General features: G+C 41.0%; 3 protein-coding genes across 12 annotated transcripts; 1 reads left to right on the forward strand and 2 right to left on the reverse strand.

The window, feature by feature from the left end:
* Window positions 1-10,490: 10,490 nt before the first annotated feature.
* immp1l (inner mitochondrial membrane peptidase subunit 1) lies at window positions 10,491-36,073 on the reverse strand. The gene is made up of 6 exons (XM_040011179.1): window positions 35,974-36,073; window positions 28,509-28,619; window positions 28,331-28,419; window positions 27,939-28,065; window positions 23,842-23,952; window positions 10,491-23,243 (listed from the first exon to the last, which is right to left on the reverse strand). Exons 2-6 carry the CDS (start codon window positions 28,611-28,613, stop codon window positions 23,157-23,159), a joined length of 519 nt encoding a protein of 172 aa, XP_039867113.1. The 5' UTR covers window positions 28,614-28,619; window positions 35,974-36,073; the 3' UTR covers window positions 10,491-23,156.
* A 61-nt stretch (window positions 36,074-36,134) lies between these two features.
* elp4 (elongator acetyltransferase complex subunit 4) lies at window positions 36,135-91,672 on the forward strand. 3 transcript variants are annotated; one of them, XM_040011175.1, is made up of 10 exons: window positions 36,136-36,334; window positions 37,363-37,398; window positions 44,548-44,669; window positions 45,867-46,001; window positions 47,413-47,549; window positions 50,239-50,323; window positions 53,097-53,285; window positions 56,548-56,656; window positions 58,902-59,008; window positions 89,592-91,672. In XM_040011175.1, the coding sequence occupies exons 1-10, from the start codon at window positions 36,157-36,159 to the stop codon at window positions 89,718-89,720; spliced, it is 1,227 nt and encodes a 408-aa protein (XP_039867109.1). In that variant the 5' UTR covers window positions 36,136-36,156; the 3' UTR covers window positions 89,721-91,672. The 3 variants fall into 3 exon arrangements, with proteins under 3 accessions (XP_039867111.1, XP_039867109.1, XP_039867110.1); XM_040011176.1 differs by lacking the exon at window positions 89,592-91,672 and adding an exon at window positions 61,930-62,850; XM_040011177.1 differs by lacking the exon at window positions 53,097-53,285 and having other exon boundaries at window positions 36,135-36,334.
* A 1,875-nt stretch (window positions 91,673-93,547) lies between these two features.
* Window positions 93,548-114,569, reverse strand: pax6b (paired box 6b). Of its 8 annotated transcripts, none has more exons than XM_040011168.1 (14): window positions 114,405-114,569; window positions 108,365-108,553; window positions 105,318-105,371; window positions 104,416-104,439; window positions 101,819-101,949; window positions 101,481-101,516; window positions 101,181-101,396; window positions 100,647-100,812; window positions 97,221-97,379; window positions 96,831-96,913; window positions 96,593-96,743; window positions 95,907-96,019; window positions 95,511-95,652; window positions 93,548-94,803 (listed from the first exon to the last, which is right to left on the reverse strand). In XM_040011168.1, exons 2-14 carry the CDS (start codon window positions 108,375-108,377, stop codon window positions 94,718-94,720), a joined length of 1,374 nt encoding a protein of 457 aa, XP_039867102.1. In that variant the 5' UTR covers window positions 108,378-108,553; window positions 114,405-114,569; the 3' UTR covers window positions 93,548-94,717. The 8 variants fall into 8 exon arrangements, with proteins under 8 accessions (XP_039867102.1, XP_039867103.1, XP_039867106.1 ...); XM_040011169.1 differs by lacking the exon at window positions 114,405-114,569 and adding an exon at window positions 108,764-108,885; XM_040011172.1 differs by lacking the exon at window positions 114,405-114,569 and adding an exon at window positions 105,652-105,725 and having other exon boundaries at window positions 108,365-108,716.
* Between the last annotated feature and the right edge of the window lie 1,082 nt (window positions 114,570-115,651).

Genomic DNA, 115,651 nt, shown 5'->3' on the forward strand with positions numbered 1-115,651 from the left:
AGCTGTATCATCTCTATCGTCCAGGCTCTAAATAAATGAAGCATTTCCTATTCAAAACAGATCTCCTTCATATCAAATCTTTTTCTTTTTTGCAGCAGTTTTAATCAAATCTTAAACCAAACAACCTTGTGTCCTTAATTGGACCGTCATTCCCTCTCTTACAGAGACACATTTGTGTGAAAATTTTAATGTTTTTTGTCACAATGGAAATTGGTTACTTGCTGAGAAAAACCCTTCTAAAACCATCACCATGTAGCTGAAAGAAGAAATCTTTGTATGACAGTCAGTAATTCTAATTATGTTACTAATTAGTGAGCAAAGGCAGAGAAACTAAGTCTGAAGTAAAAAGAAACCTCACAAATAAAACACATTATATATTAAGGCAGCATGCTTCGGGCAGTATATAGATTTGAACAAGGGAAGCACATTTCACTCCCTATAATTAATATTAGTGTACACAGAGGATTAATGCACACATTCACTTTCACTGTATTTAGAAATTCTAATTGACGTTAGGCTTGTATCAGTTTAGCATTTTCTGTGTCAGCAAAGAGCTGTGAGGCATGCTGACGTGAACCATGTTGCATCTGCCTCCCTCACAGGTTTTTCACAGTGCATTAGGAGAACCTTGTAGAATTAGTCTTTGAGATCACACTGCATTTTCTGTGCGACTACACATCCTTACCCTGTGGATGAGCTCAACTCTCCTACTCTGTCCATCTGGATATCCCAACTTATCCCAGAAAGTCCAGTTCTGCCAAACATGACAAACTTCGTCTACTAGATTGGATTAAAGCATGAGAGGGAGCATGCAGCCAAGGCCTTAGACTTAAATGCTCTCCAGGCTAAAAAGAGAGTGATAGAGTTAGTGCCAAGGAAGCATAATTAATGTTCTTAATTGGGTCTTTCCTTACAGTGGCGAATGATAGTGCACTCATAGTTAGCCATGGCTCCAGGGCCACTGCCATGCGCTCTTAGTGACGTGCGTCCTGTGCTTGTCTGATCTCATACACTTGCTGGCCTCGTCCTGCAAGAATTTAGACAACGCTCAACTGTGGGCAGAGGAGGAGATAAATACTAATGCACATATGTTTCGTGCTTCTCAAGCAGGTATCATCCCCCCTCATCCCTTTATTCCAGCTGCTGAATGATGAAATGAGTCATAACAAACCCCCTCTGTGTCCCATCTGATTTGGCCTTTGTCCACTACAAGATTTACTTAACCTCCTAAAGCTGCTCTCCCCCAGAGGTCTTACTTACAAGCACTCTCCTCCTCTCTCTGACCGCTGGCTTAGTGACATCAGATGGCCAACGAGGTGTAAATCCGCTGCCCTTAAAGAAGTTAAGTCAGGTGTAACACACAAGCCTGTTTGGTAGAGGAGAAATTGCCAAATACATTATTTTGTGCTGAGAGAGCATGTGTGAAAAATGTATGCATGCATAATAGATAGATAGATAGATAGATAGATAGATAGATAGATAGATAGATAGATCGATTTTGTCAGGGACTGTGTGTAATGTGTTTTTCAGTACATGCCTTTTCAAGTGTGGGTAGGAGCTGGAGAAAATAGTGAAAAAGCAAAAGGTCATTTTAAGTCAATAGTTGTGTATTTTTGGATTGTCCCATTCACCTGTTTCTTCCAGCTAACAATTCACCAGCAGGGGTCAGTAGTGCACTGTTATCCTAGTTTCTGACTGCCTTTCATTCAAACCAGGAAAATTGTCCATTACTACACTGGTGATTTAAATTATATATATAAAAAAAAAAATCCATGGCTTTACATCATATTCCGTATTCTGTTGCAATAATGAAAAATAAATAAGATGCAGTTCAAAAATAATAATTTCATGCTTACAGCACCTATTTAATATGTGGGTTAGGGTCAGTAACTCATGGACAGCTATTGAAAGGAGAGCACAATTTTTTAAATTATAATGAGGATACAAGTAAAAGGGTGAGGCATCACTGCACTCACATGCCTCGTGACGTTCATGACCTAAATTTACATTCACTTTATTAATGCAAATTCACTGCTATTAATTAGAGTAAATGTCTAACTATCTATTTGTATTGTCCCAAAATAGACCATTAAAAATGAATTGATAAAAATTAGGTAAGGAACAACTAACTTTAAAACAATCGCTTGATATTTTTGTACACAAAGGGCTGTGCAATTACATCTGTACCCAAATCATTGTGCTGAAATGCCATTTTTCTTAGCAAACATGGACAGAGGAATGCAGTGGCAGCTTAGCGTCCAACACAGGGAGAGACTGACACACTTTCTCTCTGTGTTTTCACCCTTAGGCAGAGAGCTAATTAAGGAGGGACTGTGGTTTTATTTACTGTCAGCTCCTGGCCTCTGGGTGTGTGTGTTGCTGTGCATGTATATGTGTGTATATGGATGGATTGTGCCCTATCTGAGAATGTTTTCAGTCACACCAGTTTAGTTAGGCCTTGCCATTTTGCCCACATTCCGCCAGCGGCACTATGATAGTGGTAAGGCTGACTGTTATCCATTAGCAAAAGCTTCTCTTAGAAGGGTATCTCCTCGGCAGTGCAAGGAGGTGCTCGGCACAGCAGCAAGCGCTGCAGGGAGAAAAGTAATTACAACGCTCTCAATATGATATAGCGATCAGAGATATCTTAAAGATCTGATGTGGGTATCTACTATCAAAACGGGTAATCTGATGGGGATCATTCCATCATCCTTAATCCCAATTTACTGAATACATATCATACTCTATTATGGTCATTTAAATATACCAAATACAATATACAATAATAGTCTTTGAAATTATCATAAAAAATGACAGCACACTGGTTATAATTATAATTATATAATGAACATCCGACTTCTGCTCACATTGGCCAATATAGCACATTATAACTTAGATTTGACTTGTCTCCTTTGAGCTGTTTTGACTGTTTAAAACTCCCTGGCCATCGAAAGCAATTGATCTGAAGTATATAAATGTGCATATGTTTTGGAAATAAAGTGTTTTACATTTAAACTGAAATCCAGTGAGGAAACATTGGTGCCCAGCAGGAATGAAGTGTAACATAAACAGGTTTAGGGGAGTAAAAATTTACAAAATCATTTTAGCTCCAGTCACAAATGCTTATTGTCGTGTTTCATGTATGTTTCATCCACATCATGCAAAATTATGTTAGCTCCTATCAAATCCATCTGTTAAAGCCTCCACTTACCTTCGGTGTGGAGGTAAGACATGTATGTTCACTCATTTGGAAAACAATGGTTCCAAAACTAAACACACTTACTCCAACTCACTGCAAATTGTCAATTGAAAATTGACTTTGAATTGACTCAGTTTTTGAATTGAGTCAATTTTCAGTTCAAGTCAATTGAAAATTGACTTTGAATTAAAAGTAATAGATATTTTGCGCCCAGAAATGAAATTAAAATTGTATCAGTTTCATGTATGCTGGATTTTTGTAATGCCAGAGAAAGACTATGAAGTATATAACATATGAGATTATTGACCTCTGATTTTCCCTTTTTTTTTACATTGTGTTCTGTTAAATCTTGAAAAATATACAGTGATAAAAAAAAATATACCCACTGTCTCTATTGACTGTGGATGGTCATCTGTAGTTAGGCTGACAGTGGACATCCTCCCAACATCCGCTGATGTTGATCAAACAGAACCTGCAGTCCCCCACTGGCCCCAAGCTGATTCAAACAGTACCTCAGCACGACTCTCTTTACAGGGTTCCACTAAAGCGCCATTTGTTGGTGACAGCGCTGCTGCAGAGGTGACACACCACAGTGACAGGGGCAGCCCCCCCACTCCACACTCTCCACCACCATCCACTCTAACCCAGCGGTGGTGCCCCAGTAAGCCCCGTACCTCCCTCGTGTCCATCAATAAACCGCAGGCAGCCGCGCACACGCACTCGCATCACCATGTTAAGGGGAGCGACATGACAGTGTAGGGAAGGTGATAGAAAGGAAGTGATGGATTGATGGAGAAGAACGTTTCACTGGTATCTGAACAGCGAGCACAGCAAGGAGAAGTCTCATTATGTGCTGTTGTGTCTGGCAGTGACAGTGCTGTAGCTGTTATACGGAGCCGATGACCCAAGTGACCTGGAAAGCAAGGCATGGCCCACACAGCTGTGGTCACTGTGGTGATCTCACACAGTGTAATTAATGCACACAATCAGAGGTGTCTGCGCACGTGTGTGAGAACACACATGCAGGGGTTTGCCTGCTTATTACAACCAAACAGTGAGTTACAATCTGACAACAGAGAGCTCTGGGTAATTTCCCATCATGCCTCATCAGGAACAGCGGGGGGCCAAGAGCCTCACCACATCAGCTCACACTCGGACCTGGGTGGAAAATTACCATCATTAAACAGCGATGTGCAAGAGAGAGAAAGAGGGAGTCAAAAAACGAGAGCGTGTGATACACAATGGGGAAGCAGAATGGAAGACGGGCGGGCACTTCGTATGAAAGAAACCCCATGGGACAAAATGAGGTCTTGTTACAGTCACCTAAATGTGGAAAAACCCTGATGCAGTATTGATCAAGGAAGTTTCCACTATGTGTGGTCGTCAAAGGACAAATCTATAATACAATTCCACTTTGATGAAAACAGAAGCGAACGTTGGTTTTCTTTTCTTTCTTTTCTCCGTCTGTACTTTTCCCTCTCTCATTAGCGAGTGGCTGTGATTGCACAGGATTGAACAGTGGCTCTGTATTGATCCGGGCAGCTCTCTGAGGACTAATGTAATCAGTGCCCTCTGCCGCTGCAAGCTGAAAGGCAGGTGGTGAGCAGCAAGAATAGCAGTGAGACAGGTGCGGGAAAAAGAAGGATGGAGGGAAACAGTGGGGGATCTCTTAAGTATTTAAGATACATTTGCAGTTAATACAATCTATTATGCAAGGTGAGAACATGAGGGGAAACAGATTCAGCACAGATTTAGACATAAATTTCCTTCTTTTTTTGAGGTTACACAGAGTTAAAGCATTTCTTCAAGCAAATACAGACAATCTCCCACTTGACAAAATCTTTGTTTTGTAACAGAAATGCACACAACATGATAGATGAAGATTCTGCAGCGATGCTCTAAGCTGAATCCTAACCTCTGATGCTGGATCTCAAGTCTGCTTAATGTAATAGTGACATGTTAGAGAGAAAAAAGGGAGTGGAATCTCCGAGCGCATTAAAAACAGTGCTTGTCTACTTAAAGACGTATCTGTGAAATCACAACTGCACTGTAAGCCGAGACAAGTTCTGGTTGATCTTGGAGGGACACAATGTTTCCTGACAGTCTGTAGTTTTGCAGCTCCCTGGCCGTCTTGACAGCTCTACTAGGCCCATGGCTCTTCTTAACTCCTTCTGTCTTCCTTTTCCGAAGCCGATGCTGAAAGTGTTTACCCTCCCATCCTCTGCCATTTACTTCAGTGTCCCTGCACATATGTCTGCAGTTCACCGTTACCCACCTTGGCTTGCTTTGCTTCCTCTCTTAGTCTCTTGAGGGCGAGGTTATTTATTTTCTCTCTTTCTCTTTCTCATACTAGGGTTATCGTGTGAAAATAGCAGGAAAAAAGGAAGGAAAGAAAGAAAAAAAACATCCCTTGATCACTTGACTGAATGTTCACCTGGTTTCTCTGCTGGCTAGAGATTAGAGAAAGGAAGAGATTAAAAAAAACAACAAATGAGATGGAAAACAGACAGAGAGAAGAGAGAAACTGAAAGACCCAGGAGGAGAGATGGACATATGCAGAACAGAAATTATGTTTTGTTTGCCCAGCACCCACATCCTTTCTATAACCCATAATGTATCCTCACAAGAAGCACACATAAACAAACACACACGCCTGCATTCCCCATGTAAAGGCCTACACAGATGCGTTCTCGGTGAGGAGGCGAGAGAGAGAGAATCTTTGCATGGATGACCCACTTGGGCTTGTGCCAGTTCTGGGAGAGCCTGGAGCCAAAGTGTAGACCTGGAGACACACACACACACACACACACACAAAACACAGGCACACACGCACCATCTGGTCCCGTGCCTTTTAATAACTGAAACAAGGCACAAGATGTAGGCAGCATGGTGCATGGTTTCCCATCAGCCTGGCAGCAAGAGAGCAGTAAGTAACAATAGCAACTATAGCCCTGAGAACAGTAAATACAAAAAGCATTACAGGTGTAGATGGAAACACGCGGTAGTGGATAAGGCCTTTGTTTGCAGAAAATTGGAGAATTTGTTGAAGAAGTGAATAATTCTTTCTGGGTTTCAGCACACAGGATGTTCAAAAAGATGCGGCCACACTTTCTCGCCGTACCCAGCATAAATTCTTTTTCTTCCTTTGCTCTCTCCCTCTCTTTTCTTCCTCTCTGTCTTTCTCCCCTGCTGCGTACAGGAGTCAGTCTGACTTTTGATCCTGACATCTGCGTCTTGCAGGAATGTCTGTGTGCTCCCTCTGCCCTCTGATGTAGCTCCAGGAACTAATGGAATGTGAAAGAGACAGACGGGCTTCTCCTCTGAAAAACACTGCCCTCTCTCCGTACACGTGTGTATATATGTGTGCGCATGCACGTCAGTGTGTGTGTGTGTGTGTGTGTGTGAGCAGGGAGGGCACTCTTCCTCCCACACAAATCTACTGTCTGCTTCAATCCAGCCTTTTCCGTAGCTTCACCAAAATAAAACGAAATGAAAAAGGGTGAGACGGGGGAGAAAAGCAGATGATAAATGAGTTGAACACCTCAATTCGTGTTTGTGCACATGGCAATATGGAGCGTGGTTTTGGATCGGCTAACCTTTGAGCTGTGGCGTATGGGTTAATCCCACAACTCTTTCACTTTCTCTCCCTCGCGCTCTCTCCCTCATTCTGTGGAGAGAGTCTGAAGGTCTAAAAGGGTGTTTACAATTCACTAATCTGACTTCAAAACCAGCTTAACTCTGGGAGACATCAAAGGTGTGCGCGTGATGGCCCCACTGATCCCAGTAAGGGGGGGATGTATGATAGACTGGAAACATAGTGAGAAGGGAGAAAAAAAGAACAAGAGGAAACTAGATATTTCTGAGATCTTGTGATTATTATCTCACTTGAACCCAAAAAAATGTTGCGGACTTATAAGGTTTAAATTAAAAGAACTTCATGAGTCTGTTGGATTCTGCATCAATCCTGTCAATAACCCGATCAATAGGGGACATCAGATGCTCTTAGAAGCTCTGTGACACGCATCTCAAAGTCCAGCTCGAAATTGTTTGTATCCCAATAATGAACGCACCCATTTGGATCTATCATATTTATCAAAACCACTCATGATGAAAGGGCAGCTAATGCACGAGCTTCTGCGTTTTATAAACATATTCATTAAGGACTGATAGGTGGATTTTCAAATCCAGTTCCAGCAAGTGGACAGGCAAGTCTTTGTCCCAGTGAGGCTAACTAATGATGAAAAGCTCATTTAAACAAGACTTGCATGAATATCTGCACAGGAGAAAACGCAGGCAAGGTAAAATTAGCCAGTAATAAATGAATATTGTGGAAATACATCTGGCATTAATTGTCATCCAAAGGTCACGGTTCATTAAATTACCATTAAAGAGTTTGACAAAATGTATTTGGTGCTCACTGAGGTATGCTGGCTTTGTGAAGTAAAATGTATAAATAACTGTAATAACTACAGCGGTGTTTCGAAGACCTATTAATATCAGATGGAGAGCCGCAGCCTATTCTGCGGGGACGTTATCAAGGGATTCACGCTATTAACAGATGTATTTTTCCTCCTCCTTGAACACGTAGAAATAATACAAATTATAATAAATTGTCTTGTAATGAATAGTCAGGCCAAAAATGTGGACAGTGCGATTTGATGGAGATGAACTGATTTCACTCCTATTAGTTATTCAGTTTGTATGCCGAATACGTCTTGACGCAAAGTTCTTTTGTGATTTCAAGTTTGTCCCATATTTCTATTGAGCTATCAGGGACAAGCATGCAAGACTGCCTCAAGCGAACATCTGCTCACACATGTACACATATGTATAAGGATACCAAGGCTGACATACATGCCCACGTTGAACCCTTTGGAAACACTTGGTTGGAAAAAAAATAGAATAATATATATTTTTTAAAGACAAAGGGAAAAAATGCAAATAAGGGTGTACAGTAGGCCCGTGTTTGATAAGGAGGAAAGGAGGGAGGAGGACAGAAAGAGAGTATGTGTGTGTTTTGTGTATGCGTCTGTGTGTTAGAGAGAAGCAGAGCAACATGAGACTGAGAGACTTGGGTGGACAGACACTGATTCCCCCAGGTGCATGTTGGGTAAGTCTTCAATAATCTGGAGTGACAAGGAACAGAAGGAGCCGATTTCTCCTCATGTCATATCCTCTTTCTCTTCTCGCTTCCTGCTTCTTGTCAACAGGACTTTAAACTGGTGTTTGTTAAATTGGATGTCAGGTTCAACAGAGGACTTTGTTACATTGAATGTTCGTCTGTTTGTGTGCATGTGCCACCCTGCGCGCGCATAAATATGTTCGGTGCTGTCATTTAAATGTGGTAACATGTTGTCTCTTGGTGTTAAGGGTTCGGGTCACAGAAATAATATAAAACGGGTGAAATACCTTCACTTCAGGAATCCTGCAACTCACCTTTGATATGTAATTTCACACATGCAGCTCAAACAGATAAGTATCCATTACGCTGATTCACAACCGCAGCAAAAATCCCCTCTGTACTGGATGGAAAAGCCCTGGAGCCCTTACTGTTCAGCCATGTCACTGTAGCAGGTCTATCCCGCCTTTCCAGGAAGCCTCCTATGAGTTGGAAGCCCCTGGACATCTCTGCTAATCACTCATCCTTAAACAAGCGCTTTCTAAATGACCTTAGAGAGCAACGAATAAGACACACACGAGCCACACAGCCAAACAAGGCCCCAGGCCTCTAACCAATTTAAATCCCAATTAGATTTTTCAGTCTCTCAAGAGGTGAGTGTGTGTCCATATTTACTCCTGAATGCTTTAGCGTATGTTCACATGCATGAGCGTGGATTGTAAGAGAACCAGCTCTTCTATAAACAACAAAGGTCATTCCACGTCTGAGTCGTTGCATGTTATTTTTCCGATTAGTGTGTGTGATTTTGTTTTGACTGTTATTGTTACAATTGTAGAAACAGCTGACCTTTGACTGTAAAAGATAGAAGATCACATTATTGTCATTGTCAGGCAATTTCAGAACTGATTGTGAAATTATACAGCATACATCAATAAATAAAGTATATAATTCCAGAAAAAAAACACTTAACGTCCAATTATTAGACATGCAGAATATAGAGGAGTCTTTATAGTCTCTCCTTTCCCCATTGAAACAGAAAATATTAACATGCGCAACATAACTGGATGATGACAATATTTGTGTTAAAACAGTTTGTAAGATGGACTCTACTCTAGGTAACATACGTTTTTTTGCTGTCTGCTCTGTTTCCACATTAGCTGAGTTGCACACATCAAAAAGAATATTTAAAATGTACTCGATGCCCTGGAATGGAGATTTCTTAATTTGATGTATGCGTTATGTCATGTGTGACTGAAAGCAAATTCTCACATTGTAGACAACAGCATTTGAAAATGTTTAATATGCTTTCATGTTGTTTATGGTAACAGCTGTTTGAGACATCCACTGGCCTATTAATGCCTTTTGGCACATAAACAAAAGCACACACATATATACAGTCACAAACGCACACCAGATGGCCACTCCCCCCTCACCCTTTACATTAGGGTCCCTGTGGCAACAGGTCAAAACAGGTCCCACCTGAACAGGGCATTTCTGGTTCACAGGTGAGCCCTCTCTCTTTCACTGCCTCGTCTTTTCTTTATAGTCCTGCCCCGCATCTCAGTCTCTCTGACAGCAAATGAGAGCAGGTCAGCATGTGCTGGGTTACTTCTGCAGGACAGATGGGATTCAGTGGAGATGGGATTCGGTGGATGGCCCATCTGATGTAACCATAATGTAGCCAGAATTGCTTTTTCTATTCTTTTGATAGTCACAGTCGAGAGGCGAACACATGCTGGTGCACACAAATGCACGCAGGCACATAAAGGCTTTGCATTCGATTTGGTGATCCAGGATTTATACTGTAAAATGGAATCTGCTCTTATAGTTAGTACTTTGTCATCAACTGTAACTAAGTGAGCTCGGAGTTAACAGTCCTGTCCTTATACCTCGTTCCTCTCCCCCCCACACACACCTCTAGGTGGCAGTATTGCCATATTCACTTCACCATGTAAACATCTCTATGCTCAAGCTTTCAACATCCACAGATATCTGAACACACTGTATACTTGGACAACTGCTGCACTTCCTTGATATGTACATAAAGTAATCTCCCTGTTTGTTTTTCCTCCTGCTTAAAATGCAGAATTTGCTTAAGCTATTGAAAAAGGGAATACATTAAACCCATGACTTAACATGTATATAAAAAACACATTAAAGGGATCTTTTTTCCTCTTTGGGTTCCTCCTGCATTCACCTATCTAGTCTAAAATCATTTTTTTAAATTACAAAAACCTTTTCAGTTGGTTCAAGAGGGTTCCTCAGTCATTGTACAAACCACAACAACACAAAGTTGATCACAGAAATGAAGACAATAAAGAGAGAATCTTTACAACCAGGAATTCATCTCATTGACGTATTTTGTTCAGGGTCTAGTTTGTGTGCACGGATGTTATATGGAGGTGTGTTGCTCTGGGTGGGTGGGATCTATGCGTGCGGAGCAGCATTCATTCCAACCCTGAGAATAAGCTGGAAAGAGAAGCCATAATAGCCTCATGATTTGTACAAGTGAGCAACACACAATTAGATTCATTATTTTATCGTAGGGATGAGGGAAATGCAATGCAGGCATTCCCCTGCTGTGACTTGGCACCCTTTGGAGACAGTGAATCATGTACACGTGTACACATTTCCCAGCACAAGACAACAGAAACACTTCAAACAGTCTCATAGATTCTTTAGTCAGCCAAGAACACAGTTTTCATTTATCAGTAACTAGCAAATGGTATTTAGGTATCTGGCCAACTCACCACTTCACACAGGTACAAGTTTCTCAACTGCAGACTCGTTTTCCATGCTGGCTTGAGGACACAGTGATTTCCTGCTTGAGTTGATACAAGTCCTTAAGATACTTGTTTTAATTCCCAAAAAAGGTGAATCTTCACGTTTAGAGGCCTTAGTACCACATAGCTGGCAGTAGAATAGACAAACAAGATGAGCTCAAACTAATAGTCACCTTTAATACTGTAGTTTGGGTATTTATACACACAAGGTACAAGACATCTCCTTGTGCCTATGCTTTTCCCTCCTTTCTTGGCTGCAGGACCATGGCTGCACCTGAACTCCCGAGCAGAGTGCTGGTCTGACGCTGCACTATGTCACAGTGCGCACTGATTGTCTTATCTGCCCATTTATCACAGTTGAATTGGAACCAGCCTTGCCTGAAACCTGCTTTCAGACTTTGCTCGGGTGACTTGGGATGCATGATGCTGCAATTGTTGAGCTTTTAGAAACGGGAGATCCATTGCAAATGAATTCAGGGTTATTTTAACTTACGCAAATACTCAGTGTGATTCATGACTGTGCCTCACTTCATTTCACTGCCTATTGAAATACAGTGCTGCTGCACATATTAGCATGTATATACAATGTCATCTATCTATCTATCTATCTATCTATAAAGACAGAGAAAGAGCTTATATATCTCATATATAAGCTATATAAATACTGTCTCAGAAAGCTAATACAACATTGGTTCTTAATGCTCTTCTTATCTGCTTCTCCTACTCTAAACACTTTAAATGGATTATTATTTGATCTTAAGAAAAATGCATCCGTGTGCTAGACCAGGCAGGCTCCACGAGGCTGTCCAAACAAGCTGTTTGCACACAAACCAGCACTGATGTCTTCTGTCAGCCCTCATTTTGGTAAACACTGATGTCTATGTGAGGAAACGGAGTGACAGGTGCATGATTGAGGTACTTAAAAGCAGACACTCTTAGTGACTGTCCTCCTCTCTCTCCATCTCCAGGGTTGCTGCGTTTTATATCCTGACATTATACTGTATGCATCAGCTCTCTTTCATCTCTGGACCATTTTTATTTATTTAGTTTTTGGCTCTTGTTTAATTGATGTGATGCCTCTTTTCCAAGCATGAGTGTTAATTGTAAAATGGCTTCAACTGATCACAATAATCATCAAGTTATTATTCACAGATGCAGCGTTTCCAGGGTCTTCATTAAAAAAGAACATCACTTGCGTGGATGCAAGACACACTTGTTTGATTCTGTCAGGTAGGAGCAGACTATGTATGGACTTTGCCACCTTTTCAAAGCTTCACAAACAGGTCTGCTTAAATGAGATCTGTAAAAGATAAACATTAAATATGCATCCAGATCTTCTGCTTGGGCGAGTGGACTGAATTTGTATGAATGGCTAATGTGTTGCTGTGACGGCGAGCAACTAGATTGATCACTCATTACGATATCTGCTCCATTGGCCATTAACACCCGCAAGGAGCCTAAACATGGGCCCCATCACACTAAGGTTAAATTGAGAGTGAGGAAGTGATGTGTGATTGTGTGTGTGTGTGCGTGTGTGTGTGCGTGTGGCTGGCTAAGAATAAAGGTTTTTGTGTGAGCCAAATATGGTCAGCTATAGGCTGGCAGCTGGAATGACAGCACAGGTGAGTGAGTTCAGGTGTACTGATATACATAAGGTACACAATACACCTGCAGTTTCTCACCATGGATACTGTCGTCTGTACTTATTACAGTCGCGACTGATAAAAGCATTACTATTTACCCAGATGGCTCTTTAATGGAGGAGAATAATAAGATAATGTTGGACATGGACTTAAAAATGTAGCCATCTACCCTCTCACGGCCTGTTCGCGTCTGATCCAAAAGTAAGAAAGAACAATACATGTATATTTAAGTGCGAGTCAAGAGGCTCTCCACGCCCACAGCTGCAGGGATGTTGTCAAAAGAACAAAATTTAATAAAACCTGTCCATGACACCTGCACACACACTTTCTTTCTTTCTGCGTCTCCTGGTGCTTTCTCTTTCTCTCTATCACACACACCTGCCTAAGTGAAGGATTTACTTGCATTACACACAGTACATTGAACATGCCAATCACCTAGCATTGCAGCTGTCTGTGTGTTGTCTGTGAGCTGTCTGCATTCCTTTAGAAATTAACTGTGCACCTAAAATACTCTCAGACATGCAGCTTTAAATGCTAAAGTGGGGACAAATGTCACGACAAGCTGTTCCATCAGTTACATGTCAGACTCACTGAGATGGTATTTAATTAACATGAGGGAATGACTAATGCTCAGAATTTTCAAAAAGATGTAAAATTTATACCTCAGTGATTCATCACAGAGTGCGCAAATGAATTAGAGCAGCTCGGCTGCTAGCTATTGTCATGCAACCTCACTGTAGTTTAAACTCAAGATTTATATCAAGATGTTCTAAAAACAAATTTAAAAAACAAAATAAGAAATAAATCGTGGTGACAGACAGCGGTTTCTGAACAACTGCTGTTAATCCACAGGTGGAGAATCTTTAAACATTAACATCAGTCCAGAAACTCACATTTGCCATATTTGAATAGCCCGATGCATTCAAATCATACATATTTAAGTGGAAGGCAATAATTTAGATAGGTCTCCCTTTTACAGCAAGAATATCGATATCATATTTGGGAAAAACAAATGTTTCCCAAATTTGCTATTTTGAAGCCCAAGTACTGAAAGACTATTTTTTCTCTCCTTCTCTCTCTGTGTGCAGGTGTGTGTGTGTGTGTGTGTGTGTGTGTGTGTGTGTGTGTGTGTGTGCATCTGTGTTCAAAGATGTTGAAGATGCTGGTGTTGACATAAAGTCTGTTTACTCCACTGTGCTTCCTCTGTAAAGATTCTGTCCACAGAGACCTCATATGGGGTGAGGGGACCCCTATTCATCTCCTCCCAAATGGGATAGCATCCTCCAAGGGAGAGGGGTGACACAGTCGCTGCCAAGGCGATGGGGAAGTCCTTCTGCTGATAATAGCAGTCGGCGGGGGGAACAACCTCTGCAGGCACCAGGCCAGACAACTGTCAATCAAAGTAACTCTCCTCTTTTTTCCACATTCGGTGGAAACAGCCCCTCCTCTCTACGTGCCTCTGTTTCGACCATCTTGGTCTCTCTCCTTCGCAGTAGGCCCACTGAAGGAAATTCTGGACTAAATCTCCAGCCTGGATATCATCACAGTGAACATAATGAGCATGATGTTCTGACAAGGAGTGTTTGGGGAAACCAAAGGAAAAACACCAATTACAGATGTGTAATTGTAAATAATCAGGCTTTTAAAGGGGTCAGCTAATTATGTATGAGAAAGTTACGCAAAAACTGAAAACAAACACTGGAATATACTCTGCAAAGATTTTTTTTAATCTCGTCCCTTAGTGCCGTAGATAACAAATAACAATCAACCATTGTGAATCTCTTTTTACCTAATTAGTAATTACCACGACGATAATTACATGACTGTGCTTGTTTGGCATGAAACAAATTGTTGTGAGAATAAAGTGCATTCCCCCTCTCAATTTAATTTGTATCTCTGAGTCTGTATCATCCAGATATTAATGCTTAAAAAATAAAACGAAGAAATGTGTGCGCATTATTCAAGCAGAAAGAAAACGAGTCAGCCCCCCCCAAAAAAACCCGCCAAAAACAACAACGCAGTCACATTGCCTTGCAGAAAGGGAAAAAGTCTTGTGTTTCATACAAGACTTAATCATAAAAATGTTTTAAGAATTAAATTATTCACTTGGAGGAAAATAGCAAATAGCAAAAAAAAAAAAGAAAGAAAAAAGAAGAAAGAAATCAACTGTATGATGAATAAACAGTTTTTGAAAACGCCTACCTGCAGACTGCAGGAGATTGTGGAAAACATATACATTACTATTTCCCTTTTCCCAGATTAACTACAATGTATTTCCTTCCTTGGGGAAGTTAAAGTTGTAGGTTTCAGAATATGTGAGCATCACAGAGTCTAGTTACAGGTTTTAATCCACTGCATGTGCAATAAGTGCACCAGAGCATTAAATGCCTATTGGTAGCTTCAACTCTTTATCTTATCTCCTAGTGCTACAGGATTTGTTTTCTCTCATCAGACAGCCCTTTTATGGCATCCTGAATGTGCATGTACACTATGGTTCCAGCTACAGCTTTACCTGTTATCATCCTGTCTTTGCCATTTTATGCTGCCTTAGTGCAAAAGATGTTGTTGTTGTCTTTTTTTTTTTAAAAATTTTGTGTACATTAAAAAAAGCGTAATCTAAGTGGTGATTAAACAACAATTTGAGTGAAAATGCATTTGGGTTTTAGTAACAAACCACTCAATTTGCAGTGGTGATTTGAATTAATTTTCCAAGACATCTTAAATCCAAAGATATCAAGTGAAGTGATACAGTATTTTCTTCTTTATTTAATTTCTTTTTATTTAGGCCAAAGTACAGAAGCTAAATGATTGCAGGGCCAGTAGCTCAATATAATTAGGCTCATTTGTGGAAATGTATCATTTCACAAATGTCCACTTCCCTCAGAGAACTCACTTCATACTGTGCAGCATGTTTCATCCAGCATTGCTTGAAGCCTGCAATTGGACATATGCTTCTTAAACCGTTTATTTTTCCCTACTGTATGGTTTAATTCTCTAAATGTCCTGGCAATTAGGCTGTGACTTTTGATATAGAAGCCGAAACTAGCTGTTTTCTTTGCAGAATATAACAGATTTATTCTCACTGATTGAAGACAGCTTGCTACAAATACCTTTAACTGCCTACTCTATAAAATCTTTAATAGAAACTTACTGACTCATGTCACATTCATTGGGCTTGTTGATAAAATCACAACTGTCACCATGGCCCTGTAAAAGTGGGAGAGGTAACGCCATGCTGTTGCTGCAAGCTGTCTAGTAATGAGACGTCACTCCATCAGGGGTGGTGTGTTATGACAACTACTAGAGGCATTTTAGTGGGTTTTTTTGTATGTGTGTGGTTGTGTACAACACATGTGTGCATATATTTGGACACTCATGACCCAAAGCCAACACTGAATAATGCAAATTTCTAGGATTTATTTTTTTTAAGGCCTGTAGTACATTTGCAGTGATGCGCATGAAAATTTTATTGCAAAGAAAGGGAATAGTTAGCACATTACCCTACATTTATTGACAAATGAAACAATCATCGGGAAGAAAAGTGTCACACAAAGAGAAAAAACTCTCACCAGACTCGCGTGAGTTGCCGTAACCCTGCTATGCATTAACCAGTCCCACTGATGTGACTAATCTGCTTCTTTTAAAGGCGAACGTTTTACGTTTTACATTTACAAGTCAGCGTGTGCGTGTGTGTGCGTCTTAACCAGCTGTACATACATAAGGTATTTGCGTGTTTAACAACGGTATGGTATAAAAAGAAACCCCCAGGTCTCATAAAATATATAACACAACCCATCTTGCAGATTTTCCAATTGGAAACATTGGTGCACACAAACTCCACGTGCTCTCACATGCTGCTGCACCATCATGTATTTAAGAACAAGTTTTATAAATTCGACCGTTTGAGTCTGTTGTTCCATTTTATGTCACATTCCTTAGTTGTGCGACATGAGATGGTTCATTTGATTTAAGTGTTACCTAAAAGACTCATTATTTATTGAAATATACACCCTGTTTTCTGTACAAGGTATCCCTTGGTTAAATGCATTTTAAAAATGTGTAATACCCCTTTAGGGATCAGGATTAATGCCTCAGATCAAGACGTGAGTTTTATTCCTCACTTTTGTAAATATGCCTATTACAGATAGCATTAGTACTGACCTTGACTTCCTCCCTAAGTCAATGATTGTGACTGTTTAATGTTTCTGCAAGAATTATTATCACAATAGTAATTTAAATCTTATCTTATACAATAGAAAATAATCACAATTATGGGAAAGTACATTAAATCACACAAAATCAGTTAACCTGTGTTCAAAGGAAAGGAAAGAGAGGATGTAGCATGTAATTCAGCACTCAAATGATATTGGCTAGCCTGTCCTCTCTCATCCTTTCTAGAAACATGTCTTATTCGCCACAGCTCATCGAAACAGCATTTTTACATTCAGCTTTTAGCCTTCAATAGCTTGTGCCCCTTCACATCACCCTCTTTTCAGCTTAGAGGCTCCAGAGATCTGTGGTCCGTTAGCTCTCTCACAGCGTTTCAGCTGACATCACCAAGAACTCATTTTACCAGTCTAGCAAAGTGCCTGGCATCGACAGAACGAACACAGCATTTTCTCATACACAATAGATTCCCCAAACTCACAGAACTGCCGTAATGACCAAGTCTCTCAACCCATGGTGATGGTTGATGTTTGGCTTGCACTGTTGCTGATATTGCCCCCTCCCCCTGCTCTCTCCTTTCAAGTCCACCCATTTGACAAAGTGAAAACAGCAACAAAAACACAAACAAAAACCTCCCCCAAGCTCAGGCACGCACAGCCAAACCTGACATTCTAATTAGTTTTAAAAGTAATTGCTCGAAATGATTAGTTGAGTTGGGCCACTTTCCCTTGTTACCTCTGAATTGGAAATATAATTGTTGCGGACAGTAATTGGCCAGCAATAGACTGTTGGTTATTGTAGTCTGTTGTGGACGGCTGCATCATTACCAAGGCTTGGATGCAGTTCAGCTTTTGAACTACAGTGACCAAAGAGGAACACAAACACACACGCACGCAATGCTCTGCTTCCCCATGCCAGCTCTCCATCACCACTCGGGCCCATGCCCCGCTCTAAGGATCTAAGTTCCTCTTTCTTTGTCCCCTCCCTTTGTTGCTCCTACCCTCATGTACCTTGGGGGCAAATGGACTACTTGTTGAGAGAAAGAAAGGCTGCAAGCTCCGAAGAGGAGAATCGTCAGCTCGTAGATGGAAAAGGGGTGAAGCAGCAGAGAGCCATCGCAGAGAAACGAGACAGGACTCGTGAGTTTGCTTCTTACTTTGAAGAATTATCAACACAGAAAGTTGCAAAGCTGCTCTGGTGAATGACATCCGAGCTTTTTATGTGACACCAACGTGACTACACGTGTCCCATCTGTGTGTGTGTTTGTGTGTTTCTTTGTGTATGCTCTCACTGTTATTGCCAGGATCAGCTTCTGTCTGTTTATGTTTGTTGTACAGAGTTTCCTTTGCTAAATTGTGTGGAAGCCAAACAGCTCCCATCAGTAAACCAGGCAGAAAGGGCTGCGTATCCCGCTACGGGATCCAGGACATGCCAGGGGGACCACATACACAGGCACATACACATACGCACAATGGGAGTACCTTATTCTCCCTGAATCACAAGCACACATCAACTCACTAATTAACTGACAGTTAGCGAGAAAGACAGACACACACTGTATATATGCGAATGTGGGTGTGTGTGTTTGAGTGCAAAAGGTATATACTGCATCAGATTTCTGTGCGTGTGTTACGATTATGTTAGGATATCACTGAGAAATCAAGATTATTTGGGTTGATAGACTTTCAGCAAAAACTGAGCAAATGTGCATCTTCCAATTATGCATTACTTCTCTCTCTTACACTCAAAGCGATATAGGTCATGGCTGTCAGACTAAGGATTCTGTCATCAGCCCTCACCCTTCCTCCTTTCTCCATCACTCCTAGCCTGAGGGTTGAGTTCCCATACCTCGTCCATTTGGACCCTCAGTAAGTGTACTGTATGTACAGTAGAGACCTCACACCCAATGCACATCTCACCCACCCGTTCCATTAGAGGAAAGAAGCACTCACTCTGTTCACTGCCTTTAGGAGGGGGAGTGGGAACTACGACCAAAGATAGGCTAATGTCCCATACCCTGTTTCAACACCAGCTATACAAGCATAACTTTTAGTATTTACAAGTTCTTATTTCTTTTTTGAAACCAAGCTAAAGTTGCATTTTGCCTTCTAAATAGTCTTTGTTGTTAGTTCTTTTTTAAACTCTTTGATTAGTGGACTGTGAGTATTGACAGCCTGCTGTGTGTGATCATCACAACAAACTGACAGTAGGGAGCTCGATAGCCATCCGACCCAGCCTCCAATACCATCTGTCTACTATGGATCTCTGGAGGTTGACGTCTGTTGGCTTGGGAGATGTACACACCACAAGCCTCAAGGGCTGGCAGAACAGAGTTGAAGGAAGTGTGTATGCCCCAATTGAAGCTGTTCAGTCATCTTCACACACAGAATAGGGACTGGTGGAGTATACCCACTCTTTTTCATGATCTCTTTCACTGTCTTTCTCCCTCCATCCCCCTCTCTCTCACAGAAAAGCAAAAGTGATCAAACGCTACTGTGATGTCTTAATTAAGAAGTACTAACAGGCTTGATTAAAAGAAGAGAATGAAAGGATCCATCAATGAAAGGAGTAATTCCCTTATCAGCTAACTGCAACACAAGTGGACGGGAGAGGAGGGAGCGTAAAGGGAAAGTGAAGAAAGAAAACAGGATGCATCAATAGAATGGGAAATATGCAAACAGAGAAGGAACTGAGGCATGACTGAATTCATACAGCAGCGTGACTGATATCACTTCAACTCCTCAACTTCAATAAAGCATCGACAAGCAAAAGTTCAGCGCAATTAAGACTGGACAGGTTGTCATAAGTGGCCTTCTGCTAGGGAGATATAGCTTGAGAATGAGCATATTTTCGTTTGCATGCAGCACTAACAGAGACATTTGGCTGTCAGGGTAATGCCGCTGCATCTGACCCAAGTTTATTTTTGGGTCACAATCTCCACCGTGGGTATGAAAACAAACAAACCAGGCCATTACCAGTGATGGGTGGTTCTCTTACTCTCTTTACCCACACCTCCCGCTCTCCTCTTTCACGTGTCTTTGCACTTTTAAAGGATTCAATTAACCTGAAATGAACTAAGGAATCAAGCAAAAAGATACTGCCTGTCTTCCCTTCACTGCCCTATATTCAGCTTTTCTCCACTCCAGTTCCCTTTTGTCCCATCTGCTCCTTCCAGCTATTTCTCATCTTCCTTTTTCTTAACGTGCAACAGTTTGAGGAAATACAGCAAGAGCGAGGGAGAACCCTGTGCTCAGTTAAAGAAAAAGAGAAATAAAGAAAAGCTTACAATGAAACTAAGAAATGTGTTGTTTCCCAGTGTAAGAATGTCATTTAACAGCATCAGATCTTTTCATGAAATCTCCATTGGCTAGAAGAAGAAAAGGCAAATTTAAGAACTTCGGATTTTAGTAAATACATGAAAGGAAAGATAAATACTACATGTTTGTAAAAGACACTTTATCAAGGTAATTTGCTGCTCTGAGAGCAATAGGAAGGCTGGATCATCAGTAATTTGAACACTAAACCAGCTCATAGCCATAAAAGCACAGGCCAGACACAGGAAATACCCTCAGTACCCCCAAAGAAAAAGTTGAAGGTGTTTTTCTGAAATGTTTAATCATAATGCAGTGTAAAAGGGAGATGACATAGCAGACTACCCCCCAAAATAAACAAGAATTGTAAAAAAGAGAGAGATGTGATTATCCCACTTTAAAACACAAAGCATTGGAATTAATGAAATGATTGTTATCATTATTTTCACCAAAGGATAAATCAGATGAGTGGTTATTGGAGGCAATGTGTCTACTTAAAGGAACTTGCTAATTGGCTTAACTTGGTGACTACATTTATATTTTATATACAGATTTTATATACAGGCTTTAAAACACAAAGCATGTGATTTATGCATGAAGTATTTTAGTTATGTTATGTATATCTACTCTCTTTAATTTCAGTTCAGTGTCTGCTGCTGTTTCTTGCTGATAATTGTTAGTTTTAGCTCTGCATCATTCAATTTGATTTAGATGTAGTATATACTACCAATTCAATGAGTTTCCACTAAAAACTATTTTTAAAAATGCAAAAAAAGAGGGAACTTCTTTCACACCTCAGAGGTTGTTTACAGGTCTTGCGACGTACCTCTTCAATGTGTGGATTCCAACTGATCTGTGATGTGCCATTTGTTTGATAATCAACTTTATATGTCTCCATGTCCTCTTACAGAGGCAGCAGACACACCTCCGCCCCACTGACAACCCACAGCCTGACTTTGCAGTGCTGCATACCTCAGCACAGCTGTCTGTTGTCCGTTTCTTCCGATCTCTATCTCTTCCTGCCTCACTCCCCGCTTTGTGCCCACTCAGCATGATAATGATATACACCTCTGCCCAGTCATCTCTTTGTAACTCTGGTACAACTCAAAGTATGACAGCAAAGGCAACATACTGTATATTGCGTATCTGTTTACCCTACCTCAAGGAAAATGCAGCTTAATGCAGTGTTTTTTACATTAATGGCAAAACATTCACTTCAGAGTGCCTCTATACTTGGGGAAATGTGTGACAAACGTACTTAATCCAGTAGACCTGAGGTGGAGTAAATCCGCTATCTTCATCTTTAACCTTGTTAACATTACTTAAATCATAAACAGCTTTTCATCCACGGGGCTTTAGCTACACCAGTGAACAGCCATAGCTCCCTCTATGGGGCAGTATCTTTAAAGGGACACACTAAGATTACTTGTGTCAGCATTCTAGCTTAGCGGTGGCATTGTGTTGACACACAACAGATGAATATAAAATCTTACAAGAAACAAAAAATGTGCTTGAAGCAAAGCTCTGCAAAAGTATTTTTTATATACACAAATATAGTACACACACACACGCACGCACACGCTCACACAATCTTGAGTGTCCCTCCCAGCAGGCACAATCACACTCAGGCAGATAATTCAGTGTCACAGAGAGCCTTGTCTCTGACCCTCTGGCCCCCTCCAGACAGAGGAAGCAGCTGGACAGGGACCCACGGCTGCCTAGAACTCACTTCCCTTGGGGAGCTTAAAGAAGAAGAGTCCCTCTCTGCCTCAGAGAATGACCAGCTGAGCATCCAGGGCTCAGTATGCCACTGTACGGCTATGTCCCTGTGTCCAGAAAGGCCTAAGCAGGATGAGAAAGTCTTCAAAATCTGCAGCAGCACAATGCTTTAAGTGAGTTAACACCCTGATGAAAAATATATCACAACTAGCTTGGTTTTGCAATTAGATCCATTCTATTCTGTGAATATTCTCTGCCCACAGCTCATAGGATTGGATTTTTTCTTTGTGATAGTGTTTGAATATTTACCTGCTGTTCAGAGGTGCAAACCACATTACTTACAAAAGATTTATTTTACAAAACAAGGACATATAGCTAATGATGTACCCATTTTGCACCCATGATTAGCAATGACTACACCCAATTTTGGGTCTTTCTAAGACACATCCATGCAGTTCTGTAAAACCTAGAACCTATACAGTATATGACAAAGGAATGAAGTTTTTCCAAGTAGAAATCTGCAGTAGTAGCTATAACCAGTACATGTAAACATACTGAGTGTGAGACTCGATATTTTTACATGCACGCATGAACACATGCGCACACACACAGAGCCCCTTACTAAGTGCGTATTAATATTGTATGGTTAAATGGGAAGTGCTAAGATTTTTTCAATTGCCTTGGCAGCCTGATGAAATATTAAACATTCAGAGAGTTTTTGTTGTAGCGTAATACCAAGGAAGGGTAAACATGAAATAAATAACGGATTTTAAAGGAAATGTGACACATAATGCTGAAATACTTCCTTTTAGTTCAGACAGATATCACTTTTTCAAGATTTACAAATAGCCAACAAAAAAATTAAATGTACAGTTTTGGTGCATTTCAGCATCACTTAAATAAAGCAACTGAACTCACTCAATCGTAACTTCTGATTCCTGAATAGTGTTTGCGCTGTTTGGTATGATTAGGCTTTTAATACATTGACATAGCTGCTATTACTAAGTCGGCTTTAAATCTTATGCATATTTGCCCCTGCCAGCTCTGCCATTAGCAGTTCCACAGAGATGCAGCGTCTCTCACTGCTGCATCTTAATCAAATCTTGAATCTTGATCTTAATCAAATGGGCACGATTAACTTTTTAAAAGAATTAACACTTTTATTCAAAAATGAAAAAGTCAAGAACAAGTACAAATATAAACAAAGCAGACAAGTCAATCTGAGTCCGAGTCGCTCTGAGTTTTAATGATCCGTTCTGTTGGACTTTCACTCAGGGTCCCAAAACTATGTGGTGGCCAGAGCTGTACGGGACAAAGGGCGACAAAGAAAGAATGGATTAAAAGAGAGAGAAGACTGGCATAAGTACAGAATAAAGGTGCTTCTAACCATATTGCACACTTTATCACACGGTGTGACACATTTGCTAATATGAATTTTAATGACACCATTGACATCATAGCAAATCCTGTGATTTCATCAGCTGTCATAGTAGGGCCTCCAGTGGAGTGCTGCTGTCCAATCAGATGGACAGAAGGTTGGCTGACCCGTTTACAGGGTCGTGGTTGATATGACATCCAGTGACACGACAACATAGCAGAATGGAAAGCTAAACAATATGTTGGCTAGGCTTTGGTCAATCAGACGCAGTTGCTTTGAACTTTTAACTGACTCATTGCATTAAATTGTGTTTAAAACAGACATTGTTTGATAATAACAATAATTTAAAATAATAATAAAAGACTAGAAACACACACACACACACACACACACACATATAGGTTGGCCATGAGCTCAGTCCCTAAAACTCTTATAGGAAGAAACTCCACAAATACCCCACACATTTGTTATGCTTTTTTAAATATACATATATGACAATGTAGAGTAGACCTCCCCCATTACCTTTAAGCAAACACGCCCTCGGATGAGGGCATAGGGAATTGGGCCATAGTTCCTTGAGTCAGTAGAATTCCTAAGGTTATCCCCTTCTAGCCACACATGGCCTTTTGGAACCTGGAAACATTGGCACACATTGGAAGAAGGCAAAAACAAAAGTTCATAATGTAAACAACTCTAGTCCACAAAAACGGAATGAGATAGAAGTCTTAGAGTCTTAAATTGCACCATTACTCAACTTTAAGAGACAAGTGATTTGATCTCATTTAGCGAGAACCCCTCCCCATATTCCAGACAACCCTCCCTCCTTAGCCTATCTTAACGTTAACCTGCTTGTCCCTCTTTAACCTTGCACCGTCTTAGGAGAGGGGTCATGGGTAACGGACAGGGTCAGCGAGAAGGGATTTAGAAGAACTTCAAACAGGGTCATTAGGCTGTTGGCTGAGATCTGAGCCCCTTTTACCCAAGGAGGGCAAAGCCAGAGAGAGGCCTGAGATAGCTGGGCAGCAAAAAGAAAGGGAGCAAGAGAGGAAGAGAGAGAATGAGGGAGAGCTAAGCTGCGGCTAGCAGCAGTGTCCAAGGGTCTCCACCGCAGTCCGACCTGCCAGTGGGGCGGTCATCCGAGCGCTCTCTAATTCACAGTGACACCAATTATGATTAATCTCATCACTTTAGGAGAGTGGGCTTGTCAAGTCCCTAATTAAGTGCGCTGTCCCCCCTATATGTGCAGACAGGATCAACAACACATTATATTGTCATAATGGGCATCACAATCCGCGAGTCTATTTTTGTGTTGCCTAACTTTTTAACGGTAAAAGTCCTCTGGAGGAAGAGAATAACGTGAATAAAGACAGAATATTATCCGCACTGAGGTGACGTCACATCTTTCCCTCTGTATTCCTTATCAGTCGGCTCTCTGATTAGAGTCTTGAGTACTACTGTGGGATGCTGCATTTCATTTCATATTTGATAATTGAGACAGATGATGTGACATAATCACAAGCCAGTGACACGTTGACCTAACACGAGGTAAACAACTCACTGAATAACGACGACACAAATGAATATCATTAAAGGAGTCATCTGAGAACCATATGTCAGCATGCTGGATTCTCACCATTACACCTCATTAACATGGTAACATATGCTGGCTCCCAAGCACAGGAAAAAGAAACACAACCGTTTGTCATCTGCCAAACCAGAACCCCCCGTTTCTCCACATTCTCATCTTTTTAAAAAATATTATCTCTACTGTGCTTATCTTAAAGGTTACTTAGTCAGTACCTCTTAAGAATTTGTGCGTAGTGTAAAAATCATTGAAAAGCAAAAACTCCTGATGGCATAATTTCTATTTAAAGGCCCAATCAAAAACACTGATTCAGACCAGCAACGTCTGACTGACAACAGCACTTTGTTTCAGTGTTTATGAATCAAACCAAAACCTGAGTAAAGTCTGACTTTAAAGATCCACTAGGCAGTATTTCACCAAGTGAAAAAGTGAAGAGGTCTGAAACTTGAACCTGCTGCACTGCGACCAGCATGAGGATGAACGCTTATTCATATCACTTTGTAGGTGTGTGAATAATCCAAAGGAAAAAAACAAAAAAAAATTAGCAGGTCAAGAGAAAATCTCTCAATTAAAATGAAATGGATGCAAGATAGTCACAAACCAAACGATGCACATTTCAAAGAGTGTTTTTCAAAGAAAACTGCAGTTTCAGGCACAGGTAAAGAGAAGACTATGAGGAACGCTCGATTTCTTTTTGGGTACACATCAAGGTTGTAATTAAGATGTTTCTCTGTCCACAGGGTGTTGACATAAACCAGTAATTTGTCATTTTACCACATAATAGCACCAACATGTTTGATTTTGACAGAGGAGCTGTTATCAACAAATGTCATTTCTAACCACATGTATTTCCAAAAATCCTGTTAGGCTCAAAACCAGAGCTGTTGCAGTTAGAGGCGGAGTCACTTTGATCAGCTCCGCCTGCGACTCTGGTGTGATGGATGGCAATGACTGCACCCATCCTGTGGTTGCAGGTTGGGTTGACGCCAGGCATTGTGTAGCTGTCAGAGACATGTCGAGAAGAGCTGAAACAGGAGCTGTATTCACTGTGGAGGTGTGTTGTTTAACAGCCACACCATTAAAGTGCTCATTATGTTAACATGATTGGGGTGGGGAATTATGTTAAAGCTTAATACAGGAATACTGAGTTCATCTTTCATCATATTGCTCTGTCTATCTTTACTGCAAAGAACAGAAAGCATAGCGTCATTTCATCGCTCTTATTTCTTGTCTCTCCATCTCTGGTATAATATTAGGGATCAAGTGTCATTGTTTTGACACAATAGCTCTGACACAGAAATCATTCCTAAAAGGTGACAGGGCAATTAGTGTGCTGTTGGATAGCTGAGGGTGGAGAGGGCCTGCCTGTCTGTCAGAACAGAAAATGAGGTGTTGACAGGGTGTAACACTCCCTTCCAAAATTCATCTTTACAGGTCCACCCATAATGCCTCACACTATTGTAATAATCACACAAACAGATCTATCCATCTGCTGGTGGGTAAAAAGCACCAAACACACATACATGTGCAAACTGTAATTAATTATAATGACTTTGACTTAATCTAACAAAGATGGTACAAAGAGACACTGCCCTTTTAAATAAATGCTCTACTTAAAAATGAACAAAACAAAACAAAAAGCAAAACAAACAATGAAACTAACTGGTAACTGTGGTGTTGCACCTGCTTACACAAAGAGATATCCTGGTTTCTGAAACCTCAATATACACATTATATCTGTTACCGATCGTCAATGATGATGATAATTGGATCACTAGTTGGCAAGTTGTGATTCAGATGTTCTTAGTAACCTGATATATAATCCATCCAACTGAGATACTAAACCTCTGAATGGACTTAAATTAGTGAATTAAGGTGAAAGGACATGTAAAGTGAGTCTAAGTCATATAATAATAGTTCTCCACCTAGTGGCAGATTTTTCAAAAAGAGACTCAAAACTAAGATATGTGTTGCTACATTCTGGTAACACAAATCACAACAGAGTGACACCATCTCTTTTAAGTTCAAAGTTCAATCTTCTGTGTATATACACATATACATACATACATTATATATATATATATATATATATATATATACATACACATATACATACACACACATATATATATATATATATATATATATATATATATATATATATATATATATATATATATATATATATATATATATATATATATACACACACACACACACACACACACAGAAGATTATATACATATGTATATATGTATATAATATGAAAATGCTGTTTGTAAAAGAGAAAATATATACATTTCCTTTTTCATCCAGTGAATGCCGCTTACAGGCCTTGTGTCTTAAGTCTTTTAAATACACAACAGATTTAAAAACCATGCAAGATAAAAATCTTCGGTTCACACATACACACATGCACACAGACCGACACACACACAGCCTCCCGCCCATCAGTCTGTCCATTCGGCTGGCACTAACTCTAACAGGCTTCAGAGAGATTGCAGGCCTGAGCTGTGGGTGTTGGGGAGAGTAGTAATAGAAAAGCAATGACAGTGGTTTCAGCAGCAGAACCCCTGTTCACTCTCTGGTTTTATCACTGTTCTGAGGAAATATAGGTGTTGTCAAAACTGATATTTTGACCAATGACACAAAATGGATGTGTGCGGTCTAAAATGTAAACAACAGGATGATAGCCTATAGACTGTGGTACACACAAAGAATAAGCGAGGGACAGTTTTGCATTATGCATAGAGATTCTGCTTGTCATTTTTAGGGTGAAACAAACTATCAAGTGTTTTGCTGTAAACACCTTCTTCAATCACTTTCTATTTGCACTGTATCTTTTTAACCTTTTTTTCCTTTCAAAGACAGTCACTGAGTTGTGGTTGTTTGAAGTAAAACTGCAAAGCCGCCACCAGAAACCTTACTTGGTAAATCAGGTAATCGCAATATGTATAAGAAAAGCAGCTAAGAAGCATGACATCTTCAGAAAATGCGGGCGTAATGATGATGATCGTGATGAAAAGATACTTACATATGTGTGGGTCTTGAACAAATCTGATGGGGAACTTGTGCAGACCTTGTCACCCTCCAATCCAATTACCCTTTTACAAATGTTCATATTTGGGTCAAATGGACTTTTTGCAATGACTATATCACCCCTGAAAGGAAACCATAAAACACGATTATTTAATAAGAAAATGCAAAAAATCCCATATGATCTAAGACACCATTTGAAATGACTAGTAGGATATTAGTATTGTTGTGCTTTCTTTTATTTTTAGGGGGGAAAAAGCAGAGAAATGGTCACAAATCAAGCAGTGAATCACAAATGCACACTGAAATGTTAAAATGTGTGCTATAAATATTCTAAAATGCTTGCTGTCATCTTTTTTCCCCCGACTGCATAAACTAAGTGCAACCTACTTTTGTATTTTGCAAAGATGCCGACTCATCCGTTCAGAGAAGACAATATCCTCGTTGACAATGGTGGGCTCCATGGATGGACCAGAACACTGAATAAAAGCCAAAAAAAATTCTTTCTTAATTATTTCTTGTAAAAATAAAAAAAAAGTCATTAAATCTGTAATCTTTTAATACGAACCACAACTAACTCTCCAATGTATTCAAAAGCACAGTGTGCAATGCAGCCATACTGGATTGTGTAGCCCACAAAACCAAAGGTCTTCCCCAGCACACGGCGGAACATCTCAACCTACAGAAGAAAGCAGCCATGGATTATAATGCACTGTCATCGAAGTACATGCTTGATCCATTTATGGTAGGCTTATGTTCTTTATGGGATTTCTAAAAACAAAAGCTGTTTTAGGGTTAATGCTTGAAGGTGTGGACAAGGTTGTCACAGTTGGCCTACTGCTAAGATGGCACATTCTATGGTGTTTCATTCACAGAGGCTGAGCGGCCAGTTCACACCAGAAAACTGCCCTGAACTTTGATCCTGCGTAGGATGGACCAATCAACACCTTGTGCTCAGGTGATGGACAAACACAGAAGCTGTGACACATCCAGCCAAGCAGCTCTGCACTGTCGGCAGCTAGTCCCTGACACTGTGCTGCCTCCATCACCACCACAGTCATTAGAGTAGTTATCAACTTCTGTCAGCACCATAGAAACAAAAAGACACCAAAAGCACCCAAACAACTGCCCTGCAAACACTGCCACATGAACACACACAATGAGCACCCATGTGTCTTCTAAGCAAACATCCCAGGCACACTTAGGTTATTGACTTTTACTCAAGCTGCAACCTGTGGGGTGGTTGGAGAAAAGAGAGGCAGTATTTACACACTGTTGTACAAAGTGCATATGCGAGCCCACACACACACACACACACACACACACACGCACACATACTCCTGCGTAAACACAAATGCAAACTGAAGAACAATAGATACAGCTTGGTTTTGATGTTAGCCTGCACCTCAAACATTTTCTTTTAGCTCACGCTGCTGTCCTGCCAGTCCACCACAGGGTAAAGAAATCTTCATCTCCATCTCTTCTTTTCCTCCTGTCTCTTTCCCTCTTTCTCTCTCCATGTCTTCTCTCCCTCCCAGGGTATTATTAACCAAAGCAAGCAGAGCGGAAACCAAAGCCCCAAATCCTCAGAGCTCTGGGAATGACTTCCCAAAGATGGACAAGGATTAGACCCCCGATTTCTCCTTTGCCCCCACCACCTCCACTCCCTTTCTCCCCAGGTTCTCAACAGACCGGGTGTCAGGTGGCTCTCCCAGCCCTGCCAAAGGTGTTACCCCTAATCCCATTACCCTCCTCCACTCCTCTCCACTCTCCACTCTCACAGACACACACAATGCTCTCTCATTCATTCTAACTATACATCACCTATTATACCCTCTATTCTTTTATCCCTAGCATGGTTTGTCTCTGGTCTATTCACCAACCTTTCTGATCCAAAAAAAGAGCAACTCCATCCTTTCACCTCCCTCTGTGCTGCTACTCTGTTTCTTTCCCCGATCACCACTGGCAACCCTCTGCTTTTCACTACTACTTCAAATGACAAAGCTTGAGCAGGTGAAGGGAGACATATACGGTCAGGACAGGGCCCAGATGAAGTGCCCTCTTCCACTTGCAGCTTGCTCCGGTCTTGTTCTGTTCCACAGGAACTATAAACTCAGTCCTCCCCCAGCTGGTACAATAACACCTCTGGCCCCATAATTCCTCTGTTGGGATGCAAATGGTCTAAAGGTTAATGTGAACCTCAGGTCTGCACGAAAGCAACATGTTCATCTATATTCGTCTAGCTCTCAGCTTACTCCACCAGCATCTCTGCCATTCTGTTACTGTATTGCAGTCTCAGACATGATCTCACATGTGCTCTTCCCTCTGCTAGACCAGGGATCAGGAATCTTTGTTAGCACTTATTCTCAAAGCACAGTGGACAGCCTCCCGTACAGCTGCCCTCATATCTCTGTTTCATCACCCCCCTCCATTCCAGCATGCATTCATCATAGGTAGGGATTAAGGGACTTTGCATAACAAGATCACACGGCCAGTGACTGATATCAAGAGAGTCCATATGCAGCCGGCTGGTTTTCTGAGGCACCCTCTGTCATTGATAGTGTGTGTCTGTGCGTGTGCATGTGGTGTGTTGGTGTGTCAATGTGCACAGACAATAGCATTACCTATGTGTTTCATGGCAAGTGTATATGTTAGCTGCAGAGACTCCACTGGGATTCAGAACAAGGTGGACATCCACAGAGACCTCTGATGTGATCTCTATTAGCTCTAAATCCCCTGGGCAAAGAGTCAGATAACCCACACTATCTCGGTCTTCTAATAACCAGTGCATGTTTATTAGGGGGATATCAACATTAAATGAATGCTGTATTACAGCTGTAAATTCACAAAAAGTCTCACTGTTAATCCAGGATTACATGCCAAACATGTTCATGGGAAAAAAAAAAAAGCTAGTGTGGCGCTCGCTGCAGAACCATCTGTGGCCATTGGCCTCCCGTTGTCACAGAACAGTGCTACAGTGACGAGAAAGGGTGAGCCCAAATGAGTAGCTTTTGATGGAAACATTTCATTGTGTGTTTAACTCTGTGATCTTACTCCTGAAGAAGCCCTGCTCATTCAGAGCAGAAATCATAAGTAGATGAATTAGGAGGGGGTGAATTCTGCTATACCAAATATGAGCATAAAGTGCTGCAGAAGTGGAAAAGCCTATCAGGACATTTAAACCTCTGTCAAAAACATTATTAGTCCAAAATTTGAGAACGCATACATAAAAAAAGGGTTCCTGAATATTGCAATGACAACAAGGAGAAAGAAATAAAAGCCAATCAAAAAAAAGTGTTTCCAATGTTTTCTCTTTAATTTCAGCAAAAGTAATGCTGCTTCAGTACTATCAGCTTACTAATGGATCGACATGAGATGTTTCTTAAAGGTTGTAATTAAGAAACTGAACTACATTATGTATTCACTTGGAAAAAAAACATAGGGGGAAAACGCCTCAAAAATGAAGATAATCAGTGAAATGATTCCACTGCAGATTTGTTTCAATTAGAGTCTGCCAATATATGAACAGTAAACAAACAAACAAACAAACAAAAAAAAAAAAAACAAGAGAAAAACAGCCAAAAGCCAATAAAAGCTTATCACAACTAACACCTAATTAAACTCATATTATTGAAGCCATAAGGAAATATTCAAAAAGGAATTACGGCTACTAGTCTCAAGAGATTTGACCCTGCCATGGCTGAATAGTGTTAATTGATATACATGGCCAGTCTATTAGAGCCACAAAGGGAATTTCAATCCAAACAGCACACAAGGGCCTTGCGGTGGACTTCTTACACAACTAAATTAGGAAAACATGGGCTGAGAGAGAACTGGGCAACAGGGGGGCTAAGAGGCTTACGAGCCCCTTGTCAGATATTCTTCTTCTCCCTAAGGATCCCAGATGGAAGGGAGTCTGGAGAAGCAGGCAGAGCAGAGACGGGATGAATCCTACCTCTGATGTCTTCCTCTGGGCAGCAGAAGGCAGGGGAGGGTGGGGCATAAGTCCTGTTGCGCAGAGCTTGACTTGATCTTAATGTGAGCTATAAAAAGGAGGAGGCTTGGCAACACAGGGGGTCTGTTTCAACTATCAGTGCAATCACAGATAATCCTGCTGATTTAAACACAGACACCTGGCTTGATGGGGAGTGACAGATGTAAAAGTCCCAGTCACTGAGTACCATGTCTGGTCCCCATCTCTCCTAGGTCTGCCTTCTATCAGAAGCTTAATTGAAGGGACTGATCTCCATATTGCTCTTTTCATTGTTGCTAACGGCAACACAGCCGTGACACAGCTGAGCAAGGTTACTATTTGGGGCCGAGGATTTAAACCTGCAATCAATGGGTCAACCAGAGCAAATAATAGCAAAGTGATATGAATACAACTGCTATGAATTGAAAGGAAGTGTAGGTTGACAGAGTCCCTGGCCAATAATATTGAATGGGGAAAAAAAAAATCAGTCACTAAGCCTTATTGTGCAGAGCACAAGTGATTGTGTTGTGCTGGCCTTGTGCTGACAGATTTTATCTGGTGTTGTATCACATTCACAAAGCCATTTGGGTTATGCACTGCTCAGCTAATGAAATGGCCTTTTATATTTTAACACTAACTGCTGACAGGAACCTCAACCGTAAAGCAAACCTGCAATTTTTAAAAATGCGATTTCCTTTGACTCAAGTTTCCATACTTTCTCCGTCCCTTTTGTATAGGTCAGCTAAATATGACTCAGTGTATTTTAAAACTACATCTGTAGAAAAAAATCCCAGGAAACCAAAATAAAGCTATTCAAAATAAGGGATGGTGAATACATGGAAAAAGGCAAATCCTTAGACAAAATTAGTTGTGCACAAGACCTGTCCTATGCTGATTGCACTTGTTCCTTTAGAATAATGCTTTTCTTTCAGTGTTAACAAAACAAATATCTGCATGTTGATGATAATCTTGCATCCTCCCAACACACAAACGGAGCCGCTTCTCGCAGTTCAATGCTGATGGCAGAATTAGACTAAAGAAATCCAAACAGTCAAACCAGGAAAGGTCTGACATGTTATGACTGCTGCCATTATATTGCTCAATCAGATACAGATTAAAATGACAAAAACACCACAGAAAAACACTAGATCACACTTTGAAAGGGGGGAAATTTGTGCTATTTTTTCTGCAGTTAGACTGCTTTGTGTACACTATCATACACTGAAGAGTGCAACAGAGCCAAAGGCTTAAACTGAGATTTAAGAGAATTAAAAAGGAGATGAAAGGAAATGTACAGAGAATGCAGGGAAAGAGACGCATTCATACATCCCGCAAGTTGCACTGCTGAAGCAGGTCCTCCTCCTTTTGAGACCCAGGCCAGTCAGCGCATCTTATTTGCCTCATATAGGCTTACCACAATGCCCAGCGTTGTCAGTCATGATATATTCCCTTGGTCCCCTGTCAGCACACATAAATCTCACAGTGCTGTCAAAACAGCAGGACTGTCTGCTGAGAGCATTTGTAAAGTGAGCAGTTGGGCAATTGTTTCCTCTGGAGCATCACAGCATCCTGCGATCTTATGCTGCCTCTGGCCTCTCTCTGCCACACAAACCTTTTTGCAGATGTCTTAAGGATCACACCCTTCACTCACCAGTCAACTTTTCCTAACACTAGCTTTTCCTAACAAAACAGTAGGAGTTCTTCACAAAATAGTTTTTGTCATGAACTGGCCAAATTCACATTTTGAATTCTCTGGAAAAGCACAAATGCTCCTGATATTATTCAATCCCATTCAAATTTCCCATGGCAGTGTGACAGCGAACTAGCATGCAGAATATGAGTACCTTGAAATCAAAGGAACTTACTGCAATTTATCAGCTTTTTATGTTATTATATATGTATCTGCCAAAAACCCATGTGCATTACACTCTACATAAAAGTGTAAATCTACCCTAAAAACTGACTTCTGATCACACTAAAGCAGTCAAACTATACTTAATTATTGTAAATTAATCCTACTGGCAACAGAGATGCAAACAGCTACTTGAGCATGTTGAATAAAATTAAAAAATAAACTAATTAGGTGCAAGGGTTTTTGGAAGAATAACAGTAATAATATAATTTTTGATAATGCCTTCAATTCCACATAAAGGCTAACACAAATGTCTCCTATTCCATTATTTACCTTCACCTTCAACGGCCACAGTCATAAATACATTTGACATGAGAAACAGATTACAGGTTGGGACAGGGGCATGTGTACTATTATGCTATATCACATTTATCTCAGTTACTGGATATTGTTTTAGGGTTGGGAAACTAAGAAAAACATTTTTCATGCTATTGCTTGATGTAGTTTTTTACTTGCTTCCTGGGGCCTCTTCTTTAATCTGCAAATATTTTCCAGTTGTTGTCTGGTCTTGATTGCACAAAGGCCAGTTTAACACTGGGTCTGTGGAGCTATACTTTTATAATCTATGATTTGATACTACTTGCTGAAAAAAAGCAAGGCCTCCCTTGAAAAGGTTGTTGTCTATGGGGTGGCTGCAGCTCAGGTGGCAGAGCGCTTACTAACCAGGTTTGTGGTTTGATCCCAGTCTGCTCCAGTCTGCATGCCAAATATCCTTGGGCGAGATACTAACACCAAGTTGCTCTCTGAAGCACTTGTTGTTGATTGATTTGTTGCTAGTTGTCCTTTTGCTTTTTAACACACAACCTTTTATTCTTTTAAAGTCCCTGTGTTAATTTCTGGCATAAAATTAAAACATTAATTGGGCTTGAATACTTTGAAAATCCTTACATCAAGATGGCCATCCTTTAATGCAAAACAGAATAGAAAAACAACAAATCACTACTACAAATATTGTGATGTACTTTTTTACAGCGCAATAGAGAACTGTGCAAGTCTTAAGTCCCATAATTTAATGGGAAAATGGTAAATAGGTACAGTTTGAGCAAACATGCTCAAACATACAATATATAGATATATATAATACAATATATAAGCCCCCCCCCCCAAAAAAAAAGCGTTTGAAAGTCAACATTTGGTATGACCACCTGTATTCTTCAACACAGACTGAATTATCTTAGACAAGCTTTCTTTCATTAGTCTCCAGGAATAGTTTTACATCTTCTTAAAAGTTCTTTTTTTGGATGTTGGCTGCCTTTTGTATCATTCTCTGACAAGATGACCCCACACTAATTCAGTAATGTTGAGGTCCAGGCTCTGGGCTGGCCAGTCAATGGCTGATATTGCGCGTTTTCTGTGTTCATAATTCCATCAATCTTGAAAAGATCCCCTACAGCACTGGCTGCATGCAGCTTCAAACCACAACAGAGCCTCCGCCGTATATTTTAAAGATACCTGTATATGTTCACCGGTGTACCCTTCTCTTGACCTCTATACATAATGATAATTTGAACTAAAAATTAAAAATTTGGATTCATCATTTGACAATACCTAATGCCACTGATTTTCAGTCCAGTCTTTGTGTAATTTAGCATACCTCCGCTTTTTATCCGTTTCCCTTCATTAGGAATATCTTCTTGACAGCCACCCTTCCAGTGAGATTATTTTTAAGTAATTTTTTTTAACCATTGCTTATGGACATGACTTTCAGATACAATAAATCTCCTGTAGATGTTGAGGAGTGGCTTAATACCGCGACACATTATCGTACATTATCACGAAATATTCATATTATTTAGAATTTCAACGTAATGCATTATCGTTTAGTAATTTGTGTATTAAATTACAAAACGATTTAAATAGTCTCTTTTACAAATATTTTAACACTGTATAGTATAAAGGTAAAACAATTCAGTTTAAGCTGCTTAACATACAAGTATTGTCATTCATTAACGTATTTATAAAACACAATGTTCAGATTTTGTGTAATGAGGGAACGAGGTCATAATCAGGAGACTCGATATACTTTTAGGGACTGAGCGACTTCTGAATAACTCCTGTTATAATAACAACAACAGATAAGCTTAGGTTTTTGTAGAAAAATATAAAAACAAGACATTTAAACTATATAATGAGTGGAGTTGTACTCACTTTCTAGCGTGTGACTAAAAGCTCTCACCGGGCACTTACAATAACAGTTGAACTTCCCTTTTACGACTTCCAGGAGCGGCACTGTAACAACAGCGGAAGTCATTGGTTGAGCCTCACCAAACTCCTATTTGATTGGATAACACGTGCCAAAACATCAGCACGCGTCAGCACGTTACTGACAGTATGGCAGCCCCCGTGAATAGTGTGGGTAAACCCTCAGCCGAACGTCCACCGTTCAATAGTACGAGTTTTCAGAAGAAAACAAGGAGCAAGTTAATATCCATACCTGGTACTAGACCTTCGGTTCAAAATGGACAGCTCCTAGTCTCCACCGGTGTCACGTCACTCGACTATTTGCTCGGTCAGTCTATCATTAGGATGCTAGCTACAAAGGCTAGCAGTATTTCTCAATCTAACTTTCGCATGCTGGATTTCACGTTACTGCAACGTACTGTATTCATATTATCAATGCAATGAGAATGAGAAGAAAAGCCATTATATTAAGGACGAGTTATGACGTTTGACATTGCCAGGACAAGACAAATATGCTTTTATTTTAAACGCATAATGCATTTTCTAATTAGTACTAGATGGAAGAACTGTCTGTGAGAAAACAGTGAAAACAACTAGGTAATTTTCACAATAAATGTTGATTATAACAAAATATCCAGTGGGCTTTATTCATTCCCAGTTAAATCCATTTCCCTGTTACTTTTTGTGGACATTATATAATCAGTTACATTCTTATTAGTTGTCTTGCACTGTGGTAAGCTAATTCGATAGTGTGGCAACTGCTGAGTTGTTGCTTTTCTTAATTCAGACTAAATCTATTAAGGCCACTTTAGTCTTAGGTTAGGTGTGGGTTAAATGGAGCAAAAAAAAGGATAGCTAAACCTGTGAAAAAATATTTCTCCACAACGTCAAAATACTCTCTAGTTATGACAGAACCTTTGTGGCAACTGTACTGTCTGTTAATTGTTTACCTGTCTGTCAGTATGTTGCACCTGTCGTTCTAATTTGTCATTTGACAAACGTTTTGTCAGATGAGCAGCTGATGTGGCCATCAAAATAGTTTTTCACAGCAAGTACAGTTCCTGGTTGAACAGACATAGACAAATGTTTTGATGCGTCTTTACTGAACAGTGATTGGCAGTGCTCGTGGAAACATAATCTTGTCACGACTTGGAACTTGTAGAGAGTTGCTGTTGTGCTCACTGGGTTCATGGGTTCATTTGACATAGTGACAAGTCTAAGTGTCTCTTGTGTAGATCCAAAAGAACAGAGATGTTAGCAGCAGTTGATCAAAGGGAGGGTTCATAGTGATTTGGACATATTGTGTATATGAGACTAACATGTAAACAATATTTTGTTTTTTGTTTCCGCAAACAGGTGGTGGATTAGCAGTTGGAACAGTGCTTCTCATAGGTGAGCATGTCACTTTAAATTTCTAAGTATTGACTAGTTTATGGTTTCTGTTAATTGGACCAAAGAGCAAGAGGAGGTCCTTTTTTACCAGCTGCTATAAGACTGTTTAATGTACAGTGATGCCAGTATGATGTTATCTATGTGTTGCATACTTGCTAATTAGTTAGTGGCTGTTATTTATACATGTATTAACTTTATTATGATTAAATATTGGTTTGGTCTTTGAGATATGTGGTAGCAGACATGTGTTGCTACTCTGGCAATAAAGGATCTAGCTAGCTAGCTAGCTCACTATCTAGCTATCCTGTTAATTCAGGTTGAATGGGCTCAATATGAGAAAGCTTGAAATCAGTCTTAAAAGCTAATTAAATATTTAGGGGTCCAAGTAACAAATAGTTCTAACCATCAAACAGACACTGTAATTTTTCAGCGTCTTTCTTCTTCCTATTATTATTATTGCTCCAGTGTTTTACTCCACACATCTTCAAAAATGCTAGGGTCTGCTGAGTGACTTGAATTGAATCAATAGAACGTGTTTGTGAGGCTTTGTGTGGATGTCTGCATCCACTGCAGTTTGTTGTGAATGCAAGGATCTGTCCAGCCACAATGCAACAAATATACAAACTTCACATGCTTCCTTCAATCAGACTCCAACTCAGTTAAACATATCCCTGCTGCCCACAGCTGTCAGGAAGTTTAATCCTAAAATTTTGGGTCAAAAGTGAAGCTTTGGCAGCCCTAAAATTGTTTTGATTCCTTTTCTTATAAATTATATTTCTGCCATAAAATTGTTTGTGCAACAAAATAATTTCTTGATACAGTCATATAAAAAAGAATGTTTTCTCAGGACTCTGTAGTTATGTGAAAAATTAAGTATATACCCCATGATTCAGCAGCTTATAGAACCACTTTTAGCAGCAATAACTTGAAAGAATCATTTTCACATTGTTGTGAGTAAGTTTGGTCTACTTTTCTTTACAATGTTGCTTCAGTTCATTAAGATTTGTGGGTATGTGTTCATGCACTGCTCTCTTACAGCCTTTTAAGGTTCTTTAAAAACAAGCCATACTTGGTCAGTCTTTTTCTAACTGCACTGTCATGAACTTTTAACATTTAACATGCTAACTAAGCCCTCTGGATTCTGAGATGTAGGTCTGGCCTTGGGATGAATTTGCTAGGACTTTCACTGTTTTCCAGTTGAGAGCAATGTTTCTCACTGTGGACTCCAAGCTGTTTGATTTTGCTGCTGTCTTTCCTTCTTAGTATTATTTACAGAAGTGGTCACACTTGCTGACAGACAGTTAAGTGAGTTAAGTTATTCAAGTTCATTTGATTAGCAGCACCCTTTTAATTCCTATGGAAGCAGTAAGAGTGTACTTAGTTTTTCACATGACTGCATAAAGCTATGTGGAAACTTTCATCTTCACCTTACTGTATATTAAGCCTCAATATGTGTGCAAAGGAATTTTAGGTTTTTATATTTATTTTACTAAATTAAATTAAATAATACAACATATTACAAACATACAAAATATAAGAAATAGCTCTAATATATACAAATAGCTCAATTATAAATATCCAGAATATTACAAAGATTAAAGATATATGATTGACATTCTACTCTAAACTGTAAACTTTAAAAGCTTTGTTATTTTGTTGTTTTCACTGTAGAGGATGTTCAAAAGGGTGTAACTTGTGTACTGTGCATTACATGGAGGAGTTGTACTGGGAGCCACAGGCAGGAATGTCGTTCAGTGGTGCATTTGGGTCATGTCATTCTCTCACTGAACATGCTCCTGTGACTGGTCAGCACATCATGGTCTGGGTGGGAGTGGATGTTTCCCACAATGCTGTTGTCCATCATTGTCCTTATCTTGGACAACATCCATCTCTCCAACACTACTTTAAGGGAGCTCCATCCAGCTCCATCCCTGCATCCCTTCCTGTAGAGTGCAGTGGTGTTTTTAACCCAGTCCAGCTTATTATCAATGTGTACTCCGAGGTTTTTATAGTCCTCCGCAATGTCCAGATCGAACCCCTGGATTGAAACAGGAATCACAGGTTTCCTGGTCCTCCTAAAGTCCACCATCAATTCTTTGGTCTTTGTCACATTGAGCTGCAGATGATGGTGCTCACACCATGTGACAAAGGAGTCCACCAGCCCGGTACTCTGTCTCATCACCCTCAAAGGTGCATTCAACCATTCTAGAGTCATCAGAATACTGAAGATGGCAGGTCTCTGTGTAGTGGCTGAAGTCTGTGGTGTAGAGGGTAAACAGGAAAGGGGAGAGGACAGTCCCGTGTGGTGCCCAGTGTTGCTGATCACCTTTTCAGACACACAATATTGAAGATGCACATAGTGTAGTCTTTCTGTCAGGTGCTCAACAATCCAGGACACAAGAGAGGCATCCACCTGCATCACTTTCAGCTTATTGCCCAGTAGGGTCGGCCTTATGATATTGAATCCACTGGAAAATTCGAAAAACATGACTTACAGTGCTCAACAGCTTCAGTCCACCCGTTACAAAGCTTTCTAAGTTCTTGAATCAACTTTTCTTGAAAATCTTCTCAATGGCATTCCTTTTCTTGTCTCTTGTTCATCTTTTCCTGTCACATTTTCCAGTCAAGTTAACATTAATATGCTTTGATACAGCACTTTGAGAACAGCCAGCCTTTTAAGCAGTGACCTTCTTTGTCTTATGGTCCTTGTGGAGTATGTCGGTAATCATCATGTGGACAACTTTCAAGTCAGCAGTCTTCATCATGATTGCGATTGTTTATACTGAATGACACCAAGATGTATACGATATTTTTGCAGCACGAGTAGTAATTTACCTGAACACAGAGATAAATAATCTAATAATTTCAGGTATTCAAAGAAAAAAAGGTTTTAAAATATTCCACTTTATGTGATTAATATAGAAGACACGAAATTCTGCCTTTTTGAATTCAGTCTGTTGCATAATTAGCTTTTTAGAAACTCTCCACAGCAGTTTCAATGAAGAGATTTCAAGGCACATAGTTACTTTATCCTCTATATTCCTTTGGGATCAATAAAGTTATTCTTATTCTTTATTCTTATATTCATATATTAATTCGTGTAGAGCCAAAATTAAATGTATTCCTGAAATGAAATCAGCAAGCTACAGCTGACAATATTGTTGGTTGTTCTCTCCATCTTTGTCTTTAACATGTCGCTGTCTAGCAGAATGGCAAATAGACTGATGACCCTTTGGTCTCCAGTTAGAATCCCAGGTGTTCACACTTTTACTGTGATCCTTAATTAATATGCTCATCTGCAGATGTGTTATAGAACTTTTCAGAATTACATTCAAAGCAAGTGGATTTTCTGGGGACATAAATGTCTTCCACTGTATTATTATTGTTATTATTATCATTCATCATAGGCTAGGCTATATGCACTGGTGGACAGTAAGGTTAAGATAGTCATGTTTCCCCTTGAAGCTGTAATTTGTGTGTAGCCAAGGCCTATACCAACTGATGATATTGCTTTGCCCTTTAATTCATCCCCCCAATCGATGCAGGAGTCAGTGATTACACACTAATGCGTTCTTCCCTTCCATTTTGTGAATCAATGTACGGTTGGTTTCATCTGGTAATGAGAGACACAGTAAAGGTGAAATGCGTGTGTGTGCATTCTCTTGTGTTTGTCTCTCAAAGAGTGGTGTGTGTGTGTGTGTGTGTGTGTGTGTGTGTGTGTGAGAGAGAGAGAGAGATGGTGTGTGTGTGCACACTGTGGTGTCTCTGTGTCTGTTTTGTTGTGTGGGTGGGTGGAATGGGGGGAGTTTGGAGTGTGTGTTTGTTTGTGTTTGTTTCAGGCAGTCGTCTCCTACACTCTGCCCCTTTAGCTGTGATGGCCTGTTTGTGAGACACAGACATAAAATTATCAGACTGGTCGTTGTCTGCCTTTGAAGTGTCTTGAGCTGTCCATCCTGATTTGTCATCCAGAGGGGGATCAGTCCAGTATGGCTGCTGTCTGAAGATCTCTCATCTCTGTGTTTTTTGCAAGAGGAGGAACAAAGCCTCCAAGCTTTTATTATTTTGGTCATGTATGGTCTCATTCTTATAGTTTTAGTAAATGTCTCTTTTCTTTAATCAGCCATCACCGTTAAATTTCACTACATTTTATGACACGTGAATAAAGGTGCTCTTTGACTATATACATATGGACTATGTTGAGAATTGACCACAATGTGGATGGTGATTGAGAAGATGACATGTTTAACTGTTATTATTATGGTAGAATTTCCACCGGGATGCTTAGTGGCATAGGTGGCTTGAACGATATAACTTAAATATGCGATAAAAAGGACAATCCTGAAGTAACTCACAACTCAAACTCAGTTGTAAGAGTTGGTTGGATGCCAGTTGGTTCAGTTTAGTCAGATTTAGATGAAAAACAAAAGATAACTGAAGGGTATACTATGAAGTAAGGAAGTTCAACATAGCTGGGTTTTCTTTGTGTTAGCTGGCTTGACAAAATCTAAATCCCCAGTCAGAGATAACAGGCAACAGTAGTTGACAACTTCAAGCTATGTGCATGCTCGCATAAAAAAGGAGGATTTCACAAGTCATATGACTGTTTTTTTTCTGCACAAAATGATCCCTACGAGTGCCACCTACTTCAGTTGGAGACATTAACAATTAATGATGATAGAACACAAAAAAAATCTAATAGCAAAAGACGAGAGATTAATGCTACAGAAAGTGATTAATATTGGGATTTAGCACAAAGCAATAAAATAAACATTTTCACTTTAGTTTTTTTTATTTCTGATGTGACAGCCGTAGATTAGATATTTGAAACTTTAAACTTAGTACGTTTTAATATTAAACTGTCCCAGAGCCTACTGAAAGAGATGTGAAAATCACTCGTTTTTTTGCCAAATCAAAGCAAAATTATTTTTATTGGTTGAATGAGTATTCTTGGTGATAAATAACTCAGTTAAGGCTTAATATAGCTCACATATACGTTAATATTCCTTCGTAATATATGGTAAACAAAAAACTTTATAAGAAGTGATAAAAGCAAAGAAAAATCAAGTAAAGGTTCTCTGTTAAAACACGATAATAATTACGTATAAATCAAGTGTATGTTATGAGGGAAATGTGAACAATAACATGAATCATGTAGGTCTTATAAGACTTACATATAAAATAAAAGTATTTTCTTTTGGAGGAAATAGAGATGTTTTTTCTATGTATTTTCTGTATGAATAGCTTCTTATCTGAGCTTTAAGGACACAAATATTTTAAATATGTTTTAAAGGTACATTTTTTTGGTGTCAAGGTGATCAGTCAGAAAAATCATAACACCATAGGTCTAACATTAATAAACTGCGCAAAGACAAATGGCAGTTGTGAGTTGAACCCTGCCATTGGAGATACATTAATAGACATTAAAGGCTTGCAAATGCTGCTAAATTAACCCTTATTTGTAGTAGTGTTTATAGTAGTGATTCACTTTTTGAAAGCTTTTTTAAACAACTGTATTCTTTTGTTTACCTGCTGTGTGTCCTAAATTTAACTCAGCTGCTCAGCAGAAATAATAATAATAGTACTTTATGGACCAAAGACATACAAGGGGAAACATTGTGACCTAGATATTTTCTCCCCTGCAGCTTTAGTAGATATGATTCAGGACTCTTTCTCTCCTGCTCCCTTGTTTGAAGGCAAATGAAGCAGAGGCATTCCCCTTTATCGAACCTTAGTCAGAATAACCAAAAAAAAACAAAACAACAAAGATGGGGGGAAAAAATCATCCCATGACTGTCCAGAGTGACTGATCTACCTCAAAGATATGACTGTCCCCCACCCCCTGTTGCTCCTATACCCTGCCACCTCCCGCCTCCTCCTCATACCCCCCGCCTCAACTGCCTAATGACTCCTGGAGGTTCCATTTGTAAGGCTCCCATAGAAACACAACTACAATAGGCCCCATCTTGAGAGGGCCCATCTGGGAGTCTTTGTGGGGCCTGCTGAAAGCCACAAAGGCCTGCTGACCTAGAAACCCATCAATAAGAGAACAGGGAGCCCCACCGACAACAAATTGAAGAGCCATGGAATTTCCTTAGCCATCCTGAGTCCGTAGGTGAGGACCTGGACCAGGAACGTGGGAGGAGAAGGGAATTCTCCGGATGTTCGAGGATGACACCTCAGGATGTCATTCCCAAGCTGTCAGCTGTATGCCCATTACCTTCAACTGTCACTGCTGCCTTTGTCCTTGTGCCCACTGGTTGTCATTGTGAAGAGAGGCCTATGAAATCTTTACAAAATGGTGATTGTGACAGGAAGCAGCAATAGCATGCTGTGAAGGGTTCTGGGCCCTGCTCTGTAGGGTTTCATATTGATGATGCAGGTTTTTCTGCTGGTTTGGGGTGAGGAATGGACGGGTGGCTGCTTTGTACGCAAGAACAAAGACTACTTTTGGGAAAGTGTGTTTGCTGTTTAGAATTATGTGCCGGTCCATTTAATGCCTCCTCTAATGTGGCTCTAATGTCACCCCTCAGAGCAGAGATCTGCCCACCGTGCACAACTAACTTTTTACACTGTTAACTACACCTGATGGAAATGATGTGAGAATGATAGTGAAAGGATGCCATTGCCACTTGAATGCACACAAAAATCTGAGAGATTCATGTGAACCTGTGTCAGGAAGCATTTTGAGAGAAGCTCCTACCTTATCCTACTTCTGCCTTCTCTTGTCACTTGTAGTACCTTTCCATTTAGTGGGAGGGTCCAGGTGAATGCTTAAGGCAGGTGTCTTTGTCTCACCTCCACTGCTGTGTGGCGAAATGATAGAAATACTGTTTTAAGACCCTAACAAGAAAGGTGAAGATGTCATCTCCACTTTGATAGTCAGATCACACTACATGTCCCTGTGACATGTCGATTGCCACTTCATGTCCCTCTTAAGGTAACCAGAATGTGGTCCTTACATCAATTACAGTTTGCAGTTGTGATGTGGTCATGAACTGCTGGATCTGTGATGTGTGAATGAATGTTGAAGAAGGAAAGAATATCAACAATGTTTGGCATTAAACAGTTTGGCATTAAACAGAGATTTTTTTCCACTTATTATCAAATTCTAATTATTGTTGTCTTTGTTTTATCAATATTTCTTTTTAGAGGAGGACCGATTTGATAGCTACTCTCGCATGATCCTCAAGTACTTCCTGGCAGAAGGAGTGGTGTGTCGGCATGAACTTTTTGTTGCATCAGCTCAAGATAACCCTGATGACATCTTACAGGTATGAGGGGAGGTGTCAGCAATTCTGTAACAACTTGAAATGAAACTGAGGTACTGCAGAGGATGATTTATTTTTCTAAGCTGCGAGTTTTGACGCCAAGGTGGCCTTGTGTTGTTATGTCTGCTTTAACATTTTCCCGTACAACTGTCAAACAAAAAGAACTTTGTTTGAATGTTGGAAAGTACTTGTGGATGTTTGTATAATTTATATATATATATATATATATATATATATACACAGATATGATAGATTTTTTTGTGCTCATAATATAAACCCCCACCTGCTTTACAGTGCAGGCACACAGCTTTTGCTAACATGTGTCAGGGTCAATGGGGGTATCTGGGAGGTCGAGGGTGGCCTGGTTATAGCATTGTTGAAATGTTTCCCGACGTATCACTTTGTGAGGAGCACCATAGCCCCAGAAGCTGATTGCCACCCCGCATAAGGGAGGGGGGCCTCTCTCCCACTGATTGATAGTGGGAGGGGTCATGGCGTCACCCTCTCTTTACATATCAAAGACTTATTAAGAGAGGGGGGCTCCCAATGGGAATATATCACATCATTTAGTGTTTTCACAGCTACATTTGCAGTATTCTAGTTTTCTGATGTTAAGGTTCCTCTTTATGGATTACCATAAGATGCAGTTAAGTGCTTAGAAGGAGAAATGAAGTTGTGATGCACTGTAGTATTGTTGTTACTTAACTAGAGAGATTTAGTTTTGAGTCTCTTATCAGGATCTCTTTCCATATTGTATTTATGTTAAGCCTTAGAAACTGAGATTGAATTCTGCAATGAGTCAGTCTTTAGATTATTATTTTTTTGTAATGTAATACACATGATTATATATGCTGCTGTGTTGCCACTACAGTTGTTTTTAGTTTAAAATATTTGGCCTGCACATAAACTTTTATAAAAACCATGTTATTAGAAACTCATTGGCACTTATGATGCTAAATCATTCAGGATCTAGTTTTTGACCCACCACTGGTAATAATGCCAGGTATCTGTTTATTTTAATTCTTTTATATGGATTTAAAAAATATTTTTTATCATAATAAACTGATGCCCAGGTTCAACAACATCTTCTTACACTGGGACTTTCCTATAGTCCCCATATTCTACTCAAAATTTCCATGCCAATAGAAATAACTAACCCTTATACCAGTTACATGAAGTGTAATGTACTGTTTTGAACAGGAACTCCCTGCTCCCATCTTGGACGATGTGGCCATTCACAAGCCTGTGGAACAGCCCAGGCTGTCTTGTGAACCCCAGGACAATTTGGATGCTATGAAGATTGCCTGGCGCTATCAGAATCTACCTAAAGTACAGGTAGTCAGATTGATATATACATTATATATAATGTCTCCTATTGTGTTGGAGTAAAGGTAATCTTTTTTTAATTCTTAAAAGTTCAAAATGTGTCTCTGTTAATGATGATTTGCCAATGGATTGCACTGGCACTCTGGTCTTTAGTGGTTTGGCAATTGTCTCAACCACTAAATCTATCAGCTTCTAAACTCCTTTGTGGGGTGAATGAGGCCTCAGCCTCTCCTTTCAGAGCTGGGCCAGATTACTCACACTTAACTGGCAATAGGTAGGCTTTTCACTGGTCCCCAACTCGCATATACACACATATACACACGCCTGCACCCCTGCTTAGCCTGGGAAACAAGAGTACTTTGCAGCCTGTGCATTGACATGTCTGCTCGCTCAACCCTATGACCCAGACCTGCGCCTCTGTCTTTCCCCAAATCCCTGCCTTTCCCCCTGCTAGGGTCGGCAGCCCTACACTCTTTCTTCCGCTTTGAGGAGAGGTGACCCTCCCCTTCTACTTCTCTGCAGTCTACCCCCGTCGCTCTATAATCCATATCGCTATGTGGATTAACAGCACACAGTGTGTCCCTGGGGATCCTCTCCTTCTTTCTCTCTCCCTGGAAACTTCTTTATATCTGTGTCCTTTCCTCACCTCTCCCCCTTCCCCTGTAAAATCGTCTTTACAAACCACTAGTAAGCCCAACCAGAGGATTTGCATCCCAAATTCACCCGCAGAGTCAACGCTTACTTTCCCCTTACACACACCTCTCCTGGCATAGCCCACTGAGTTGCTCTCCCGATGAAGACATCAGATCAAAGGTGAGGCCGTCAGGGCGGGGATGGAACGCTAAGCGGGTTGCCTAGCTCACAAAGAGAAGATGAGCTCCTGACCCCCCTGCCCTCCTGACCCCCTCGTCCCGCCAGGAGAGGGACACACCGGGGGCCCTAATCCAGATTAGGAGTAGATTAAGGGCCCCTTTAACAATAGAATCCCTGGTTTCACTCAGAGAGAAGAGCTAAAACTCTCTCTTTCAGCTGCAGGAAAACATCCGCCTTCCCTGCGTCCGTGATGCGTTTGCTTTCACAGCCAGAAGTGGACATTTATGTGAAGAAATGATTAAGAGTGTGGTCATAGTGGTTATTTAACTTCTCTGCTGTAGGAATGTGGAGGAATGACCCATAAACAATGCAATTGCTTTACCATGGAGCGGAAAAACAAACTCTTTACAAATTAGGAAAACAAATACGTTTTTTTTTCTTGTGAACTGTTCTATTCTTATTTGAAAAACATTAAATACACACCAATTATTTAAAAAAGTTCAAAGCAGGTAGAGGTGTCCAATTTTATTGAAAGTGGTTTTTAAATTAATTGGGTTAGATTTTTTATTGTTTCACTTTCCAAAAATTGACCCTTTGACCTTTTCAGAGTGCCCTGGCCTCTTCTTCCCGATTTGGGCATTACTATGATGTTTCCAAGACAATGGAGCCAGAAATTCGTCAGGCAGCCAAGTGCCACCGCTTCTACCTTCCAGAACATCCCACCCAGTCATCAACAACAAACAGGTAAAAGGACAAGACACTATCAACAGAACACATGGAAACCAATGAGACACGATCCACAGAACACAGGCACACAAGCACGACACCACCCACAAAACACAGTTATACAAATAAGACATCATCCACAGAACACAGGTAAGCAAACATGGCATTTTTCACAGAATACAGGTACAATGCAAACAGACCAACATCATTTTAAGGTAACATTACTGTATTGTAACTGTCACATGAATTAAAGAAGAGAGTATGAGAGGACTGAGGTTTCTCCCTTTGGTTAAGATTTGTAGGAAATTATTAAACTTTAGGCTTGCAAGGTATAATTGCTTTCCTTGCTATTTGATTAATAATCATTATATTCTCTTTTCTTGATTACATTTTTTAATGTCTATAATTTTACACAGTATATTTTTTAATGGCTTACAAAACATAATTTATCATGTATATGTCCCTTTTTGAGTCTAGGATCCACTGCTATTGAATTAATTATATGAAACATGATTATTATATTTCCTAATTTTCTGTTATTCCCCAAATCAGTCAAGTTTATGTGTTTTTATTAGTTATAGCAGCAAAGCAAGCATGCATCTTGCTAAATTTTGCATTAATAGTTTATGCTTTTCATTGATTTGCTTCAAAATACGAAAAAGTCATATCTGTAAGGCTGAAATCGCTTTTTTGTGCTTTTTGCATACCTGCTCAAAAGTATCCACATTGTTTTGTACTTTTGAGTCAAATGTCCACTTTCAAAAATATACTGATGCAAATTCATTAAAATCTGGCTGGTTTGTCTTCTGTTCTGAGCAGCGTGCCACTGGCTCAAGTCATTCAGGCTCTTGGAAAGGTTGCGTATGTCTATTCAAATAAGGGCCTTGTTTGCTCAGCGTCTGTTTGATTTCTCCTGCATTGAGTGTACTTAGGGTTCAGAGGTCATGCAGGCTCTTTACTCAAAGAGTGTTGCTGAACACACAAGTGCACACGAAGGCACACTCACACACACACACAGGGTAAATATAGCAATCTGGAGCACAGAGGATGTGGAGGAGGCTTTATGGTATCACTCTTCTTTTATGTCAGCAAACAGACTCTTTAGCAGAGCAACTGTCCCAATACACTGAATTTTGTTAACATTCACTTTCAAAAGTGTGGATGGTAAAGTGGACACCACTAGCTGTTATAACTCAACATTGCCTAATGGGAAAAACATAAAAGAAAAAAAAATCTTGTCCACTGATGAATCTGAGTAAGCCTGACATAGTGGTGCTGTTGTAGTGTCTGAATGGGTTATAGATCTCACAGGCATTTTGACAGCGGGAAACTACACCTGCACTGCAGCATTGTGCCCCAAGCCCGCCCCGGTATTAACACACATGCATGTGCTCACATACACAGTGCATTGCACACGCACATGTACCACACAAACTCCTAAGCAGGCTACTCCCCCTTGCACGTGTCCAAAGCCCCATGTTGATACCCTAGCTGTTAAATTGCTTCGTTTCACTTGAAGGCATAATTGGCACAAATTGCTCTCTAGGTGATACAGATCCTGTTGTTTAAGACCAAGCATCCCCGTTCTCTCCTCTTTTCTTCCCTTGCTGAAATAGGAACGCTGAGATAAAGAAGCTTCCCTGTGCATGATCCTAATTAGCTGACGCACTAGCCCCTGTAGCTAAGCACCTAGACCTTTTTGGTACCTGAATGAGGGCTGCTCAGTAGGGGTAGCTAAAACACAATGCTGCCTCTCACAATGGCTGCCAACCAGTAGCAACCTCCTCAACTACATGTCACACCATCCCAGCCCCCTACCTCAGAGCTGGGGCATGGGCAGAGAGGCCGTGGAGGGTAGGTGTCCCTCTTTCACCAAGCCAGCTCTATCATTAGCCACAGCGGGGTCAGGAGGCACCATTGTTGTGTTGAATAACTGAAATAGAGTACATGGATATACTTGGCCAAGTGTAATCAACACGAGTGTGTATTACTGTTCTTTATACATGGCTATTGGCGTGTGACCAATCTATGTGTATCAGCTTTTGTAGCCTGCAGGTCGAATTGACAACTGACATAGCAGCCCAGTGTGAGTTACCACAGAGTGGTCATTACAATGGTGGGGCGTTCTTAAGTGGAGGGTCTTGTGTAAAAAGATGGGGTTAACATTCCTGTCGGCCATCCTATAGACACACGGAAGTCCCTTGATTGTTGCTAAATGTTGCTCTGATAACACTGTATGCCCTTTGACAGTGGTGCACATCTTACCCCTGATTAAACCCAAAATGCTGTTCCCTGTTAATTTTAGATATCAACCCATTAATTCTCCTGTCCTTCTCACGTATCATCTTTGCTGTGCGTATGTTTGTGCATATGCGCGTCTCATCTGTCTATCTGTCTGTCTCGGCACAATCAGATCCTCAGGGAGCTGACAGAGAACCAGTCATGTTGTAATTTAATCAACCAAATAAATTAATTGGATCTCTTGATATGGATCATCCGTCTGCTTCAGTGGCCACAGAAAAGCACAGTCAGGAAGAACATGCTGCAGTCATAGACGATTAAACTACTGCGGTGATAGGCTTGGCCCAGTTTTATCAAAATAGTCTCAGTGACAATTTACATATATTAAATAACCCTTTTGTGTTCTCTTTCTGGGTGTCTGCTTCACTGTTCCCATTCTTTCTGCCCTACCCTGTGCTCTCTCCAGTCGCATGATTGAGTCTTACTCTGCATTGCTGAAGTCCCTTCAAGAGGTCATACACAGAGAAGGCTTTGATTTGTCTACCCCCATGGTAAGAACCAGTATTATATCTGTTTCATTTGAGAGTCTGGAAATGGATGATTTTGCAATTACAGTTTGTATTTTCAATTATTGCAGCCTGTCCCTTCAACAAAAACATCTAATACACATAGAAAGATGTAACTCTATGGGTTTACTTTTTTGGCTAAAACTGTAAACAAAACAATCGAATAAAAATATGATCCACTTCAGGTGATCCTTCAGTTTTAAATTTGCTCCTTTCTGCCCATTCAACCAGTTGCAGTTTTTAAAATGTTCAAAGAAACACTTATCAGTGCTGGGTGATCTAAATCTCTGTGATATAACCTAAACCATGTTTCGTGTGCATTATTGTTTATGTTCAGTGTATGGCAACGATGCTGAACTCTGAAACTGTACCAGGTTACAAATACCACGTCTTAAGCTCACTTTTAATTACAAGCTATTGTTCATATAAATGTTTGTTACAAGCACTGGAGTAGCACAGAGGGAGATACTAGATCTGCATCTGTGACCCCCAACCACTACTTGAGCCTGTTTACCTCTTTCTCACCCGCTCAGGTTGACCTCACCTGTGTGTTCCCAGCTGTGTGTCTTATCTTTGACATAAATCTTCGGAATAATCACCGGTTCTCTTCAGAGTGCCAGAAGCATTTGTGGCCTTATCTACCTCACTTTCCATACTTGTTTATTAAATGTCCTACTGTTAATTTAAAACAACACTTAATAAGTAGTGTTCATACACAAAAGCATGTAAACTCTATTATTTGTGATCCAGTGCGTGGATGTGCATGTATGAACACACACATATGTGCACGCCTTATTCACCTACATTCTGTGACCCCTCTGCTTGTCACCTGGAGCCACCTCTCCCCCCCTGTCACTCACGCACAAGATTTACCTCCCCTACCCCCCACTTTCCCTCCCCAAGCGCTGTCAATCACACACCAGATTAACTGCTGACATCATTAAAGCAGTGTGGCCGCCCGATGTGCTGTTGGCACAGTCCAGGAATGCAGACTAGCACAGGGCGACATGGGCACACACAGAAAAAAGGCCAGTATGGATGATAGTGTGTATGCATCTTTATGTTGATTCATTTATCTGCTTTTGGGAGACTGCTCATATTGTGATGGTTTAATATAAATTGTAAATAACAGATTACAATGTTGATTAATCTCCCTGTGCATGTTTTTGGTGGATTCCGTTGAGTTGTGTGAGCCTCCACAAACACTGGCTGATTAGGTCGGGGTTCCAGGCTTGTTGTAGTCTATATGGCTGGCTTCTGGCTGGACCTTATTGGCATTGTTCCCTGATTTTTCTATAGGCTTAACTATAGGAGTTAAGTTTGGCCTCCCTTGCTAATGTTGCCACAGCAACACTGATGTTACCACAGCTCCCCCCTGCTGGGCTGCACATAGAAATAAATTTCTTCTTTTTTTTCTTTTTTTTTGCCTGTCCCATTTGGTTCTTTAGCCGTCAGAATTGTTGTCTGAAGACCAACAAGGATACCCAATGGATTTACTTTGCCAAATGGATCATCACGGCCTTGCCGTATTGGTCCATTTGATCAACCTTTGTTGTTATTATTTATTTTATTTTATTTTCAGTTGTTACAGACGGGACAGACATGACTGAGGGATAGGAAAGGGAGAAAGAAAGATGAAGGAAAAGAAAAACAGAAGGGAAGAGGGACAGTGAGAGAGGGCACTTAAAAAGAGAAAGAAGAGAAAAAAAAATCTCCTGGATCAGAAAAAAATTTCTAATTCTGTGTCCCACAAAACCCGTGATTGAAGAGACTGCTCAACAAAGAAAGTGACTTAAGGGAAGCGCACATAAAACTCATATTTAAGCATAGTAAGGTATAGAAATGAAGCACTGGTGGTGAATAACATGAGTCAACATGAGTTGACTGTAAAAAAATCTCCCAGAAACAATGGGGTTTATTTTTCTAAGATCCCTGTGATTCTGCTCCAGACCCAAATGAAGCTTAGGTCATGTTGTCGGGAGAGGAAGCAGGAGGGAGTGGGGCAGAGGAGATTTCGGGAGGGTTGAGATAATAGAGGGGGAGGGATAAAGAAGAGAAGAGACTGGGGGACAAAAGCAAAAAGTGAGCAGATTTTAGGCCAAGACTTTGTTAATCACTTTTGGCTCTCACCTCAGTAATTAGGAGCCATCCTTACGAAACCCCAAATAAAAGGCAATTGTACTAAAGGCTAAAAAACTCTCACACTTTGGACAGGCTCCTCCATTCTTTCAGTTTCAGTGATATATATATCCCACCACTGTTTGGCCACTTTTTTTCTTTGCCCATGAGAGTGGGTTACCGTTGATCTCTTGTAGTGAGGTGGGGGGGTTTCAAGGGAAGGCACTCCACCCTTACCCAGGCCCCCTTGGCTGCAGCGCATCGCTGTGGTGCCAAGAATGTGCTGGAGTTTCTGGGTGGCGGCCATATTGGAAGCCTGTCTGACAGGTCCATTGTGCGTGTGTCAGATGGCTTCTGTGATTGGGCAGTTGTGTCCAGTCACGTTTGGGCACTGTGTTCGGATTGTCTGTGCTGGTAAGCAGACTGTCCATTCGCTCTCTTCCAAAGTTTGGGAATACTACCCAAGACCACGGCAGCTTACTGAAATCATTTAAAAGCGGTTCTCAGATAATGTTCAGAAGCAGTGTTATTGCATTCGACTGTACTGTAAAATAAAACACATTTGCATGACTCTTTCTTGAATATTTTCTGTGTTTCTGACCCTGTTTGTTTTCTCTTTTGTTTTTGTTTTATCTTATAGTCCATGTCTCGTAATATCTTGCGTGTTGGGCTTCACTCTCTTGGGTCAGCTTTGTGGAATGATGACCTGAGTTGCCATGATGACCCCATGCATAGCCACGCCTTGACTACCTTTCTTTATGGACTGCGTGCCTTACTGAGGTCATCACTGTCAGTTGCAGTAGTTACTGTTCCTTCTCATCTTATTCAGGTAAAACACTGGTTGACACGTGTAAACAGTTAAACATAGTTGAGAATCTCTTTTTGAAAGAGGTTTGTCGGTAGTTTTATGATGTGCAAAAACATTTATTCTTGTGTCTCTTTCCTCCAGTGGGATGTTCTAAACTTGATTTGATTATGTCTTTTTTATTAGTAGAGTGCATAGTATGAAGTCTTTTGTACTGTGTCATCCTCCTGACCCTGTAGTTCAGTGTCACCTTGGTGTGACTCAGGCCACTTCCTGGAAGCCATGCTTTTGCAGCAAACACAGTCAGTTGCATACTTATTTTAAAGGCCTTTGAATCTGTGAGGGGGTTTATGGTGCTGTTTTTAAAATTAGAGTTTTAAGCAGAGTGTGAGCCTGTGTATGTATTTTACTATCTTACTAATATTAGTCCTTGCAGTTGCGAGTTGTAAGTGTAAATCTTGGGAGGAGGTGGGTGGTGTGGTTAGGCAATTGGGGGGAGTCCACGTGCATGCGCCTGTGTCCAGTCTGGCCTCTCAGTGTGAAGATGGAGTCATCTGCTGAGGCATATGGCAAACCACAGCCCTCCCCCAGACAGTCAACCACAGAAGCACACTCACCAGAAAAGCCATCTGAGACTTTCTGCCAAAATGTTTCAACCTGCCCACTCTTTTACTGTAACACCCTACTTTCTTACTCACTGACTCAATCACAAGAGCATGAAAACACTGTTATTTCTGAGCCTTTTATACAAAGATATAGGTCAGTAACTTACAGAACAGCTGTGTTGTCATAACTTGCTCTGGCTCCAGGCCTATATGTGCTCACTGCACAGCGGCCTTGGCCTAGTCAAAAAAAGGTAGAGTGGCTAACTAGCAGATGTCAGCTGTGGTGGGAGCGGTCCCCCTGTCCCACTCTGGCCAAGCTTCCAAACCCTTAATCTGTCCCCTCCCCCTCCTCCACCCTGGGGAGAGAAGTGAATGAGTTGGGGAAGAACAGGAGAGGAGATTTTGGACTGAATCAGGTGTTCAGTAACTAAGCCAACATAGAGGTAATTAGGGCTATGTGACCTTATTATTAGTTATATAATTTAGTTATACAATTAATGTGAATTTCATTCACTCAGTAAAGTGATTAATCATTTGAAGGCAGTGGTGTGTAAAACCTACTCATTTCAAACTGATAACAGAAATTAGTTTGACATGGTAGAAGAGTTTCTTTGTGCCAGAGCATTTCTTAAATAGTTATAATGGAGAAGGTATGGCCTTTGGAAAACTGTCTAGACTAGTAGCAATGGGCTACCTGGCCAAGGCTCTATTGTCTTGGCCAGCTAGCCCACCGCTGCTAGCCTACAATACTCAATGCATTATTGAGCAGCTTGGGAAGCTGAACAACTCACTGAAAGCCTACTCACAGCAGCCCAGTGCTACAATCCATCTGAAATATTAATTAAGCTCGTCTTAGCCCGGTTCCCCTCAATCTTACTTGGTCCTGCTACCACACCCATCCCACACACAAATGTAAAGTTCACAGTCTTCCCCATAATGCATCTATACTCTCATCTATACTCACCTGGTGCTCAGACTAACGCGTTGTCCTGATTGACGTAAATATTGCAGCTCGTTCAGAAAGATGTCCACATAGCCTCTACACCATTTATATAAGCTGCAGTCTTACCTATGAATATAGCACTTGCCTATTCTTGTAATTCCGAAGAGCAGAGCAGTTTTTTCAATTGTAAAATAACTCCTGTTACTGACTTTATTTCTTTGCATATCTTCAAGAGAATATTTCATATTTTCATTTTGTTCAACTTTTGATCATCAGAAAGTCATCTTTAACTCACTCAGACTGAGTTGGGATCATATTAATAAGATTGTTTACTTGCTATTTATGCAGTCTAATAGTTGATGACATGTATACCCAGTGGCATTAGTTGTATGCCATTGAGTCAAACAGCCAAATGAAAACAACATTAGCTGTAATGTTGCAGCATAAGGTGAACATTGGGCCCTCTCTGTGACCTGTCAGACAGTGGTCATCCGCTGAAGCTGAGGGTTTCAGGGGATTTGCACTGACGTAATCTGAATTTATTGAGGTAGCATAGAGTTTAATTACAGGACTCAAACGAGTCTTGTTACAGCCCTTTATTAATTATAAATAGCATATAAAGAATTATATTCAGCAGGGGGGAGCATTTCTTTTATTGCTTTAAAAACTCAAGAAGCTGAGGCGCATGTGCGTGTCTTACCGACCTCATTCTGCCCTGTTGCTATTAAACTGAGCTGCTGTATGTGGAAAGTTTGAAACAAATCACTCCTTGATAAGGAATCTAATCTATCTATTTATGTGCACACAGAAGAGTTATAATCCTCTAAACAGATTTGTACAGATAAAGTTTTTCATGGGCTATTGCTCAGATACTGAGTCATATTGTGCCATTAGTGTTTTTAATAATGTGTTGAATAATGCTTATCGAAACTCTCGAATTGGCTGTAATTGCTGCACGAGTGACTTCAGATTCTCTGTAAGTGCTGGTGGTACTGACTGGTAGGATATGCATACTTTAAAAGTAGGACAAAAATGAAAAGGAAGAAGAAAGAGTGGGGAAAAGACATGAAGGCATGAAAACTGCATTAGGCGGTGGCAGCCAACACAGAGAGAAGGATGTGAATGATTCAGGAGGCAAGGGGATTAATAATGCAGGACTCCCTCTCCCCCTATGTCCCAATGTCCCTCTCTCTTCCTCCCTTTCACTCTTTTACCCTCTGCTTCCACCCTTTTGTATATTCCTTCCTCATTCTTTTTCTCTACTGTATTCAGCCCTAATTTGTCCACTTTATTGTCAAGTCACTGAGCAAACCAGTAGGGGGAGCTATCCACTCCAAGCCTATGTTACTTCTCAAACTTCTCCCCAGTCCTCCCCTGCTGGGTGCAGGTTTAAGTTTGTGCACCAGCTATCCAGCTATAAGCTTTTTCGTGAAACATTTGATGAAATAAAATATTTACAGTGTGGCACATTTTCCCATGCTTTTCTTTCTCTCTTTTTTTCAAATCTATGACGTAAGGTTTATCTCCATTTGTTTGCCCCATCACTACTTTCCCTTCTATCCCTCATCACATTCACATAAGCCATGGGCAGAAATGACCTGGTCACAGGAAATGATGACCTAATTTAATTGAAACTCTGATGGCCCGTCAGGAGGCTTTTAATTACCTGTTAATGTTCTGTGTCTCTTTCCCCCTCCCTCCCTCCCTCCCTCAATCTTGGTCTGTCTCTGTCCTACAGGACCGGGCTCTAATGGGCAACATTACCAGGCTATGTGACAATGCCATAGCCTTAGAATCATTCAAAGGCTCTGAGAGAGAGACCAACCCTCTCTACAAAGACTACCATGGTAAGAACACACACGCTTATCTTTCTGTCTCTTTTCCATCAAATACACACACATACATACAGGCAGTGCATTAAGGCTGAGGCTGGGCTGTGGATGGAGGCAGGGCAGCCCCCTTGCAGGCCAGACTGTCAGTGCGCGTTAGTGTGCTGCTGCTCAATCAGACGTGCTCCTCAGTAGACAGGCCGGGGGGGATTCAGCTGCCACGCTGTACCCCCTCTCCCTCGCACCCACTGCCCCCACCCTCCATCCCTGCCTCCCCCCTCCAGCAGAGCCTCTCTCCCTCTCGCCTCGCCCACTCTCATCCCCAGTCCCATACCCCTGAGGCTCTGGAGCAGAGCAGACCAACACTGGGGAATCGATATTCTCACCATCACTCTCTCTTCCTCTCTGCCTCTATCGCTCTATCCCTCGGTCAATGTCTCCGTGGCCAGCATGCTCTGCTAATAAATGGAGGGCGAGGCTTTCAGTAGGGGAAAGGACACTGGTAAGGGACACTTGGAGAGAAAGAAATAAGGAAACACGAAGGGAGGGCAGGCACTGTAGTTTGTGTTTGCATTCCTCATCCTCACCATCACTTTTTCTGTACAGTTTCATCTTTCCTTCTTTCTCCGGCATGTTTTCCTCTTTTCTGTCACTCTATCACACCCTCCACGCATAAAGGTCAGTTTAAGCGAGTTGGGTATTTTTAGCAGTGCCTCTCGAACTCTCCCACTCGCTCTTGCGCTTTTCCTCTCACCCCCCCTCCACCCCCCCTCGTGTTAGACGGCCCTAGTTGTGACAGATGAAGGGATGAGATTGAAAACATTCAATGGCAGATTTTGTTTTCATCCAACAGCATGTTTTATTTAGATCACACATCCCAGCAGTGATCACATTCCTCTGCATTGTGAGGGCAGGTGGCTTTTCAGCTCATGCAACATGAGTGTGAGGATGTATAATTTTTTTTAATGATTTTGTTTTGCAAAAACAAAACAGAACGTTCTTTTTAATTTGCAGTTAATATTGTTTGCACACCTTGTTCAAATATATGTTTGCCCTGTTCAACCAGCCAGAGAATCTCTGGTTGGGTTATGAAATACATTTACGTGTACAATTGTTTTGATGTGTGTTCATGAGTGCAAACGCATCTGGTACGAGTGTGAGAGTGTGCGTGCGGAGGCGCGTGCGTGTTTGCGGCAGCAGTTGAGGGCTGCTCAAAGCATGCTGGGAAGCCTGTCACTGCAAATCAGGCAAGGGGAAATCACCCAAGTGCACAGAGGAGAGAACCCACCATCCCCCACTTTTTATGTCTGTCTTCCTTTCTCCATTACTCCCTCGATCACTCCTTTTCTCTCTCACACTTATTTATACCTCCCTACTTTTACAGTATGTAACCAGTTTTAAGAAAACTGGGGTGAATTAATTGAGGACTAAGAGTGGGGGGAAAAAATCCACCAAAACTTTGTAAGAATCCGTAGCTTGCGTTTTTGTCTTGTGTCCTTATTGTTCTAGTATGTCCCAGTGTAAGTTGGCAAATTTTCATTCGCTCATACTCCAAATCATAGGAAAAGTCTAACATGCAGATATGTGAATAAAATACTTCTTCATTTCAGTCTGCCAATGGCATTTACTCAGTATATTCTATTGCAGATTTAGTTGTTAGTAATTTTACAATTAATTTGTGCCTTACATTTAATCCTCTTGTACAGATGCAAATTTTCAAAACAAACCCCCAAACTTTAAAAAATCCTTCACCTTATAATGATCAGTTAGACATTTGAAAGCCATTGCAAAACTTTGAAACATTCAAAAATACAATCTGTTACTAAAATACTGTAAAGACATGAAGACTTGCATTTACGAATGGATTTATCAAACTTAATATTAGTTTTTGCTGAGGTCAACGTGGGGTCACTAGCAATTTTTTATTAGCTCTTCTCATACAGCTACTGCCTACATACTAAAATGTTACCTTGAAAGGTGCAGGGGAACAGCATTCTTCCAAAATAGGGGTATTGAGCATAATAATGAAGGTTAATTTCTTGCTAGTTGGTAGTAACTCAGTAAATCTGTAAAATTCTGTCACTTATTTTATGTTTATATAAAAAATGGCACGTATGAGAAACACAATGGGGTTTTCTGTTGGCACAGTCAAATAAAATACACATGCTCTGTAATAAATGAAGTAGTAAGGCAGGAAGAAGTAAAGGAAGCTCTTACTTTGTGTGGTATTTCAGGTTTAATCTGCTCCCTCTTCCTTTCACAGGCCTGCTACACGTACGCCAAGTACCTTACCTGAACTGTCTGGCGAGCCAACTCCCTGACCACAAGGACCTGGCTTTTAAGCTCAAGAGAAAACAGTTCAGTATTGAGGTATGTTGTCAAAGGTACTCAGCATAACCAGGATCTATTCATTAAAAAGGCAGTATTCCAAGGGTTACACCCGTTAAACCCTGTATAATGTGATATCTCATCAGATTTTTTTTGTTTTTCTTTCTTTTTTAAAATATGTTTGAATTTTTTAGTTGCTCTGATTTTACCTCCCCTGGTCTATTATTATTATTATTATTATTTGTAACTTGCCTTGTAGCCATTAACCTAAAACCAAAAGCGATGTCGATACAAAGTAATTATTTATTAAGAAAGATTACATTTGCTCCGTGCAGATGAGAACTCTCTCACGTAGGCGAAGCTCTGCCAACCTTTGTTTACTTTTATCTGCTATTGGGTGACAAAATCAAAGGAGAAGCTGTTGATTACACTCTGTTGCTACCACAGTTATTTGAGTGTAATGCCAAGAGGCAACAAAGTGAGAAAAATCCATCTATAATCATAAATACACAATACTGCTTCTGCTGCTTATGACAGTTAATTATGTAGTTTTCTATGTTTTTATGTTGGGATTGCATTAATTTGTTACCAGCCATGACTCTGATCCAAGGATGTGACCCTGCATTAGTTTAGCACTCAGTACTTTTGTTTTTCAGCCACAAGAATGAGGCAACAGCAACAAACAGGGTTTGCAGAGAGAAAGAAAAGCTCTCAGATTACGTGCTTACTCTAATAAGGAGCAACATTACCTTAATATGTAAGATAGCTTGAAATTCCAGTGTGACATCTAAAGACCCATTAGTGCATTTGCATGTATGACTTAAAATTAATTAGAGTATTAGTGAATGTTTCTAACATTTTATCCAGTATATTATATACACAAGAGAGCAAAATGATGTAATGAAGTGCAATACACCACCTATACCAACAACCACTGTGGCATCAATAATAGAAATTATGTAGAATTTAGAGTGGAAATGTTTTCTTGGATTGCATTTTATTTTACTGTGTGTACCTAGGTGATTGTATGGGCTTCCTCTTTCTTCATTCGTTTTGATGTATGATTGATCATATTCTTTCTCTTTTGCACGATCACTCTCGGGCAGAGCAATCAGTCTGTCACTGAGCTGCCACTCCAGAGAGAAATTAAGGGGCCCTCCTCTTAGCTCAGCCTCATGATTGGTCCTCATTACATTATCATTACCTTATCACACCCTCTGGTCCATGGCTCTTAGTGACTCCTATTGTTTCAGCCAGGATTTGTAGGGGAGGAGAGAAATGCCTGTGCCACCCCCAAACTTCCCTCCATCTTATGGTCAATCCTTTCTCATTTTTTTGCCCGCCTTAACTGCCCTTCCAACCCTTTCTTCTGTCTGACCCAATCCCTCCTCCTTTCTCTGATTTCCCCAACATACCACTCCAGTGATTTATTAGGTTTGTAAAAGTCAAGGTAGTTATCCTAAATGGTCTTTTAATTAGGCTCTGTATTGGGCAGGCCAGGAGTTCAGAGGCCTAGAGAATCCCAGTAGCTCTGTGGGGCCTGGATCCCCTGTCATATATTCCAGCAGCACATTGTTAAGACCAAGCTTTGTCTGCCTTTCTTGTTTAAGGAGCTTTATTGAAGTTTTTTGCTGAGTGGGAGTCATACTCTTGCGCTGCCCATATGGAAAAGAAATAGTAAAAACTTATAAAAGACTTGCATAAGATTTGGCTTACTTAATATAGTGAATCATATAAGGCTTATATGATTCACTCATGAAAGTGGCCACTTTCTCATTACTTTCATATATTCTTTTAGGAAGTATCCAAAACATACAAGTTTCATTTATATAATTTTTCAAGGGATCTTATATCTGTTTTCACTCTTATATGCTTTTCATATAAGTTTCACACAAGACAGATACAAACTTTATAAGATTTATATATATCGTTTCTATATCGGTGTCTTTATAACATATGCTTAAAACTTCTGCAATATCCACCTATGATTTTTTTAAGGATTGTAAAATGGATGCACTTGTTGACACAAGATCGTACTTAATATAAAATGTCAATCACAGTCCTATGAGACATTGCTATATGTTAGGGAATTTTCCAGAGAACATCGTATCACCAGTCATGCATCAAATCAGCCAAAACACATATTAGTCATTTTAATGCCCTATTATGTGCTTTGTGTTGTGTTCTCTGGCATTGTGATTCGCTGTCATTAATTTGTACATCATCTGAGTTAGAAATGTCACAAAGGTATGAATGCACATGCTCTTCCTTCACTGTTGCAGAGTATGGGTATATATGTCTACTGGTGTGCATCTCACACATACATTGCTCAGTGTATACTGTGTTTGACCTATTGGTTAACTGCCTCGGTGGGCCGCTGATTGACACATAAGATGGTGACTGGATTTTAAGCCTGGTGTCTGACGTGTGACAGCCCACACCATCCCTGCTAATCACCTCATTTACTCATGCTACAACTCTTCTGCCTGGAGCCACGTAATACAACATTTTCTCTACTGCTCAGTCTTCAACAGATCCATGTTGCTATGTACCTTTTTCAACTGTTGACTCATTTTCCATATATGAAAGGCACTGAATGCAGCAGCTTTCTATTTATCATCTATCTGGATTAATTTGCGATGCGGTGGTGGAAAGTGACAGATGATTGACAGTGCTACCTTCTCACCAGCTCGGTCAGGCAGCTGCATGTCTCCCCAGCCACACATAGATTTGTCCTGGTAACTAATTTCTTAACTGGTGTTTGACTCATGTTTATATCCCCTAACATTTCTGGAACGCGGAAAGTGTTTGTTTGCCAGCTCACAGAGTGCAGGAGGGATTATTTATAAGAAAGTGAGCTTGTATTTATTAGTTTGGATTTTATTTTTTAAATGGTGGGTTTTGGTTTTAGCAAATAAATTCCCCCATTCCTCAATCGGTATTCTGTTGGTTCTTTTTTTAAGGTCACCACGATAGCTCATGATGTTTCTCAGAGTTCAAGCTGCGGTTGATGAGCAGTTATTAGCCACGACGCCTGAAGCCAGAATTAACCCGTGGCCCTGTCTGAGCAGGTAGAGGAGTGTTAGGTGTTTAAGAGATTAACACATACTCAGAGAGACATATACAAACAATACTTGCTCTCACACACATACAGATATTGACATTCATGCAATGGCACAAGCAAATATGTATTGGGAAATGCGGACACGCCTTAATTGTTAGACACTTTCTGAAAACACGCAATGTGTGTGAGAATTTTCCCAGCCACTCAGCTAATACAGGCTTCTGTCAGTGGTTTCACAAGGGAAGATGCTTTAAGGATGAAGCCCCGAAGAATGCAGATAGTACGCGATTACATTCTCTTTACCTTTGGTTGACCCTTTACACTGACAGGCAGTGTGCCCGTGGGGTACTGGGGTGCCAGAGGTAGGTCACGGGGTCAAATACGCCATAAGAAAAGGATTTATGTCAAATTAGTCCTCTGTTAGAGATGCTATGCGGAGACGTCTGTTGCTCTGACAAGTCATTTGCTATGGCGGTGTAGTGTATACATAGGAAAAGTTTCATGTCATTGAGAACTGTTATATTTTTAGAGTATTTTGCATTATTATAAAGAGAAAGGAGTCAGTGAAAGGAAGCTGGTGAAGAAAGGATGACACATGATGACAAAGGTCATATAGAATATAGGGATTACATCACAGTTTCTTACGTGTAATAATATTGCACATCCTGGTTCATTTGTATGACACCACTTTTTTGAGGTGTCAGTCCAAACCAGCCTCAGGGTCAACTAGAAATGGCTTAACCATTTCTGTAAACCTATCAAGGTACAGTTAATATTAATTTCTGCTATTTACTTTGAAGGAGAATAGAATAGAATAGAATAGAATAATCTTTTAATTGCCCCACAAGGGGAAATTTGGTTGTAACAGCAGCCAGAAAGACACATATACAACAAACAGGACACAGAACAGGACACAATTTTTCTTACATATTTACATTAAGGATAATGGTTAGTATTAACAGAGTACTGTACAGTTATTAAATTAAATAAAAACATGATAGCTTCAGATTTTCTTTGGACTTTGGTTGCTTTTTCACTTATTTTCAGCATAAATACTTTTAATTCAGCCTCTTAATGTTGACCTATGACTTATTCAAGCATCTAAAAGGAACCTAACTAGAACTAGAAGGATGAAACAGTGTTTTGTCCGTACATGACAGACAACTTGTCAAAGAACTCATTTTAAATGGAATCTTTTGTCACATTGTTACTAGCAGCCTGTCAACATTTCATTTGTTTCCATTTTTTTTAGCTGAATCAACAAAAAATTCCAAAGATAAAATCGTTTGACACATATGAAATAATATTTTTTCACCAACAAGGTGAAGTTCTAAGAGCTAGTAGCTGAAAATGACATATCTCAGCATGGTGTGCAGTGTGCCTTTAAAAAATCTGGGGAAACTGGACAAGTGGACAACAACAGAGCTAGCAGACCAAAAAATAAATTAAAAAAATCTACAGCAGTCGAACAGTATCTGAAAGTCGTGTCCTTGAGAAATGGCAAAAAATGCAGCAAAGACTTCTGTGGTCATTATGTGTAAATGAGTTCAGGATAGAGGGAGAACATGGAGTGTCGACAGCTGTTTGTAAAACGTGGTGGAGGCTCGGTTATGTTTGGGACTGCCCTTCAGCCACTGGTGTTGGAGGTTTTGAATGTCCTTCAAGAAGCCTGAAGAACAATTCCTGAAGACTACTTAAAGAAAAAGCTTGTCTAAGAGAATTCAAGCTGCATTGATGGATGTGGTCATACCTAGGGATGGGTATCGTTTAGGTTTTATCCGATACCGGTGCCAAATGGGTACTTTTGAAACGGTGCCGGTGCTCAAACCGGTGCTTAAAGAATGGAGAACACAAAATTGGTCCAAAAACCTCTCATGTTCAGCTGGTTTTTTGTAAAAAGATAAAAATGTTAGCCTTTTCTGCAGCTATGGGGCATATATGGTATCACTCTTGGCTGGAAGCAGTGCTTAATCAATGGAAAAAACACAAACTTTGTCCAAAACCTCTCATGTGTAACTGTTTTCCACTTTTTCTTTGGTCATTTTAGCCTTTTTGGCCAGGGTGAAGGGAGTATCTGCCATCAAACAAGAAGACAGCCGCATGTAGCTATGATGATGTTTGCTAGTTCACCTTACATGCATTAATGTAATAACGCGGTTAGCCTACACAACGTAAATTACACACGAACAACATTAAGCTACTCGCCCAGAGAAGAACGGCTGCTGCTGCCATCATCATCCGTCATCATTTCTGCTACACTGACAGGGCTAGGGGCCAGGACTCTCCTCTTCGTGTTTTTGGGGGATATTGCTAACTCCGGGTCCGATAACAGGCAACCCACGCACAGTAGATGTGCTCGGTGTGAGGTCTCGCAGCAAGCTATCATACGGCGCATTTCTGGGCTTTTAAAAAAAACGCTATGCGTCGCCAGGTGTTTCATCGGATTTGAGGTGTTACCTCCTTTGACAGTATCACAGTATCACCTTAAAGCACTTGTTGCAGGCTGCTGAGTTTGCATATTTTGCTGTGAAGTACAGCCAGACTTTTGACCGCTTCGCCTTGGGCATTTTTAATCTGTAGCTCTGCTCTAAAAGAACGTAGGTACCTGGGCCCGCCTACTATCCTCGGAAACGTAAAATTATTGGCTAGAAGTGTATCACAGCTCAGGAAAAAAAAGCACCGAAATAAAGCACCGAAATGTGCGCTGCTTTTCGGTCTGGTTACTACCGTTTATGTCAGAACCGGTGCCATCATGGCACCGGACACCGGTACCCATCCCTAGTCATACCAAATATTGACTTTCAAGCTCGTTAGAACTGCTCTAAATCTGTTTTTGATTAGATTTTTCTATTATTTAAATCTCCATATATAAATGCTATTAAAATGCAGAGTTACCATATTTGAACTTTTTTTACACTATATTATATATTTACCTCTGACACTACCAACTCCTCTCTCCCAAAAACTTCTCCAGTTGTCCAAAAACCTTCCATCCCACATGACATGAACGTGAGTAGTTAACTTTTACGTGCGTTGGAGGAAAGCCACAAGATAGCAGAAAATAATATTAAGAGGATAATGATAGTGATGAAAAGAATAAGACTTGAGAAGAACGGGAAGACAAACTGAAAGAGTCCGAGGGAGGTGTATAGAGAAGGTTAATGTTTCTTGGCATGTCCTCAAAACGTCTTTAAGACAACGCCTGCGTCTGCCCCCTGTTGAAGCCTGTGGGTGCCAAGGGAAGGGTGTTAATGGACCTATGTGAGGAACAGAGCGAAGACTTGGAGAGGAGGGGGAGGCATGAGCGGAGAGGAGCAGTTAAGTGATTCTCAGGTCAGGTCTAATTAAAATGAGGGCTTTTCCTCAGAGGCACCAAACCGTCTAAAAGGGACGGAAAGAAAGAATTGTAAAATACATAATGAATTCGACAGAGAACAAGCTTCAGGGCCTTGTTTTTACATTTGTTTATATGGTTGTTTGTATTCGATGCCTAATCGTATATAAGACTCCCCAAGTCTCCAATAATGCCCAGTGTTAAAGATCAGAGAAAAGCCAATGCTGAGAAGAACAGAAATGGAGAAAGAGCTGAACCCAGTCATTTAATATTTACTTCCAATAGCAGATCATAATGACGTTTCGTCGGATAAGAAAAGAAATCTGAAACAGTGGGCTTACAGGATTTCCTGAACCTATTAATGGCACTGAAAACTCCATACACCTGCTTGTGATTCCCACATGTGGCTTGGGAATCACGATCAGATGGGAATGGTACCCTTGGAATAATATTTCAGTTGAATTATTTATACTTCCTCCCTTGGTGCACATCAACCTCTGTTGCATTTGGGAATGAGGTGTGCTTATGGTTTGTGCGTGTATGAAAACGAGAGAGACAATTTGGTGCAGGCCAGTCAGTAGCACGCCATCGCACCCCTCAGCTGAACAATATTCTCAACATACATCAGATTGTTATCTATTATTTAGCAGAGTTTTTATCTATTCTGCAAATGTGCATGTGTCTTTGAAAAGCCTAGCTCATACCGTGGCTGAGTCTTGGGTGTGTGTGGATTGCAAAAATGTGCAAGTTTTTTTTCTTTCTTAAGAGGTGTGGGGGGGTTGTTTGTTTTTGGGTGCACTTGACATCCGTGCGATTCAGGTTGTCTGCACAAGTTTATGTATTTATTAAATAGCGACCTTTGATAAATGTGTTAATTAAGACAAGCACAAACCTACAACCAAATCCACTCCACTAATGCCACAACAAATCAGCAGAGTTTTATGTGTGGGAGTGGAAATGTTACTCCCTGTAGTGCTATATGTGGTCTGCCAAGCTATTAAAGATGTGCTTGTGCAAGCAAGGTCAAGGTTCAGAAAATCACTAAAGACACTGGTTAAAACAGTCCAAATGAGCATTTTTTTTCATTGTCCAGCACCTAGGGAGAAAAAGCAGTAGCAGTTGTGTTTGTTGTAGCCAAGTCAAAGCTCAGTGCGAGAATATTTGGGGCAGCCAAATGTGCTGCCCTCCATACCATATCAACAAAACGCCGAAACTTTTCTTTCAAACAGACAGTATTAAAGCAAAACAAAACAGGGCATATGTGCTCCTCCTGCCAGATTGAGTAAGAGTGTGGTCTGCTTGAACTCATCCTGGAAGTGAAGCTGTTTCATCAGTGAGCAGTGAACCCTTAACATGGTCCATGGACCACTCAGCCCCCATCAGATTAGACTGGCCACATTGGACTCAGACCTGATTAAAGTAGCCCTAGTTGTCTTCAGCTCCCATTAGAGAAAGGCAAAAAGGCTATAACGTGTATGCCACCCCGCATCCATGGGGTCTTGTGGCACTATAGGGTATGTGTAAGCCTGTTCAAAAAGGGCTCGTATTAACATAATGGTAGTGACTGGAGAACTATAGGCCCTCTGGTGCTTATAAACTAAGTCTCACTGTATATTTGGCTTCTTCATTTTTATTTACTATTTGTTATTTCCTATCTTTTTAAAGACTCTGTCTAATTTTGCCTTAGGTTTATGCACTGTCCGTGCAAGTCTTAAAAGCTCTTTGCAAGAGTGTCAAGTTTGCCACTGTAAATTCTGATATTTTCTTTTCCTCATAGTCAGGCACAATCCTGATTTTAAAAAATACAACAACAACCCCCCCAAACAAACATACATCCAGCAGCATAAAAAATGTTCAGTGGTTAATTTCAGAGACCTCTGAATAAATAACTGCAATGGGTATGTTTTAAAATTTGCATGTAAAATTGAAAAGAGGTACATTTTGGTAATTTGTACTTTCAGAACTTTCAAACACATTAATCCAGATATAAACACTTAATATTACAGATATTCTGCATTCAAAACGTGTTCTTTCTAAACTTGCACAGAAAGACTGTTGCCATGATTATCGTTGGACAAAAAAATGCAAAAGGCAGTGGCTTTCTCATTTTAAATGAAATGGTGTCCTTCCTGCTGTTGGTCCGCAGAGAACGTTAAAATTGCCATCATGAGCACAAACGGCTCTATGGTCGGTGTGGTTCAAAGGTGGAATGTTGATCCGGAGCAGGAGCATCAAACTCAGGAAGGCAGTCTGCATGGGTCCTAAAAATAACTTTCCCACACTCTCACCGCTCGGTGTCCTGGGGGGTCAGGAGGAGGAGTGTGTGTATGTGTCCAGCTCAAATGAAGTTGCAGATGTTGACATAGTTGACAGCAACAGTTGCCTTTATGCTTCATGTACAATGGATTCATTATTTCCATGAAGATGATCACCATTTCTGCTTCTTTTTGTCAACTCTCATTTGTCGCTAAAATTTTCTCAAAAACTTACAAGGTAGTGACGTGCTTGTGTAAAATCCTATAGTCAGCAGGTGAAATCTCAAGATTGGTCAGCCTATAATCTGTGCTATTGTGCAATAACTATAGTAATACAGTAGCAGAAACTTGGTCCCTTAATCATGTTGTTCTTCGAACGTCAACATTTTTTAAAAGCTCGTTTTCCCATTCTTACTCCAACAGTCTTGGTATTAGAAATCCATCATTTCTAGATTCTGGACATAAAGAATGTGCTTACATCATTTACTCATTAATTTGTTTGCATCACAAAGTAGTAGGCTTAGAAATACCAGATCAGTTGGACACTTAGCCTTTTTTTCAAATTACTTTCACTGTCTGCAATCCCTCAATGACAAAAACAAATTGGATCTCTTGATCCTCTTTCTTTTTCCTTCCCCGAGCACACTATACAGGCATTTGTTTCAGCTAATCATGGGAGCTACTTAACCCTTGCTACTGTGAATATGGTTGCATTTAAAAAGGATTCACCCAACAGTCAACACAGAGTTGTTTAAAGTGGTGTTGGCCATTGAGTGAAGTTAGCCGGCTGCTGAATGTAGTGGTGCTCATGAATTTTACGAGGGCAAGTGTCCCTGTCCTTCAGAGTTCACAGGTGGCCATTGAAAGGCTCAGTCAGATGATGGAGGATAGTTAGGGCATGTATAGAGCCCTGAATAGACTTTAATTATACAGAGTAGATGAGTCAGAGGGCCATTCGAAGGACAGCTTGCAGTTCAAAAGAAAAGTTAGAGGGCAAGGTGATGATGCTTCGCTGAAAAGTTTGCGACCCTATTTGTGAGTTAGACAGCATGTGTGACTCAGAGGTTTTATATTTATTTTGTAAAAATGAAATCTGTGCGCGTCTGTGTGTGTGATTGTATGTGTGTTAACACACATACATGAACGTGTGAGGGTGGGGGGGTGGACACTGGGTGGGAGAGCACTCCAGTGTGTGGCTTAACCAAACTTTCCTTTTGTCCCTAACAATGATGAGTGATGGTGAGTGACAGGGGTGTTAGGAGTGGGATCTGGGGAACAGAATGCACAGAAGCAGCGCTCACCCAAACTTACACAAAAGGCAGCAAAAGGTCAAATCTGAGGCAAGCTACTCGTCCACTAGCACATAATATTGCACTATAATAAACATGAACATTTTGTTTGTTTTATTTGTGCTTCAGTTTTATTTTCCTGCACTGCATCCCAGATGTTTTAAGAAATACAAATTATGTCAGTTACTGATTGTCAAATGTGTTTCTACTGGGACTCTTATTACACTGAGCCCTTGAATTACTGTTTACATTTAATGAAAGAGAGTTGCTTCATAATGCACTATATTTCTCTGCATCTCTGTTTTTTGGCAAACTGAATAACAGTGTATTCTCTTACTCTGAACCAATTATGAAAACATGCATAGTTGTCTCCTTTTGTTACGCAAAATCCATACATTCTGCTTACACAGCCCAACTAAGCACACACAAACCCCTCCTTTTGCCCACATGCACACATTATGCCCCACCGCTAGCCAGGGATGAGAAGGACTTGCGTGCAAGTGTTTCCCAGGAGGCAGTTGTAGTCCGAGGGTTCTGAGGCCCAGGGATGGCTCTAGATGGCGGTTAGAGAGGAACCAGTTTTTTTTCGTTTTTTTTTTTTTTGCCTGCTCTCTTCCTAGCCCTCCCCCTTTATGGGTACAGGCAGTGATCATAATGGGGGGTGACAGCTCACCTCTCCCTAGCGTGCCTACAGTCCTTGGAGCGTTAGACCCCCCCCGCGTAACCATACCACCACCCCTAAGTCCCGGAAGGCCACAAAGGTTACTCCATATGTTAGTCTGAGGATTCTTATGAATCTTTTCTCCCCTCTTCAGACAAGTGTGTTTTCTGTCAAGTCTGCAAACATTTGTCTGAGTCTAATCGAATGTAATACACTTCTGCTTGATCCCTGTGCCACAAGTGTATACATATATATATATACATATATATATATAATTTTATTTTTTTCTGTCTGGAATTTTCTTCATTGTTTTATTTATTTATTATTATTATTAGGGTTTTTTTTGTTTCTGTTTTCTTTTTGCACTGCCATCCTGTGCCTGCTGTTCTTCTGTGTGAGTTGCGACTCAGTGGTGTGAAAAGCTCCAGTTCCACATCTATTAAAGGCTTCATGTTTGGAGAGTGAAGTGATCTGATGGTCTGATGTTGTATGCTCACTTACACAGAATATTTGAATGGGGGTATCATGTACTGTACACTTGCTTTATCACCCCCTGCGAATGGGTGTGAGTGTATATATGTATTGGTGTGCTTAAATTTAGTCTTTCATTAGATTTATGTGTACATGGACTATACAGTTTTTAAAATACTGATTTAGTTTTCGTGAAAACTGTGTTTCAGTACTTGTAATGAAACGTTTTAGATTAAAAACAAGAAACTCAAGCGCCTCAATTTAATTGGAAAGTCCAAAAGTTTTTTTTTTTTCTTTTTGATTGTTTGTACACTAAGATATAATTGCCAATATTTTTGGACTTTGTAATAAATAATACATTTTTCACCTACTCAGTGACTTCATTTAGTCATATGAGTAATACCTTGTTCCCTTCAACAAGGGGAAAGATCATACACGATGTCCTTATCTATATAAACATCAAAGTCCACAGTTTCCTTTAATGCATATTCTTAAAAACAAAGTCATCGTTTGAGCTTTCTGAATCAACAGAGGACTTGTAAGGAGGCAGGTATGCAATGCAAAATTATAATCAAAATCGGTACAGTGAATTTTTTTACATCTTAGTATGTGTTTGTGTGTGTGGAGGCATGGAGACTTGCACAGATATTAACAGGCAGGGAAATTTTTATGATGAAGAGTGTGTGTGTCGAGAGGAGGGTTTGCATGCTCGGATGAGTGAGGAATAAGTGCATCAAAGCAAGTGTAGTGGTGAATATTCGAGTAGATAGAGTGTTAGCAGAGTCACTCTGTGTAGAAAAAGAAGTGCTTTTCCTTCTCATACTCACTCGCTGTCCCTCCTTCTGTGTCCCTCTCATTCACTGTTTCTTTTGTGGGAGGCTTCCGTACTCTAGTCCTCTTTTTAATCATAGTCAGCTTTTTAAGATTGTCATCTTTCTACATTCATGACCTTGCTTCCAACTTAACAGCGTTCGCATTCACTCGTCTCACCTCATTTACTTCCAGACACAAAGTCGACCTGGCACCTTATAAGCTGCTGCCTGTTTTAAGAAGTTGTAATCATGGCGAACATTCAAGCTAAACTCAACCGCCGAACCTCATTTCACTTACACACACACAGACTCACACATCCCCCCAAAAAGATGAGACGATCTAATTTGGATGCCTGGACAAAAGTGCTCAGGCAAAGTAGCACTGCTGTGGGAATCAATCTGCAACCCAAAGGGGTTGTGTGCGGCTTACTGGCATCCTTTTCAAACAGCCTGCAGGCTAAAGTGAAATCCCAGCCACGCCCCACATATCACCCCATGTAATGTTTGAGGATGCATTCAGCACTTACCGTAGACACGCAATATTTTACAGTCGATTTTTCCCCCCCTTCCACATGGGCCTTTTTCCTTTTTTGAATGCGGCGGACAAGTGCATTACCAATTCAGACCTTAATGGCAGCCTACATATCAGAGGAGATGCACTGGCTCGGTGTAATCTGACTTGTCTTAATTACAGGCAGTATTCAGTAATAGGCTGCTTCCATAGATATCAGCCATTAGAGCAATGTCTCTGGCAGGAGGGGTCTGATTGGCTACGAGGTAGGTGATAAAGAAGCCATGCCTCATTTCCCTCCAATTTTTTTGTTCGTACTTCCTTGTATTAAAGTCAAGCGTGAAGCTGGCAAGGGACTGTGTTAAACTGATTTATGTGGTCTTCTATTTGGTGGTAGCTAATCTGTGCTCCCTGACTGCATTGTCAGCAGTCAGCGTTCCTGTACATGATTTCACTGGATTAAAGCATTTTCCAAAAATGTTGGAGTGTAATTTAATCAACCCTTTTCTGATCTTGCTAAATTTGACATCAGAAGTGCAATTTTTGTGCAGAAGTTGAATCTGCAACCTCAAACCAGTGGCGCTTGCCTGCTAATTAAATGAAACCACAAGAAGAGTCCTCAAGTCCTCAGGAAAGTCCTTTTTTTAAAAGAGGATTTGACTGCTTCCCCACTACTATTTTTGCAGGCTGGCTTTTCCCCCCTCATTACGAAGTTATGCATGCTGTTTGAGAACTCATAGTGTCATTTCGTTGAGTTTTTGTGTGTGCTGGATGCTGTGATTTACATTCATGTAAAAGATGACCGAAATGATATTGACTATATATTCACAATTGTTCCATCTCACCTGTTCACATTGCTTTCATTAGAGCCAAAGCATGTGATCTGATGACATAATACTGTATGTTTGAGTAATTCCACAGATGGCTTCACCATCCATTTCAAATGCCATAAAACAAAGTCAAACCATTAAAGATAATATACCCATTATTAGTATGGAAATTTGAAATGGAATGCCACAGAGTACTGAAAGCTTGTCACTTGAGTGACAGTTAAAGACACTCCTGGTTCAGTGCACTGTATTTAAGATGTGTTTGATGTTTTTCAAACTCCATATTTGGCACATTATGCTCGGGTGGCAGCTCACACCTTGTTGGTATTTAAGACAGATTTCAGCGAATATTACTGGATTGTGGTGGCGGTTACATTTAAGGGTGCAGCTCCCTCATAACAGGGAGGTGTCGTCTGCTGACAGATCACTGTCTGGATGAGAGAGCACAGCAGCATCCCACCTCATTACCGTAGCAACACACTAACCGAGGGACCGACACACTGCTCGCTGTGATTAAGATGTAAATTTCCTCTAATTGGAATGTAAATTCATACATTTATATGAAGACGTCAGCTGTCAGATTGCAATATTGTGTCCTTTTTTCTCCCTCTCCCCTGTTCCCCAAGCAGGGACTAGGTGCCTGTAATCTGTATCATACTCCCGCAGCCCATCCTGGGATTTGCCGTTTGTTTAATGGCGGGCCCATTGTCCTGCATCCAGCCCGTCATTGTAATGCTTCCCATTCATGTTTCTGTGTTTTGTTGCAGTCTGATTTGCTCTCGCTACCTGTGTTTGTTCCTCCATGCATGGCTGAGCCGTCAGGGCTTTGGGGATGGGGAGGGACTTTGAGACGGGGCCGGGGTCATTGGGTGGCCGTATTTTGTGTGTGCATCGATTACTTCTGCTGAATGTTCCTCAATGCAAATAAGTCTGCCACTTTGAGAGGAAGCACATGTATCTGAAGTAATTAATTTTACCCTTGAATGCCAGCTGTGGTGTTGGTGTGATGTGTTCCAAATTGAGCTTTCTCACCAAAAAGGTGTTAATTTAGGGATTTGGCAGATGAAGTAAGTCTGTTTGCCAGTCTGTATGGCCAATGAAACTGGGATGCGCCATTTTTGTCCTGCTAATTCAGAGATTGTGCTCAAAGCACCTTGTCCAAGTTATGTCATTGTCTGCTTACCACAAATCAGTATATGACAAACAGAGTAGCTGTCTAATTTAGGGATTTGTTGGGTGGATGAATGAGCAGGTGCCTCATGTTTACAAAGGTGTTAACATTTTTATATTGTTTTTATAAGTTATGACTTGTTGACTTTGTAATGTTAGCACATGACATTGTTCCTGCTCTTTGTAAGAATAGAAAGTTAACATATTATTATAACTGGTACTTCTATTTACAGTGAAATGCAAAAGTCATGAAGTACACGTCATTTCTTTATACTTTGAGAGTTTGTTGTAATTTTTTAAAGTGATGTTGAGGAGTAATTCTTTTCCCAGCTTTCTGAAGCTCTTTCAAAGTTTTTATTTGGACGTGGGCTTCTTTTCCCCCTCACTTTCAGTCGGGTCCTTGTAACTAATACTTTTCAGAGGAAGGTTTTTGGTTTGTTTGTTTAGTCACTGAACATTGACCTATGAATCATTCAAGCATAAAAAAGAGATACTTAACTCAAAGGATGAACCAGTGTTGTGTCTAGACAACACTGGTTCAACAAATTGGCAAAGAACCAATTCTGAATTGTGTCTTTCGACTTTGTGACTAGCAGCCTGTGACAAACACACATTTGTTCGGCATTCTTTGCTTGAATCTATGAAAAATGCCAAAGTTAACACAGTTTGACAGGCATAAAATAGTATTTTTGTACCAAGAAGGTGATCCTCAGAGAGCTATTGTCCGAAATCTCATGGTGTGCAGTGTGTCCAGAAAAAAATTGAGGAAACCACTCAAGTGGAGGAGAAAAATTAGAAGTGGCAGGCCTAAAAAAGTATATCCAGCAGACGAACACTGTCGGGAAGTTATGTCTTTAAGAAATAGGAAAAGCTACCTTTGTTTTCACGCATCAAGCTTTACCGGTACCCACCAGAACAGGTTGTGTTCTGATGACAAATCAGATCTGACAAATTCACACAGAAGTACACTACACATTATTTCAATTAGGAAACATACAAGAGCAACGACTTAAATTCTATTTTTAAAGGAACTGTGTCTTATCTTTTCCTTTCTTCTAAAAAACCACTATACATTATCTCTGGTGATAAAACACTGGAGAATTACACTGTCTCATTGTAAAATACACATTGATTTTTAACAGTGGCTGTTATATAATTATGAAGTTCTGGTTTTTTTTGTAACAAGGAGGGATCTAAAACAGTAGAAAACAGTTTTTATCTCTGCTAAACATTAACAAATTTATTTGATTGATCCGTAACTCATAAGTCTCAGAGGTACCATTAAGGTACAAACACCCTTCAGCCATTGAGAGTTTGTATTTATAGACCACATACACCTGTAGCTGCGAGTTCATCATTAGTGAATAAATTTAGTGATCAGTTGTGTAAGAGACATCGATGACTGGCTTGTGTAATCTTGTCCACTGGACATGTTTCGATGAACACAAACAACAGCAGGCGGATTTAATTTAGTTTGTTCCTGAATTGTACAGATTGAAAAACACCTGAGGGTGTGTGTTGGGGATGTTGCATATCTCCTGTACATTCCAATCAGGCACAGGTAGTGTGTGAAATCTCTCAAGTCACGCAAACCTGTCTTGGAAGCTGGTTCAGATACTGTAATTGCTGCAGCATTTTCATGGTTTTTCACACGCTTTCTGAAATTGTGAAGATACTAATTTCTGTGTGTGTGTGTGTGTGTGTGTGTGTGTGTGTGTGTGTGTGTGTGTGTGTGTGTGTGTGTGTGTGTGTGTGTGTGTGTGCGTGCCTGAAAGCCTTAATCTAAAAAAAAAAAAAAAAAATTAGAATCCTTTAAGAAAATGTGATATGTTCACAATACATCAGTGTGCGAAGCGTGCTGCAGGGTTTGACAGCAGCATGTGTTGATGTTGTAGGGTGCAGGAAATTAAAACACTGGAGGTCTCAGGAGAAACCTCTAGGCTATGTCAAGCTGGGAAGAAAAGGAGAGAGAGGGTGACACAACAGCTTCCTATTTTTATGTCCAGCAGACAATGCAGTTGGTAAAAAGCAGGTAAGTCTGTGCAGGCCTCTTGTGTGATGTTCTGTGTGGCCAAGCCTGGGATTCTCATGCACTCTGATTCCAGTTAAGGGTTGAGCTGTACGCCAGGAATCCTTACTATGCTGCCACAGCATGTCTGTGCTACTCCACCCACTTGTGGCACCAAACCTGCACAACGTGCCTTCCCTCAATTAGCTCTCCATCAGGAAGGAATCCTAATAAACCTGCTTCTTTCACTTCCACTCTATCCATCATCTTCAGTTTATTAAACCGAATCAACAGCGTGGAAATCTGATACGTTCTCAGCCACTGTTTCCGTTAACCAGGAATCTGCCTGTGGTCAGGTGAACCGGTTGGCTTTGCTCATGTGGGTTATTTTCAGTTTCTACATGATCCTGGAGAGCGGAGAGCACACCATCCTTAGCAACTTAAAGTTACACCCGTCACCTGATTGCTTGCGTGTGCAAGTGCATGATCTTCTTTTGCTTTTGGTGCCAAAATAAGGGACTCATGGGTCTCTAATAAATGTATATATTGAGGACTGTAGTAAACTATTTTCAGTACTGGAGTGAGAACTAATATACTTTTAGTTTTAACATTGTTTTACCACACAGCACCACACAACTAGCAAAGCTTGGCTTACTATTATCACATCAGACATACAAGAGTAGAGGTAGGAAGAACTGGGGCAGATAGAGAGACAAACAGAGGAAGAGAGAGAGAGACCATTTTGTCCCCCAGGTATGACAGAGTCACTCATGCAGAAAGATCCCACATGGAGGGAGGTGGGAGAGTGGGGTGGTGGGGGTGGGGGGCATGAAGGAACTCTTGGCTTCCTCTCCTCGTTTGTACCTCCCTTCACTGAAAACACATCTGTCTTCTTTTCTCTGCCACACACCTTTTCTGCATCCTTCGCTCACCTTCTCACTCCAGTAATGGAGTTTTGTTTTTTTTTCACTGTTAACAGCTTAAACCGTTTTCTCATATTTAAGGCGTGAGGATTTCTTCTCACAGTTCATGCCACCTGCGATATTTTGTCAAACTTTGTGGGAATTGAGCGGCTGGTTATTGCAACCTGTGTCTTTTTTTCTAGCTTTGGGTTTTTTGGCCTTCGGACACGGCGCCGTTACCATTACCCCAAGCAGTCTGTCTTACATGCAAATATGTGTCGGCTCTACAGCGATCACCATTTTGGTCCGCGGCAGAGCTATCTCATGGCTGCATGCATTAAAACAATTAAACTTTGCCCCTCCCCCGCCACAACAATCATTTGCGGATGTGTTGGGTGAAATTTAGCAAGAAATTATCATTTTCTGAATCACTTCACTCTGCTTGCTCTGTGTTTGTTTCATTCTTTCTCTTCCTCCATTTCGTCTTTGAGCTCCTTAAAAGACTTGGAGCCCCCTGCATGTTCTTCTTTTTGCTTCTTTTCTTCGTACTTTTTTTCATCATTATCCAACAGCACTTTTCTTTGCGTGCAAATGCTTTCTGAACGCCGTCCTTTCTTCCCTTTCAGGCTGGATGTCATTGTTGCTGCCTGTGGGCTGGGTGTATTTATTTAGGGGTAATTGGTGTGTGGATGAGTGAGGTAATGAGGTGCATCCACACTTGGCTGCTCCCCTCCCTGAGATCCTGAGACAGACGTAGCCTAGCTGGGCTCCGGTTGGAGCTGTACCACACTGCTGTCTCCGCCACACAGGTCAGAATGGCTCTTTCATACCCAGGTGGACAAATACAATCGCTGGGGCTGATACCTCAATGAGGCGTCTGAAGTGGTGTGTGTATGTGTGCATGAGCGAATTTCCATATGCGTTCATGTGCATGTGTTTGTGGGTGGAGATTGGGGGGGGGGGTGGAAAAACAGCGCTAGGCTGTGTGCTTGTCTCTGTCTCGAGTCCTTGTTTGCCTTGCAGCTTGTGTTTGTATAAGTGATTTTCCCTGTGTGTTTGTAAGTGCATGTATATCAGGCTGAGTGGGTGTTCAATGGAGCTCAAGGAGGACCTTTGGCTTTCATAGCCCCCTGCCAACCTCAAACTGCCCCTGATGTCCTGCAGAGTTACCTAATGATTTCACTTACACCTCCCTTATCTGTCTGGCCCGTGTGGCAGGAACCGTCTGACGCTTCAGCCTTTACATGCCATTTGCTGCCTCATATCCTGTGAAATTCAATTGCACAGCTCTAACTGTAGCCAGAGTCGTGGGATCTCCCTCTCTTACTCGCTCTCTTTCTCTTGCTCTCTAGCTCTGTCATCACACGCTCTGTCTCTCCCCCAGTCTAGCGTCTTGTATGTATTTGTAAATACAAACATCTGTACCATAACACATTTTCCCACATTATATCAGAGCAACCTTGCATTTTAGTGCTTTTGCGCTCCAAAGTTGACACTTCATTACCCCGCAGTGTGTTGGTGACAGACTTTGAATGAGCGGTAGAAGTTTTAAACAGGAAAGCTTGGATGTTTGTGGGCACCCACAGGTGTTCAGCAGATAATATTATGCATAGATTGTTTTGTTGTTATCAGGGTAATTGGTGTGGACCTGCCAGCCTTTGATAGACACACAATTACTGTATGTGATGCATAAGTGGACTCATTTTACGGCAGGATTTTGAGTTGCTAATGGTGCATTATTCAGCTTTTGGTCTGTCCCCAAAAGTGCCGGGCCAAATCAAACACGCCGCTCCAGGGTAATTGAGGCCCACTCCGCACCCCCTGCAGTGAGCAAGGCAGAACTGTAATCCCCTGACAACTCTGACTTGGCCCCAATCTGGCAGGCCGCCCATTTCCCAGCAAAACGCCTAACTCCACATCAGGGAGAATGAAGAAGCTGATAGTCACATCTGAACTGCTTTCCAATTTTGCTATTCTTTTGATATCAACGGTACTCTGTATCCACCTCTATACTTTCTTTTTCTTTTAAACTTCACAGAATATAATTGCACACTAATTGCATGGCTTAAACTAATATTCTTACTCATTAGTCTCCTCAAGCGTTTGTGGTTTTGTGATCAAAGGTTTTTGACAATAAACCTCACCACCCAAACCACAGAAAAGCTTTTCCTTAAAAAAAGAAACACTGCAATAGTTTTCTAAAGCTCTACCAGCAAAATGAAACACATAGTAATTACAAAAGCATTTTTCTGAAATTAGTAAAACTGTGTTATTTTGAACGATTGTAACCTACCTAACCTAAATAATAACCAACCTACAACTGCAATATGCTAGTGGTACATACCAGGGGTTCATACATTTCACATTAAACTTTTTTCAGTTGCCCATAACTTCAAAAAATCCACAACTGGAGCTGCAGAGGTACACAGCTTTAAGACATGAAACAGTTTCATTCTGCACACGTCATATTTAATTCTCACGATTCAGTTCTTTTAACATATTGAAGTTAATAGTGCTTCATAATTGGCACAAATGCAACATTATCTAATCATTGAAAAAAAATCTCTGCACTAGTTGTATTGTCATACTTGACATTATAAATTAGTTTATTTAAAATAAACCCTCATAAGAGCTTATTTAAGATCCAGTTTAAGATGCTAAAATTATTCCTGTTGAGTTAATGCATTGATTCATCACGTCCTTCTTCTTCCTTTCTTCCTTCCTGCATGATAAAGACCATTTTCTAGTCACTCATATAACTGTAAATGACACTTTCCGTGCAGTAATTTTTTTTCCTCAACGACAAACCTAACATTTTTGCACTTTTAGAGAAAAGAAAAGCATGAAAAAATACACCAAATAAAATTTCTCATGCCTAATTGGTCAAGAAGTGAAACAAAAAACTATGATTTTATGAAAGGGTGTTTAAAACACCTGCACTGTTTGATGAAACATCTGCTTTTTTGAAAATCTTGCTGTAAAATCCTTTAATAAATAGAATATTTTGTCTTATTTTGCTTTGGAAGCTTATTACAGTGATCATTGCAGTTCAAAGAAGTGATTTGTAGCTGCACCAACATTTAATGGGTTCTCCCTTAGTCAATACTTTTTGACTAGCCTAGTTTCATGAAAATCATCTTGGTTGTTTTGTGCACATTCCTGCTGACAAACAAACAATAGTCACAGCCATCTATCTCAGAACATTTGTTTCTTGTCATTCTTTTAAAATCTCGACATTCTCTGAAGTGTCACCTCTTATGGGGTCATTTGCAGGGAGGGAATAGCATGCATTTAGCGCTGTCTGATTCTTAACTTTAGCATGTGTTCTCCCCAGGCCTTGGCTCACTGTTTTAATAGCTTTAGTAATGCTTCACAATTAACACTCAGCCAGCGCTCTGGGTTAGGTCATGGCTGGTGTTTTTCAGGCTAAATTAGAAAACACAAAACAAGAATTCCCCATCACCCACAGTGTTTTTAGGACCTAGTGGTTATGGGCAAAATGGAAGGTGGTGAATTTTTTGACAGGGCAGCCGAGGTGATGCCTCATTCCCTTTGACATCTTGAACACCCTAAAGGTGGCTTTGCCAACAGTCTACCCAGGAAGCACCTTACCTAGCTGTGGCTAAATTTACACAACCACCTGCCCACAGGGAGGGAACTAGAGAGGAGAGCAGAGGTGGAGGTGGAGTGGCGATGGAGGGCAAATGGGGGAGAGAGAAGGAGGGGGGAGGGACTGAAGTATGTTGGTGTGCCAGAGAAATTCAATACAAAATACGTTTACGTAGTTACTTTCAGTCCTATTTGTTGTTTTAATTTACCTCAGATGGGAGATATTTTCCAGTTTATCGTCTGTTGTAAAGGAAAAAACGTATTCCACCTGTACTGTTATTTACGCCCCCCCCCCCCCCCTTTTTTTTTTTTTTTTTTAAATGATTGGCCTGGTGGTGTGCCCATTTTACAAGCACTCTTTAACTCCATTAGCTCACCATTTGTGCTACAGACAAAATTCAAACAGGTTTGGAAAGAAGAGAAGACGCGATTTACGGGAATATTCTGTGATTTTCTGTAGCACAAAGCACAAGGTACTGCTGTCTGAACAGAAATATCAGCTGTGCCTAGATTTTACTATGTGAGCTTTACATTACTTTACATCCTTAACCATTCTGGACTTAGAGAGAAACTTCAAATAATTTCTTAAAAATATGAATATTTTTGAATTTTACAGCCAAAATTACAAAATAAATCCAGACGGCTTGTATGAAAAAGATGAAAAATTATGTTTTCAACCAACATGTCTGTGGTCTGCAGTAACACCAGTTTTTACTTCTTACAGATGTGTTTTAAGTTTCCTTGCCCACAAGTCTTCTAAGGTCACCACAGGTCAGAGTCATTGAGAACGAAGCTCCATGCCAACGTCCATGTGGCTGACTTCAAAAAATTATAACAAGAACGACTACTCGTCCGTGGTGTACAGTTCTATTGGATATATAGTGTTCAGCTATTAATACCAATACTACAAGAGCTGTTTTGGTTTTGTGCTCAGAGTAGCTGCCAAACAGATTGTTACTGAAAATTCAGTAAATAAATGAGATGTCAGAGTGTGATAAATTATCTCTCGGCTTATTTACGCATGATTATGATTGTTTTATGAATAGGCATAAGTATTAACCACTTAAACCATATTTATGCTTTTTATAGATTTACTGAAAGCATGCTTATATTGAAGCTCCCAAGATGGACAGTCGAATAGAATGGTAACAATTCTAGATGCTCCCCAATGGCAGAGTTCAGGCTGATTGCCTGTAGGCTGATGTGGAGTGAATGGCCTTAGAGGCTCTAGGCTGGTCTATGTGTGGCCCGGCTGGTCCAAGTCAGCAGTAATGACTGGCTTTGGCCAGCATGCCTGTTAGTGTGAATGGGGTTACTCTGGGCAACACCTTTTCAGCTGGGTCCTATGAAGTCCCCAGTATGGTGGTCTTTGTCCACACAAGGGCTGTCCTCTCAGCAAAAAGGGCTTCTTTTTTGTGAGGACTATCAACTGGTGATGGATTATACCCACCCTTCTTTATTCATCCGGGCAGAGTAACAGAGAAAGATGTGAGCGAGCATGTATGTCTTAGGTATATGCAGATATGTTTGCAATGTCACACTCAGCATAAAAAGCATTACATGTGTAAATGTATAGTTTTCTTTGGTGAACCTGACGTGATCCCCACAGTTTGTTTTTCGTCAGATTCTCTTTTCCTGAATTTTTTTCTTCCTCCTTAGCTTCAACCATCTTTTGCTAAATTTAGATGTTTATCTGCTGCTTGGCTCCAAAAGATTTAGCAGGTGAACTTCATGGCAGAAACCTGCAATTGGAGAGACTGTTCGGCCCCAGTGTAAAGAATTGGCCCATAATTCTTATACACAGCTGTGCCTTTGTTTACAAGTGTATATGCTGCTGTTTTCAGTTGCAGACACGCTTAACTAGAGTGCTGGTGTCATGTGCATCTCATGGCTTACATTGCAGCAATGCTATGTGCAATATGTTAGTAAGAGAGGTAAGAGCAGGTTAAGTTTATAAACTTGTAGTTTTAATATCTTCACGTGCAGCACTGAAGACATTTTAAATGGCCGATGATATATTGTTGTGTTCTCCTTTTAGTTTGATTTTGCCTTCAGTTCTGGTCTTTTACTTGCACACTAGACTTCGTCTGTGAGAGTCATTACCCCACACCCCTCCCGAGGGGTCAGCCACTTACCCAGGCTGACACAGTAACCTCCAGACGACCTTTCGCTTTGCCAAATGTTATGCCTGTAAACTGCGTGAACTCTTATCACAGTAAATGATGAAAGAAAGAACAAGACTTGTTAGTGGGAGCTAAAGCCGGGTTTAGGTAACCCTAGATGTACAATTCTGCTTTGTGCACTCATGTTGTAAGTACCTCTGTGTGACACATGCATAGGAAAGTAGCCGTGCGTTGTAGACTGAGTGCAGCACCGAAAAATACATGAATAATAGATGACAAAATATCTGTGGAAATGTTCTAGGTTTTATTTTTTTTATTTTTTTCAAATTTGTATTTATTTATTTTTTGGGTTACTGAAACAGTGACAGACAATTTCGTGAAAGGGTAGTAGAGTTTTTGAAGTAACGAGCGCTTCATAAAACATGCAGCTTTAGTGCATATCGAATCTACTGTTAGTGAGATTTAGCATTGTTAGCTGGATAGTTTTGCTGTCTTCGGAAAGAGTCTATTCCCCACTGTTGCTAGTATTTATGCAAAGCTATGATGACTGGTGCTTCCTCCAAACTCACCCTGAGGTGAGACATATGAATTGTTTCAGTGCTCCAATCACCTCTGCAAGTAAAAAAAAAAATCTAAATCTCAATTATTTCTTTACATTGTTACTTCTGTTATTCTTCTGATTTAAAATATAAACAGATTTCATATACACTTGCATCCGACTTCATTAGGTAGAAGTCCTCATCTCATCTTTTTGAACACAAATATTTAATCAGTCAATCATATGGCACCAACTCAATGCATTTACACATAAGAACAGGATCAAAACAACCTAATGAAGTTTAAGGGACATTGAGTGTGATATAGTATTTGCTGCCTGACTTGCTGGTCTGAGTTTTTCAGAAACTGCTGATCCACTGGGATTTTTCCACACAACCTCTCAAGAGTTTACAGAAAATGGTCCAAAAACCCTCTGAAAATATCTATTGAGTAGCAGTTCTCTGACTCAAAATACCTTATTGATGCCATAGGTCAGAGGACTGACTCCCTTGAGCTGGTAAGAATACAGAAGTAAACCAAATAATCATTCAGAAGAGCATCTCTGAGCACACCACTTATCGAACCCTGAAGCAGATGGGCCACAGCGGCAAGAGACCTCACTGGGTATCATACCTGGCAGCTAAGAACTGAAACTGAGGCTACAATTTGCATGAACACACCTCCGAAGAAAATCATCGCCTGGTCTGATGAGTCTTGATTTCTGCTGTGACATTCGGATGAGAATTTGGCCTAAACACAAGATCATGGATCTGTTTTGCCTTGTATCACAATTCATGCTGTTGGAGGAGGTTTAATGGTGTGGGAGAGATTTGACTCACTTTGAGCCGCTTAGTACCGATTGCACATCATTTAAATGCAGAGCATAACTGAGTATTGTGTCCATCTCTGTATCACCACAGTATACCCATCTTCTAGTGTCTGCTTCCAGCAGGTATTTCTTGAATATGACAATTAGTTCATTGTAGTCAAATGGCCTCCACAGTCACCAGATGTCAATCCAGCAGAGCACCAGCTGTGTAGTGCTGTCATGTCATTATTTACCAAAGTCTCTCAGAAATGTTTGCAGCACCTTTCTGAATCTCTGCCACAAAGAATTAAGGTAGTCGTGATGGTAAACGGATTCAGCTAGCTAGGTGTACCTAACAAAGTGGCCCGTGTGTGCATATTGGAAGTAAAATTTAAAGTAAACTTGATTTGTAGCCCCCCCAAAAAACAGGGAGAAATGATACACTTCACCTGTAAACACCAATAGTTGGTAAATCATTGTCATCTTAAATCTTATTGTTGTAGCTCTGCTTTTCTTTGTTTTTTTCTTACTAAATCATTTTAAATTCCCAAAAGTGTGATTGTTAAAGCAGGACATTAGACAACCTGCTCTTACTAAAGTTGCCAGTGAGGTTTTAGCTTGAGGATGCCAATATCAGAGTCACAGTTTGAGGGGTAAAATGTGTGTTTGAAGGATGGAGGGCACAAGAGATCCCCCAGATATGCTGTCATAACCCATGCAACCGCACTTTTTGCTATGGGCCTATTGGTAGTGAAAGCAGCACTTAGATATGTTTGTACTCTTCGCCCTCTATCCCTCTCCCTTTCTCCCCAGGCACCATGTCACTCCAGGGGAAATCCAGCACTCTCTGGCTATGCCCAAGTTCATAACACCAACTAACCCCCCTCTTTTCACTATCCACCATCACAAGGGTCAATGTGCCCTCACCCTACAATGCCCACGGTCTTTACCAACACTGCCCTCCAAAGAGAAACAAAACTGAACTGAAAAGAGACAAAATGGCCCCACGCCGCTTCTCCTGTCAAAGCTCTTGACAGGCCCAAGCGGAGGACCCCAGAGGAGGGTTTAGTTGAAGATGATGACGACAGATATAACAAGTTGTTGTGTTACAGCACAGTTACACTTTGGCCCTTGTTTGTCCATTTAGTTATTCAGAATCATCACAGAGCTAACTGATTCCCATGCATGTCATGTTTAGTAACATGACAGATACAATCAAATGCTGCTTTTTATCAGTCTGTGGAGCGTGAAGGGTAAGTGAGGAGTTAGCTATTCAAGAGAACAAGAATAAACATTCCATTAGGTATTAAAAAAAACTTGAAATATTGTCAGCTAATCAATTTCCTGTTTGGACATGCTCGCTTTTAATGAAATTCAGTCAGTTATTAGTCCCTTCCCCTTTTTCCAGTGTTAGGGAATATAATTACATTCAAAATGCTTACTCATCCTTCTGCCTGCCTGCTGCCTACTCTGTCAGATGCATTAGGCCATGAAGCGGAATAGATGAGGAGCCTGTGTCTGTATCTGTCTATCTGTCAGTCCTCCTGACTGTCTGTATGCCTGACTTTTAGATTATCCCGGATCAGGCAGCAGGTGACATGGTGAGCAGGTGACCATCACCCAATTACCAAAGAGGAACTTGAGAAAGCTCCAGTGTAGTTTGCGTTTGTTTCTTTCTTCTCTTGTCTCCTGAAAAAGGAAAAGGGAAAAAGCTTTATCAGGTAGCATGCAACTTAACAAGCAAGAAAATGCATCCGTCCTTTCTTGCGTATTTTTTGCTAGTATTCAAATGACGCTGAAGGTTAAATATACTACAATAAACCATGTTATTGCCAAAAAGAATGCAGAATAAAATCCCAAATATTCTAAAAGTGATTAATAATGTCAAATTAATTTGACAAAATAAAAGGATGAGAACAAATTTTTACTTAAAAATTTCAAAGTCTAAAGGAGAAAGACTTTGCTAGTCAACAGGTTATTCTTAGGGCAAGGCCAGGGATTGTGTTACGCTCTTTGTTACCACAAAAGAAGAGAAAGGTAGAGCTTCTTCTCAGCTTTTGTTAGGTGCAGGTGGGCTAGAATTTCCAAAGTGATTGGCATAAAGGATTTATGCCGGGTTGTTTCTGCATTTTTTTTTCTGGGAAGGTGGCGGAAGTATTCTCCGAAATTGCCAGGGTAAATGTGCTCATAGTTTACTTGTCGAATAGAAAGGTTCATCACCTCATTATGTGGGTTTTTGGTGTGCTAAAGCCAATACTAGTTCCTATAGATACAGCAAATGATTTCCCACACAATGCCGTGAAACTTTAGAGTTGCGAGGGATTACAGCGCTGGCAGGCGATTTACCTTGGTTTAGTCACTGAACAGATCAGCAAGTCTACCAGTTTCAGCCGTGAAACAGTCTGCTGCCATTTTGACCCTTGGCTGGTTGTAGAAATGGGGCTGGAAATGGAAGACATTGACCTGGTGTCATGGACAGATGTACACATTAGTTCACAGTGGCTGCACTGCAGCTGTGCCGCCCAAGGAAATGGAATTGGCAAAAGGTATCACCTCTAATGTGACCGCAGTCTATGAATACTGGACCTAGAGCTATATATTAAAAATACATTTTGTTGAATTGTTCTGCATTAATAAAATGACCCAAGCTTATCTTATTGGTAACAGCATGTACCCAGATTTCAGTCACTTTTTCTCCACTGCGATTGTAATGACTTCAATGTAGAGAAGCAATTTTCAGTTTTATGTAATTTCAGTGAAATCACCGAGTTTACAAAATGCTGTCAGCATTACAGCACTGATTGATTAAGTAGATGTTTATGGTAAATATCTTGTCACTTCCTTAAACATATTCCTGTGCCAGCTAATCTGATTGGAACAGCCAGACCGGTCATCATGTGTTCTAACAAGGTGTTGGGTTTCCCATCGTCCTAAGCTGTACAGTGACACGGGCCATTTGAAAGTGTGGCTAAAACTCTATGGAAGAAATGACTCGTTAAATTAGCACCTAATACTCCAGTCATTAGCAAGCCGTTACCACCACTGGAATGCCTTTGATGGCGCTGCTTTGTGTGAGTAGGTCCCTTGTAAGCTCCAGTTGGAAAAATCTCTCCATTTAGATGTTGGAATATTACACAACTGCTTTGCATTGTAACGCACACAAGCAAAACAAAAGAAGATGCCCAAAACAGTGATTTAGTGTGTTCTCTGACCCTTAAACGACTGACGTCATATCCACAAATAAAACTACAGAGAGTGGAAATGACCGGGCAGCATAAAATGCCGTATTCTCTGAGAAACAGGTCTTTGGGGTCTTTGGTAAGCTGAAGGGAATTGTCCATTGTGGGGTGATATTAGTAACCCTCTTAGGCAAAGCTAGTCTGTGGGCCGACCCCGAGGGCTCATTTCAAGTGCTTAGCGCTCGTTTGGAGCTTTGTCACCCCTCGCCCTGTTGCCAGCATGGCCCCATCCCCTCTGGCTGTGGTGGCGGAGCTGTACCACAGACCTTTACCCCTGCCCACCACCAGGGAGGGAACACTGACATCACAGCTCTAAGACACACACTCACGCACACACACACATTGACTAAGATTGTAGCACACATCCAATTTCACATTGCCCCCCTCCACCACTGCACCACAGCCAATGGTCTATTTTCCCGCCGTCCACTCCCTTCCAACACCCACCCCCCACCCCTCGCCCCTTTCTTATGTTTTTCCTCTTTCTCCACCCTCGCGAAGGTTGCCAGGCAGCAAAGAAAGACTTCACACACACATACACCCCACTATGCCTCTGAGGGTTATCCGGATGTCCTTGTTTACATCATGGAGTGTGCAGGTCGTAGGGAAGCAGATTCAGAGCCTCCCTGACTATGTCTCTCGAAGTCCTACACTGACCTCCATTCATTTGTTGTCAGTGTGAAATGCTCAGGGCAGTAATGCATTTGCTGCAAACATTGCTACAATAATCTACTGTACTTACAATGCTTTTAAAATATTTGGTGTAAAATTCAAAGATAAATTCAAAATTATTGAAAATAATTTGATTGTCTTCATGCATTTAGCTGTGGTTAGGATTACTTCATTTGGTATAGAAGAGAGTTTTTTGGCCCTGATAACATTTATCAGCTCTTATATTGGCTGTCAGTGATGTGTGTGGTGGTTGCTGGCTGTTACTAGGCTGTCTTTTCCCTGTGTGTCAAACCAATCGATTGGTTTGTTTGCTCCTCCCTCCAACTTTGATGTTACCATTGATTGTTCTCATCTGCCCCTGAACTCAAAGGTTAGAGGAGCTGAGCTGCACTTCTGAATTGCTTTGACCTTCGCTCTGCACATGCTCAGTGGGTTTACAGAGCCCAGAGCCAAACAGACATGGTGTAGCCAGGCCCGTGGGTGCGTGACAGCCAGACAACGGTGTGATGTCTTTTTTTTCCCTTTAACTCACCCACTGAGGATGATGTATATGTGATTGATTTTTCTCCTACCTCTCTCTCTAACATGTTTCCGCTGCAGTGCGCTAAGCAGGACTGAGTCCAGGCTTGATCAATGCATTGTTTTTCTTTTTCAATCACACTCGAGTGAGCTGAAGACACGAAAGGTTACACAGGTGAGGTTTGGCAGGGTATGGAAGCAAAGCAGCGCTTCTGGAGGCCCCCTCAAGGCCGGTGTATGAGTTTGCCTGGGATGTTTGTGTGTGCGTGCGTGCATGTGTGTGGGGGGAAAAAAGGAGTGAAAGAAAGACTAACATGCAGAGAGAAGTTGAACAGATTCATGTTTTTCTAACAACTTCATCTTCTGGTCTCACCAGTCTTAGTTCATGCTTATTATGTGCCTCATGTTTGTTCTTCACTGGGAATCATTTTCCTTGCCTCTGTGTAACCTTAGCTTTACCATCTCACATTAAATTACAGGTCCTTCACAAGTGTCTCAGTTCTCACCTTCCCTTAGATAATCTGCAGGAAGACTACTCTTCTTTCCTCTGTTTGCCTCACAAATGGTTTTCTGAAACACACACAAAGGCAATATGCTCAACAACTTGAGCTGTCGGCCACAGGAGCAGGAAGAGAAGGCTTCATATCAGACACGAAGATCAGTCATTTAAAACACACTCAGGTGTTTCAGCACTAAAAAAATAAAGGCTGAAAGTCATCTACCCTGAAGGGGTAAAGAGTGCGGCGTTGTTCTGATTATCTCTAAGTAATGACGCTCTTAAACCCGTACCCAAACACCTAGTCATTAGGAAAAAGATAAGTATCTGTGGGAGTGGAAGGGCTCTGCTAAAGCTGGATGTCTGGAGGGGAAGGACGTGGCAGGCAGGGAAGGTTTACAGGGTTGAGGTGGGCTAGGTGTGGGAGTGCAGGCTTTGGCCAGTGGGTTTCAGATGTCATGGCAGATTCTTTCAGGGGGAAATTATAGGGTTTAACTTCTCTTGTACCCAGAATGGCAGTATTCTGATTTAACTTCCTCAATAGACACTTGGGCAACAAGCCACTCAGCACCATTGTCAGGGCCACACTTGACTCCGGAAATACTTCACCTCCTCTCACGCTCTCAACAGCTCTTCAAGACTTTGTTCATGGAGGGCCGCCGACAGCCTTTCATGGCAGATCTGGAGAAAGCAGAGCAGGCAGTGAAACCCCTCTTAAGCTTTATAGCAGTAAGCATGTTGGTGTTTGGGGGGTTTACACGAGTGGCCCTCATTAACCTCTTAGCGTCTTTGTGCTTTGAGTTGGCACAGGGCTGCTCTGTAGATAAGCTTTACTGTAAAAGACTTTCTTGTAGACAACTGAGCACAATTTGTGTTACAGTAAAGCAGTCAGCGCTGCTGCACTGATGCAAACGCATCCATCCAGATTTTCCGGGCACAGTTGTGTTGGAACACACACTTTCTCTTACTTCATAAATGAGTGATTTTGTGTCCCATTCACAATTCTCCAAAACAACCCTAACACACACACACACACACACACACACACACACACATACATATATTCCCCGTGAGGTGTAACAGACCTAAAGCTCTCTGAAGCATTTAGCAACACGCTGGCAGGTTTACTCCATGCTGCCAGTGCTGAGGGGAGTGCTGAAGCATCTAATGCAATTTCAACCCAACATGGCTCTCTGCGAATAAGCATCACTGAAGAGTAACATCTACTGTATGCTGATCCACTGCAGAGCTTTCTTCTTGCACTGACGCTCTGCCCCCTCCCTCTGTCCCTCTTCTCTCTCTCTGATTTGTGCAGAGACTGCATTTGCCTCCAGACTTGTCTGAGACAGTGAGTCGTGTGAGCAGGGGGGAGCTGGCAGGAGCAGCCGCGGTGGCGTCAGCCTGTGGCTCCGGCACTTCCGGCAACAAACACCTGGACTTCTAGAGCTCCCACACAGTCGCTATAGGCAACCAACACCTGGAATGCCGCGTCGTTGTCCTCTTCACTGCGGTGACCAGGTTGTTCCCTTGCCCACGTAATGTCAACATCTATAACCCTGCCAGCCATTACCACCTGCCAACTGACACAGCCAGGGGTGAAGATCTAAACATCCACAGTACCTCTTCTCATAACCGACACATTTCTTCCTATATTTCACAGCTCTTCTTTTATTTACACTTAGTCTACATGCTTTTTGTTTTTTTCCTGACTCTGAAAGCTGATATTCACACAATCCACGCTGTCATTACGGACTCATTTCACTTTTGTTGCTAGAAAACCTTTTTCTGTTTTTCCTGCAAGCTGCAGAAACATAGAAACACTGTGTTGTTTTGAAATGTAATGTAAAAGTAAATGGCTGGTAAGGTGATGATTACTTAACCTAAATAAAATACAAGCTGGGTGTTTTTTTCAGGTTTGGTACATTTTGTAAGTTCTTTGTTGTTTTCTCTGCCTCTAGAGAATATGTTTACAAGCAAAGTGCAGCCGTTAATTTTTTTTTTTTTAACCTTTCTTTACAGACAGACAGTCGAAGTAAATATTGAATAATTTAACTAATCTCTGGGCCTCTGTCGACTCACTCCACTTTACAAAAGTCTATAAATACAGTTTATTTTGCAGGTTGATCAAATTTTCTTATGTAAAAGTAAATAATAAACAATAAATATACAGAACATGGCACACACTATATTGTCGGTTTTTACTTTACTGCAGTTCAACGCCAACTCTGAGGAGAAAATAGACTGTGAGACTGGGAGTGACTGATCTCTGGTTTGCCTGACTGGTTTCAGGTTTGGATAGGGATGCCTCCATCTGACCCTGAGACTGTGCCTGTGAGTGATGTATACCTCCAGTAAGCAGAGCAGAGCAGGAATGTGGGCAGAGGGTAGGAGAGCTGAATTTGGGTGCAGGCTTCACACCTCATCAGGCATGTTTGCTGGATGAGCTGCTTTGCCATGACAAGCCCAAAAGAACAAATTAGGTCAAACGGTGACATGGAGAAACAGAGGAGAACAAAAAATCAACATGAAAAATTAAATGTTTCATTTTTATTTTCCTCAGTCTGCTGTTGATGCCAGTTTGAATATTTTTGCTCGTAAAAACTGGCAGTATTGGTAACCATCTGCAACACTTGTCGGGAGACGGTAGTGTTACCTGACGGATTCATACATGAGTGGAGCGCTCTTGTATCAGGTGTATATTATGAGCAAGAACGAGTTTTCATACGCAGGTCACTTACGCATGTGAATGAAAGATAAAAATGCATTTTTTTAAAGTTATTGTTGCTGATGACATATTCAGGGTACAAATTAAAGGTAGATAAAATAAAACAGACTTATTTTGACACGTGTTTATGTTCCCGTTTTACTAGCATGCAAGTTTGTTGTTTTTTTGTTTTACATTATTTAGCCCAAGTTTCTATGTCAGCATGCTGATTCACATTCTGTCTACTCGGTTCAGAAGCACTTGAGCTGATTGTTTTTTTTAATTTATAAAATGTTTCGAATCAAATTTAGAATTTAGCATATGACTTATCATAGAGCGGATTTGTCAGCGTCCTCCCACAATGCAGCGGCTTATGATTAGCCAAGTGTTTGCCTGTTTTGTCACCTGTCTTCTGATTGATTCAGTTTTGTTGCTCAAAATGCAATGCACCTTTATTACTAGGTATGTTACCAGTCTGTAAATGAAATCCGTATTACTGTCACATAAGATGAACATTCGATGCTGTAGGTATATTATGCAGCTCTTCCTGAAGTAGTGTGGAGATTGCACATCTATATGTTTCTTAGCTAAAGCCAACTATTTGAATACAGTTGCTTTTACTTGGGTTTTATGGATTGTATTTTATCACATACTATTAAAGAAGTAAAAAGTAGGGTGTTTTCTTAACCACATTCAATATCTTTTTTCTGCATTAACTATTTCTCTGAGAAGTTTAGTGTAAAAGCAGATTCCCCTTCAAATGTGTTGTTGTGCGTTGCTTTAGAGATGAGAACCAATTAAGCCATACTTGTCAAAAACATCTTACTCAAAGCTTATACTACTCTTTATTTTGTATTCATAATGATGAGGGAGGCATGACTTCATGTTTGCTTCAAGCACATGCTCACGCTGAGACGCTAAGTAGCCGGGCGTCAGCGTTTGTTCACTTGCTGTGGGAATTCAGATTCAGATTTCTCCAGGTCAGAATTATTGTGTCTCATTAAAAATCATATCAAAAAGTAAAAAGTTCTCTGCAACTTTTACAGAAACTTCTATTGCCTGACTTTGTTCCGCACAAGAATTACATTTAAACCATTTTATCCCGAAGCTGTGTATTATTTAGACTTCCACTAATTGCAGTCTTTCTTGCATTTTGAATCTCTCTGTAATTATTAATGTTCCTCTTCTGTCTTGCCGCAGTCATCGAGTCTGCTCCGTCTTCCCCTCCTCGTGCTCCCGAAACAGACTTCCTCCATTTGTGTGATAAACTGGATTAAATGAACAGAGAAATTGTTTTAGTCCAAGAAAAAAAAAAATCCTCTTAAAAATCTGATTAACCTCCAATCCTGCAAACTTCTAACTGAACTATTTAATATCGAGTGAGACATCTACATGAAGTTGATCAATTTAGCAGGATGTTCGGAGCTGGTACATGCTGAGTGAATCTTACCTGACCTCACTCTCTCATGGATAACTTTTCCTTTTAGATGGTTACTCTCGCTCTCTCTCTCTCCCCCTCCATACCCCTTTAAATCCATACACATACACACACAACCCCCCCACCCCCTGCTGAGGCAGCAAGTGAAGCAAAATAACTCACTCTGCCACACAATCGCTCCTCCACCTCGCTCTAGGCACTGACTGCTTTATTTCATGACTTTTTCCCCCCTTTCTCTTCTCTGCTCCCTCCTTTTCCTCATTGGTCCCGTCATCGGTCCTGTATTTTTTTTTCTTTTTCCATACCATCGTAACTCTACTAAAACAAGAGCAAGGGACGTTGAATTGCTTGACCTTTCTCATTGTGTGGTCTGTGTCGACTTGGTTCGGCCCCACACATCAGGAATGTGTTTTATTTATTTTGGACGCCTTTGTTGGGAAGGAATCGAACGTGTTACGTTCACCACAAGCTGTAGAACTGGCACCGGCCCGTGTTAGAGTTGTTCACTTTAGCAGCAACGATGCAAAAAAAACAAAGAGTTTCTCCTTGCTCAGTAAAAGCTGACACAGCATTAACCAGGCAAAAAGGCTTTCTTTAAGACACAATTTTACTGTACAAAATGTTTTTTATAGTTTTCACAAAATACATTTAGAAAGCTCCATTTTAAATAAAATTAAATTGAAATATTTAAGAGACAGCGTGTAGACGTTTTATCTCAGAAGCAATGCTCAGACGTAAACCCAGTATGTGTCCATGTTCTACGTACACACTGAAATAAAAATGCAAAACTCAAAAGAGCATGACAGATGATGCTAGAAAAACCCTCCCATGGTCTTCAATTATAAATAAGGACTGCGGGTTTCGACTGCAGTCTTACGAACTCGAAGCCAATATAGTTGAACAGAACGTGTTTACAAAATTTTGCAACACAAGACTAATATCTTTTTTTAAAAAAAACATTGTGTACTAGATGAAATACAAAGGCTTTGGTCTGTTTTACAATCAACAATGATTAAATCTGATATGTACTTGTAAACAACTGCCAAACACTTAAGTTTAAAACTCTGTCAAGCAATGTTTAATCATAATTATAGGAATTAAATATTTCTAGTTGCACATTTTTTTTTTGACCATAGGACACTATAATACAACTATACCTAAGAGACAAATTGTACCTGACCCTAAAGAAAATGTATTTTATGATGCATGGAACATTTATAGAATATTCTGGGGGGAGGAGGGGGATAAATGAAATCAACTTTTATTGGTGAAATCTTTCTGGAAGATTTCTAGGGAAGACAAGTACTTTACATTTTGACATAAACAAACTGGATTATATCGAAGATGCAGTCTACCATTTACAGACTACAGGGTTTTTTTGCACCTGTGTTTTCCACATTTAACCTTCTTCGTGGTAATCAAGTGTCAATCCAACCACCGAAGCAAAAGGGTCCGAGTTGGGTTGCGTGTCTCACCTTCTTTGCACACTTGAAGCTGTTCATAGTGATCCGTGTCTAATAAGCCAGCAAATGCAGGCTCACGTCAGAGGGGCCAAGACCACAGCCTCAGTGGGTGGATCGAGTTTGAGTTTCCTCTGCTAAAATATCCATTCGCAAGGAATAAGACCAATAAATAGTTGTTGCTTCTTTTGTGTTTTTTTCTTTGACACAGTAAGAGTCTTCCCTCCAGCTTTTCGTCTTTAATGATATGCAACAGCGTCCAGAGACCATGCAAAGGCTGGTAGAAAGTCTTGATATAAGCAGATTAAAAGATAGTCATGGCAGAATCTCTCAGGTTCTCCTCTCTCAAACAAACGCAAGACCAACATGGTTTTCTAGCAGTCCATCTATCAGTACTTGATCTTGGTTTTTCATATTAACATACAAATGGCCATTTACAAACACACCAGAGAACAAAAGGAAACAATGACTGAAGTTGGAAATAGAAAAAAAAAACAGATAAGAAGTTTTTGTTCCATATAAATTTAACACCGGGCACTTTACAGAGGTCCATTTTTCCCCCCGATCTTCCCATCGTTGTTCACTCTTCCAAGTCCTCGTTTGAATGTGCCTAGAGCTACATAACAGCACACTGTCCCACTGGAAAAACAAAGCCCAGACGTCCCAAAGGCTCTCCCAGAGTCCCTTTCTCTCTCTTTTTTTTTTTTCTCCTCTTCTGTCTGTTGCCTCCTTTCAACCCTCTCTCGCCTTCTTTACTCTCCTGTGCCGTGTATGTGTGAGGAGCACTGCCGGAGGGCGATGGTGGAGTGGGTGGTTACAGGGTGAAGTAGCTCTTCTCTCTACTGTAGTCTTGACCAGTACTGAGACATGTCAGGCTCGCTTCCTGGGACTTGGACTGGGACAGACACTCCAGGAGAGATGAGTCCTGTGAAGACAAAGAGAGAAAGATTGATGTCAGATTGGAAACACGTAAAGAAGTTTAAAAAAAAAAAAAAAGCAGTCTAAATGCTAAAATTAGATGAGCAGGTTTGCCATGCACGGTTAGTACGACAGTTAACTAACAGAGCATTGTGCTTTAAATGCTTGCAAATAGGTAGATGAGCATGGGCCTGCAATGAGTCACAAAGCTCTGCACGTGGTGGCTCGGTAAAATGCTTGCAAGCTCGATAAATTGAGGCTTTGGCAATGGCATTTAAACAGAGAGAATACAACAGCAAATGAATCAAATTAATTAGCAATTTAGCACAGAGGAAATGTGGTTATGCATGATTAACTCTTCATGACTATAACCTGTATATATGGCTCTCAGTAACATCCTAATGGGGTGGAACTAAACTATGGGCTGGAGTAGTGGGGTTGACATGATGGCCCAGAGTGGCAAAGAAATGAGCCTCGTTCATGCAACTGCGGAGAGAAAAATGATGTGCGATGTAGAGATATAGATCCTCAGACATTTAAACCAAAGGAAAAGGATACTTGGGATGACAGATCATGAATCAGACATGACTCTGTAGTATCCCCTGATTACTGGAAAGGTGGCAGATATTTCAAAGAGTGCAGTGTTTGCTTTATTAACTCCCAAGCAGGCTGCTTTAAAAATAAAAAATTAAAAAAGTGAAATTTTCTGCCTACCTGTTGAGGTGGTACCAGAAGTGGTCATAGATTGGCTGTTCATATGTGCCTGCATATGAGGGGGCGTGTATGTTTCGTAGCTCCGCCCGTTCACAGGCGGACTGGTAGGCAGCATGCAGGAATAAGAGGAGGTCTGGCTGGGCTAAAAATGAGGAGAGAATGTTACATTAGCTTAGCCAACCATAATTTGCAGCTCAGTAGTCTGTAATCTAGTTTGTCTGTTTTTAACACTATCAAATTATTTCACGAATCCTTTAGTTACAGTATGCAGGCCTATGTAATTTTGTACTTTTTTTTTTGCCACTCTTATAGTCACACCAGTCACTGTAAAAACCCAGCTTTAAATTAGTTTTATTTAAGCACTCGTATGTAATGTATGCAGAGTATTTGACTTACTTGCATAGGTAGATTGTTTGCCATGGTGAAGCTGGGCATCGGCGGCAGCGCACTGTAGGTGTTTGTGAGTGCGGTGTCAGGTCTACCCAGCATTGACCCCGAGGTGAAAGACACTGTGGAGGAAAATGAAAACTCGCTTGAAACCGCAGAAATCTCACACACACCGAGCTCCGGTGAGAAGTCATCTCATTAGCGTTAAGCAGTGCGTGCGGAAGGTGACGCCTTATTTGACAGGCTGATGGGCCCGGACAGATAGCTCTACAGCGAGAGCCTCAGGTGATTGACTTCACGAGCTTCAGCTCTGCCGGTGTACCCTCGTGCCTGATTCGGTAATTGCTCAGATAGTCAGCTGAGAAGTTTTGCTCAATCATCCATCAAAGGGAAGCAACGGCGCTTCTTCATGCGAACTAGAGCGGGCAGCCACCGAGGCCTCCTTTGCCCTTTTTTTATGAATCCGCAGGTTGTGGCATGATACTGTTTAGTAAATATTTAACCCACTGAGCCTATGGAACCCATCACAGTATTAATACATTAATTTTTTTTTTTTAACAAAGTAGTGTGTGCTTGTGCAGCGTGTGTGAAGTAGGCTGCACTTTTAATAATTTCAGTTGAAAAATTAAATTTAAGTATTATTTTACCTTACTGGGCATATGGTCAAAGTAATATCTCTGATTAGGTTGACCTACCCGGTGTGGTGGGCTGTGGAATGGCCTGGTAGACGCTGGTGCCGAAACTGCTGCTGATGGGAATGTGACTTGAGGAGTTATTGGCCTGCCGGCGCTGATTCCGCAGCTTCTCCTCTCGCCTCCACTTTGCTCTCCTATTTGAGAACCATACCTGCAGATGAAAGATGGGAAAAGCATAATTTTAGCTTCAAGTTTAAAACCTCTTTTAAACGTGCTCATAAAAGTTGCGATCACTCACTTGTATTCTTGCCTCGGGCAGGTCGATTTTCGCTGCTAGTCTTTCTCGCGCGAAAACATCTGGATAATGAGTTCTTTCAAATTCTGCAGTGGGATTAATCACACAGGTATAAGTGTTAGTAAATAAACATAAGATTAGGTCAAGGGCAGTTAATTTTATTCTGAGCTATTAGTGAAACAATTGCGTGTCTTTCGCCCTGGATCCAAAACATTAGGTTTTTAATTAGGCTTCTTATTTAACGCAGTGTAATAAAGAAATGTAGTCCCTCACGCAGTTTGCGTTTTCTTTGAATTTGCTTACAATAACCAAAATGTTTGTATTGTGTTATGGATAAAACATTAGTCTGGATGTTTAAAACGAATTATACAAATTATCCACTGCATATTTGACCTTTTTCCAGTGCTTCGATTTGCTCCTGTGTGAAGGATGTGCGATTTCTCTGTAGTTTCCTCTTGAGCTGCAGACGCATCTGTGTCTCCTCTGAATCCTCCCCGTTCGAGCTGATGGAGTTTGTGTTTTCTCCTGCACCGTCCTGTTGTTGGCAGCCATCTAAAAAAAAAAAGGAGAGAGAAATTAATGGAAATATACATTCACTTAAGCTTAATTGAATAATTAATTATCGGGGCTCGTGTTGTATCAGCCTAGCGCTAATTGTACAGACCTCGGTGGTACATCATTAATTAAAGCACCCATCATGGTTAATTTGTTTCAAAATTGGAGGAATTATTGCAATTTCTTCCTAATGTTTGCCACTTTACAGACGACTGGCTGCGTGAAAAAGGAACAACATCAAACCGGCTTCGTGGTTAAACTGTTGATAAAATATTGTGGGAAAAACAGGCTGGCTAAGGGGAAAGCTCCGCGTACTTATCGTGTCCCAACAATGGCGTGTGTTCTCAAAAGGTTAAGAGAAATGTGACAAGATGTGCTGAGCCTCTTTTCAGAGCCTATGAAATGTATTTAAAACCCAAACTCTCTACACAGCTCCAAAACCCCCTCCCTTTTTTTCCTCCAGGACAGAGCAGTGCCTCAATGGCCGTTCCCATATGGGCGTTGGTATGGCCATTGAGGTGACCACCAACTTTTGAATAGAAGAAGACGCTTTTCAGAATGATACAATGCCTTCAGGAGTAAGGGAAACCATTAAACTATGGACACAGCCAGGGACGAGCAGTGAGCCCTCGGTGGGTGTAATATATGGGATGGGATGGGATGGGGGTGGGTGTGTGTGTGTGTGGAGGGGAGCTTTTGGAGGAGATGACAAAAGGATCCCCTCTCTCTGGAGGCACACAGGCTATAGTACTTTGGCATTGTGCGCACGAGGATCCCAGTCAACAGAGCTTTGAGTCCAGTGTGTTAACCCTTATCCACTACCATCATTAATCACGTCCCCCGGCCAGCTACACGCCAGTCAGGATTTCTGTCTTCAATTGGAAACAAATGAGTGAGGAGAGAGCATGCAACCCCCTGAACAACCAAAATAAGGCCAATCTATTCACTGCTGCTGTTTGTCCGCGGTGGGCCTGAAGGCCCCTTCACTCGCAGGGCGAGGCTTATCGACTAATGTCTGTCTTGTTGTTGGACATCATTATCACACCAAGAAGTTAATGCGAAATTAAGCAGCGGGTGCGTTGATAGAGGTTTATGTAATATCTCAACGATGGCGCTCTGGGCCCGGTGGGTTCACGCCATGAAGTGGTATTTCAGCATTTTCTTTTTCAGAGCAAATTTTATTTGTGTTCTAAAAAACCCAGAGCCGAGCAGCTGGAGTCCTGTACTCCAGGTTGTTGCAAAACTGGGGAAAAGGTGCAGAGAAGGCCGAGTAACTGTTCACCTACGTGGATTATAAGATCAGCCAATTACTTAATGTGTTTCTATGAACTATAGAGCGATAGCACAAAATAAAACACGTGTTTGCCTCATAGAAAAATAAACCAAGTTACCCATTTCCTCTTAGTTCCGCTGTGTGGAAATTCTCCCTGCTTCACGCAGGCCTCCAAACACATTTAGTGTGTCTATATGTGTCCGTTTTTGTTCAGTGAAGGAAACCTGATGGGACACATTTCTTGACAATTTCCATTGCTGCATAATAGCCAAAGTATTCTTCTATAGGCCAATAGTTTGTATCCACGCTATTTGTTTCTTCACTCCGGATAATCTATAAAAAGGAGTGAATGTGCAGCTATTATCCGTGCGCCAGACCCACTGACGCTAGGATGGGATTTGTTTTCTTTATAAAAGCGCTGGGAAATAAACTCATTCTTTAGTATCACGATGTCTCAGCCAGTGAGGCGGAAAAGCAGCAAAAAAAAGAGATACCGAACCAATTGCGGCACCTTTCAGCTGCTGAGACTGGATCAAAACACTCTTGAGAAACCGCTTAAAACTGAAAGAGAAAGTGAGAGACTAAATCCTATAGACGGGATTTAGAGCCATATAGCCAGCGACTGAGCATGAGAAAGAGATGAAAGACAGCATCGGTGTGGAGTTTTATTCGTTTCTCTTTGGATAGAGTTGTCTTCTTTTGGGGCCCTGTCACTCTCCATGTAGCCATTATATGTGCTTACTCGGCTGTCTGATTGAAAACATATTTTCGTTCCCCTGAAACAACTGTTTTACCCAAATACTTAATCAAACACAACTTTGTTATTTTTAGATTTTTATATCATTGTTATTATTATTATATGTTTTATTTCTGGAGATTTTTTTTAATCTAGGCTGCAAAACAATATATGCAACAGATGAAAATGATGATCATTATTATAATTAAATACCTAACATTAAATAGTTACATATAATAATAATAATAATAATAATAATATTATTATTATTATTATTATTATTATTATTATTATTATTATTATTATTATTTAAATTAGCCGTTATAGCTTCATCATTAAAGGAATTATTTTAGCCGTGAATATGATCTTTTCCGCTTTACTGCTCGTTGACAGCCCCACGTGACCAGTTGCCGTCACACAAATGCTAATTTGTTTTTGTTTTTTTAGTTAATTTATTAAATCTTGTCGGACTTAATTCCAACCCTTGCATTTCCGCTTTACATGTGCAAATAAACCGTGATCGCAAACTCCTGCCTGCAAAGTTGTAGTTTCTTATAAGAAAAGCTGCTCGGTATTTGGCCTGCAGTGGGCCGTCAGGAAACCCTCTGAAGTGGAACATTTCCACAGCAGCCTCACCATCTCCACACTCCTGCATGTTGCCATAATGAGAGACAAAGCCCTCTCTAATGAGCAATTACACGTAGTGAGGACTGTTCCCATAACTAATCATTGCGTGTGAAGGAAAAGCATTCCTTTGTGCTAACATCGCCGCACACAGCTCTCCCCCGGCTCCCTGCCTCCCCATCGGGGAGGAAAATGTAGGCTGTTGGATGGACACCTCTGCTGAAAGGACAAGCTTCTGTCACGCACATCCATGTCTGGGACAGTGGAGACATTCACAATGCATGCATGGCCTATGGCTTCCTCTGATCGACTAGTTTTACATTTTCAGTCTTGTTCAGAGCATCAAAAGCATGACCATACAATACCTTCCTGCAAACAGCCACGGGTCGGAATCACCGGAAGAGTAGGCCGTAAACCTATTCATATTCATACATGGCAACTTGTGGTGACCTCACTAAGTTCACTTTAAACCTAATGTATTGAATTCAAATCAGATGCTTTTGTGGGTGACCATAAATGTTACTGCGTGTCAGCACACCACCCGGATGTATACTTCTTTTTTGGTAGAGAACCTCACAACTGTGCGTGCGTCAAGGTGTCTTTATTGCTACTGCATGACAATGAGGCTCACCTTGGTTGGGCTGCCCTGGCACTGATGTTCCGGGGTACCAGCCGGGCCGGGTCCCCCAAGTTCCTGTCTGACCGTTGAGCATTCTCAGCTTGTCATACATGCCATCTGCGCCCATCTGTTGCTTTTCACTAGCCAGGTTGCGGAGGACTCTGTTTATTGATGACACCTGAATGACAAATTACATATGATAAAAGTCTGGATTAGGATTGGATGGAGCGCAGCATCGGCACGTCTCTGCTCGCGCGGGCAAAACACGTGTTCTTACACGCATAATGCGAGCATTATAATCATAATAAATATGTACAGGAAGATGTTTCTGGCAAAGCGCACAAATGAACAACGAGCCCCATCAAAACCGAGCGTATGTTTGGCTGATCACATACGCAGTAATGTGTGCCCCACGCTTTGAATCGCAGTGCACTTAATAAGACTGAATGGTTGGATGCCCTTCTCCTTTTCCTCCAGTGCATGAGAAAAAAGTCATTTCATGTGGCAAATTAAATCATGCACACAACTTACAGTCAATACACTTACACTGGGTATATTGTCGTTGGTGCAGATCCCCTCCGACAGAAGTCTGTCACGGATCTCCCACGCAAAGATAGACGGACACTCCCGCTTGTACTGCGCGATTTTCGCGACCACCTCTGGAGTGGCGACCCTGGGCTTGCTGCCGCCTATTGCTCTCGGTCTTATGGAGCCTGTTTCATAATATCTACCAAGGATCTTGCTCACACAGCCGTTGGATACCTGGACGGGAAACAAAAGACACAATTCACATACATTATTTACGACTATGAACGGAATTGCTAAGATGGCTCAAATAATTATCACCTTTTCACTGTCCAGCACTTGGACTTCATCATGGGTCTATAAATACAGAAAATATGCCTTGAATGATATATTAGGCATTTATTCTTTACAACAGCAGGCAGATTACTTTTCCGTTTGTTGTCCTTAAAACATTCCTTTAATTGCAAAGTAATAAGTGGTTTTACTGGCTTAAAGCGGTCGTGAACTGCTACTGGAAACCTGGCTTTAATTGAAAATTCAAATCGGTTTGTTTTCAATATTTTTGCTTTTGGATATTATTATTAATTTCCTTGTATTCACTGAGACCAAAGTCTTTATGAAGGCGTTTTCTGTTCATAAAAAAGGAGTGGGATTGTCACCTGGAGTATCCTGGAGATGTCGCAAGGTCGAGCACCACTGTGAGCAAGTTCAACTATTTTCTGCCTGGTGGAATCCGGCAGCGGTCTGCCATTAACAAACACACCACCAAGCTGGTTTACGCCACTGTGACCTACATGGAGACAAAAGCACCGGAGTCATCAAATCATGTCGCAGCTCCTCTTGAAATATATGATAAAGCTAACGGCTTCCAAGTAATGGTGAGCAGAATGATTTAAGCGTTCAGAATAATCGAGTTATAGATGCAATGTGATATGATGCAGAGCACACAGCAATAGAGAAGTTTCACAATAAACTCTCACACGATTTTATAAAAATATCTTAAACCAGAGTGCACTCCAGAAATCTTTTTTTAAGCTGTTGTGAGGTTCGGCGCATCATCAGCTATTTAGTAACACATGCAAAAACACGGATCAAACCACAGCAGCACGACATACACCGAATAAAAAAAATATAGAATTTTTTTCCTCATAGTAATTTTACAGCTCAGTCGATGATCTGGCCAGAAAAAACTCATCCAATCCTGTAGCAAACCGGCAAACTTGGGCGTTAAAACACCCGCACCGTTATCCACTCCCATCACCAAGACCTGCACCTCTCTCACAAACAGTGCTTTAAAACAATAACCAGCCACACCGACGATCCCATAAACACTCCACTACAATAATGTGTTAAATCAGCATCAATTCAAAAGCATCTTGTAGGAAAAACGATATTAAATCGCTAAAATCCTTCCCATGACAATCCTTTAAAAAACATGCCATAATTACGCATCAAAAAGACAAGGAAACAATAAGATTTTAGCTTTAAAATATGAGGTTTTATTTTTGCTCATTGTCTAAAAAAATTAGTGATATTTAGAAATGATCCTTAAATTATTGTATGGAATCGCTCTAAAGCACAGAAAAAGCCCGCAAACCTGAAGCCAAAAGGGAGAGCTGACTCCCCGGAGTGCCTGAGCTGCTCTCTGTTTCTCCGCTCCCTTCCCCTGCGCTGCCGCCCGGTACATTGACTCCGGGAGCAGAGGCTCCTTAGCAATAAATAAGCTCCAAATATAGAAGAGGGGGAAAATATGATGAGCCTGCCTGACATTTGTCTTTAAAATAAAGCTAGCTGCACGTCAAGTTTGAGCTTAATTTCTGGAAATAGGCGGAAGTCGCCTCGGATCATGCATGGGAGGCTAATTGAAAAGATCAGTTGGAGCACTTGTGGCAGGCATGTCACTTTATGACACCGCTCTGCTTTTGAAAATCGCATCGTCACGACAAATAGTAGCATGATAAAACGACCCTTTCTGTCTGCATTTGGATATCACTCAGACAAAATTGGACGCTACTCGTTTACCCTCCGAGGGAGACTTCGTTTTAAGGTGGCCAGGGGCTACGCGCGGTCACACAAACGAGGGCGCGCCTGGATTCTTAACATATTAAAAGTGACATGCAGTTTTTCCCCCCCTTGTTTGTATTTGACAACAAATGCTCACAGCCACCGCAGTCCTGTTGTGTGGAATCGGTTGGCGTCTCCGTGCTGAAATGTGCCATAGGAGTTGGCTTTAAATGCGGACTTTATTTTATATAGATGACACAAAAGAAAGAAAGAAAATAAAAAAAATAGGGGGATCGGGCCTGTTTATAGCTACTTGAGTGAGAATAAACCTGTTTAACTGAGCAACATATCCCTTTTGGCCGCTATGTGTTATAATCTTCCTGCGTGGATCTGATTGATAGTAAATCCATTATCATCCCCTCCTGCTCTTTGGTAATTCCAGGATTAAGTGGAATTAATAGACTTCTTACGCTGAAATTGGCCTACCCACATTAAGCAGCCCTGCTCTGCGGGTTCTCCAGGGTTGCTCCGTCACCTCTGGTTTATAACCATCATATAAATCCTCCGGATCGATAAAACCCGTCAGATAACGACATCACATAAAAATCAAACTCTCCTAAGGTTAAGTCTTAATCATGGCACAATTCCCTCAAGTGCCCGGAGTCGATCTCGCCCGCTGGCGCTGATTATGCGCCTTGTATTCTATTGCAAGTCGACTAATAGGAAAACATATGGTGTCAATTTGGACGCTCCCCACTATATACACCCAGGAGTTATTAGCACAAAAGCCAGCGAGGCCGTCGCGACCTTTAGACAACCCAAAGGGCCGGGCCCAATGATATCTCCTCGGCAATTCGCACCAGACATCACACGCCAAGCCAGGGGAGCATCCTATTAACATCAATCCAGTGGGTATTGTACACAGGTTTGTTAAGGCTCTGTCATCTCTATAACTGACAACTGATAAGATTAAAAGAAAGAAATCACATTAATGTGCCATTTAACGTAAGAAAAAAAAATCTAGTAGCACCACGACCAGTTGGAGAAAAACAAAAGTAAGCCACTCGTGTTTTTGGGGTTTTTTTTCCCGCAGCGCTTTCTTATGAATCACAGCTCTCTACACATAAAACAGTCCACCTCTCACGTGGTCCAACATTGGATTCAAACATACTCGGACTAATGCGCACAGGTTACAGCACAGACACGTCATCAAGGTATATGGAGAATAATATAATAAAATTATTCCACACACCTTCATCACAGATGTCATACACCTCTTGTCCAGCAGCAAGAGAGAAAATGTTTCATGTTTATCCTTTTTGGTTTCAACACACACCAGGAACAAGACAAATCATTCATCTGCAAGAGGCCACTTTAAACACATGAGGCCTATAAGCAACTTCATCTACCATGTTTTGGGCTGGGTTTTTTTGATTGGCACCCACGACAATATGGTTGTTAATATTTATCTTCCTCTCTGAGTTCAGCCTGCACCTAACAGTGAGGCCTGCGGTTATAATATGAGCATTTTCTTTCTAGTTCATGCTGTCTGTCCGTGAAGAATATGGACTAATCTACATAAGACATTATTGCTATTCCCTCATGTTTCATGCAGGGCTCTTCTCTACGCAGCTAATCTTGTATGCAGCCTGGCAGCCAGCTCTAACGCTAATGCAGACGGCTGTGCAATTATTTAATACCAACTCAAGCAGAAACAAAAATCTCCCTCTCAACCCAGCACCCCCCTCTAATCCCCCCTTCTCTCTCTCTCTCTCTCTCTTTCTCTCTCTCCCTGGAGAAGGAAGGACGACGTGTGATTAACTTGTTCAATAATAACTTGCCTACCTATCATTTGGGAGGGAGATAATAATAAATTAACAGCAATGAAAGCGCCATCAAATAACTTAAAAATATTATCATCCCTGCTCTTAAAAAGTCCTGAAAATGTATGGCTGCACATGCATCTTCCCTCTTTTAAAAAAAAATCAAATTAAAAAAATTGTGTTTCTGAAATGTATGTTAACAAGCAGTGCAATAAATAAATATAAAAGATAAAATTATGAATAGAAAAATGTCAGTGGGTGTTGCTTCCATGCAACCACATTGCGGCTGTAATCAAAAGTTTCAAAATAAAATATATAGAAAACAACTTACTGTTCTGCATCATTGAAGCTACGCCAGACTCCCACGTGGCTTGGTTGTGGTATTCTAAGCGTCACAAGGAAATAACAAAAGTGGTTAGCAGCAAATCAGAAAACTGGTGTACAGATCTGTTTTACTATTATTATTATTGTTTTAAGGTGTCAAATAATTTGCAACATTTCTTTGAACAACAAAAAAAAAGTTTCTCATGTCGTCCGATTTAAATTTTATTTTTTTTTAATTGCGGATCTGGTTCTTAAACATTTACTGATCCATAATTATGATTTTGTTTTGTTTTTTAAATAAAAACATCCTGAGTGTATGTATGTATTTTAATTAAACTTGCCTGGAAACAGAGTTGACTGTCCACGCTATAACAATTTAGTCAATCATCTGCCGTTTTCACTACTTAATGTCTCCCTATAGGACAAAGCAAAACAACACATTAGCACAGCCACAGCTACACTGATGTACTTACTGTATTTTCAGATCTATTTATTTTTTTGCCCTACTTTTACAGATAACCTAAATTTTGGTGCCAAACAAATCAATTAAAATCGACGCGGGCCAACATTCATCTTCGTTATTTTCACGTCTCTGTTAGGCCTGTTTCCGAAAGCACCTGTCACAATAAATCTCAGCTAACAGCCTAGCCGTGATGTGATATTGGGCCTGTAACTCCTTTACAGCATTGTCTCTTTAAAAAAAATAGTCCTGGTGTTCCCCCACCCCATTTTTTTTCTTGTTAGTTCTTATAAAGAAATCAGCTCCTCATCGTCCCAGCAAGAGGCTTTAGTGTAGTTTTTAAAACTTGATAGCCTTCCTCTTGCGGAGTCTGTCGTGGAAACTGTACAGTGACACACGCTGTCTACCTCGCCTCACTGATCCGCAAAAGTCCACACCAGGAGGGGGTACAAAGCTGGTGTACAAAGCCTGCTGGACTCCCAACAATGCACCCCCTTTTCTGCCTCCGTATACCTCAAACCCGGGGCGAAAACTCGGCCTCCACGACTAGAAACACGCAGCTTCCCCTCTAAACACACCAACAAGTTCAGATTAATACAAAGAGCCGGAGGCATGCATCCACCCCCTCCGGGACCATTCACACATACACACAAACACATGCACTCTCTCTTTTTCACACACGCAGACACACACACACACACACACACACACGACCGTGACCCCTGCGCCGCTAGTGCGTGAATGTGGGGTTTTGTTTGCCCTGCTTTTATAGAACAAGATTTTTTTTTATTTTTTTTTGGAAAAGTAATTTCTTGTTATAAATATTTGGTGGTTATTTTGTGCTGCTGGTGCGGGTTGTAAAGCGGTTTTAAAGACACAACAGCGCAGTAGGGCGCTCAATTGGAAAAGACAAATGCATTAAAGAAGCTTTTGAATGGGTGAACAGATAAAAAGGGGGCCACGGAGGGAGAAGTCTGAAGTTTTCATTTTCTCTCTCCGTGCAAAGTTGTGTTGTGTGCAGAGTAAAATGGCCTGTAATGTCGACGTCTAACAGATTGTGTTTAGTCTCGGGCTAGTCGGTGAGATGCACGTAGGGACGCCGTTACGTTCAGATTGTGTAGCTTTCTTTCATGTTGTAACAAATAGCCTGCTCGGTCATTAATCAAATTCAGATTCCTTCACACTGGCCCGCATAGGCCGAGTTACCCACTGATCTTAAAGACACAGGAAGCTTGTAAATAATACTACATATTTTTATTAGCCGCGACTTAATGTCACGGCGGTTTTAGCAGGTGTGAATATCTCTGTATGTGTGCGTGAAATAATAATAATAACAATAAAAATAATAAGAGACCGGCTTCAGCCTGCAAATACACTGCTGCCAGTAGCTTATAGCCCTGTAAGGTCCAAGTGGTTAATCATTTATTTAAGGTCGAAAGCTCAAACGTTGTTGTTCCTGAGGTTAACTGCGATCTAATCTGCATTTCTTTCCCTTTAGTAATCCGCAACAACAATGTGTTAATTCAACATGCTTATTCTGACCGCTGGATCCTGCGCTCACAACATTCATACAAGGAAGGAAAACATGTAGGCCTGAACTACAGTGGCCCTGCTGTTGGCTAACAGACAAAATATGCACATGAAGGCGAATTAAAAAATTTTAAAAAAGTCACATGTCACAGAAAGCATTTATTGCATTAGAGCTTAATCTGATTTAAGAGTAAAGGAGTATGTTAACATAGAAAGCTACAGAGCTATTTATTCTTTCACTGCAGTTTTATTTGAATTATTTTATGCATTTTTTTTCTTTAAAATTTATATTTAAAATTACAATAGAGGCTTTGCACTAAAATATAGGTTTTGCTTATTTAAGTGGATTAAAAAAATAATTTCAAAGCATCAACAATTTGTGCTTGTTTTTCAGTTTGTCTTTTATTAATTTTAACATTTTTTGAAACATTTACTTTTAAATTTGAGGCCAGCCAAGGCCTCTTTATCCGAGTATTTTAAAATACTCCACAGCTTGACTGCTAAAATGTAAAAGCAGTTCAGTCGCTGTCATTAAAGACACACCGAAGAAGATTAGAGACAAGGAGTAAAGTTGTGTTATCCCCGGCACACAAACAAACACGCTGAGCACGGGCCTCCTCAGCAAGTGCTTCATGAAGGCTTTTTTTTTAAGAAGGCGCTTGGGTGACTCGCCTGCATGAATCAATCTGACACCTTTCCTCAACGGGTCATTGCGCCCCATTCTCCACGATGATCACTGTCCTGGCCCAACGTGACTTTTTACTCTTTGCTGTCATAAATAAGCAGCAAGCTATCTGTGGGCTTAAACCCAACAACCAAAAATCGAGCAGATAAAACCGACAGAGACGCTAAAAGGCTGTTCGCACTTTTGAGGGAGTCCAGGCTGCACAGTCCAAACGATAAAACACCCTCTACCTCACACTGACCCTCCACTTACAGCCGCGAATAAACCCGATATAATAATAATAATAATAATAATAATAATAATAATAATAATTTAGGCTATCACAAATAATAATGCATAATTTAACAGCAACAAGACAAACTTTTAGTCAGGATCTCACCTTTTTGGGGCATCCTGCGTCGTTATCAAAGTCCTGGGTAAACTATGGGCTGCAGCCTAGTTGTCCACACCAAAGAAAGAGAGAAGGGGGAGAAAAAAGCGGCGACCAGGATCGCTCTCTCCCGGGAAGTTTCGAAGAGAAAAAAAATTTAGTTTCCAGTGGTCTTCGGCGGAGACGAAGGGGATATCCCTGCGAAGGAGACAGAGATTGACAGTGAACTCAGATGTCAGGACGCACGGAGTTTGGCGAGGATGCGCGCTGGCGTGTGAGAGAGCGAATGAGAGAGTCGGGAAGAGAGAGATGGGGAAGAGAGAGAGAGAGAGAGCGGAAGGAGGGGAAGAGGGAGGGAGAGTGAGTGAGTGGTGGTAGGAGGAGGTGGGGGTAAGAGAATGAACACACCTATGCTGATTGGTGATGGAACAAGTGTATTAATGTATGTGTTCCTGGTCTGCTGTGTGCGCCTCGCCTCGCCTCCCTCCGCCGCTCTTCACTGGCCCATTAGCGCGACCCGACCTCTGTCATCATCCCCCATATAAACACTTCCCCCTGCACCACAGCCAAAGCGGGAAACGGGGCCGAGCCAAAGCGAAAGAGAGAGAGCGAGAGCGAGAAAGCGGGGAAGAGAGAGAGAGAGAAAGAGAGAGTCGCGTCTTCCCAACCCACTAATCAGCCCACGCATGCAAATACTCTGCGCTCACTTGCTGAATATTGCCCTATTGCAAAGGAAGTGCCTCGGAAATGCCCATTGGACGGAAGGCTCTATTCTTCCAGGCTGAATTGGGTCTGCACAGGGAATCTCAGGCATGCTCAGCGCCAACCTGAGGCTAGCTGGAGCCGCAAAGGGGGGTGGGCGGTGGGTGGTGGTGTGTGTGTCTGTTGTAGTGGGGGGGACGGAAACTAGCAGTGGAGCAGCGCACACTTGGAATGCTGGAGCTCGTAACACCAAATTAAAATTACAAAGAGCTGCAGCGTGCCTTTTATGAAGCAGCCGATGCACTACAGATGCGATTAACGTTATAGAGACGCACATCCGCGCTGCGTAAAACTTTCAGCGCCCTTTTTTCCCTTCTGGACTGAATGTAGCGCGATGTTGCACCTGCGCAAGTGCCGCAATTGGGAGTCATCTTTGAAGGTTTAAAAACTTTTACTTTGAAAAACCACCACTTTTAAACTCTTATATCACAGCGATTGAGCTCCAAAGTAAATCATCTAATCACCCCCACCAAAAAAAGAAAAAGAAAGTTGTTTTACTTTGAAAATCATTTTGCACTTGTCCGGCCTTCACTCACACTCAAAGCAACCAAAAATGTCCACCACGTGCTTTTGTTGATTCTTTTGAGTATCACCCTGCCCACCCCACCCCACCACCCCCATCGTGTCAACAAGAGCACCGTACATAAAGAGTCCGGCCTTTAGGCAGGCTCGGGTGCTTTTTATGGACACATTTGCGAGGCACGGCGACGTCACTCCTGCGACCTGACAGCAAATAGCACGCGTAAATAAAGTAAAAGCAAATGAGTGCGTAGCCATGGCCACACGCTCCCAAACTGAGCCGGCTGAATGACCGACTATTAGCGCACACCTCAGCGCACCCAAAATCAACCCCCTCTGCGCCCGTGTTTGAGCGTACACTCCCAGCTTTGGCCAGCACCAGTCTCGGCACTGAGGAGCCCCGTTGCTTATTCCAAAAAGGAAAACCGAGGGGAAGAGAATGAGGTTTGTGTGGATGCTGAAGCCAAAGTGGAGAAGCAGAAAAGGGGGTGCGTGAAAGGGCAAAGAGGGAGAGAGTGAGCGAGAGAGACGGGAGAGGGACAGACATGAGCAGGGGGAGGGGGAGAGAAATGCGTTTTCTTTTTCCTTTTCTTCTTCTTCTTATTGGGATGGGAGGCCGTGAAATGAAGTCGTGGAGGCCTACACTTGACTTTCTTTGACATGTGAAAAAGTAGGAGAAGTCCGAGCTCATCAATAAAACACTTCGGAGGTGAAAGAGGGCTCCCTAACAACCATCGCATTCCTGACTACGGGTTCAATGAGTAGACAAACGACGCTGCCAGAGAGAGGGTGAGAGAGAGAGCGAGAGAGAGAAGAGAGAGAGAGAAGGGACAGGGGGGAGGGGGAGAGGGACTGCCCGGCTTGAATGGGGCCCTCAGTGGGCCGGCGAGATAATGAGCTGAGAGGACCGGCTCAAACTGTCACTGAGGGTCCCGCGGTGAGGAACAACACTTTGGCCAATACTCCTTCATCAAACAACCCGTAAACTAAACGAGCACATTCATCTGTTTCTCCTTCCTGCATTGTTTCTACTCACTTAGACTGGTGGCTCAGCCTATAGGCCTACCGTGAATGGCCGCAGCTTATATCAGTTAAGAGAGGAGGGGGGGTCCCAAACATTTTTACGTCAAGAACCCCTCCATTAGAATGCATCAGACCACAAACACCCCCTCACACACAACCCAACCCTGTCGCCCCTCCTGACAGGGGTTTGTGCAGTGAGAGACCTCGTGTTGGTTATAATTTACTGTAAAAAAAAAAATACATCAAGGACACGGCGAAGTTGGAACTTTCAATTAGCAGTTATTATGAAACATCAATGCAATTCAAGTTCACAGGTTTATTGATTATGTTGTGGCTAATTTGAGAAAAGATATTTGAAAGGAATTAAACTAAAAGTCGACGTGTAATACAAAAAAATCTATGGTGGGTTGTTGACTCTTTGACGCAAGAAGACTCGCAAGGTGAAACTTTCTGCGCTAAAGTTTGCGTCCTCGTGGACGCCTCGGTCAGCCGCGCGTGCACGGGATGTGTGCCACTTTTAGCAGCTGCTGGTTTCTAGTAATAAGACAGGGAAGTTGTCAAAAGTAGAATGTCATCTTCTCATAATCAGTGTAACAGTACTGAGCGAGAAAACACATTCAACATCTTGCCTAAATGTTAAATTCTTTCTGGTGAGACGCTTGAATAAGTGTATTTGTGAGGCACCTTTGTAGTGCAAATGTTATTGCTACTCGCTTGTCACAGATTGCAGCTGTCAAAAATTCACACCACTAACCTGCCTTCATAGAAAGACGGATTCCCCGATGAGTGTGTCAAGTAGTTTTCTTTGGAAACAATACCTCCAGCATGTTATTGATTTCTTTGGTTAAGCTGTAAATCCGCTCCAAGAGCTAATTCGTTGTCTCCATTCTCAAGAGATTTCTTTTTGGTTTTTCATCTATTTATTATTTTTTTATTTATTTATTCAGAAACCTAAGTGATATGCCAAGTAGGTCAACGGCACCTCTCTATGAATATATACATTTCTTATTTATACATTTATCTTTTTATAAGGTAGATTGCGTTGCTGTAAAAGTCTTTAAGGGTGATGTTGGGAAAGCAATTAGCCCAATTCGGATTAGCAGCAACTAATGTCATAGGCCTTGAAAGGAAAGCCTAATCTCGTCGCTATTTTCCCCTGAGGCAGTGTGGTATTCGTACCCCTGCAGAAACTTTTAAATACAATAAAAGAAAGAAAAGAAAAAGAGAGAGCTAGCTGAAAAAACAAAACCCTGTTTTGGTGAAGGAAAGAGTATTTTAACTCATTTTCACTTCACAACTTGACACTATCTTTGGACACGACCCCACACCTAAAAGCCTGCTTTGATTTATTATTTATTTAAAATTGACAACTGTTTACAGTTGTGATGACCTCCACTGGAGGTCACAGTTTACTCACCTTAGGAAAAAAAATTTATATATATATATATATAAACAAAAATCAGGACCTTTGAGCTTTCTATTAGAAATATTGTTGCAGCATTGATTCGAGTTAATAATCGCTTGGAAAACACGGTGATTCACGCAGACAATAAAAAGCCTGGTGTGATGTGCATCTTCATTTTCTATATTTAAATTGTATCTAATATAGGAGGGGAATTTTTTTTTAGACAATTACATACATATTAAGTGGTGCACATACAAGCCTCAGAACTGTATTACACCTACTTTCACTGGTGAGCAAATAATTATATAAATATGAGTTTTCTATATGCAATAAATTTGTTATTTATTATAAATAAATATAAATGAAATATTTATGAATATAACAAATGTACTTTAATTTACCTTTTATTATAAATTTTCTACTATTCTTTTTAAAATAATCTTATTACTATAGAAATTCTCAATTAAATGATTATCATTTGTGTTTTTAAGGAGTATTGTAAATGTTGATGGACATGTGAAAAAAATCCAGGTGGCAGATAACAATAATAATAATAATAATAATAATAATAATCATAATATATATATATTATTATTATTATTATTATTGATATTGTTGTTGTTGTTGTTGTCACCGATGTATAAAATTTCGACTTTTACGTGTAGCTGCATTCTTGCAAAGCTCTGAGCTCTCATTCATCAGACAGAGCCAACCGGTCACATTTCTCCTCATGAGCACGTCGCCGGTTTATTTGCATAAATCATCCGCGCGTTTACGATTGTATTATTCTGTTTTCATGAGCCATAATCAAAGAGTCACTTGCTTGTTCGACTTCTGCGCCGATATTTATCCATCTGCTGTTTTGAAAGCGTGGTGGCGCACGTGGAGAGCCGCAACAGAAGCTCCATTAGTGGCAACTCATTTTTCATCAGACTGAGTAAACATAAAGAAACGCAACTCCATCACGGAGTGGGCAGCCGCATGTAGCTTCCTAAGGTGGCCCCCGTCTTGCTCTGTCGGGATGCCAAACACGCTCAAACCCTGCTCTTTATTATTTTTTAAGCATGTTGTTACAGTTAACCTCCTCGTGGCTCATCTAATGGCTTCATTTTCTAGTCACATTCACCTCCACAGTGTGGAGTGCTTTGTACATCGTTTAAGGTAAATTTTGTTTTTATTTAGTTTATCCTGTGTAGTTTAAACCCACCCAACAATTTGTAAAGTTTGTGGGGACACAGTGAAGACTACGGTGTGTTCTTGTGTAGTTCACAGAATGTGTACAGTCCACAAAAGGCTAAAGCCCTCAGCAAAAGGCTGAGGGCTGTGATAAACACCGGGGCTAATGGTGTCACAGCGCTGATCGGCCAGTGTGACAGGAAGACACGCTGCAGCCAAACATACAAGAACCTTGACCCGAGGCTTCCAAAGACTTCCAGATACTGTGTGGAAATGAGTAAATGTGTGAGGGGTGTAAATAATAATGCAACTGAAAGCTCGTAATTAGACGAGGGGGTGTGTGAAGAAATTAAATGGTAATAACCTCAAACATAAACAGCAGGTCCGGGCCCTCCGAACAAAATCAATCTGAAAACCACCAAGGCGCGCGTGTCACTTCACTTCGTTGTTTTTGAAGATTTGAAGCACGTGCTTGCAAGTTGCTTTCAAAACTTTTTTTTAAGTGTTTTAGTTCTTTAACAGTACCTCTGACTTTAAACGTTAACTCACAGCATTTCAACCAAAATATCGCGCTGTTTCTCCAAAATGTCACAGACGTGTCATGTTGATGAAAAAGCCCACAGAATGAAATCTTCCGGTGATGGACATCGACGTTTCCATTGCGCTTATAGATCGTGCATAGATGAACGGATCTCACTGTACACATTCCTGATGTATAGGCTGAATTCCCCTCCAGGCGTAACTCGCACAATAATAGCCGCTTTTTAAAAGAAATGACGAGCGCTTAATTCCTGTGTGAAGATCGCTAATTACACGTTGTGTGCGCGTGTGCGATAGATGACAAAAAAAACAAGCAAAAAACAAAAACGAACTGGGCTTATCGTTTTCCACTTTGTTTTGGTGTTTTCCTACTCTGTAATACGCAAAGCAACGTGCAAACACTTAACCAATAATTTTCCCAACTTTCCCAGTGCGCCCGGCTTGAAATCAGTCTGCATGCTTTTAACTGCGTTTTTTTCAGGATTTAAAAAAAATGAAATAAAATACAAAAATACAGAAAGGATACCCTTTAAATATTCTCAGAGGTTTATCGTGTAAGTTACAGTAGATTTAAATTTTAAAAGGAGACTATTTAAAAGTAGGCTATAGTCCAGCCAAACTCACCGGAAGAAAGGCAGCAGAGGCGTCTGACCGATATCCTGTGCATATAAACTCGCTTCTTTCCTCCCCGGATCTCTCCTCCGTGTCACAGAAACAGAAACTTATAGGTCCCGATGAAAATCTATCTACCTTTGAATCCGTCGTGAAGTTGAAATGTCAGTGAGAGGGGGGAAAAATCTGCGACTCTTACCAGCAACTTTCCCTTCAGCATCAGCCTCAAGTTGGCAGTGATTGGCTGGAGCGACGACTCGACGTCACGCCTTGGACAGGACGCTGAGCGCAGAATGGGGAAGTGCGCAAGGTAACCAACATGTGGAGCACACCGGCCTGTTTACTTTCCCGGTGTGTCGGCTGTGTGCAGGGGCGGACAGCTAACAATTCACTCTGAGGGCTCGCTCCCCGATTGATAATTGATTTTATTTTATTTTTATTTACATCATCACCTTAGTGAATGTTATCCACTTTTACTTCAATCCAAAATTTGATTTCTATCTTTCTGTTCGTGTTTTATTTATTCATGGAACTTGTAGCCTAAAACTTGCTCGAGAGCACTTCAGCAAGAAGCGTGCCGTATGGTTAAAAAGGTTTGAGCTGTTTGCGCTCAAAATCACCCGATCGAAGCACTGTATGTTTATTATTATTATTATTATTATTATTATTATTATTAATATTAATAATAATAATAATTTTCTTTTATGACTCGGATGTGTTCCCGTTGATTTTAAGAATAAAGAGGATTGGCTGAGATTGAGCGAGCATCCGGTCTTACACTGAAACTGTGAAGAGTCTTGGCGCTATTTACATATTTGTTCCAGCTTTCGAATGTACAAGCTATAAGTAACAAAAATGCATCTTCCTAACAACAAGTTTTGAAATTCCCCATTAACAGTTACTGCTTGTAACAGTTGCTGGTGTTAGGTCATAGATAGGTCATATGAATATTAATAGATTAGCAAGTACACTGTTGTGTTCTTAAATCTGAGCATGCTCAGAGCGCAACAGGTGTGGGGGGAACGGATGCAGGAAAGTCCCGCTCGGGGTCTATAGATGCCCCCTGGCTGCTCCCTATGACGTACTCCGGCTGTAAGAGTCATTACATTACTTATATTTGTAGACAATCCCAGTGTTTTAGTCTGCGCTAAAACCTTTTTATTTCTACAGCCCTATAAAGTTGTCACTGTGACTCATAATGGGGGCTTTAGTTTCCCTTTTACTAAGACAGGCTAAAAGCCTCAAATCCTATTTCACAA

This window comes from Simochromis diagramma, unplaced genomic scaffold, assembly GCF_900408965.1.
Source record: "Simochromis diagramma unplaced genomic scaffold, fSimDia1.1 OVJJ01000603.1, whole genome shotgun sequence".
Taxonomy (NCBI): domain Eukaryota; kingdom Metazoa; phylum Chordata; class Actinopteri; order Cichliformes; family Cichlidae; genus Simochromis; species Simochromis diagramma.

Bases quoted from the DNA above. Each gene is read 5' to 3' on its own strand.
- pax6b (XM_040011168.1), bottom strand. The intron at 100,813-101,180 runs GTAAGTGTATTG...TTTGTCATTCAG, and splicing joins CCAACGACAATATACCCAGT to GTGTCATCAATAAACAGAGT. The intron at 95,653-95,906 runs GTAAGTCAAATA...CCTCATTTTTAG, and splicing joins CAAACAATCTACCTATGCAA to CCCAGCCAGACCTCCTCTTA.
- immp1l (XM_040011179.1), bottom strand. From the start codon at position 28,613: ATGTTCCGCCGTGTGCTGGGGAAGACCTTTGGTTTTGTGGGCTACACA. The intron at 28,066-28,330 runs GTAGGTTGCACT...GTTTCCTTTCAG, and splicing joins CATCTTTGCAAAATACAAAA to GGGTGATATAGTCATTGCAA. The intron at 23,244-23,841 runs GTAATGGGGGAG...TGTCCCGTACAG, and splicing joins GAGGGCGTGTTTGCTTAAAG to CTCTGGCCACCACATAGTTT.
- elp4 (XM_040011175.1), top strand. From the start codon at position 36,157: ATGGCAGCCCCCGTGAATAGTGTGGGTAAACCCTCAGCCGAACGTCCA. The intron at 56,657-58,901 runs GTAAGAACACAC...TTCCTTTCACAG, and splicing joins TCTCTACAAAGACTACCATG to GCCTGCTACACGTACGCCAA. The intron at 59,009-89,591 runs GTATGTTGTCAA...TGATTTGTGCAG, and splicing joins GAAAACAGTTCAGTATTGAG to AGACTGCATTTGCCTCCAGA.